The following is a 126,558-nucleotide window of genomic DNA, read 5'->3' on the forward strand; positions in this document are numbered from 1 at the left end:
TTCCATAAACACACTAAAGCCCCTTGCAGAAGCTCGTAAGGCCTCTCATTAATTTTACTCCCATCCACACCAAAGAAAGCGGAGGCCACTTCAGTCCCCCTGGCCTGACAGATTGGGCTCTGGTTACAGTTAACTGGGTCTGGTTTGAAGAAGGAAATCATTAAGGAGTGTCCAGCTGTGACTGGGTCATCTCACAGAAAGATTAGTGGATTTTTACATGCCTTCAAAATGTGGCTTTCAGTGTAGCTCCGGTGGTCTGTGGCCCCCTCTAGTGGTCATGGTGGTGAAGTGTGCTTCTACAGATTCACACTCTTTGGCGGTCCTCTTTTTATTTTAATGTTTTAGCTCTCTGTAATGAGTCAGTTAACATCACATGTCTCCAAATTAATACCACTACCAGGTAAATATATGAATGTCATAGCTTGTTATTAACTTTATAATAGTTTAACAGCGCCCTCTAATGGCAGAGGAAGAATGTGCTTCTTTTCAAAGCTGGTTGCCCAATTTTTAATATCTAGCAATACAAATACTGTTATTATAAACTCCATCAAACTTTATGTATCTTATGCAAAGTTTGTAAATCAGTGTGTAAGGTTAAAAGTAATACAGTATGCACTGTAGCCTTGTTTATGTGGTATATATGCTTCTAAAGATGAGGAGCAGGGGCAGTGTCTGTCACTCCTTGTTTTAACATTAAACTGCAAAAACTACTTTAGCACTTCACCGTGCACCGTGAAAAAGAAAAAAAAAATAGAGTGACTTGACTTGATCTTTAAAATTAAGCCTTTGATTTCACCAATTAATTTTAAATCAGCCATGGTGACAGTATCTCATATAATGACCTTACAATCCTGCTCTAGCTCCAAAGTTACACGACCGTGAAGTTAAAATACATTAAGGTGGTTAGTTTAAAATAAAAGGCTGAGATTCTGCACTAGACTAGACCACAGAAAGAATAAATGAAAGCACAAAAAAAGAGAAATGCATGTGTAATATTTTATTGGCATTATTGCATTGTGTTGCAGACATCCTGTGCATAAAACTCACTCATTCAATATTAGAGAAACACGATAACAAAATAAATACGAGGTTATTTTAAAACAGTTTTTTTCTTTGTTTTTTTATATTTGTTGAGAAAGTACACACATTTGTAAATTAGTAAACCTATTGCTTTATGGTGACGTTACAGTGTTCTTCTCATCCCATATAAAAACGTTTATGTGATCATCTGAAGAACACCTCATAGAAAATGACTCCTTCCTTTTATGTTCAGTATCGATAACCCAAAGGTCATAAACCTGGTTTTGTTAAAAGCAGACCAACAAAGAACATGGCAGCAGCGAATAAACATCAACCAAAGATTTGCTGTCTTCAGTTGCAATGTGAAAACTCAAATAACATTACAGACATTATTAGACACCCCCTTTATACACTGTGTATTTTAAACCCTACCGGCTCCAGGAAGGCGGCCTCTGCCCTCTATTTCAGGACCTTTTCCCCCCTGTTGGCGGCAAGTTAGGGGGATGTTTGTGGTAATAGTCTGGTGGAGTTGGGTTGGGGCTCGCATTCATCCCTGTAGGGACGTAATACATGCTCTCCAGGTAGCTGTGGTCCAGTGGCGGATGGTTCTGGGGATCTGGTTTGGACCCCTGACCAGAGGGATGCCTGTAGCCGACCCCCGGGCCGCTTGGGTGCATTGCTGCTGCTGCAGCAGAGGCCTCGGGATATCGGGGTGGCTGGGGTTGAGCCTGAGGGTGGGCTTGGGGAGGAGGGGCTGCAAAAGGCATGTACTGTGGTGCTGGGGCGTACATGTTGGAATTGTGGAGAGGTGGGTAGGGGGCTGCTGAAGGAGGATACAGGCCTGAATGTGACATTGCTTGCTGAGGGATGAGCACTTCCACATACTGGCCAGTCTCTGGGTCAAACAGCATTTTCCTCAGTGGCTGTACAGGCACTTCGATATAAAAATACTTCCCTGTTTCAGGATCCAGGAGCACTCTGCGAGGTGTCTGTCCATAGCTACTCTCTGAGTATAAACTAGAGCTGTCACCTCCATATTCAGAGCCATAGGCAGGACCCATGCTTTGAGGGCCACACAGGTACTGAGGATCCATAGGAGGAAGGCCGGGAGAGTGGCCATGGCCATGATCGCTGTAAGGAGCCCCTGCCATGCCTGGTGGCTGCTGGTGGGGGGATCTGTGGACCGGGGGCCGTCGAGGGTCAATATGCTGGGACGGCTGCACCGGACGGTCTGCAGAGCAGGGCTGCATGAGTGAATGGTGGGGAGGGCAGGGAGCAGGCTGATGGAGAGGCTGGTACATGGTCGGTGGCTGACCTGGACCAAGAGGACTCGATTTGGGTGAGCCTGGCTGGAAGCTCATATGCTGAGGCTCGGGTCTGCACTGGTGGGCACGGAGAGTGGGCTGAGGCACCGGATAAGGTAGCGCTTGGCTCGGGGAGTGTGCAGGTGCCGGCGGGGTGACGTTATGGGGGCTGCGATGGTGATGGTGTGCAGCAGGGAGCCCAGGATGAGAGGGACAGCCAGCTGTGCAGGAGCAGGGAGGAGGGCGGCTGGAGGATTGAAAGCGATTTGACCTCACAGGTGTCAAATCTGGGAGCATGAGCGGACTGAAACTCTCCCTGTCATCGTAGCTTGGAGGGTCGTCCGAGGCATAAAAACGAAGGTCATCGGTCCTTTGAGAGCGGTCACTGGAGAGTGATCTGCTGTATGGCTGGTGTGTGTATCTTGGCACTTGTGTTGTGGAAACAGCAGTGGGCTGTCTGGTATTGCCTGAAGTTACAGGCATAGCTTGTTCATGTGGGCATGCTGTCCTGGGATACTGCAGTTGGCTGTCTGGACCCACAACAGCTGGCTGGCTTGGCTGGCTGAATTCGGCTGTGGCAGGTCCAGGGATGTCGTTTGGTTTCGGTGCAGAAACCGGAGCAGGAGCTGAGGATACACTTGACGTTGGAACTGTAGATAAGGTTATAGGTTTTTGTGAATGTCCGGAGGTCTGAGGAGAGGCAGGTGGTAGCTGCCCTCTGTCATTAGATGCCTCTGTGTCCGATGATGCTGTTGACTGGTTTGAGAGACCAGAGATGGTGGTTGCTGTTGTTTTGCTGGTTGGAGGTTTGAGGCTGGACACTGCAGACACAGACACCTTCCTTGAATAACTTGATGTCGAATCATTCGAAATCTTCCTGTAGATTGTCGGTGAGCTCACTACAATTGTTTGACTCCTCTCCTCGCCTTGTGATTTTGCCGTGGATGTTGTTGCTGATAGTCTCTGCGCTTCACTGGGCTGTGTTCCTAAATCTGCAGGTTTAAATTTGCAGCTTGGTTTTGGAGGCACAACTGGCTTTTGGGCATTTTTAGCTATAGATTTGACTTCAATGGCTTGAGGCCTGTTGGTTGCTGTGGAGTTTGCGGGCACCTCTTGCTTCTGTGGTTCTTTAGAAAGCGACTTTACCTCAATTGGCTGTGGTTTGAATCTTCTTATGGCAGGGGACCTTGGGGGGAAAGTTGGATCTAGTCTTTTCACCGATTCAAAATCTCCCAGGTCTTTCTGTTTGGTGAGGGGTGGTGTTTGTTGCTGTGCGTTCCTTGGCGCGGTAAGGCCCGTTTGTGTGTCTTTTCCTGCCATCTTATTGCTAACTCCCTCATCTTCCCTGGTCTTTGTGAGAGCATCCAGGTTGTCAGTAGCTGCTGAGGGTGCAGATGCCGTGGATGAGGAGGAGAACGTCCTCTCTCTGTGAGACTCAGTACCGCCTCCGTCTGAGGTAGTGATTGTCTGAAGGGGGATCTCCAAACAGTTCACATGCTTTCGGGGAACTCCTTTAGCCCCAGTTATGTTTTGGTTGTCACCCACCACTGCTCCAATGTCAGCTTGGTAGCCTTTCTCCTTTAATAACATGGAGACTGAGTGGCTTCCTGGGGTAGAGGGCCCAGGGGAAGAAGAAGCCGCTGGAGCTTGGGTTGTGGTGGGATTCTCTTCCTGGGCTGGAGAGGAAAGTGTCTTGGTTTTGTTCGATCCATCCCTTATTAGCACGACAGCAGTGGTCACCTCTCGTTCTTTACTGGGCAGTTTAGGGAGACTTCCGAGCATGGGCGGCTTTCTAACCACCAAGGGTTTGTCTTCGCTGTCTTGCACTTTATGTATTTCTGTCGTTGTCCTTTGCGTTTCCGTTGTAATGTTGACATCATGCCTGGAAATTGTTGCGTCTATTGTTGTGTCATGTGGTGTATTTGAGTTCAAAGACTCTGACTCCCTGCTTATCTCTGCGACAGGCTTTGAAGAGGCCTGGGGTTTGTCACCTGGGTTTTCCGAGTCTTTTTTGTTGCAAGATGTTTTATTTTTGCCTTCTTTCAAACAAACAGCCTTGTATTCTATTTGCATCGTCTGTGGACCAGACTTTCCTTTGCTCTGAGGAGGTGGAGATAAGATCTTTGAATCTTTCACCTCCTCTTTCCGTTCCTCTTTCCTTTCCATCCAGAACACCTCTTCTCTTTCCTCCCTCGTCTCCTCTCTCCTCACGTCGTGCTTTACCTCCCTCTCCTCCCTTGCTACGACCTCCTCCCTCCTTTCCTCATTAAATGTCTCCACCCTCTCTTCACTCACGTTGGATGGCATCGCAGCACTAGCTGCCTTGAAGGACAAATTATAGGTATTTTTCACAAGCCGCCTCACATCTCTGACTTTGTGAATGGGCGCCTTAACTTTATTGCTCTCGTTTCCTTCTTCCTCTGTTTTCTCATATACGTTGAGCTCTACCTTTTCCTCCTTTTCTCTGACAGACATATCTAGTGAAGAGGCGCCAGGTTTGTTTTCTGCCTCAGGTGTGAGACAGACATTAAGGGAGGCTTTCTTTTTCTCCACAGCTTTGAATGTAATCTCCTGTGGTTTTGGCATGTAGCCACCGCGCTGAAGTTGTTTATGGTCCTCTGTGTTTTCACATTCCTGGTCTCTGTTTGTCACCCTGACCTGCGAGCTGCCGGCTCCGGTGGCAGAAGGAGCGCCTGCGTTCCCGGCAGCGGCATTTGCCGAGTCACCACCCTCCCTTTCATGTGTTTTCCCCGGTTGAACTCCCATTTTCGGCTGTTTACTCTCAAATGGCACTTTCAGTTCAGATTTAATTTCAGATCTTAATGAGGTAGCATTCTTGCATAGAGAGTCTGCCTCTTCGCTGTCAGTCTGTGAAAAGCTAACACTTCTGCTGCTGCTGGATGAACTGGGCCTGTTAGTGGATCTTGTTCCCAAACATTTGGGTGGTTTGGCTTCTTCCTTTGTGCTTGGTTCCCCTCTCACAGGAAGACCCTCGGATGAAAGACTATAATCCGACTGACGCCTGGAACTGGGTGCGTCAGGTTTTGGGGACTCTTTAAGTGGTGCCACCGCTCTTTCTGTCCGTGGGCTGTTCTCCTCAGAAGCGGGGCTCTCTTCTTCACCTGTTTGCTCATCAGGCTCTTTATCAACACTTTGCATTTTCTTCGACAACACACTCTTAATGAGGCAAGTAGCCATTTTGGTTTTAGTGCATGTTTCATCCATAGAGGCAGATTTCTGGAGTCTGGATTTTCTTACATTTTGCTGAATGGGTTCAGGGCTGCGCTCTGATGGGTAGCATTCTTGCATTGCTGCTGGTGTACTGTGCTGCCTCAAAAAGGTCCCTCTGGAGTGATTCTCCTGAGAGGGGCTTTCCATCACCGGCAGCCCAGGACTACTGTTTTCACTGCTCTCGTCCTGCGTCCCATCAGCATTATTCCTTCTTTTCAGCTGGATCTGTCTCTTCGGCACACCTCTTCTCACCTTCCGAGTGTCCTCTCTTTCCACAGCCACATCTACGCATTCAAAGCTGCCCAACTCATATCGCCTAGTTGGATCTAGGCCATCCGCGTAGTAGGCATGTGTCTGCTGGAGCGAGAGGTCGTCATGGTCCAGCTTGGGTGCGGAACCTCTGAAATCAGCATAGGCCAACCAGGCAGCATTGACCCCAGCTGGGCTCTCCTGGGTAGATGGTTGAGAAATGTTTGTAGATGAACGGTGGCTAGAGTTGTACATGTCAAGGTAATCTACTTCAGGGCTTGACAGGCTACGGAAAGCCAAATCTGTAAACCACTTCACCTCATTGTCTGCCTCATCGAGTTCACTTCCCATGCTGGAGCTGGAACTCTGGCAGGGCCTGTTTGCGGCCACGCGTCCAGACGCACTGCTCTTGTTGTGGGGTGCAGGAGGCTGAAGTCGTCTGTTAGCACTGCCTCCCCTGGTGTCTTGTTGAGAGGCAATTCTAAGCAGACTCTGTTGTTGCTGTAGCTGTCTGGTGGCAAGCGAGCTCTCTGAATAGGAATGCACTGTTGGCAGTCCCTGACGGGTCTCTCTGCTTGTGGGAGCAGCACTGCGACTCACAGGTCCTTTTCTATTCCTGGCACTGAATGACAGCTCAACCTGTTCCCCTCTGTAACTGGCGTCTCTTTGCCACCCCTCCTCCTTTTCTGGAACTTGCTCCTCCCTCTTTCTCTCTCTTTCCATCTCTCTGTCCCTCTGCCTCTGCCTACCTACCTCTCTCTCCTGCTCCAGAGGCATTTCCCTCTCCATCTCCGATTGCCTCCCCTGCCTGACCCAGTGGGCTTGGCTATTATTGTCGACAGGGGCAACATTGGGGCTTTCCCTGTTTGTCACCGCTTTCTTTAAATTACCTCTCGGCGAGGATGCTACAACCCGAGAGGGGCTGTGGCTTTTGTTCTGCCACTGTCTGTAAGGTTTCTCAGGGGCTACGATGTGGACAGGTGTGAACCTGGTGAGTGGCGGAGATGGGGTTCGCCGTCTGTTTCTGTGATGGGACATGTCCTCTGTGAACCTCTCTCTGTTTTCACGGCTAACTTTGGTTAACAGCTGTCCTCTTGGGTTCTCAGGTGTACAAGTTAGTTTTGATGGGCTTCTGCTTTCAGACGTTGGGGAATAAGAGGTTACTTGAGGATCTTGGCCTTCAAGTCTCTGCACAGGTGAGTTAGATGTAGCCCTCTGGACAGGCGAAATATTTGGACTCCTATTCTTAGGGACTATTAGATTAGGGGAATGAGACTTGACGTCAGCGGGGGGATTATTATCAGGTTGAATGTCCTCAGAGGAGATAACTACGCTAGATTTATCTTGAATGTATGCTTCTTTTGTTGTTTCTTCCCTCTCTGTGCTTTGTTCTTTCAATGAACTGTCTAACTTTTCCTCAGGTAAGACAGGTGAAGCAGATACAGGTGAATGAACTGCCACCACAGAAGAAATGCTATTGACTTCAACAACTTCTCCTCTGTCTAATTCAAATGAGGGTGACACACTCTCCTTTGCCAAATGTATGGGGGACTGTGTTTCTGTAATATCAACTGAAGAGGAATAACTTTCAATCTCAGGCGTATTTCTTACAGGAGGAGTAAGTTGTGGATTTTCAGGGACGTACTCTGTGGAGACGGTTGCTGGTGAGTAGCTCTGCTCAGGAAATGCAGCAACAGGTGATGAATCTCTACTTCTGTGCTGAGGTGAAGGACTTTGATACTTGTCAGGTGAAATGGTTTGATATCTTGGTTCTGGCGAGGGAGAGTGATGATTCGACTGAGGTGAAGGCGTTCGGTACCTGGGCTGAGTTATTTCAGAGTCTGGGACAGAGCAGGTCGAGACTAAAATATGAGGTGAGTCTCGTGGCGTACCAGTGGACTCTGCTGCACTGCTCACTATGCTATCTCTGCTCGGGGTAAGGCTTCTTGCTTCAGAGGACATATGTGTCCTGTCTGGCTCTGGTGTCGAGAGGCGAGAGAGTTCAGGGAACGGGGGCGAGTCCCTGTCCTCGGGCTGAACAACAGAGTAAGAAATCCCTGTGATATGAGGGGAGGAAGTGAGACTTCTTGATGAGAAAGAATCAAAGTGAGGGTCTAAGAAAGGAGAGCCTGTTCTCGTCTCCACTTCAGAAGATTGCTCTTTCCTACTGATCTCAGGAGAGGATGCTGTAATCCTGATTTCAGGTGAAGGAGCGGTATATCTGTGCTCTATGGGTGAGGAGTTGTCCCTGACTCCAGGCGATGGGGATAATCTATAACTTCCCACAGGCGAAGACACTGGGGTCCTGACTTCAGAAGATGTTAAATCGTGTCTTATTTTAGGTGATGGATCAGGTGAAGGCGTTCTTGTCACAGATTTCACTGGAGAGGCAGCACTGAGCAGGCCAGGCGAGGGACTTGTGTTTCTTAATTCAGGCGAAACAGAGCTCTCCACGAGCTCAGGAGATGTTGCTATTGAAACGACAGGTGAGGGGGGCGTGTATCGTGGGGCAGGTGTTGAAATAGTACTGTCTGGTTCAGCTGATACGCTTGTGTCTTGGCTCGCAGGAGTAGTTGTAGCGTCTCTTTCCGGAGTACAGGGATCTGAAATCAGCTCAGCGCCGTGGTTCGAATCTTCTATATCAGGTGTGGATCCTCTGCTGAACAAATCTGGGAGGGAGACCCTGCCTCTTAGCTCAGGGAAAGGAGACGATGAGGACGTATTCCTAAACGCAGGGGAGACCGGTGTTTCTCTCGACCGAGATAATGATTCTGCACTACTGCGTGATGGTAAAGGAGATGCTCTGGATTCAAAGGCTGATTCTGTAAAATCCTGAGAAGAGTCCTCAGATGTGAGCTCAGCTGATGGACTGCAGTTTTGATTTAGGTAGCTGTCTCTCGACTCAGGGAAGTCTTGTGTTACTCCGAACTCAGGCAAAAATTGGGTGTTCGCTGACTCAGCGGAACATGAACTGACACAGTTTCTAGGCTCAAGAGAGGGACTTGGAGTTAAAGACTGATGTGAGAGGCTGTCAGGTGTTTCTCTGAATGAAGGAGTTATTTTCTTTGGCTCAACTTCTGTATGGGCCTGTTTTGGATCAGGAGATGATGGGGAACGTCTTTTCTCAGCTGATGAGGAGGACAAAGAGGACAGCCTTCCCACTGGACTGAGGCTACAGGGGCTGTTATGTCCAGGAGAGGGGGTCCTCTCACCAGTGTGAGGGACTTGAGATGAGGGGCTTGTTGTTCTGAGCTGAGGTACTGGTGATTTACTGTTTGGTTCTAAATTTGGGCTACAGTCCTCAGTTACTTCTGGATGTCCTGAGCTCAGCCACTTCCCATCTGGTAGCTTCCTCTCTGAAGGCTCGCTCTGCAACGGGGGGCTGTAAACCCTTTCTCCTGAATCCTCGAAGCCCTCCTCTCCTTCACTGGAGCCCGGTGCAGTGTGATATGAGCCAGAGGAATCGTTCTGATCATCCACCGGTGGAGAAGCGGCAGCTGTCCCGTCCACCTCCCTCTGGGAAGGGACAAAGGCCGCTACAGCAGGGCTGCTTGAGAGCGCCGATGACTCACAGTCGTCTCCAAAAATGTCACACAGGCAGGTGGTCTCGGAGATGGCACTGCGCTGAGTGGGGACGTTGATAATGTCGAAGATTTCGACGTGGTTGGGGGTGCCGTCGCGGTGGCACAGGGAAAAGGTGCGGGGCGCGCTGCGCAGGAAGGAGTAGCTGTCCCCTTGGAGAGTCCAGCTGTCCATCGCTAGTCCACAAGCTCCAAATTCTCACTGTGGCCAGTCCACTCAGCTCCTCTAGTCTGCTCTGGGCTCTGTTCCTGTACTGGAAATATGATATGGTCACCTGGAGGGTGTGTAGCTCATTCATTTATTTCACCAGTAGCATTTGATGAATATATGAAAGGTAAAAAAACTCTACATATATTAAATATGAAGATATAGCGCATACAATTGCATTGTTTCTACTCTGTTAGCTTCCCAGTGGAAAATGTATGTAGGTAATATACAAACATTTACGTTAATATGACTTCAGATCTGCAGTTGAATGTCAGAAAATCAGTGCGTCTGTACAATTTACAAAGATTGAATCCTCTTAGATATGTGGAGTAACAATATGAGTAACAATATTTAGATTAGCTCTGACCAGGATGTATACTTTCACTGAACTGTCCACATGTAGGACAGACTAAAGTAAAAGAGAGATCGCTCCTCGTGCAGGTGGAGAAAGACAGAATGACCGGTACTGTACCTCTGGCCACTGGTAAGGCTTTCCAAAGAGCATTGAATTCCTCTGTGTTGCAGTATCTGCCCCTCATTCAAAAAGCGGTTTCTTACATCCACAAAATCCAAAATCCAGGTTGACAAGTCCTAGGCGCATATGGCGAATCCAGGAGAGAGCAGCTCAGTGCAGCTCAGTCTGCCAGGGCTACACTGCCTTGTATCAGACTTGAATAGAAAAAGCAAAGAGGGGCACCTCACTCGGACACATTACATCCTCTAACACTCCCATCTCCATTTCTGCCCCTCCCTTCTGAGTTGCACCAGGGAAAGCACTTATTGCATCTAACCTGGATCTTTTTTCTTCTGCAGACCGGGGTTTGGTTTTCCAGCGTGAACTAGCCTGGGATGCAGTGCAAGGGGTGGGTGGGTTTATAGTTAGCAGCAGGTGCTGATCCAGCCAGGACGGATGAGCGCGCCTGGAATCTGACACTTACAGCCAGCTCAGTCACAGGCCTCCTCTATATATAGACCCATGCTATCGGGGCTAGATAGCCATAGCTGTTTGCCTAGACATGCTGTTGGGGAAAGAAAGGTGAAATAAAGAGCTTTAAGAACAGCACACACACTCGGCCTTAACTTAAGAGGCTGTACTAATATGAGGTATGTAACACTAAGGGTGCAGTTACCTTTACACATGATGGAGAATATGCATAAGTGAATGCAAAGGTGAAGCTGGTGAACAGGTCAAAGGTTAGCCCAGACCACCCGACTTTAAAAGCTCACATGCAGAGTTGCTGTCCAATGCATGTTAGCTGGTGATGCTTTTATGGTAAGGCTCTCTCACGTGTTTTAGTCATGTTTTCCCCATTAGCGTCTGGACGTTTTCATGTTCCAGGACCACCACGCTGAATTAAACTCAAACTTATTAACTTATTAAACCAGTTTTAAAGATGGTCGCCCTTCATACGACAACGCACGAGAAATGTTTGATCAGAACTGCCGAGCAAAATGGGGTCATGTCCTTTTACTGTACTTGTTACTGTTGCTACAATAGCAGTGCCCTCACTAAGGCTGTCTGGACATGTTTGATGGTAGTGAATTTGGATAATCCCCCTGTCCCTAACCTAATACCTCATGAGATTATCATTCATTTTCAGTCATTAAGTCATTTGGGACAAACCAGTGGAAAATCTCTGATTAAGGCTATGGTGACATTATTTCTGTTGTATCAGGAATGTTTAGAGATCTCTGTCAGCAATGGAAACCTAACAAATTATTGTTCTGTATGTGTGGTATAATAATGTACATTAAATTAGGCCCACTCTTTTGTCTGTAGTGCCATACACTGTCCTTGACCTTTGTGGAGTTGTTTAATGTAGCTCTATTCACAGAGCAATAATAAAATTGTAAATTACCATTTACAACCAGATTGTGTTTTATGACTATGGAATATACTTGGAAAACATGTAAAACATGGAGTCTTAAATAGCTGGAGAGAACAACATGCATACATGTATTATATAGTATATGTGCTGGGTATGAGACGGCATACAGTAGTGCCGATGAATTTGAACCTCTGCGGTTATGGCAGTACATCAGACTAGAGGAGGACTCACAGGGAAAGAATGATGAGCACCTCAGCAATGGAGAGCTTTAGTCTACATCACTGATAGATTAGTCACACCAGCCTACTCAAGTCCAAAGACCTCACCCATCGTGACCCTCAGCAATGCAACACACACATAAGCCGTGCAGAAACAATAAGCTGCAGGGGCATTTAGAAGCACAGACACTATAATAACTTTCAAAAGGGCTCAGCAGAGAAGCTGATGTTCTGTGTCTACATTCTGTGCAAACGTCACATTCTGTCTGCCACACCCTTTGTATGAAAATAATCATGAGTTGCTTTTATATCACAGGTGACATGTTCGCCACTGGCCTTCTGTCTGATGGATATGATGCTAAACAAGGAGTCGGTCTCATGATGTTTTATTTAAGTGCTGGTGTATGTGAGAAAGAGCAAGCATATAAACATAAGATCACATTTCAAATTGATCTTTTTTGACCTGACCTAGTTACCCTTTTAGGATGTGCACAACCAAGGTTTATACTGGCTGCGTGACTAAAATTAACCGCGCAATATTTAATTGCTTTAATTGCTATTAGTAGTGGTGTTTACATGAGGGATACACTGCTCATGTTGAAAATTGTTCCACAGACTGACTGCAACAACATTTATGATAATAAATGAAATAAAAATAAAAAAATCCATAAATAAGTCCATTCTCTGATGAGTCACAACTGTTTTGGAGGCACAAGGGAGACCTACACAATATTAGGAAGGTGGTCATAATGTTATGCTTGATCGGAGTATATAATATAATATAATATAATATAATATAATATAATATAATATAATATAATATAATATAATACAATATAATATGATATAATATAATATAATATAATATAATATAATATAATATAATATAATATAATATAATACGTGAAGTCTTTTATGTCGCAGAGAAAATTACTTTTATTTTGAAATGCCCAGTTAACGCAGAATGCGACACCGGAAGTTCCGCAATTACGACTGCTGGTGAAGTGTTGCCATAACAGGCAAGTGGCTAACGCTAATGTTTGCTAACTAATTAGCACGATAGGTGAGTGTGTTTTTATTTCAAACGACCCGTATGTGTAGTTGAACGGCGAAATGTGATTCACCTGTTGGAACAATGCCGAGTGGTGAAGACAAGCGGGCTGTCACTGTCTTCTTAAATTATTTAGGCCTTGTCAGTCAGCAGCTAGCTAACGGCTAGCTAACTAGCTAGCTGCGAGCTTTTTTGTAGCCAGCCAGCGACTGTTTGTTTATGTTAGCTCTGCGACAGCTCCTTTTTCCAAATTACCGCATTAAATCAAAATAAATCATTGGTAATTTGCGCTCTTCGTGTGTGTAGTTGTTAAAGACTAAGCCCGGCATGCGAAACGTGGCTTTGTAGTGTTAAAATAGACGTCTATTTTAATCTTGATGTCGGTTAGCTCCTCACGGTAGGTGGACATTTTCTGTGCTTAGCGGGGAGTTACAGCAAAGCTTCCCCCTCAATCGATGTCTTTAAAGTTTTTATTTATTTATTATAAAGTAATAACATCAGCACGTAGACCAGCGGCTCAATCTAAATATTTAGTCAACGTTTTACTTCCTGATTAAATTATACTTGTGTATGGTTAACTGCTAACTGCGACTGAGGTTAGTAAACAGCAGGCCGCAAAATACTCTCTGTGTGTGTTGGTCTGCTTTTAATGTTGTTAAGGCCTTGCTAGTTGTTAGCAGTGTCACTCCAGGCCATACGATTAATCACGGCAGCACTGGGTGGGTTTGTTTTGTCTTATCTTGTCACAAAAACGAGTGTCTTTCAGCTGTCAAAGGCCTTTTTTAAAAAAAAACATGTTATTGTTCTTCAGCTTTTGTGTTGACTTGTTGTAGAGGCAGCAGGGTTGACAATCACGGGCATAGCAATGTAAAAATAAGGTTTGTCAAACCTTGCAAGAAAGTGCTTCGTGAATGTCACCTCAAAAGCTTTTCTGTAAACCCATGATTTCAAATTTGTAGGATTTTCTTTTGTGGCGAATCAGCTGCAATGTCATGTGAACCACATCCACACAGAGTTGTGAACTTCCTTCAGTGATCGCTTAAAGTCTAGACGATAAAGTCTGACTAAAAGTAGTATGTTGTTTGTTTGGCATAGTATTATAGTACAGTGTCAACCATAGATTGTAAAGAAGCGGTAAAAATGTCCCATGATATGTCAAATTCTGTGTATTAAACATATCTTGTAAAGAGTTGTTCAAAAAGATCAGAATTAGTATTTATCTAACAACAATCTACGGGCACATCGAATAATAATAACCCTCAAATATATTTCTTACTAATTCATAGGCGGTGACTTTCTGTTGTTCTGTTTGTCTCTTTAAGTCCAGGTGTTGTTGTTGTGTGTGTGCGTGTTCCAGTCTGAACCATGGAACAGTGTGCGTGTGTGGAGCGGGAGCTGGAGAAAGTGCTCCACCGCTTTGTAATGTACGGCCACCAGTCTGAGGAGAGGCTAGACGAACTCCTGCGCAGTGTCTGTGAGATACGGGGACAGCTCGTTGCTTTTGGTAAGAATGTCTTGAGACCCTTAAAGTCCTTAAAGTGCGGTAAATTAAATTGCATCAAGAACTGAAATTGTGCTTTGTTATGCTTACTCACTGCTAACTCAACCAAATTCGGTTATTGTACACGTGAGCAGTGAAACCTTTTCCTTTTTTAATTGCAGGAGTACAAGATGCAGACCTATCAGTGCTATCCCAGACTATGGCCCAGTGCTGTAAGAACATCAAAGAAACAGTGCAGATGCTGGCCTCTCGACATAAGGACATCCATGGCAGTGTGTCAAAAGTTGGCAAGGCTATCGACAGGGTAAGGGGAGGCAGTAACTTTTCTTTAACGTGCAACATTTGTCTTGCAAATACTTCACCTTCACCTCGGGCATTCCTCTCCTGTAGAATTTTGATGCGGAGATCAGTGCTGTGGTGGCGGAGACGGTGTGGGACACACCAGAGAGACAGAAATACCTGAGTGAGACTATTGTGGAGCATCTGTACAGACAGGGGATGCTAAGTGTAGCAGAGGACCTTTGTCAGGTAAATTACCGAAGCCTTCAGACTAATGTGTTAGACGTAAACTCAGCCTGAATGCCTCTGAGATGAATACTTTTTGTAGAAATTCAAATAAACTGAAGCCTCATTGTGGAGCTAAACATGTAGTGTAAGCTTGGTTTCTGTGAACATAATTATTGGAAGAATTTCTAATATCTTGTTTTGACCTCTAGGAGTCCGGTGTAGTTATAGACATGAGTATGAAGCAGCCTTTCCTGGAGCTAAACAGGATCCTTGAAGCTCTGAGGATGCAGGACCTCAGGCCGGCATTAGAGTAGGTTTTCTTTGTATATATTATTAATTTTTACATCTGTCTGTCTGCAATCACGGACTTCACTCTTTCATAAAGCTTTAACACATTTGCCGAGATCTGTTTGGTCATGCAGAAATTCTTCATAAAGTGTTCATGTAGTTGACTGTGTCTGGTCATGCCTGTACCTCATTAGTTGGGCAGTGACGAATCGGCAGCGCCTTCTGGACCTGAACAGCAGTTTAGAGTTCAAACTGCACCGCTTGTACTTCATCAGCCTGCTCAGCGGGGGAATTAACAAACAAATGGAGGCCCTGCAGTATGCCAGGCACTTCCAGCCCTTCGCCTCCCAGCACCAGAGAGGTAGGCAGTGTGTACAGTCATCGTTAACGCTGACACAAACGCTCGAGTAGTGTTTCACGATTTTTTCACTCAACTTGAAGCATTTGATGTTTTCCTTCTTATGGCTGTTCACAAAGGATTAGCAATGAAGAAGGAATGAAATGTTTGTTTCTGTGCCACTTAATTGCAGATATCCAGATCTTGATGGGCAGTCTGGTGTACCTACGCCACGGCATTGAGAACTCTCCGTACCGCAGTCTGCTGGAGACGAATCAGTGGGCTGAGATATGCAACATCTTCACCAGAGATGCCTGCGCTTTACTGGGTCTCTCTGTAGAGTCTCCACTAAGTGTTAGGTTAGAAAAACGTGCACTAGAACTTCATCTTTTGAACTGAAATACTGGATTACTCTAGTTTCTCGTCTTGTTTCGGTTGGGGCTGAGATATAAACAGTGTCACCGCGTGTGCTAGTGCCTGCCTGTGGATTTCAGATACAGTAAAAAACAATCAACGCTGTCGTCTGTGTTTCCCCTGCAGTTTCGCATCAGGGTGCATGGCCTTGCCAGTTCTGATGAACATCAAACAGGTGATAGAGCAGAGACAGTGCAGTGGAGTCTGGACGCACAAAGATGAGTTGCCTGTAAGTCCCTTTTGAATTTTTCGAAAGGCGTTCATCGCTCATTTTTTCTTCTTCTTTTTGAGCCTTCGGTTTAAATCCCACCCCGTCTGTGTGCGCAGATTGAAATCGACCTCGGGAAGAAGTGCTGGTACCACTCCGTGTTCGCCTGCCCGATTCTTCGGCAGCAGACCTCAGAGAGCAATCCTCCCATGAAGCTCATCTGTGGCCACGTCATCTCCAGAGATGCTCTCAACAAACTCACCAACGCTGGGAAGTAAGTCAGCAAAGCAGAGTTTAGATTTATCCTTTATTATACGGTAGCAGAGTATAAAAACATTCGGCTGGAAGATATGACAATTGGCTGCTGATCCTTTGTCCAACTCTTATGGAAGGAAGAATAAATATTGTTGTAAAATTATGAAATGAGCGGAAGCAAGTGAAGATAAAGATACGCCTGTTTGTATTTGATGTGAAGAGTCCCAGATAATAACATCCTCTTCCTGCTTTCTCCATCGTCAGGTTGAAATGCCCGTACTGCCCCATGGAGCAGAATCCGTCACACGCCAAGCAGATCTATTTTTGATACCGCACACTCTCCTCAACACGGATGAAGTCACCTGGAGCTCCTTGCGTCTCCAGGACCATTTGCTCTGGCCCTTTTCCTCTGTCCCCGGCCTCCACGGCCCGTTATTGTAAGCATTAAGGTTTTACCCCAGTGCTCCTCTGGACAGCCTTGGCCATCCCTGCAACCCACCCCGGACCCTTTGCTAAATATACGGCAGGGATGGCCCAACATGTAGTAGAGAGAGGAGGTCTGTCAGTAATGAGAACATCCTCGTGAGAGAAGCGCCACTGAAAAAGGATCATTCATTGAAACTCGTTTGCGAATGCCTGCAGAGTTATAGGCTTATCTTTTTAAAGTATGTAATACTTTATAGTGTTTTCTCAGCTTTATCGACTGTTTGAGTTGGACGACTGCTTCTTTTTTTCTTGTTCTTTTTTTGACAGAAGCAGCTGAATGATAATGAATGGGTGTAGCGTGTGGGTAAATGGTGTAGATAGACAGACAGATTCTGATTTCAGGCTGGTAATAAACTTCTATTATACATGAGAAAACACACAGAGTAACAGAGTGTATCCAAGGTTTATTATTTGCTGGTGAAGTGAGCTGTGGAGGTCTGTCTCGGACGGAGCTCTTGATTGTGACCCATTACTCCTCCACGATGTAATAAAGGCCTCGCGTAGCTTGAACGTCGCTCTCGGCTGATGCGTCCGTTTGATGGGAAGAACGACGAATTCGTCAACGGTGGAATTTTATTTTGTTTTTTTGTTTTTTTTCTCCAGTGACTGACTGCACCAGCAAGATTTTCCTCACTATAGAAGCCATTTGTCTTGTCCTGTATATGTATTTAACAAACACAACAACAAAAAAAAAAAAGCAAACAAAAAAAATATATACTACTGTGAAATGTGTTTTTGTTCTGTTTTTCCCTCGCACCCATTGTGTGTAAGTAAGATGGCAAACTGGAGATCATAATCGACACTGCCGCACCACATTCAGGCCTGTCACGGTTGTGCCATTGCTCCCTCTCTGCCAACCCGTGCGCCGTGTGTGTCCTAAGTTTGCACGCCATGTGAAGTGGTGTGACGGTAGCCGCATGGTCCTGAAGTGACTGCAGGCTTGTGATTAAGCTTTACTCGTCGTGGATGGGGAAAGTCTCCTGATCGTTGTGGCTGTTGTTTAATATATATACATATAGATATATATATACTTGCCTCTGCTTCATGGGGTTGGCTTTTTATTTGAGATGAGTCAAGAGTAGAAACATTCAAATCCCAACATTATCTCAGGGCCCACTGTAACAGTTCACACCACATTTAGTATTAAACTTGAACATTTCTATCAGGAGCCTTGGAACACAGATTACACGCGTTCTGCTTGTTTGTATATATTATTCAGTTCTTGGCGTGTCGGCTTGCGCTTCGGAGAAACCGTGTCACGGCGTCCAAAAGCATTTGGATGCACAGCACAGGAGGTGATCAGTGCTAACAGAGTGGTGATGATGTCTAGTGAGGCTCATCTCTTCAGCGAGCACTGCACCAGCGTAACTCAGATTTAAGTCGGTTAAGAGCGAGACATTTTTATCCTTTACTTTGAATGAGTTGAGCTACGTGTTTTGTGTGGGGTTTCTTTCTTTGGTTTGACAATCATTCATTGCTTCTTTTGAGTGTTCCTTCAGGCAGGCTGCCGGCGCTTCGTACTTCTGTCGAATTCATTTTGCTGAATGTTTGCATTTCCTGCTTTTGTGTGTTATGCAACTTCTATTGTAAATATGTACCCTCTAACATGTTTCATATACTTGCATCTGAAATTAAAATAATAATAATAATAAAAAAAAAAAAAAGTGACACATTTATTATACTCCAGCCAGTTTTGGAGCTTCTTTCATCACCACTTGGTGGCGCCGGTGCTTTATCAGAGATCTCAGAGATTTTGATTTTTAGATAAGTCCAACGAACAGGGAGCTTTTTTCCTTTACATTTTTTTTTTTTATTATTATTCCTAAATTATTCACAAGTATTCAACGGCCGTGTTAGGCCCTCAGATAAACAGCAGTGATGGCATTCAGCGCTGCAACACTCCCACAGAGTGAGAACATGTGAGAGGTAAGAATCTTTCCTCATCCCACTTCGGTAAACCACTCAACCTCTGTGGAGCTGTGCAGTTATATTAAGCCCCTGTTTATGTAATGTTTTAAATGCCAAGGTAAGAGCCTTGTGAGTCAGCCGCAGCTCGTATCTCTTCAGATTAAAACCCTGCAAAAAAAGATAAAAATGGACATGCTCCCTTGTTTGATATTTATTTGCCATAATACACTTTGACGACGGCAGCAACTGCTAAATATTCTTTCCTGACACAATTTTCTTGGTGTTTCATGTATTGTTTTTCCTTCTTTATTGAGCAAACAGGGATCCTCCTTTGTTTCCATATCAGGTGACCTTCCACCCCTCTGCTGTCTGTACAGCGGGAGGTGGTATGTGAAGGGTGGCTGGCTGGCTGGGGTAGAGCAGGGAGGGCCTTAGGGAGAGGCTAAGATAAGGATCCAAGGCTAAACCTCTAAAATCCACATTAGTCCCAAAAGCCGACGCGCGCTCTGTTCACTCTGTCATAAAGCTCCCGTCCTTGGGTTTTATTTCTACACTCTGTGGAGATTTTAAGCCTCTTCAGAGCAGGACAGGCATCTGAGCCCTTGAGTGAGCGCCATCAGTTACATGTTTCTGAAAACTGATTTTTAGCCGTTAAGACTAAAGCAGACACACACAAAAAAAAGCCCAAAAATTCTGCAAGAACTGGTTGTAAAACAAACATTTTTATATCGTACAGTTTTAATTCCAGTAAATAGACAAGAGTCACAGTATATTGAAAGGTCAGTCATGGAGCTGGCTTTTGAATGTTCATATATTAATAATAAACAGTACGAGAGAACTATTTTTCACCTGTGTCATGCATTTGACGTCATTGGTCGTATGTGTGCAACAAACTGCACCAATAAGCAGGGTGACTGATCATCATCATCATCGTCCGCATCTGTCGATCGCTTTTGTTTGCACTCAAAAGTTGCAAGAGTATACACGTTTAAGACAACAGTGTGCTTGGAATACAATGACAAAAGGCCGGTCAAATAAAAACGAACAAATATGTACAAAATATAAGTAGACCTCGCCCGACTGGAAACTGAATTATGTCCAGCGTTTCCAGCTTAGGGTGTGCAGTTTTCTTGATGGCAAAGACGTAGCATTAGTTACCTTGGCACCGGATAGCTTTAATCCTCGGTACTTAACCCAGAGACGTGGCTTTTCTCCCAGGTGAACCCTGAATCTGTCTGCACACACTGGACACGTGCTGAGATGTCACTGGACCGCGCTAAATCCATCTGAATCCCATTGGTTGCTGTCAAGCCTCCGCAGCAGTTCAAATAAACACGAAAATAGTCGCAGTCAGCTTTGCTCATTTACACGTTTGTACTTGTACAGATGTCTTAAGCAGGACGGTCTAGGGGGAGTTTGTCTGCACTTTTACAGAGTAGAAAGACGTGGCACGGACACGGCGTTGGTGTGCAGCGGCGCTCGGTGACAGTGTGCTCCGTAGGGGGTTAGGGGTTCAGTCTTTGCAGAGTACGGGCTTTAAACAATCAACAATAGCGAAAGGGCAGATGACGGGGAAAGGACAGGAACCTATGGGAGCCTGTTTCTGCCAGAAAAAGAAATAAATCAATGAAAAGCCTTGAATGGTGGTCAAATTTGTCATCATGACTCAAAAGGTTATATCTTATATAGTGTGTATCCAGTTTTTTATTGATGAATTTGTGTATATTTGTTTTCTTTTCCTGGCGGATATTGTCTTCCATAGGAGCCACACTTCAGCAAGAAAACAATTTGCATTGCAAACAAGTCGGTCACATTCAAATTTCAGAGGATTCGATTCTCTCTATCCACGGCAAACCAGGGGAAGGTGTGTCCTCTTGTTTTCCCCCCACTCTCTCGCTTTTCAGCTCTGGCACTTCTCTCTCCAGTGTCCCATTTCTGCTCCCCTCTCCCCCCCCTGCTCCTCCACCTCCTCGTTCCCTGCCCGCCTTGAGCTGGTGCAGCTCCCTCTCGAGGGCTTCGTTGCGGTGGTACATCTCCAAGTAGCTGGCCTGCAGCTCCTTCTGATAACGGATGACCTTGTCCTTTTCTGTCTGCCATGTGTGCCTCTCATCCTCGAAAGCCATGGCCTGGGCCTCGCTCTGGCGTCGCTCCAGCAGTAGCTCCGCACGCAGGCGCTCCTCTGTGGGGCCCCCGCTCCCTCCTGCAAGGAAAAAGGTTCACATGGCTTCAACTACGGACCAGAGGAGCCGTAGGGGAAATATAATGAAAGACACTGGCTGCTCAGAACTTTGCTCCTGACCTGGTTACTCAAATAACCGGATTTTGGGTCCACACATGTAAACATCATAACTCAAAATAACCTAGACAAGCTCCCGCTGTGTTGTCGAGAAACCCCTTTGGGATGCCTCGCTTAGTTTAATATTAAACACACATCTGTGGCATGTCACCTTGGCTTGGTTAAGTAGGTCTCAAATACATATACGAAAGTTCAACTCCCATCTGTTCTTGCGCAGCCTCAATAACCATCCAGTGCGATTTTACTTCTTTTAACAACCGGATACCACATTACATCAAAGAGACATGAAGACTTGAGTACCTGTCGCCCCCGCTGGCTGACTCTCTTCAGTTCCATCTTCATGTGCAGTTTGAGAGGGACATCTGCGACGCTGTGTCCCCTGCAGGACGAGCTTGAGGGTGTCTAGCTGGCTGTCCTTTTTGCGCAGCTCGGTTCGAGTCTCCCGGAGCTGCGTCTTCAGCTGGAAGATCTCGCTCAGCTTCTGGGTTACCTCTGCCTGGGAGTCCCTCAGCTGCTGCTTCAACAAGGAGATCTCCCCTGACTTCTGGCAAACCTGAGAGATATAGATGAGAAAATAAAGGGTGAAGGCATGATAAAGAACTGCTTCGTGACTCTGGACACTGACGTAATTTTAACAGAACAAACAAGGAAGTAATTCAGTTATCACGTCTGTTCACTGTCATAAACTGTCCCCTCCCTGTTCTTCCAAGGCCTCACCTCCCACTGCGTCTCCTCCAGAGTCGGACTGGTTCGCTTTGGCATGGCTCCGGGCTCTTGGTGCACTTCTCTTTTAAGGCCATCGAGCTCCTCTTGCAGTCGGCTCTTCTCCTGCTGGGCCTTGAACAGCTGCAACTGCAAGCTGCGCTGCGAACGCTGGGCATGCTGGGAAACCTGACGCAGCTTCGCAGCATACAGCCGCTTCAGCTCCTCCACCTCCTTCTCCCACAGGCGCTGTTTCCCCTCAAACACCTGCAGGCGGCGAGCAGATGGGGGTCAGACTTCAAAGGAGAGGGCAAGCGGATGTATAGACAGATGCCGGAGAACAAGACAATGAGATTCACCTGAGCGATGGCGCCCTCGCTCTCATCCAGGTTTCTTTTCATCTGCTTGAGCTCGTGCTCCTTCTCCACCAGGCGCTCCTCCAGATCCCGCACCTGCAGAAGACAGCAGCGTGAATGACTTAGCAAGCCGTAAATCACGCTGACCTGCTTATCCCAGCATCCATCCGTCCATCTGCACAGTGCTCACCACATCCTCCACAGAGACGGAGAGTGTCCATTCATAAGGAGGTGGAGCCTCCCCTCCGTATGGAGCCAAGCGGCTGAGAGTGGCCATGCTTCGACACGCCATCTCCCCCATAGCCACGCCCCCTGCAGCCTTCAGGCCCAAAGAGGTGCGGTCCAAGGAGCCGATGGTGTTGATGTGGCCCATAGATGCACTAAGGCAGAAAAAAAGGAAAACCATTAGAATCTCTTCCATTATCACTACCCACACAGTCATTAACTATAAAAAAAAAAATTGATTATAGCCGGAGTGCTTTTGAATACAAAATATAGTTAAGACATGCTGCAGGAGACCTGATGTTAGAAAGGTGTGGGCGGAAGGGAGGTCTGTACGGCGGCAAGCTGCTCATGGAGTTATGACCCGAGTCTGACAGGTTATCATCCTCCTGGCTCATCCCACGCACCGAGGACAGGGCCTACAGAGTCATAATTAAAATGTTATTCATCACTTAAAACTTAATAGGCTGAGAAAAGTTTAATTTTAGCCATAAACAATGGTTACAAATGAAATGACACCTTCACTCAGTGTGCAAAGACTGGATTCTGGATCCAAAACCTAATTTGCCTGTTCCCTGACCCATAGCTCAACCTTCCAGTGAGTTTAATTAAAATAAACACCAGCAAAGTAAACAAGCTGACAAAAAGTCTTGGCAGAGGTAGTACACTGATCAGGCTAAACATTATGACCGTCCTAAACAGCTGTGACTCATCAGAGAATGGACATGGGTCTTCTGAGGGCGTCCTGTGGTGTCTGGAAACACAGTGTTGTTAGTGGGGGGCCTTTGGGTCCTATGGGTTGAGGGGAGGGGCCTCTGTGGATCACAGATACTTGATCAGTTTGGGATCTAGTGAATCTGGAGGCCAGGTCAACACCTTTTGCTATTTTTCATGTTTTTTGAGTTGTTTCTAAACCGGTTTTGTGTGTGTGCCCGTGTCAGGCTGCATCCTGCTGTAGATGGCTGCAGTGGGGGTGCCTGGTCTGGTCTAGGTGGTACATGTCTAAATAACAGCCACACGAATGCCAGGTCCAAAAGTTTCCCAGCAGAACGTTGTATTGTCACAAGATGGTCAATGTTATTTACTTCTCATGTCATAATGTTATGGCTAATTGATAGAGGCTTAACGTTGATGCTCATGTGTCGCATACCTTGTTACCGCTCGATGCTGGTGCTCCGTGACGGGAGGGCGAGGAAGAAGAGGAAGAGGTGGAGACGGCTTTGGGGACATGGGCATACGCTCTGTGCAGCCCGTTAGAAAGGCCGTGATCCGCATCGTCTGACTTGGAAGACGGATAGAGGTTCTGCATGGAGCTGAAGTTTTTGGGGGTGACGGGCTTGAAGGCCGAAGACCTGAAACGAGCCTAGAGAAGGACCAGCAAGACAAAGTTTAGGGCATTTTTATTTTTTTATTAGCGATGAAGAGAGAAAGACCTTACTCACAGCGTAAAAAAGGTTGGGCCCTGTGGCATAAATCACACTGTTTCTATTAAATCAATACTATTCCACCCTCTGTGTTCTCAGCGTTGATCAATTCAAGCAGGAAAAAAAGGTGATATTTTGATTGCTGCGATAAATTCAGGACATAGCAAGTGGCAGATACTCAAACTGTGCCGGTGAGCTGGAAGACATTCCAGGCTGATTTATGTCGGTACTATGGGGGTGTTGTGCCGAGCTGCCAGCAATGTATAAATGTGATACTGATCAATTTACCACAGCCTCAGGAGCCTTCTCCTCGGCTGTTTATCATTTATAAAAAGAACACAATGGGTATTCATTCATCTCCATCTGTACCTGAGTTGGTGAATGAGGCCCATACATACTACTTGAAACAATACTTCTACTTAAATTGCTAGCATGATTTATTATCTTTGTAATTTCTCTCATTCTTGAAGTTTTACTAGTATTTTTTAGCAAGTAATACACCAACTTGTTTCTTGTCAACTGGCTGGAAATGAAGGAGCTTCAAGCCTCAGAGACAATCAGTATTTTTTATGCTAAAAAAAAAAAATAGTTTACAGTCCACGTTAAACGGAGTACTATTTGATTTTGCACTTTTACTGGAGTGAAGCATAGATGCAGGAGGAGGGAGTGACTTTTGAGAAAGCTTTTCATTGGATACAAATTTAACACACGCCCCCTTGTGCAGGATGACTCATCAACACTTCTGAATAGTTTTCCAGGAAATAATACCATTAATAATACCTCTTTTTCGGTCAATGTTGGTGACATAAGGAATGAAATATAAGACATAGCTCATGTTCATAATACTTAACATTTTGTTTCTTTTATCTAATACAGCATTTAGTCATCAAAACTAAGGTATTATAACTTTCTTGAACTTCTCTTTTGCAGTGTTTTAAAGAAAAATATTCACCTTTTCATACTTGCCCCCACTTGGCAACGAGTTCTTTGTCAAGTCTACTTCGGTGCCGTCTTTATTGTAGACTTTGGGGTAAATGCTGTCCTCCTCGCGGCCACTGCCAGAGCCCAGGCCAGACATAATCTCCTTCTTGCCGTCACCGCTTGGGCTCGCTTTAGGCTCTTTTCTGTTTGGAAGCACAGTAGGTCAGCTGAGGTCAGGTGCTGTCATATTTTAAAGTACCTCGCAGACTACTTCGCCTTCAACACGAAACTATCTGCTCCTATGCAGCGCTGCCCACCTGGTGATGTTGAGGTAGTTGAGCAGCTCCCTCTGGGTGAAGCCTTTCTTCAGGACGCCGTTGGTCTGCTTGGGCCTCACCTGAGGCACGGCGTGGCTGCCTTTCGTCGGAGACACGTCCGGCCTCTCCACCAGGCTGCCTACACTTCCCATGCCGCAACGCGGGGAGAGAGGCGGCGCTGGAAAAGGGCTGCGGAAGTTTTTGTTGGGGCCACGGGTCAGAGGAAGAGTCTGGACTGAGGTTGCCATTGATTACAGCACTCTGAGGGGAGGTAAGGTGCTCTGTGAAAAGGGAAAGATAGAAAATGAGGCGAGTGCTCACAGGAAGGGGAAGTACAAATGCCTGTTTATAGTAAATAATCAGCTGATGACCAAGATGACGCTCATGCCAACATGTCGTCCTTGGTTTTCTGTGAACACATGCCCTGCTTCTTGGGAAACTCAAGAAGGAAAAACAACCAATGCAAATTTGCAGCACTCATGATGACGTCAATGTCTCGTTGAGCGATACTTTCACAGCACACTAAGGACACTAGAAGAAATTTGAGAGGCTGGAACCAGGCAAACTAAGCATACTAATCAAAATGATAGGTAATTTCCTGTTATTTGACTCATCTATGTATCAGCTAATACTTTCAGCTTTAATGCTTTTACACAAGCACTTTAAACTATAACCAGTCTAAGAGTCTTCAGCCATGGTTGCAGGGCTCTGCAGAGTGGTAGTGGCGCAGTGGTGCCCTCGCTGTCAGGCAAAATAATTTTTTAAGTTGATAATGTTCAAGAGCTTAATTTAGGAGGTCAGCATGCATGGCAACATAATTTAATTAGCAGCAGAGCATTGGTCGTCGGCTCAGTCAGCAGGATTTGTTTGTACCGCTCCATTTAGAATAAGCTGAGATATTCCACTGGAAAGATTTTTATCCATCCAAGAGTTGGTGAGATATTTTAGCATGGACCAAGTGACACTGCCGTCCATAGTCATGTGAAGTTCCTTCTTTACCGAAATAAACGCCACCTCTCGCCCTCTTTCTGCTGCGACTGGATGACGATCCGTGGAGGAAGGAGGATGAGCCGACACACGTTTCATCAGCTGTGTTTTTCTCAGCAAACAGCTGTCTCACATGCACAGCTAGAACAACTGAGCTTCCCACAACTTCACAGCACAGCGCCGCATCACAAAAGAAGCACGCGACCCAACCTCCGCGCACACCCCATTATCAGACAACAATGGATGCAAAGCGCAAAAAAAACAACACAGGCTAATTTCTATTTGATGATGTGGTCATTACATAATCGGTTGTTCCTCTCTGGGGCTTGTGTTAACTCGCCCAACATCAAATCAAACAACCACAGGATCATGTGAAACACGAACTCAGCGAGGCTAACGTCAGAGAGGACAGCATATGTCAGATTATAAGTCTGTTATGTAACTCTGATCTAACTGGGTTAGTCTATAAAACAGGAGAAAAAAAGCTTTGGTGAACAATGAATGCAACGTGCCACTACATCAGTCTAGTATTGCTTGAATATATGTATACATCACGGAGATATTAGAGAAACATTTCTTGGCCAAAAGTAATGATACACTGAGAATCACTTCCTATGGACTTTGATAAAACTAAACCAGTTGCAAAAATACCCCAACACCCACCTTAGAGGCCATATAGCTTTGTCAACTTGGGTTTGAGCCTGTTCACACTGACATAGCACATCTTCTCTCTCCAACGCCCCCATTACCGCCATTTTTCAAATAACCCGCACATCCCCTCCTTTGCTGCTTTTCAGACAACCTCATTAAGGATCGCTATTGATTTCACCCCGCTGACCTTCTCTCTTTCCGTGCATAAACACCCCCCAGCAGCAGTAAAACATTCCCGAGACCATAAAACATGCAAACACGCCGCAGTCTTTCCGACTATAAACGGGACCTGGGAGGAAGTAAAGTTTCCCTCCATGCTCAGCCAGCTGATGTGGCACCCACAGAACAGGTAGACTTGTTTCAGCCCTTTAACCACCAATCTTTAATAATTAACTTCGCTCCGGGCCTTTTTATTTTCAAACCATAACACAAATCTTAAGATTAGTTCCCGGCCTTGTGGAAAACTATTTGCATTACTTTCATTATATTGTAAAAATAAACCAGGTAGGATTTAAAAAGCTTCAGATAGGTAACCCATTACAGGGAATGTTTCCTTGATATATTACTTTTAGTGGTAATATTTTCCTCTTCAGTGCAAATCAAAGGGCATCATACGTCAAATATCTGAGACATGGTTCCCACAAATAATGCCCTGAAAAATTACAATAGGCAAACATTAATACTCTTTTATATGTATTTGATGTTGCATTACTGTTTGACAGATGACTCATTAGTTTTCCGTCATCTCCCTGCTGGTACCTGCATTGTTGCTCAGAGACACGTTTCAAGTTATTTTATTTATTGAAATAAACCTACTTGGAAGATTTGTAAAACTCATCTGCAATAAAATTTAGTTTAAGTACATACTTTGTAGGCATAAACGTGAAGAAAAAAGTCAGTATGGTAGATAAGAACAAATTGACATTTGTAGATCTGCATGGAGGATGAAACCTGGACTTATTCCAACTAATGACAAACCATCCTGCGGCTGTTGCTGTCAGTTCTCAGCTCAGTCAATATACACTCATGACACTAATGCAAATTTAAAGCAATTTCACTCCCTTACCGAGACACACACAAATATCCAATGTTTGAGCACAGACACCCGCAGTGGCACGCCGGCATCTCCTATTGCTTCTAATACAATCCACGTTTATCAAGTGCTTTGCACTGCTGGCCTCGACAGTTATAACAATTATGTAAATGGTTAAAATAGGCAGAGAGAGCTATGCAACGGCAGCTCCAGCCCACTCCATTCAGGGCTCTCAGCCAGGCCCAGATCAAAGCAGCAGAAGCTGCTCATGTTTATATTCATGAGGTACCATTTCCCCCAACGTAAAACTTTCCACTAAGCCAATATAATAGAGGCCGAGCTCAGGCTGAGGAAAGGAGCCTGATAATCAATGAAGATGAATATAATAAAATATAATACGATGCTCTGTGTCAGTGTCTCACCGTGTCCAGGGTCAGAGTAAGACATAATCAATGTCAGGGCAGGTCACGCCGAATGTATGTGTTTGTATGCGTTTGACACCATATGAATAAATCATGAGTGTGCCAAACCTAATGGCCACTGGTCAAGGTCTGGCCCTGTTTTTAGCTACAGTGCTTCACTCAGTTTGCGTCAGGCTTGTATGTACCAAATACATGAGAGACCAATCAATGCTTAACGGGAAGCTGAGCTCGGGTTGAGGATGGGTGAGGCAAAGCAATTCCTTTCGGGTAGACAGAGGAGTAAAAAAAAAAAATCCTTTTAGACTGCAACCACAAATCTTGCAAGACTGAAGAAATCTTGCATCCAGTTGTTTTCTATAATTGCCTCCTAGTTTATGGACCCAAGTAAACCAGGAGACACAGCTAGATTTACAGCCTGGCCTCCACTAGCCAAGGGGCCATGAGATGCAGCACACCTCCTTAAACACACACACACACACACACACACGTGCAGATCAAAGCACTGCTTTTTAGCAGCCTTGAACAGTTACGGTCTAATTGAAAAGTAGTCTGTTCTTGATTTATCATGCTTCTTTCAAAGCCGAGATGAGCTTTTTCAAAAGCTGCTAACTTTGATTAAACATAAAAGCGAGTGTCGTGTGTAGATAACAGACGCTGCTCTCTGTACTTCTAATACTGAACCCATTTACCTGCATCTGCTGCACTATAAAGGTAACTGGGTGTTCAGATTCCTAGCAAAAGTTTATGGTTGAATGGAAATCTGAATTAACTTGAATACAAATGTCTCACACTGGTAACCTTGGTGTGCATAGCTGGGTATCAATGCTATTAAAGTCATAAGAATGTATCATGAAATACGGCTACAGTCAGTCTTTAATTCCCTTTCAGGTAGATGCTTCTAACATCTTGCTATAATAAAATGTTTTGGCGGTAAGTCGACTGGTCCCTGAATTTACTGTTTCTGTTGATGGGATGACGATGAAAGATGTGAAGATGCTGCTGAGGCTTTGCTGTCCTCCGGAAATCCCCACAACTACCACTTTACCAGAATCCCAAAGCAAACCCAAACACACAGCCTCTAAGAGGGGGGCTTCAAGGACAATGTCTCCTAAAATATTGTAATCGTTTCTCCTGTGGGGAAAATAAAGAGCTCTCAATGAAATGCTTGAGCGTGAAGAGGGAGCATTTCAAACACACAGCTGAGCCCTGGGACCGAGGAGGCAGGGGAGAGGAGGACGGGCAAGCCAAATTCCAAAGATGCTTCGCACAACACAAGCTCGGGCTCGTCGGCTTTTGATGCACAAAACGTTCGCTCCCACACACTCTTGTGGAAGGTTTGGGTGCGTGTGTGTGTGAGCGCGCTGGTCACTCAACACAGTCCTGGAAAAAAGAAAAAAAAATGTACGGCTAGCAGCTCCAGATCCTCTGGCCTCCTCCCTTGACACTCTCCCCCCCTGCTCATGATGAAAGTTTGTTTACATTTGTGGGGTAACTTCGCAGGTTACATCTAAAACTCCCACACAGCGCACACTCTGTTACATTATATAAGCCCTATCAAAGCTGCGCTGGCTAGTCTTGTACAGCTGTACAACAGCAGTGTAAAACACCACTGAGCCAGCCACTATCCTTACTTCATCTAATCTATGGAGGACTGCAGGAGTATATTTAACACCTACTCTGATAGCGGCTCTTCTTTAGGGACACATCAAGCTACATAATGAGGCTGCCGCAGCACATTGTGGTGGTTTGTTGAGGTGTCGAGAGGTTTAATTCACTGCTTTACAACAGATGCTTCTGCCACATTTAACAGAAGGTACAACATCATAAGAGTACGACAACACTGAGTGTTTATAGGCTAGCTAGCTGATCTGTGCTAAATGCTAATCCCAGCATGCTTACAATGACAATGCTACGTTTAGCACGTAATGTTTATGTTTTTTGATATATTACTTTAGCATGTTAGAAGTCTAACATCTGATAATTATTCATTCATTTGTTTTCTGTGACCGTTTGTCCCGTGGGGGGTCGCGGGGGCCTGTCTATCGCAGGGCTAGACAACCATTCACACCTACGACCACTTTAGAATCACCAATTAACAAGCATGTCTTTGGATGACGGGAGGAAGCCAGAGTACCCGTAGAAAACCCATGTAGACACAGGGAGAACATACAAACTCCACACAGAAACTCCCGAGTCGACCGATGGATTCGAACCCGGAACCTTCTTGCTGTGAGGCATCAGACAACAAGAGGCGGACAAAATGAAGCTGATGGAAAGTCAGGGAATCGCCATAGTGATTACACGATTATCATTTTGTCACATACAGCTCTGTGGAACCTGGTCACGATTAACTGTTTGTCTGCGTTTTGGGCATTGGGCAAGTCACTAACTCTCTGTTATCTCAGATGTCTTAACTTCCCTCGCGTGGCTGCTGTCTGCCTGCCTGTTGATTGTTTGCTCCGCCCTGATGCGTCTCACCTGTGCCTCATTATTCCCTTTGTATTTAGTCTCCGTGTTTCAGTCCTCCTTTTTCAGTTTGTCATGTTCGCCATGTCGGTATTGTTCTAGTGTTTTTCTTGTGTGCTTTGCAACTTTTTGCCCTCGTTGTTTTTGGACTTTGTCTTCGAGTTGTGGTAGTCTTTTGTTGAGCTTGTCAAGTTTTGATTTCAAACCACATACCACATTTTACATCATCTGGGAACCACGGATCCTTGGAAAATGTTTAGGCCAGGCTATCCTGTCGATGTTCTTTGGATATTTCATTGAATAGTTTGAGACTGACCGGGTGGTGGTACTAAAAGTCTGGGTTACACCAAGATAGGACCACAGTTGTCAGTACAAGATTTTATAGCAATAGTTCAACACAGAGATGAATGATCTGACATTAGAGCCTCATCAGCAACATGGCTGAAGGAGGAAATTTTAAGTTAAATACTGTCAGTTTTGTTTTTCTAGATCCTCCATTTTATCCATAAAAGCTAATTTATTTGTGTTTGAGGCAACACACAAAGTCTAAAGTCAACTGGGCCCTAGTTCTACCACATAGAGTATAAAATGTAACATATGTAAAGGTAACTGAGTCTCTCTCCAGATGTTATCGTGCTTTGAGTGTGTACATTTGTCAGCAGCAGCAGCAGGGTAAGCTGTGCCTGAGGCCGACCAGGAAGGAACCTCACTGCATGTGAAGCAAAGGAGCGTTCAGCTCTGTGATTGACTAACACACACACTAGTGTGTAATGAGTGAGTGTCTCTGGCTGTTGGGCATAGCGGTAGAGGAGAGTTGTGCAGCAGCCTCTAATTGTTAGCAGGTTATTCATTATGGATGGGAGACGATCAGGCAGGCCTCGTTCCTCTCCAGCGACCCTGAGGCCGTTCACGGGATTCAAGGAGCTGAAAAGCAGGGTCATGAAATGTTTCTTCTTCTTCTTGTTCTTCTTCTGTGTGTCTCATGGCGGTTTGTGTGTCAGTTAGCACCGTACATCAGCGAAGTCTGACAGGATACGTGTTTTACAAGGACATTCGGTCGAAGCCGCCTCAAGCTAAACGGCTTCGAGGGGATTCTTGGCGGCTGTTTCCTGGATGAGAGAGCAGACAGAACCCTCCCGTGAAAGGTCAACTTTCATTTCATGACACTCGAGATGACGAGCAGTGTTTTCCGTGAAACACGGACCGCAATTCACTGGCGGCTGGACACGATGGTGCGAAAGCTGAAGGCCCAGTGTTTAGTCACACACCGTCCCCATTGATGATGAATGCTCCAGTCTTTACAGAGGTCGAAGGTCATGTTTGGTCATAGGCGTGGATACAGGCTGCTATTGAGCAGACAGACAGTTAAGGGCAGACACAGACGTTTTATTCTGCAAATTCTGACAGGGGAGAGCGGCTGGACTGGATTTTAGGACCATATTACACCACTCGTTCATTATTATTCAATTGTAATTCACTTCATAATTCATTTTTTAGATGAGGGAGGCACAAAAAGTTGGATCCTAAACTAATGACAATCCCGTCTTCATAGAGATTCTTTATATAATCTGCAGAAAAACAACTTGTCACAGTCCTGATCATGACTGGCTCCTTGAAATGGACTCGCTCCACTAAATCAACCGTCAAGGCAGAGATGGGTTTCCTCACTTTGCATCCGTTAGCCCACTGACTGACGGCAGGCTGCCTCCGTCGCTTCTGTTGACTTCACAGCATTGTATTTCTGTACGGAATTCAATTACTGGCTCCGACTACAGTAGCCATGTTGGGGTTCATTTTTGGCAACCGGCGTTTTCATGGAACCTTATTGATCTGGATTTGACTGACGTTACATAAAGCCGCTTCATTACGAGTAAACAGCACCCAGGAGAGAGCGTCCACAAGCCCTCCTCTTAGCCCCAAATGAATTATCCCGAGTTATTTATGGCAAAATGTATTCAACAGCAACTCCGCTCTGGTTCTCCTCCAACTGTGACTCAGTACAGTGTGTTCTGCTGAAATACCCTCAATTTGTAGTGTGAAACAAGCTGATTGCATAATCCCTAACTTGGTTTAGATGAATGTCTGTGCTGATTGCTCTGTGAGGTTACAAGTTCAACGTGTGCATGTGTGTGTGTAATACAGAGAGATTAGTACGAGCAACATGAGGATAAGTTTGTGAACTCGGTGTTGTTTTAATTGACATCCACTTGCCCTTCACTTACAACACACAACCACTCACACAAACACACACTCGTATATTAATCTACCAATCACCTTAAGAGGTGAACACCACATTTTACACCAGATATATCTAAAAGAAATAAATCTGAAGCTCAAAGTCCTTTAAAAGATGCATTGTTTTCCTTTATCGTCGTATCCACTCTTCGAAAACAACAGCTGCTACTCCATAGTCTCTAGACAGAGCGAGTGAGTTAGCAACCCGGGGGCTGAAGTGGAGGAAATACTGTAATCTCTTGACCGCTCTTTCCCAGAGTGGTTATTGTTGCAGCACCCGTCAATCATCCTATTCTCACCTGACATTTAGCTTCGTTCACAGTTACAGCAGTGGCATGTTTACCGCTCCAAATTCCTGAGTGTAATGACAGGTTCATGGTGAGGAAAGCGTCTCTCACTAAAAAGATTTTGTATCAGTTGTTTTAACCGAGGACTAACCAGCGTGTTAGCAGAGCTTTCCCAGGTGATGTTGTCTGGGGGTACTATGAGAGCTGCTACTGACTTCTTTTAAGGTTCTTTTTGAGGAACCAAATCCTCCAGAAAAAAATAAATAAAATGTAAGGATCCAGAGACAAACAATAGAAAGAGAAATAAGCTTGAAGTTATGATACACTAGTAACATCAGTGGCGACTCAAAAATAAAAAATAATGTCACACTGCACTGGACAATTTATTTTTGACGTTCAATCCAGGTTGCAATACCACCAGACACCACATCTATCAGTCATTAGATTCATTCGTTCATCACATTTAATTTTAGGTGAAGCAAATCCAGAATAGAGAGCATGATGTGAATGATGTGCAACGAATTAAACCATTCACAGTCCAACCTAATGACGGCAGTGAGTATTTAAATGACAATGCTTGTTGTTTTTGAAATTACCTAACTGGTTCCATCTCCCTAAGGCACGACCAATTCATACAAACGTTTCTGACTCACTATATTTTGCATGTATGTCTCGAGCTTACTGGCTTGCGGAACCAAAACAAACACACACATTGCGTATGACAAAGCGAGTACAAGCCCTACTGGAACCCATTCAGGTTGCACTGCAGCAAGCGTCTGCAGTGCAAACAAAACACTTTAATATGAGAGTCTATCAGAACTATCTGGGTGTGTTTGAGGACAAAATGTCTACATCAGTGCCAGTCAGTGACCTGCAAACACTGTAGTTTAATGTGGTAGAGAAAAGCCCCTTACTTTCCCTATTTTCTGGTGAGTTGCCACATTCGCCCCAATGCAGACTGCCCATGAAGCATCTGAATCCAAAGAAGCACCACGGCTCCCGAACTTGTTGAGATGATGCATTTTTTATTTTTTTTCAACTGCTGATGCCGTTTCCGACCAACTGAGTGTGACGCATTTTGGCACGGTGCTATGTATTTCTTACTTTGACACTTTGATCTGGTGTGGACGAAGGATTCTGGCGCTGCGCTCAGGCGTCAGTATACGAAGTACACTGCCTGCCTGGCATGCTGAGAGCGCTATGAATTAAAAACAAATAACATAACATTACAGTAAGGGGACGATAATTATAGCAGTAACGTGTGAGACATCATGCTCCATGGACACGGCATTTTTTCTTACCTCCTTGCTTTTAACAAGGAAATAAACAACTATAAATACAACACGCTGAAATATTTCCTTACGTAACTTCGCTGGAATTTGTGAGAACGCAAACAACAGAATGGCATGCTATTCATTTTATCTAATCCTGAATCCACTTAAAGTTGCGTTTTGTTTCTGGTCACCTTGTTAGCGAGCGGAGCCTGTACAGTGTTTGCCAACTGCTGCTATCAGCAGAGCTGTGTTCACAGAGCAGGAGTTCAGTGAGAGCGATGTGAGGAAACTTGCATTCCTTACATTTCTCCTTGGGTAATTATTAATGTGCCATCACACAACACATGCAGTACTGATATGGCAGATGGATGGATGGCTCTCTTTGCCGCAGGCCCCGAAGGTTTGCTGGACATTTTTTTGGCTATTATCCAAAGCACCTTTGTTCCCATGAGAACCAACGAGGAAACAGCAGAACAAAAACAATTTAACGATGGATAATTTAGCCACACAATCAGAGTGTGGGAGCAATATTGTGTTAAATTGAGCTGATAAAGACAAAAGCGCGAGGGGGCTTCTTATTAAATTCTTTAAAGCAAAGCAAGGGGTGGGGGGGTGCTGAGGAGAGGCTCTCTCTTCTCCCTCTGTGGCTCCTTTGTTTCCTGGAGCGGTTCATGTAGGAGTCATTGCTCTGTGATTACAGCGATGGAAATCGAGTGGTTCCCACATCGACCCACACCTGAACCAGTTCCACTTAACAGCTGCAGTGAATGTGCACGCATCCTCACACACCCTCATTGATAGGCCACACACTCAGCACAAACACAAACGGTGAAATGAGTGCACGGCGGCTGAGAATCGATCGGGATTTAGAGGCACGACGAGATATGGATCTACCCGAGCTTAAAATGTTCATGCCTTCCAATTTGGGCTGAAATAAACCGCAGAGACGCCGTAAAGATGCTGTAACACGCCTTATTGATCACATCCCGGCAAAACGTCTTTGACCTCATCTGCACTGCAAGAAGAAGCGAACAGCCGGGATGTCAGGTAGTAAACACGGATGCTGACACATGCTGATGCCTTGTCACTGGATCAGCACTTTTTCCCCTTGCAGAGTTTCTCTGTAAATAAAGTGAGTGTTTGTTGTTTGTAGGGAAGCAGCACAGTGGAAACTACTGAAAATCAGCTGGTTCAGCTAAACCAGGTCACAACTTTACTTTACGGAGTTTGCAACAACAAAGAGCAGTCAGACGTCAAAAATAAATCGCTGGGATATTTTGCTTCCGGCTTCACAGAGTAATCAGAGACTATAAATTCTCCATTGTTAAGGAGTGGAAGGACAAACACAGTTCAGTGAAATCTTAATACCTTTGTGTACAATACAAAGTCATAAAACGTCCTCAGGGGAAAGTCCAGGGACACGAATAGAGCATCAGACCAGAGATTATTTACATACACCAAACAAGGAACACATGTCATGGAAAGAGGGCTTATTCAGGAAACTAAATATATTGTTATTTAAGCACCATGTGTCTCCATTTTGAGACATTCAATAATTAGCAGCTAATTAGCATGTTAGTTCTGCTTGGAAAGTGAATGGGGAGTCTGAGGCTGCTGCTCGGCATGACGTCATTTACCCCGGAGAGGAGATCTAGTTAAAAAGTCAGCTAATTCCAATTCAGCTCCTCTGCAAACAAGCATTCCTCGCGGGCAAAGTAATTAACAATCAGCTTGCTTTCCTCTCCTCTCCTCTCCTCTCCTCTCCTCTCTGCAGCTTAAGCCGTTTCTTTGACAATGCAGTCTTGAACCACAGAGTAATCAGAGCATGCTGAGTGCACTGGCATGTAAATAACATTAAACTTTCCCAACAGAAACCAGGGAAATGTGTAAAACACACACACAAACGGGTTGGGTGAGTTTGTGTTTTTATCTGAAACCTAATATCACACCGCAGATGATACACCTTTGTGCCATAAAACTCTCTTTTATAAGCAGATCAAAACCATAAAATGAGTCAAGCCGAGATACAAAGACACGCTTTCTCAGAATGTGTGATATGTTTAAAATCTAATGGCTTGTAATAATAAAAAAAACACTTGTTTACCTGTGTGTGTGTTTGTCCACTTGAAAACTCACTCCGTAGCTCCTGATCCCATGCTCACTCTATTTCTCTTTCTGTCTTACGCTACTGATTATCCCGCCACATGACTTCCTGTTTCTCAGTCTCTGATGGCAGTTGGGAGGTGCGTGAATGAAGGGAGGAAACTACCTAAACCACTGACCAGCAGGCCACGTCAGGGCGGCTCTGCATTGATTTCAATAGATGGTTAAGCTGAGGATGGCTTCAGTAGAAAGAAGCAGCAGCATCCCCGGAGCGTTTTACCTGGGGAAACTGGAGGAAAGTTAATTTGGACTCATCTGAGAGAGCTTCGTACTTTCCTCCACTTCACCCTCCACTTTCCCGTCTCTCCTGCTCATCTCTTTGTGAACTTTGAGCCCTTTCACGGGCCGGTGTATGTGTGTTGTTAGACTTGTTCCTCCAGTTCCAGAAACAAAAGCCCCGCATGTGAAATACCAGCGCCAGCGTTGCCGGACACACAACGGCAGCGTAGTGTGTCTTGTTTGCTTGCAGATAATAAGACAATAAAGAGGGATTAGAAAAAAAAAAAAAAGGCAGACAGGAAGAACAGAAAGAGAAGGATGACGGTAGGGAAAAAGATGAAGTGCGAACGAGAAAGAAGTGGAAAATGAGGGCATGTGGGGGCTGTGTCAGAGTGGACTGTCTGGACAATAGTGTGAGTGTAAGTCAGCCTTCCCGAGGCTGGGTTACTGGACGGGTTCTGCGCCGTCTCAAGTTACTCAAACTGGAGACGCTCGCATCAGAGGCGAGGGAAGAGAGAGGACATTGTTCTCTGCTCCTTTAACCAGGAGAGAGCGACTCCTTTCTTCTTTCTTCGCCATGTTGTGCAGGCCTCCGAGCTGGACGGAGTGAAGGACGTATCTGGACTCCTCAAAGCTGGCACCGACGGGTGGGCACACAAGAATCTCAGCTAATAAAGCACCTTGCCAACCAGAGATGCACTATGTAGAGATTGGCACACCATTAAAGGCATTCCAGAGCAAGAATGTGATGTTTTACGGTGCCCTTTAGCCCGCAGAGAGTAATTTGAAGAAAATCAGCTGAAAAATGAAAGGAGGGGATAACCCCATCAAAGCTCTGCAGCTCGGCCTAACACTTGAGCAGGTGCCTCCACACCCCTGTCATTACGTCTGGGGCCCACAGGCATATCCAGGTTGAGATTCCACAGATACTCTCTGGTAAGCCTCCTAGCTGGCTGACGGAGCAGCTCCGACAAGAAAGCTGGATGAGTCTGGAGGAATGGCAAAGGTGGATTATGGGTGAATGAAAGGGCGACAGAGAGAGAACAGGAATGGGGAGAGCCATAGATGGACAAGACAAAAGCAATAGAGGGAGACGAGTCAGAGCCTGATTACTGATACTGTACCTGTCCGACCAGTCAACTATACGAGATGACAACCGGGCCAGACTCATTTCCTCTGCCTAAGCTCTCCTCGACAATAAAATCGCAGGAAGCAGCTATGGGAGGTATGCGGGCTGTCTGGTTCTGGAGAAATAACATGATCCTGTGTCAGACGGCGACCTGGGCTTAATGTGTCTTTTTAGTTTGGAGTCAAATTGTCAAGTTGTGCCTGTCAAGATTGAGAAGTCTTATTTTGGTTAGACTGATGAGAACAGTGATAGATGTTCTCATTCCTAGCTTAGTGCAAAGACAGGAAACATTAGGAAACGACTAATCTGTCTCTGTCCGAAGGTCGAAAAATCCACGTACCTGCACCTCCACAGCTCACAACCTGGCGTGCAGCTTCTCATTTGTTTAACATGAACCACAGCCAAACTTTTTCGCAGAGCTGGATTACTCCCCCCCCCCCCCCCCCCCCCCCCGTTTCCAGCTAAACCAACTCTGTCTTCACTTCTATTTCACAGCTATTGCTTTCAAATAACAAGATAAAGTAAGAGTGAGTCACTGTTATCTACCTGTGAGGACGAGGTGAGACATGAGCAGGTCACGTCAACCGCCTGTAACCTTTAAAACCACCATATTGATTTCATGTAAAAGAACTGGATGTGACAGCAGACCGAAATTCTGCTGGAGAGCAGCGCGGCTGCCTTGACGACTGCCGGTTTTGCACGCAGATATAAATACGACAATGCCCACTCACAGAGGAGGGCTTTGACTCGTGGCCTTTTGTTCTGCAACACTACAACTCTTCAGACTAAATGAAAGAGACAAGGACGGAGTACGCCACACACCACCGCTGCTGGTATCTATAGAAGGCAGGTGAGCGCGGGCGCTTCTCGCAGCGAGATAAGGACGATCAATAAAAACACGAAGAAACGATAAGGCCGCGCTGAAAAGGCTATAAAGAGACAATAGTCCCGGGATGAGATCATGCTAGATGTAGCGGCACAGAGAGACTATTTCCATCATACTTCTGAGTCGGTGACATTTAGAGACAAAGGCAACAGTATGGGGCCCGTCCAGCCTCCTACACTCTCAGACCTTTCCCCTCTGAAGGTCAAGAGGTCCAGTCTGTCCCAGGACGATAGGACAATTGCTCTGCAGTCAGGTGACAGGTCAGCTTACCACGCAGGCGGCGTTAACCCGGGATATATTGAGCGTGGGGGGGGGGCGTTATTAAATATTAAACATCTACCGGATCCGGCTCATCTGGCAGCGGAAGAGATTTTGATTGACAGAAATGAGCATGCGAGCCACGAAGCTAGCTCCTCATTATGCCAAATCCACCCATGCTCAGTCACACTTCAACTGTTACACATAACAAATCCGTGATGTTCAAGACTTTCGTGATCCCGGGAAAGTGTGAAAGTTGGAGTCTTTTAGAAGTTGTTTCTGATTTTTGACAGACAGTGCTGGTTCAAGCTTCACCTAAATATGGATATCAGTGATCCTGGCTAATGGCTACACAGCCATGATGGGTCATGAGAAAGTGGGAGGCTTGCTGCAGGTGGACTGATATTTTAAAATAGACAAGAAGACCTCAGTTTGTTGCAAAATACTCCGGGAGTCAAAACTAGATAACACAGATACCTACACTTAGATACCTTAGATACCAGCCGTGCCTGGTTGATCCACAATCTTTAATAAATTCCAGTTGTAGTTTTGTTGTTGTGTTGCTTAGGCAGACCTTGTTTCATGCTTTAGCCTGCATTATCTTAACTTCACCATTCGTAATAGATGCATCAATTGTCATCTGTTTTTCTGACAGCGGGGTGCAGCATTGTAAACACAACACTGACATTTTCACACTGTTATTTGCCAGCGTTCTCTCTCACTCTACTTCTGTTGAAGTTAAAAGGTTACACACACACTCAGCCAATCCACTTCTGTTTATAATATAACAATACTGACAAGTGAAGCTTTAACTTGACCCTATTACGAATTGGGCAAATTGGCTTTGCTACATGCTGCAGGAATGTCAACATACTTTGGGGTGATCCATCTTCATCTGTGAGGAAAAACCTGCCACGTGTTGGGAGAATTATTAACTCGGGTGTGTTCAGTGTTCACTGGGAAACATCTCATTTGAAGCTTGTAACGTGGCTGCATTTGTATAAAATAAATCAGCATTATAGTGTGGGGAGTTAAGTTAGAGGTGCTCTTAAAAGCTTTCACACAGTCACAGACTTGCAGTGTGGACAAGTCGGTTAATGTGGTTACACAACTGATCATCTGGTGCATGGGAAATAGATTTGCTGGCATTTACTTAAACAGATGAACACGTTTCTCCCCGATTCGTCCGATGCAAACTGTTGCCCTTTACTGTGACAGCTCAGAGCTGTGAAAGCTAAACAGCCTTACATCCAACTGTGGCAGAGTGTAGGCAGGCGGCCCCGCGCGCCTTGGCCCGGTCCCACAGTGATTTTCTTAACCCGGCCAGGCTTTAATCGCAGCAGCAGACGGCGCAGGCAGCGGATCAGGCCAGCCACAGGCAGAGGGATGAGAGAAGTGTAAGAGCGTGACACTTTCTCCTCGGAGCAATCAGGCGTGGACTACTACTATAAGGAGCGTTTGAGATGAGTGCAGACGGGAGAGAACGGGGTGACAGGATAAGCTCCAGATTAGCGGCAAACAGTGAGAAAATGGAGTGAAAGGGGAGGTAAATCTGCAAAGAGAAAGAAAGTTTAGGAGACGGACAGAAACCGGTGAATGGAAGAAGGGGCTGATTAGTGTTTGATTAGGTGGCTGGCCTGAGGGGAAATGTCTGTCAAGGAGCACAGTGCCATTACTGCTGCCCTGCACGCTATGCCATCTGCTAGAGTCACGTATGCATGACTGCCTTTCCATGCACTTACATGCTACAAAACAGCACACTGCACTTTGATTTAACATGCAGCAGTATTGGATTTCTATAGCTCTTGCAGGACAAAACATATAATTGCACCTTATTTGCACTGAAACAAACACACTCCAGAAGCACAGAGGGTGAACCTTATTCAACCTCACTGTGCTCGATGGAACACAATTTATATCCTCCAGCCTTTGGGTTTAGGTAAGCAAATGGTCAGCAGACAACTGATGGTCAGCAGAATTACTGTTTCATCAGCTGCCGGAGCTTTAAGGATTCTCACACACACACACACACTCACACACACACACAGAGACAGGGGAGTGTCACACCCATGGGAGCTCAAACAGCTGAAGGAAGACATCACATCAGCTGTCCGATGGATACGGCTGAGAGAGAAGCAGCAGAGCTACGGACCGTGCTAATATGTTGCTGTCAAAAATTAGACATGAGATGACAATTTTCTGAAAAATCTGTGTGCTTTTGAACAAATATCCTGATATATCCAGGTTTATTTTTAGATTTTCCTCTAAAGTGTTCAAAGCTGAAGGCAAGAATGAGCATGGAGAAGCAATGACAAAAATGAGGAAAGCGGAAGTTGAAATAGGCATAACATTATGACCACTGACAGGAGAAGTAAATAACATTGACCATCTTGTGACAATTCAATGTTCTGCTGGGAAACGTTTGTGACGACGTTACTTAGACATGTACCACCCACCTAGACCAGACCAGGCACCCCCACCCCTTAGCAATGACACTCCAGCCTGACACAGGTACACACACAAAAACGGTTTAGGAACAACTCAAAAAAACAACATGAAGAACAGCACAAGGTGTTGACCTGGCCTCCAAATTCACTAGATCCCAAACTGATCAAGAGACCCCTCCCCTCAACCCACAGAACCCAAAGGCCCCCCACTAACATCCTTTTGCCAGACACCACAGGACACCCTCAGAAGGCCCATGTCCATTCTCTGATGAGTCACAACTGTTTTGGAGGCACAAGGGAGACCTACACAATATTAGGATCGGTGTATTAATATATCTGCTTGATAAACTACTTTATGCAACAATCTATTGATCAGTAGATGTCAAAATGTTGGACTTAAAGAGGCTACATTTGGCGACAGACTTCATTTTAGTGCAGTCTAAATCAAAAAAATAACCATGTTCTTAAATAAGACTCGTGATGTTTAGCCATGTGGACAGTTTGTGTTGGTGAAATGTCTCTAGTTTGGCAGCACGAGTGCAAACACTCACCTCTCAGTCACCTTTTTGTGATAAAGGAGTGGGCTGGCTGAGAAATGCATTTTTGTGCTGTGACTTTAACCCCAAACAGTACTTAAGCTGTCTCTGTGATTGCCGTGCGGTGATAAGAGCGCACTAAGAGACCAGCAGCGATGGCAGCATCACCCGGCTATCACCTCTATGAGTTCTCCTATAATCCGCTCTTAAATTACAGGACTGGTTACCACGCTGTCTCCAACAACAACCTACACATCTATTGTCCCCCTATTGTCACGCGGGCTCCTTCTACTTGCGTCACCACACGCCCATAACCATCGCAGTCAAAGGACCCTTCCTGCAACGCTCCGTGAGTCTTCGGGTCAGGGGTCACCTGTGGCCTCTGGTCTCCACGACGACAGCCTGGCAGTCCCCAAGACTGAGTCCGGCCCCCGCTCCCTCACCACACAAACACAGACACTCAAAGAGCAACAGCTTTTGTCCCCAAACTCCTGTGCATCAAAAGAGACCCTGGAGTGCGAGCTTCAGCCCAAACATTTACAGCAGGCCGGACACTTTTTCAGAGCACTGCAGTGGAAGTGCAAGAGACCACCATAGATGCAAAGTGACATGAGATAAATGGCCAACATATATTGTCCCATCAGTCTCCTTTTTCTCTCACACGCGCAGACAGTTTAAAACCCCTGCAGGACAACAGTGAAGTGTGAGGCTTAACCCTGATTTAGAGACTATAACTGAGGTGCAGCTGAGAGCAGCGCCGTGTCATTAGTTTAATCTGCACAACCAAGCTTAGCATCAAGTGTATTTCTCTCAGGTCTAGTGTGCGTAAAAGTTTTGGACATGGCTATGATGTTGGACCACAACGCACTGATACTGACACACATTCTGGCTGTGCAGGGGGAGCGGATCACGGAGAGATTAGAAAGACAGGCGCTTACCATATTCTGCACGCAGGACATCTCTCGGACCAGCACTGGCACTCTGCTGCAGTTTTGCGTCTCACCGGTTGTACACAAAAACAAAACTGCGCGTACGTGGCTCCGCGGGATATATTTCTCTTTTTTTTTTTTTTTTTCTCCAGGACTTCGGGGAGGTGCGGCAGACAGCGATGAGTGTGCTGGCGGCGCGGAGAGAGGGGAGCGCAGACTGGGAGCGAGTCTTTTCCCTCTCAGAGGTTTGAACGGGAGAGCAGGGGGAACACGAGAGGCAGGGAAACATGCGCTTGCCCCCTTGTGACTGGACTGACACACTAAAAAAACAGAGAAGCGGGACAGCGCCATCTACCGATCGCGTAGGCGCGCTGCAGTGAAAAACGGAAGCAGGAAATAGCCACTGTTGTTGCCGCAAGTTTAACTACATTTGGATTAATAAGGTATAAGATAATAAGGTAGAGAGAGTGAGCACAGAATGTCCCTCAAAGCACCAGATTCATCGCTTGCTTTTAGTCATTTGTTTAAATGCAGATTTTTGATAGTATTAAACTATCTGAGAAAAGGTTTGCATGGGGTATTTAAATAAAGGAGTCTGGAATATAATAAACGATTGTGTGCTCTAGGTATAATGGGAAATGGATTACAAAACGGTAGATATGCAAGTCAAAGAGAGATGATGTGAGGTGTGGGATCAGCAACCATCAACAATCTTCATCCTCATTAATTCATCTTCTGTAACCGCTTGTCCTGTGAAGGGTCGCAGGGTCTGCTGGAGCCTATCCCAGCTGTCATCTGGCGAGAGGCGGGGTACACCCTGGACAGGTCGCCAGTCCACCGCAGGGCTAACACAGAGAGACAGACAACCATTCACACTCACATGCACACCTACGGCCAATTTAGAATCACCAGTGAACCCAGTGAGCATGTTTTTGGACAGTGGGAGGAAGCCAGAGTACCCGGAGAGAACCCACGCAGACACAGGGAGAACATGCAAACTCCACACAGAAAGGCCCATGGATTCGAACCAGGAACCTTCTTGCTGTGAGGCATCAGTGCTAACCACCACTCCACTGTGCCGCCCACCATCAAAAATCAATTCATTCTATTTCATCTCCTTCTTTCTCTTTTCTTCTCAGACTCAAGGCTTTAAGCAGAGGGGTCACCAACAATTGGTTCTGTCTCTTTATATGCAGTCCTGTGGTTCTGGTCAAGGTTTCTTCCTTTTAAGAGTTATTCCTTGCAGTGTTCGAGTTCGTGCTACCTCTGGGGGGTTTGGGCACTACGATGCATGCTGACACAATTTGTATTGTTGTTGGCACTGTAGAATTAAATGCAACTAAGCTCGCAGTACTGTGGTGTAGCGAGAGGCTGGAAGGTTCTGGGTTGGAACGGCCTAGTGTGTAAGGTTGGATTAAGTTGTGATTCCACCGCCATTATGAATGAGTTGATTTAGGGTTTGATGCATTCCATTCCTTTCCCACAAAAGAGCAAATAATAATAAAAACCATCTGCATATTTTTGACAGGGTCAAGTGAGTTTCTTTAATTTTGACTGCGTTCTTTGTGATAAACATGAGTTGGTATTCATGTCACTACTCTTACTTTATTACTCTATCATAAACAGAGTAGAGAAGACAGGCAGCAATGTGTGTGTATACAAAACCTTTAATATACATGCTTGACACATTTACATACGTACATTCATTTAAACAACCAAATGTCTGCTATAATTGCACTTTTGCAGTGTTTTCAGCCACAAAAGGAGAAAACAGTTTTGTTGTGATTTATATGTGACTGATATATGCTCGTTAATACTTTGACGGAGCAAAATGCTCAGCCTCATCTCCTCTCCTCTCTCTCACTCCCTCTTAGTAACTTCATCCATCTGTGTGTCTCGCTCACGGTTTCCTAGGTTTGGCTTTGGGGACCACTTTAACGGTGGTGGACACTGATTTGGACCCTTGCAGGTTCTCTGCGGTGCAGGTGTACGTTCCCTGGTCCACGTCTCTCACTTCGTCCACCAGGAGGACAGACTGGGACTGCTGTTGAGCCGCTCCTCCGCTGACTGGACCGACGTTTTCCAGTGTGTACGGAGGCCTCCCGATCTGCAATCAGCACAGGAGCTCCATTCAGAAATAGACTCATACTATGCTGCACTGGAGGAAAGGTTACCTGCTCACACGCTGGTAAGTCATAAATAATTAGTCACAGGCCAAAATTCATACAGTCCATAGGTTGAATGTTCACTGATTAATCGTGACTACGAGGCCAAGTAAACATGCATGTTCCTAATCTGCTGTATGTTCTTGATCTAGTGCTGTAAACAGGTTATTTATTAACGCCATCAAATTAATATGAAACTGACTGACATTTGAGTTATGACTTTGCCCCTCTATGTGAGTGTCTGACCTGCTCTCCTGGATATTCCCAGGTAAACCCTACATCCACTCCTCGTTCTCCTATGACAGTGCAGCTGACGCGCAGGTTCTCCCCCACGGCCACTGAGCTCGACGACGCCTGGATCACTGGGGCAGGGGGAGCCATGGGGTCTGAGGGCGGGTCAACAATCAGTCAGTCTGTTTTTCTCGTTTGAGGGTTTCATTGATAAAATGACAGCGAAATAAAGAATGACCACTGAAGGTGATGTTTTTAGCTTATAAAGTCTTCACTCGTATTATGTTAAAATATGCTTTTGAGCTCCTAAAAACATTGGAACATCTGAACAATTTAACATCTGAAAGTTGCGAAAATTAGTGTAGACATTTAAATGTGGAAGTGTCTGTGGGCCTGACGTGTAAAGAATTAATGAAAATGCCAGTTCAAGTGGCAGCTGGACTCTGAGAACTGGGTTTTATTGTCTTCTTTTTACTAAGTCAAAGGCAAAGACCTGAGTTTGGAAATTGCCTCAGCGCATTTGAGGGACAAAACAGTAGACATGCCAATAAAAATGCAGTTCTCACATTAAAAAGCTATAATAAGCTTAATGGTTAACTTTATGAGTGTTTAAATTATTTGATTATCCATAGTTTATCCTTGTACCTAATGCATTCTGTGATAGCGAATGAACTACTTATTGTCAGCACTCACAGTTAACATAGATGAGCATGTACTTTATGGAGCTCTGCCTCAGGTTGCCCAGACTGGCTACACAGTACAGTTCTCCAGCGTGATAAAGCCGGGGCCGATGGATGGTGAAGCCTTTCTGGACATTAAAGGAGATCTCTTTGCCGTCCACCTCCACCTCCGACGGGGGGAACTCGCGGTGCAGAGTCACCTTAGCCTCGGGCGACGTCACCTGGCAGGGCAGGACCGTCGGCCAGTTGGTTCTCAGCTGAATCACCGCGTAGTAGTCAGACGAGGGAACAAATAGTTCTTGTGGGTCTAGTTGGTACAGCGAAAAGATATGATATGAGTGACGATAAGATTAGGTGGATGTTAACAGGATTTCTGTCTAGCTGGTGGTAAATACTGCCTTCTGGAAAACACGTGTCAGCATCAATAAAGTTTATACCGGGAAAGAAGATGAAGACTTTGATAGCTTTGCTGTACTCCTTCCTGCAGTCTGTATCTTCACAGTACATTGGGTAACAGGTGTACTCCCCTGTGTCTGCACCAGTGCTGTTGACTAATGTTAGAACGCCATATCGCTCTTGCTGGACTATCCTGCAGAGCCAAAAGTCAAAGGACATGATGACTCACATTTCTCATTATAATGCACCAGGCAGAATTAAGATTTGCAGACAGCTTACCTGAGCCTACCATCGTTTTCCTCCTCCAGGTACCTGGGGACGCTCCACTGCACAGGTTTCCCCCTGCACCTCAGCTCCAGAGTGTCTCCGGTCTGCACGCTTAGGGTCTCGCCCACCTTCTTAAACTTACCTCTGTTCAGCACCTTCAGGCGCCAGACAAAATCATTGTTTTTGAACAATAAAAACACAGATGCAGTCAGGTCGAAAAGTTCAAGTGTACTATAGGGGCAATACCTGCGTGAGGGAGGTCTGTGCCTTGGTTGCAGGTGCAGCTTTGATCTTGGGCTTGGCCGTCACAGCTCTGGGCCCTTTGTTTGTTGGTCTGCCAAGTTTGGGTTTGCTGGGCTTCGATGTCCTCCCTGGGGTGGTCCTCTGCTCTTGGGCGTCTTTTGGACAATATAATACACATATCGCATGGTCGATCAGTAGTTAGCAAACACAGATAAGATAGGATAGTGGTGAAGGTATCCTTTTATCAGATGCCAGATTGCAGAGTGACTCTTATGGCAGGCACATGTTTACAGAACTCCACAGCGAGGAAGTAAAGTCACTTACCTAACTCCAAGATCACGGCGCAAATAACGAGAGCATGCAGCACCAGCCTCCACTTTGATCCAGGCGAGTTCACAGAAGGCATGATCAATCAGCGGATTATCAAAGCGGCCCGTGGATCGTCGGTTCGCGCAGTTCAAGGCGCTGAAGAAACCAGAAGCGGGGAAGGCGAAAAGAGTGGAGAGAAGATAAAGGAAGAGGAGGGCCGAGCACAGCTGTTGAACGGAATCACACAAATTCCTCCTCCTCAGTGTGGCGTTAGTACCCCAAATTCCTCCTGAGTGGCTCAATGGAGGCTTTCAAGCCTGTCCGGACCAATGAGGGTCCAGAGACTGAGGCCCCTCCATTTGGAATCGCACAGCCTGTTTGCTTAGCTGCTGGACTGGAAGTGTGTTAGCAGCTTGAGTCTGACCCTCGGGAACACTGCCCCGGAGGGTTAGGGTTGTGGCAAAGTTATTAAAAGCATTTGGTGCCCAATTAACCGTGTGACCTGCTGTCTGTCCACAGGTAAATCAAATCATAGTCTTGATTAGATTTAAACTAATATAAAAACCATACATGAAAAATGCTGTTGTACTTTCTTTTTAGCCATTGTAAGAAGTATTTTGAGTTTGCGTGTAATTCATCCACTGGTGTATAAAATATTAGAGTGAAACCATGCTGCAAAAACGCGATTTCTAAAAAGATTAGCCCATCTGAAATGACGCGTTTCTAAACAATACATAAACTGTGCCTTTTGAATTCCTAGTTCCCAATAAGAACAATGTAAACCTTTCCTTCTGAGTGACTAGCTAAGTCATGATTTTGAACATGACACACATAAGCTTCCCCTGAAAGGTCCTTTTGTTCTCGGGGAACTCTGGGCAGTGAGCTCCAGGACTGCAGGTGGGCTGCAGTTTTTATTCACGTCGTTATGCATTCATTTTTTTAATCAATCCTGCAACGAAATAACTCCAGGTTGTAGTCGTGTGGAAAACTTGATTATTCCTTTTTATTAATTTACAGGTATGCAATTTGCAAACATTTACAGTTTCCATATTTACACTCAGAAACGAGAAGCAATCAATACAGTCTGAAGTTTAAACAAATAAAACATGACATCCCACAAAAGGCTTTTGGTATCTACATTGTGCAACTTCTAATGTAATAAATTGATATGTAAAAAAAAAAAAAAAAAAAAAAAAAAGAACAAAAAAACAATCATTAATGCAAGCGAGCTGGAATTTTACATTTTAAAAGTGTAAACGTGTTATTTCAGTGTAATAAAATATTAATTATCTACACATTTCTGATTAATAAATATGTGAGAATAAGCTTGAGGTGAAGTTTACATTTTCAAATGTGTGCTCCCTAATTTGTAAGGATTTGAACTCAGATGACATAAATATTTAAATATTTTCTCTTAAAGGTCCAAACATGCTTCAGACATCATTTCAGTGATACACACACACACACACACACACAAAACTCAGTGTCAGTGTGGAATAAAAGTTCACAAGTTTGTCCATATGTCTGTGCGCTTGCCACTCCGACTGCCACTCAGATCCAGATCAGCACCGGCGCGTGTAAAACTGTAGATACGCCTTTAAAGTGGTTACTCACTGTAACATCTCAGTTTATCTGTCCTCACTTCACCTGAGCTCAGAACTTCTCCTCTTTATCTGTGTCCTTGTCCGTTTGGCTGCTGACTGTTTCAACCGTCGCGTGCTTGCCCATGAGACGCTTCTTCTGAACACTGTTACGGATTCCGTAGCCAAAGTAGATAAGCAAACCTGCAGAGAGGAGGAGAGGAGGAGAGGAGGGTCATTAAAGTTCACCAGCTAGCTCTGTGAAAGCCAGCTAATCCATTCGGGTATAAACACTGTCTTACCTACTAACATCCAGATAGCGTATCGTAACCATGTGTCTCCTCCTAACTGCACCATCAGGTAGACGTTGATGAATGTGCTCACCAAAGGCAGAGCGGGGAGTAAAGGCACCTATGAGAAGAAAAAAAGGGGGAGGGGTGAGACTAAATGAAGATACTTGAAGGAAATTAAAGCATCAGACATGACTCAAATAATGCCTACACAGTTAAACTACTCTCACCATAAAGGTGGCTTTGGTGGGGTTCTGTGGGTGCCTCCAGATGAGGAATATGTTGAGCAGGATGATCAAGGCAAGGATGCAGACAAGCACCACGCTCCATGCTTCCGCATTGGCCAGAGCACCTAAGGCTTGAGACAGGATGACGCAGAGTCCAACCACGCATGCAACTGCAGAGAGAGAAAAGCCGAATGAGAGGGATCAGAGACCTGAGAGGCAAAGATAGTCTTTCACCTGTTGGTGAAGACAAGTACTACAGTCTTTCAGAAACTACTCCCTACTTACCAGACACTACAATCAAGATTGTGACTGTTCGTGAGGTGGAAGAGTTGGGAGAAGATGGAGGCTTCAAGAAGCTGAATCTGGAGTTTGATTCTATGATCTGCAGGTCTGAGTGTTCAGAAGGACCCGTCTGGTACCTTGATTACACAAAGAAGAAAGGTGCGATAAGTGAAGAAGATCAAATGTGCTGTAGGATTAGAGCTTCAGGACACAAAAACAAAGAATGTACCTCAGTATTAGGATGCAGATGGCCACGAGTGTGTAAGCAAACAGAGTACCAATGGACATCATCTCCACCAGGGCTTCCAGATCAAACAGTAGAGCCATGATGGCTGAATGTGCAAGAAACACAAGGAGTACAGAGTTAGTTCACGTCCGTAAAAATCACATGTACAGAGATCATGGTGAACAGCTGGAACATCTGTCACACCTGCCACAATTCCAGATGATATGGTAGCTATAGCAGGACTGCCCTTAGCGGTGACTTTGGCTAGGGGTTGGAAAAGCAGTCCGTCTCTCGCCATGGCGAACAGAACCCGAGGCATTGGGAACATGGAGCCGAGCAGGCTGGAGAACAAAAAAACAGGGTCACACAGGTTCCTTAGATGGAAATAAAAATATAGAAAAGCTACAGTGCAGAACATTTGTTTCCCCCTTCTGGGAGTAATCACACAAACACACTTGACGCAAATAACTACAGTGCCTTCTTTTCTCTCCATGTTTGTCCTTGCTGTCAGTTGTTTTGGGGTTTTTTTTAGGCTGAAATCCTTTCTCTGAGTTTCACTGGCAACTCAGAAACGGTTTTTGACGCTCCTGAGGTTTTATTTCATTCTTGACTGGCAGAGTCTGTAACTTCACAGAAGTTCGCCATCGTACTTCCAGCTGCTGTCGGCCACTTTGTTTCCATCACTACAGCTCCTCCCCTCTTCAGCTCCGGGAAACAGCCATAAAAATGTAAAAAACCCAGCTAATACCGGTGTGCCAGCATGGTAAAGTTGCAACAGACACCAGATTTAAAACTTTGATCTTCTATTTAGTATGGAGAGCTTTGTCTGGCACTGATTATCCTAATCAGTTTAACATGAACTCATTTGGCAAGGCCTTCAGTGTAATCAAATGTAGTTAGACTTTCCACTTAGCTCACAAAGGATTTGGGAAACCTTCCACTTAGATGTTTTTGGCAGGCTCTTTCAGTCACCTAAGTAATGGCTGACCATCGTCAAGAGGCTCCTTGCTCTATTAAAGGCTGACGCTAAATAAATATTGTGGAGAGTACCAAACCTTTCTCCACCACCCTTTCATTCTTAAAGCAAAAAACTGATGGTGTATTTTTAAATTTTTTTTGATAAGCTTACACGCTTCAGGTTAGCATTTGCGCAAACTGAGTCGGCAAGCACCAGATATTTAATCCACACTACTGGCTGCCAAAATAATATTCAGCGATAATTAATCTGGATAATGCAACCTTAAATACAAAGCCTTCAGTCGAGCTTAGTGAGCACAAATGCTAGCATCAGTGGTTTCATACCTGGTGGACAGGGCACACAGCGACCCCACAGCCACGGCGTATTTGGCGGGACCCCAGCCGACGTATTCAAAGGCCACCGGCAGGGGGCTTTTTTCACTTAGCATGTAGTAGGGCATCATCAGGGTGAGGGCGGCGGACACGGCAAAGTAGGCCAGGAAACAGATAAGCAGCGAGGCCACAATGCCCACAGGGACGGACTTCTGGGGGTTCTTCACCTCCTCACCTACGAAGAAAGAAAGTTCGATGTTATATGAAATTTCAAGAGTGCTATGGCAGCAGTGCTTGTGGGAACATGGAAGGTCTGAACAAGCAGCAGGGGCTAAGTGCTATACGGCCTTTAAAGAGTTGTAATATTTTTATGTTCAACAATTAAAATGTATTTCCGCACCTACTGATTTGTTTCTCTGTAAACGAGTAGAAGCGTCATAAAATGTTGTGATAAGAAGAATGATCATTTACTTCTGTCATTACATAAAAGTCTGTTATGTTGTTTTATATCCACTATCACACAGCAACTACCGCACATCAACCTACTGTTGGTATTTTCTGCACAATTAGTCATAGAGATAGAGAAATATTTTCAAAATAGCCGAATTTGTTCCATTTTTTAAGGTTTTTAAGGTTTAATATTGTGGAATAGGACTGATTGCCCTGTTACCTGTCGTGGCGATGCAGTCAAATCCAACAAATGCGTAGAAGCACGTTGCGGCTCCAGCCAGGGTTCCACCGAAGCCATAAGGGAAAAATCCACCCACGCCAAACACACTTGTTACATTGGCAGTGGAGCTCAAGTTTCTGCAGCCGGGTGAAGAGAGAAACAGAGAGGGTGAGTGTTTTACCTTGTGGTTATTAGCAGTAGGAGATAACCAGCTTGTTTATGTAAGGCAACATCCTGCGCGCACCCAAACACAGATAGGATTGTGTTGTTTTGACATTACTGTGCTTCTGCTGTGGCGTTTATCAGAGCCTCTTCGCTGATTTTCCAGTTGGAGATGTCTCCCTTGATGAATCCGGAGATGATCACAAACACCAGCACCAGGATGTTGACCGCGGTGAAGACCTTGTTGATATTTGTTGACTCTTTTACTCCGAACGCCAGCAGACCTTCATTGAAAGCATGGTGAATATGAATTGTTCTTTGCACCGCATGAGTGACGTCAAGCTAACGGCGGCAGTTTACCTGACAGCAGCAGGATGAGAGCAGCTGCAAAGACATCTGGGTAAGGTGCAAGGCCGGGAAGGCCTATGGCCGCATTTTCCTCAAAGTATTTTGATATGACGCCTCCAATCAGGTCATCAAATGTCCCACTCCATGCCAGTGCCACACTGGAAGTTCCTGAACAGATAATGAGAGAAAAGAGCAATAAACTAATAACTCCTTTAACTGCAGTCGTAAAGAAAGAGAGATTGAAGGGGACATTTCCTTCTCAGAGGGCCGCACACGTTTTTGTAACTCTGTTATTATAAACTGCAATCTGGTTTATGGGGTAATAAAAATTTATTTAACGAGCTGTGTAAAAAAAACAGGAAAAACAGGATTTTGAGTGGGAAAAAAAAGATGACTTAAGTTTCAAAACTTCTACTCTTACAGTAAAAGGAGCCATTAAGAATCTGCTTCCACAGCAAGAGAAAGGTCAGAGGGCGCCGTTAAAGAGTGTCTTGTTGATGGTTGATCATTTATGGGTTTCAGCGTTCTCTCTCTGAGCCAAACATGTTACATAAAAGACGTAAAAATGATGATGTGATGAAAATCTCAAGTTTGAGAACCAGAGATTAAGAAAATGTTGACAAATATGAAGCATCTCTAATAAATCCCTTAACATTTTAGCACGTGCAAGCAAGACAAAAACTAAATTTCATTCAGCAAAATAACTCACAAATAAGACTCAATAATCATCAGTGATACATTTAATAATCTATTGTTATTGATAAATAAATCAAGTGTATCTCACTTGCCTATGACGTAGGAGAGTAGTAGATTCCATCCAGTGATAAAAGCCAGAAGCTCTCCAATAGTCACATAGCTGTAAAGGTATGCTGATCCTGTTTTGGGAACCCGGGACCCGAACTCTGCATAGCACAGCCCGGCAAATATAGAGGCCAGAGCGGCAATGAAGAAGGAGATGATGATGCTGGGTCCTGAAGTGTCTCTGGCCACCTCTCCAGAGAGGACGTAGACACCGGCTCCCAGAGTGCTGCCCACACCGAGGGCCACCAGGTCCAGAGTGGTCAGGCATCGCTTGAACGTGCTCTCCTCCCCCTCGGGCTCGAGGGGCTTCCTCCGAGACAGGCTCACCAGAAAGGACTTGACCGCGTTGCACGCCATGTTTCTGAGGGTTTGGATCAGGATGGGAAAAGATGAAGGGAATTATAAAGGAAGAGACAGGCGAGAGTGCAGTTTGTGTCAGTGAGTAAGAGGGAGTAAGTGGGAGTAACAGAGAGGGAAGAGGAGAGGAGTGGGGAAGGAAGGGCAGATCAGCGAATGTGTCAATGAATAATTGTCAGGCCGGCCACACAGAGGGACATTTTTATCAATTATCTATTTCTGATTTAGTAGGAGCCGCTGAATTCGAGAGAAAAAAGTATTTACTGAAAACAATTACACTTGCTTAATTAAAAAAATCAAAAAACACCTTTAGACTGTGCATAATCTGTTTTGTTAAACCTTAATATTCTTCATCTGATAAACATATCACACAATATGTGAAATAAAGGGAAATAAATAAAGGGAAAGTGTTCACTCACCACTTCTGCGTAGTATCCTGGCTCCCAGGTGAGCTTAGACAAGACAATTTATAAGAATCAGTCATTTGCTTGAATCACATTATTCTTTTATACATGCCCTCCTTTATCACCCCCCTGATATGATAGTGCTGATGCCTGGAGTTTCCACATTGCCACCCACTGCACAGAAAACGCCCTGATCCAGCACTGCACTTTACTCTGCCTCTAGTTACTTACACGGTTATTTCCATATATTATGGAAATATATTATATTATATTATATTATATTATATCATAGAAAGAAGAAAAAATAATAATACTTATACATATATTTATATATATATATATATATATTGTAATTTGCAGACTGTGTCCTCACCTCAGCGGTGTAGTATCATGTCAGAGATCACGCCTCCTCTCAGCCCGACTCAGGACTATTTTTTTCAGTCGACCTCAGCTGAAAGCAAAACAAAAAAAGTATTAAAATCACACTGAGATATAAAGACTTCACATGTTCTCAGACAGTGTTTTTTTTTTAAATATATATATAATATGAGTCACGTAGAGCTGGACATGCTTCTATTTTTCTTTTTTTCCCCTAAACGACTGAAACATTTTTTAATGTTTTGCTAATCTGGCTGTTCAGCCCATATATTTTTAATAATATCAATTATTAATATTTTTAATCTGTTAAACATAGAACTGCAATTCTTCTTTTTCTTTATTTCTATAGGGGCTTGCACACAAAGTGGCGAAACGTTTTGCTTTCCTTATGCGTGTGTGATGCTTGTAATGTCAATGAGAGCTGTGGCTTTGATAATCTTTCCATGATTATGCCTCCAAGATAGACTTTACGGCAAACATTCTTCTATGACTTTGGTTTTTGTCCTTCACGGGACGGGACAAGTATTAAAAAAAATAAATAAAAAAAAATAAAAGGAAGACAACAAAATGAGAAGAAACAAGCAAAACCTTAATTTTCTCATTTCTAATGTGTTCAAAACATGTTTGTTGCAGATAACGTTGGTTGGTCACTCATTTAAAATGATATCATGTAGAGTTGACACCCCTCCATACTATAACTGATCCTCTCGATTGCTTAGCAACAAACCTGTGACCTTATCGCTGCAGCTACGTTTCCTTGTTAGGAGCCTTCTCTCCATCGCTGCCTAAAGGTGTGAGCCTGCCAGACTAATGGCTCTGTGACTTAATGAAACATGGGAGCACAAAGCAGCTTTCATGGCTTATGCATGCAGCGGGCTGCACACTTACTCTTTGAGAGGTAGCATTCGCTTTCTCATCTCCCATCAGGGGATTTCAGCACAACTAATCCTCCCTGGCATCCACTTCAGCAGGCAGGAGGCGAGTGGGAAGGCAGCCTTTGTGGACGGTCAAAGTACCTTTGACCAAACTTAAGATCAGGCTTCCTATCTGCAGCTGAGATACCATTTCCAGAAGGACAGTGGGGCAATACTTATCTAAATAACAACTACTCCACACGTGATGTGCAGCTTTATGATCAGGGATCAATCATGACCACGGTGAAGCTCAGCTAAGGTTCATTAATGCCTTTTTTTTTTACGGCTATTTACTGTGCAATTAAAGCAACATATCAGACACTGGTTAAATATTATCTAACATTAAATTACTGATTCAAAGCAGAGGTCAGGGATTTGACTCAGGGATGGTAATTTTATCTGTTACCTTGTCTTCAGTCCCACGAAGAGCAACTGGTGACTGTAGCAGCGCAATGAAACCAAAATATCCGTGCTGTTGACTTGGATGAAGGAAACATGATTTTTACTGCGATATATACAAGACTGGCCTGTGTGACCCTCCCACTCAATGGACTTACTTACAAAGTAGCCTTTCTCACTCCCCGACCAGTTTGGATCATAATGTGCTCATTATTGCATAGAAGGCACAGGGGTGAGAACTGCGAACAGCAAATCCTATTCAGAATGCGAAAAATGCTTTTGTGCTGGCTGCATTTGTTGTTTGTCTAATTCCATACTTTCAGATGAGTTAGGTTGAGGGACAGATGCGCGGATTTTAGGGAAATATCAGCTGTTTTCTGGAGCGAATAGTTTGGGGCAAATATGTGGGAAAATATATGAAAGAAAGCCTCTATTGTTCTCAAAACGAACGGTTATTGGTTGGTATGGGCAAAAATAGACTAGAATGAGATTTAGATGTTGAGGTCATGGATGCAATCAAAACATTTGATGAACTATTTAAACAATTTTAAATGACAACACAGTTTCTGGAAGTTAATAGCAGTATTTGTTTTTCTCTTGTGAGTGTTTTCTGGTTTCAGAGACAAGTACGCAGTTGGATTTTTTCAACTCTGCCTGAATAAGTCAGATTCTCATGACCAGTGTGCAGTGCCTTTTTAAAGCAGAAGAGGTCAGTGTGCAATAACTGGTGCCGCCCACCTCCTCCATCTGTGTTTACCTCATATGGTCCCCCCTCTATCTCTCTCTCTCTCTCTCTCTCTCTCTCTCTCTCTCTCTCTCTGTCTCTGCACTAATAAATTGAAAACTGCATCGATCAGGCATAGCATTATGACCACCTTCCTAATATTGTGTCGGTCTCCCTTGTGCCTCCAAAACAGAATGTTGTTATTGGGGGCCTTTGGGTCCTGTGGGTTGAGGGGAGGGGCCTCTGTGGACCAGGCTTGCTCCAGTGCATCCCACAGATCCTTGATCAGTTTAGGATCTAGAGAATTCGGAGGCCAGGTCAAGACCTTGTACTGTTTTTCATATTTTTTTAGTTGTTCCTAAACTGTTCTTGTGTGTGTGTCTGTGTCAGGCTGCATCCTGCCGGGGATGGCTGCTGCCCTCAAGGAGTGTCATTGCTATGGGGTGGTGGTGCCTCTTCTGGTCTATGTGGGTGGTACATGTCTAAGTGACATTCACCTGAATGCCACATTCAAAAGTTTCCCAGCAGAACATTGAACTGTCACAAGATGGTCAATGTGATTCACTTCTCCTGTCAGTGGTTTTAATGTTTTTGCTGATCGGTGCAAAGAGGGTGAGTTAAAGGAACATTGAGGAATAAATGCAAACTATTTCCTCAGCGGAGTGAATGAATGAAAAGTGTAATTTGTGTTTATGCCATGAATGGAGGTCAGATGATGTCGGGGATAGTAACCACAAAGTTGAGGCAAATCCAGGGACAGTGGGTCAGACCTGGATATGAATCTTCTTTTTTTTTTTTTCTTTGATCAAAACAAATCACTCTCACAGAAAGTTTACTGCTTTTATTGTTGCATGTAATAATCTTACATGCAAGGTGTCAGCAGAAAATCCTGTGGGACAACATCCACACGCAGGGCTATCCGACTGTTGTATATATAAAGTACTCCTGAACAATGGCGACCGGCGTTGATAGGAAAACACCTGCACTCTGATACAATGGCCTGTCTCTCATTGTTTGTGATGGCACGGGTTGGCTTTCCTCTGACTTGTTTTTTCCTTTCAGGTGATTGCTGGCCGGAGCTGAGCTCTTATTAGAGACACTCCACACCTGAGCGGGCTGCGTTCATGAGGACATTAGTCAACCCTGCAACGTGTTCTCTCACTCAGCTGGCTGACTGGCTTATTAACCCACATATGGATATGACATACATACTGACTGCGATACCTCTCATTTCATTTTATTAATTTACTCTTTGTGTTGTCGCCCTCTTTTTGTCACATCTATCTGGAAGATAACAAAGTTCCTTCCTCCGGCCTTTAATATTCTGCTTGTCGAGATCATCTCCATCTTTCCCCGATTGCTGTCATCATTTCTATCTGACTAATATGCTCTGCTGAATGCTTATCAGAGCAAGTATTGATGACATGAATACCACCGTTTCCGATGACAGATTGCAGTCAGGCCTAAAGGCTGAGTCATGCTTGTGCTATGTGGGGCAGTGATACACGGGGCTTCCTGTAAGTCACCTCTTTCTCATCATCTGTCTGCCATCACTCTCCTTATGTAATGGCATGAATGAATGAATGAATGAATGAAAGAATGCAGTGATCTCAGACTTCGCACACACAAAACTAAAGGAAAGAAAACAAATTCAGGAGTACAGCAATCGAGTCGAAAGTATTAGTAATTCATTTCATTTATATTTTGAACCTTTTCCGTTTGCTGACATTGTTTCTCTCCCTGTCACCCCCAGCCCCCCTTTTTTGCTATGCTGGCTTCTCTCTCCCCTCTTACTGGAAAGGACTCCTGACGGGACAGAAATAGAGCAGACCGGTGCAAACAAGTTAAAATGAAACTTCAGCTCACTTTCATGTGACACAGTTTAGAAATTCAGACTCAAGGGTGAAACATTTCATTGATGCTTTTGCCGTTAATCATGAGGGGGATGTTCATGTTTTGTTTGATTTGAGTGCAGGACACAGATGCAAAAAACAAACAAAACAACAACAACAAAAAACTACTGGAGCTTCCCAGATGATGACGTGCGTAAAATGAGCCAAATGTCCACCATCCGGATCTTACGTTCACATACGTGTGAACATTTATAGTATTTTTCTTAGCTAAGAGGCTAAGACATTGCTCCGCTTCATTCAGTCTCTCTCTCACATACACACACACACACACATATCCACACACGCATTCATACTTCTAAACTACGCGAGAGAGCGCCGCAGTCGCTGCGTCACGGAGGACACGTAACGGCCAGAATCTGACCGGAGGAGACAGACCGAGACCGGGTTAGCGGGGACAGAGAAGAGACAGCAAGGGCCACCATCACCCAGATAAACCGATACTTCCTGCACCGAGGAGGTAAGCTTCTCTCTGTGGTTTGGATCCGTCTTCTTTAAGATTTCAGCAGGAAAAACACCCAGTTCTTACGCAGAGAAGATGCGCTGCAAAAGAAATTCCCCGGACAAGTTTGCTGATATGGCATTTTTTTTTTTTCTATGTGGGACTTGCTGCAGAATGACAGACAACCATATGGGAAGAGTTGCAATGAAATTAAGTGTGTAAATGGACTTGAAAATCCACAGTGGGCTTGTTTTGTTGTCTGAGAAAAGTTAAATTACAAAAAAATAAATAAATCTTTTGTTAAATGTAAAGCCTGAGAAGTTTATTCTATGGTGTGGGTCTCAGAGAAGGGTGTGGCTCTGTGTATGCAGAGGCCCAGTACCCCAGGACCTTGATTCAGACATTAAGTTAAAGTGTGTGTGCTATTTTGGGAGAGCTTCACTGGTGTCTTAAACAAACAGTACAGCTTTTAAAACCTGCATGGTGTTTTGTAGTCCCCTTTCTCTATAGAAATCTGCATAGATGTGTAATTTAAAATATATAATTTAATCTTATACATATACAATCATTGTAATTCAGTGCTCTGGTTCCAATTTCAGAAGTACACTGAAATCTGAGACAGTTATCAGGACTAGTTCCTCCTCCTGGGTTTCCATATGCTTCCGAATGGCTGCATTATTAGTTTAGAGTATGGCAGCTTGGAAAATAGCTTTCCTTAATGCAAATTCCATCCACCAATGAGTCATTAGGTGAATGTGAGGTCAAGTCAAACAGAAAATGGTCTCCCTGTTCCTTTTTTGGTGCTGTGCTGCTGTGTTCCCGCTCTCAGTTATGGAAGGTAGCACACAGTTAACCGGCCAACAGGCAGCCCACTGAACAGCCTCCCCACGTTGAATTTACTCTGTGGAGGAGGGATCGTCACCATGTGTCCCATAATTTCCCCCGCCGTAGAGGGGAAGGACCCCTTCAGTTGGGTAATGTTTGTAAAGCTGCCATCCAGCCTTGTTTAAACATTTCTCTCCCTCTCTGTAGGCCTGAAACTCCCGATTTCCAGTCAGTGTTGACACAGAAGACCAAACTCAGATATGGTAAGGGTATGGTAGCGCGGCCTATATCAAACTTCCGACCCGATCTTGTATACGAGTGGTTTTGTTTGCCGTTGAATGATGAGTGGATAGAGTGAGATCATCTGCTGCCAGCTGCCACCATGTGAGCCCTCCACATCATAAAGGCAGCAGTATAGGGTGTCATTGCTACCTGTGGCGCCTGCACATTTGATAGACACACCTGAACGCATCTTTCCAAAGCCAATACTTTATTCTGGAATTATTTAAGACCCGTCGCAGGCATGCGTCTTTATTGAGGTGAACTGCTTGCTTACATTCATCTGTACGTTACGCTGTAATGTTGTAGCCTTGGTAACAGAAGAAACAAGCTCCAAATACAAGGGAAGGAAGGGGTGGAAATGTAGCTCATGATAATATATCCCCATCAGGACTCCACACATGGCCCTTGACAAGTAATGCTATTAGTTTAGTTAAAAAGCGCGTTGCTAGCGGGCTTGTATTTGTGGTCCTGTTGCTATGTGGGTGAAGCCCTCCAGCTGTCGCGAAGAGTGATGGTCGACGTCGTGAAGCAGAGGATCAGAGCATGTGCAGTGGCCCCTCAGAAGGGTGGAGAACACATTCTGGCTCAAAGCCTCGATGCAGCAGTAATCTCCACGGCTGCAGCTGCACTTTGGTCTGAATATGATTGAATGCAGAGCTTCTTATGAAGTGCATTTTATGTTTCAAAATCTTTTTGTATTGTATTCGAACTACTGTATGTCAGACCCCTGCAAAGAGAGTTGTCCTGTTTGCAACCCGACTCCGTGCACACCCACTCCCCCCAGTGACAGACGCATGCGCCGGCCACGGACACACGCACACAGAGCAGGTTTTACTCTGATCTGCTGTGGGGGAGACAGCTGTTAAATAGTCAGCTGCTGTAATGGCAGACCTGACTGCTCCTCCTGTCCTAGCGCTACTTTTCACCCAGCCCTCTACTAACACCACGCAAGGAAGAGGCGTTCGGTTAATGCTCTGTTCGAAAGTGGGATATGCAGAGAAAACGCCTGTCCCTAAAAGCAAAGTGGATTCACCCTCACACTCAAATGCCAAATGTTGTCAAAAAGAAGTAGTCTCAGGTTGAGTGCAAATGCTTCGGAGTCTGAACAGAGGTAGTCATCTGTCCCTTTCTTGATATGTTTAACTTGGATGCTAAAATCAGCTACACAAGAATGTCTTCTAATGGTCATTTTGGTTCCTTTAACTCATCCAAAGAAATGTTTTGGTGACGCATAGCAGGAATCGCGCTCACAATCTTAGTTAAATGTGTCAGCATGCTAATATATGCTAATTTGTTAGCACACGGTGCCGCACAGCTGAGTCTGATTGGAATGTGATTCATTTTGTAAGCAGGTAGGCCAAATATAAAATGTGACCTGATGATAGCACAGTTTCTAGGCCGTCCCTTAAACAGTTATAGAGACATTTCACAAAAAAAGTAAAGGTGTGAGCGTAACGCTGGTGAAAGAAGAAACGCCATTAGGCTTTATCATCTGGGCGTCATGAATTTTCCCTCCAAATTTCGTGGCAGTCAGTTAAACTATTGGTATACGTAGAGGCACACTGCTCGCGTTTCAATGTCTGAACATAGTTTTGTAAATTTCTGCCACATAGAGGTATGGATTCTGAGATAATATCATAATGTGTCAGAGGCCTAGGCAGCATCCTGAACATCACTGTGCACTTTACTTTCAAGCCATCTCACCTCAAACTGTTTGAAATCTAGTTAAACTTCAGTTTTTTTCCCGCAGGTGTTCAGAGGCACAATAGAAGATGCTCCGGACTTTGATCCCAGCGCTGACGCCGAGACACTTTACAATGCCATGAAGGGATTCGGTGAGTGCGTCCCTCCTCTGTGTGTTCGGGTCATGGAGGCAGCCTATTTAAAGGTCGTCTTTCTTCCTCCTCTCTTGTCAACTGAATTATCATGCAGAGTATTTCTTCCCAGGGCGGTTGTGACAGCGGGGCAGGCTAGGATCAGTTTTTTTGGTCTGATGTTACCAGATGTTAAAAAAAATCTTACTTTGTGTTCCGCAGGTAGTGATAAAGACGCCATCTTGGACCTGGTAACTGCTCGAAGCAGTGCACAGAGGCAGGAGATCATTGCAGCATACAAATGTAGCTATGGACAGGTACATTTATTCATATCCGATTCGTCTGACATGGTTTACGTATCATGTTATGTAATAAATAATTGAGGTTTAGTTGTAGTTATAACTCTAGTAAATAAACACGATGATGCTCTTTCTCCAGGACCTGATTGAAGACCTGAAATATGAACTTACCGGAAAATTCGAGCGTCTCATTGTCAGTCTGATGAGAACCCCGGCCTACCACGACGCCAAAGAAATCCACGATGCTCTCAAAGTACGACACTCTTTATCCCGCCAGTCATATTCAGCGAAGAAGAAGCTATTTTATATTTAACTTATACTCTTTTTTCAAAGGGAGCTGGAACAAACGAGAGATGTCTGATTGAAGTCCTGGCCTCTAGAAACAACCAACAGATACATGATATGGTGGCAGCATACAAGGACGGTAAGGCATGTTTATGTAAGACGTCAGTTTAAGCAAACGGATGTTGTGAATACATCCATCAGAAGTTCACACTGATGTCTGCGTCTCCAGCTTATGGCAGTGACTTGGAGGAGGATGTAATTGCGGACACTTCGGGTCACTTTAAGAAGATGCTGGTTGTTTTACTTCAGGTCAGTTCACTGTTTTGTACCGTCTGCATAAGCTTGCGCACGCACACTTTATGCTCAGCCCCTTGCATTAGTCCTAAGTCTTCATGTAGCTCCATGGCCCTGCAGGAGTGTCCTCTCATCTCGTGATGTACCGCGCCTGCTACATATGGTTGTAATGGAATGACAATAAAAACCTCTTTGACCTTTTTGACCTTTGAAGGAATCTCATTTAGTCACAGACGCTTTAAAACGCTGACTGATCGGCAGGGTTTTGTTTTTGTTTGATGGTTCCAGGGGACCAGAGATGAGTCAGGAGTGGTGGATGCAGACTTGGTGGAACAGGATGCACAAGTAAGATTGTGAACATTTTATGAGTAAGTTTTTTTTTTTTTTTTTTACTGCTAATTCCCCAATGGGGTAGTAACACCCTTCATTAAAAGTAGTATGTTGGTAATTCTGTACATGATTAAAACCCTAGAAATATGATTCAAAACGAATAAAACCTTTGACCCAAATAGGGGGAATCCACAGCTGTACTACGAGTTCAGTAGTTTCAGTGAAATGGTAACCTCAGCACACTAATATAGAAATAGGTACAATACTAGACTGATGACATTTCACAACTGTTTCACTGGCATCGTTCACCAGTTAGCATGCCAACATTTTACAATGCAGACGGGGCTAATGTGAAGCATTTGAACATAAACACCACAAATGTCAACCTAATTGTGACACAGTTGGAATGGAAGTGTGCACCAAATTTCCACGAAAGTCCTCCATTAAAAACTGTGGCTCAAAAACTACTTAATTGGTTACAGCAAGGCGTGCATCCAGTGACAGACCTTGGACCTCGTCTGTGACATTTCTGCAAATGTTCTGCTATTTTTGCTTTATCTGTGTTATCTGTGTTTTCTCACCCCTGCGCAGGACTTGTACGCAGCCGGAGAGGAGCAGTGGGGGACGGACGAGGCCAAATTCATCATGATCCTGGGAAACCGGAGTGTGACCCACCTCCGCATGGGTGAGCCCGGCACTCAGGGACATTAGCACTACAGTGAGGCACCCGAGACATTCTCACTGTGACCTTAAGCCTCTCAGGTCCTGATGCTACACTAAAAACTGACGTCAGAGTGTAACTGTGAGAATTCTGCTTTGCAAACTCCTCTAGAAAAGTATTATGTGCATAGCAGATAAAGACACAGCTAGCAGAGGAAGAAAGAGTTTAATTGCTAATAAAGATGCTTTAAACTTCACCAACTTTGACTTGGTGTACCATCTTAGTGTGATCTCTTTCTCTTGTCTTTTTTTTGTTTAGTTTTTGACGCATATGAGAAGATTGCAGAAGTGTCCATCGAGGACAGCATCAAGAGCGAGCTGTCCGGAGACTTTGAGACCCTGATGCTGGCTGTTGGTAAAGAAATACACTTAAAACGTCACTCTACAGTTTACGCAGGTCATGTTGTTAGTTTAACACAGCTCTCGCTTCTGGTATCTTCTCACAGTCCAGTGCATCAGGAGTGTACCCATGTTCTTTGCCAGGCGCCTCTACAAGTCAATGAAGGTAAACAAGGAGCCGTTCAATCTGGTCCAAATCTATGCGTAGACAGAATATGACTCATCAGCACTGTAATTATGACACCTATATTTTAACTTGGGGCCTTATTGCAGTGCAGCTTCTAAAAAACGTGTCTTATTGTGGCCACACCTCCTCAAATAGTCCCTCATGATTTGTCTTCTTAACCTCCAGGGTCTGGGCACAGCGGACAACACTCTGATCCGGATCATGATTTCTCGCTCTGAAATTGACATGTTGGACATTCGAGAGTGTTTCCGTCTCAGATATGAGAAGTCACTTTACAACATGATTAAGGTTAGAAAAAAAAGCACAAACGTTTTTTTACACGCTCAGCATCTGAACGTAGTACACCCCTAATATGACTTTGTGTATGGAAACCAGGACGATACGTCAGGAGATTACAAGAGAACTCTGCTGAACTTGTGTGGAGGCGACGATGAGTAAGTAACAGAATGGCTGCAAACAAAAGCATGGGCTAACCAGATGGGGGTGGTAAAGCATCACTTTTCAGAAGTGACGTGTGTCTCAGTCATGAAAATCTTTTTAGCAGAGACTCTATTTCATAACAGATTATTTTTTCCTACCCAGTATGTTCCGCTTGAGGTTTTGACTTTGCTGAGTGTGCCATGTTGTGTCAAATTGATCATTACAGCTTAGCTGGAGAGTTCTTCCCTGAAGCTGCTCAGATAGCCTACAAGATGTGGGAATTAAGTGCCATGACCAAAGTGCAGGTTTGGGCCCCATCCGCTCCCCCTTTAGAAGTGTCACTGCATGTTTGACTTCCCACCGCCTTGCATCCTGATTACCTGCTTGGCCCTGCAGCGGTTTGCTTCTGGCAGTGCCACGAACGTGCGCTGATAACGCCGCCACGTCTGCACAGTGAAGGCTTTGTCTAACTGTGGATATGATCAGAATGCTCTTCACTGAAATACAAATAGTTTTTTGTTATAATGCACTCTGCGAGCCACCGTTTGCTTCGCTTTGTCCTGGAAGCCGGTGAATGTCAAAAAGATCTCGACGTTTCTGTCAACAAAAGGCTGTTTCACTAACACTTCACAAAACCGAGCTGTTTTTCAGCCCAGCAACCTTTTCATTGTTGGTAATGTCATGAGTTTTAACCTCCAGAGGGCGCCCGCCCCCTCAAATGTCAGGAGATCGTAAAACTATGCCGTTTCATTGTTGTAATAAGCTAAATAATCTTTGAACAACAAACCACTGTATAAAAAAATCTATTTTGCATGCTCTGCAAACCGCTCCGTGTTTATGGCTCACAAAGCTAGTGCATTTAATTCACATATGAAAGAGTGTGCATCAAACACAATCTCACTTGGACACATGATGTTTGTGTGTATGTGAAAGCACTGACTGTTCCATGTTTGTCATTTCCACTACCTCAGCTAAGGCCTACAGTCCGCCCTGCGCCTAATTTTGACCCTGCTGCTGATGCGCAAGCCCTGAGGAAAGCTATGAAAGGATTCGGTATGCATACCTTCCCAATAAAGCACTTTGACACTGCAGGGATGGTTTCACAAAGCTAATGTCATTCCCTCTTTTTTGACCACAGGAACAGATGAAGATGCAATCATTGACATCGTTGCACACAGAAGCAACGCACAGAGGCAGGAGATCAGACAGACCTTCAAATCCCTACTGGGAAGGGTGAGAATGACCCATGATTGAAAATAATAATAAATAATAAAAATAAATGTGGAATGTGTTTAATTTGCCTTCATTAACGTTTTGAGACACGTCTACTACCATGACAACTTTCTAACAAGTCGCTGTGTCTGATGATCCAGGATCTGATGAAGGACCTGAAGTCTGAACTGTCAAAGAACTTGGAGAGGCTGATCATTAGCCTCATGCTGACCCCAGCCGAGTTTGATGCCAAAATGATGAGAAAAGCAATGGAGGTAACGTAGGAGTTAACCATTCATGCATTTTTTTTTTTTTTTTTTTTTTTTTTTTAACCGGTCTTTTCCCAGCCTGTGACAGTTGCCGTTTTTCACAGAATACCGTTGTGCCTGGATGTCCTAGCAATTACACAGAAAGTATTTGCTAATCAAATGACAGAATTTCCTTATGCAGCAATCTGACTCATTCTTTACTCAGGAACTGATAAGAGATATGTGAAAAAATAGTGTTTCGTAACTTTACATCCCGATTTTATCATTTTAACGGGAGCTGAATTTGATTATTGGCTTATTTGCTTCATAGGCCATAATGAAAAGTGAATATGTCCGGTATAGCCTTTCGATTTTACAAAGGACTTCCTCACTGACTCACGGGCATCAGCACAGGATTAGGAAAGTGTGTATTTAACATGCAAATGTACATTATGGAAATAGGAACCAAAATAGAGGAACTTTTTATATAGATATTATATAGATACTGTAAGAACATGTGAGGAGGAAGAGCTCACGACTCTCTTCCTATGTGTTTTGTGGCTGTTGTTTGTCTGAATTTACATTTTTAACAGGGGGCCGGGACAGACGAACACGCTCTGATCGAGATCCTGGTAACCAGGGGCAACGCAGAAATACAAGCCATGAATGCGGCCTATCAGGAAGGTGAGCTTGGTCACAAAGCAAAGCGTTACAGTCACTTCCTTGTCCTGGATTTTTTATTTTTTTTTGGCCACATGCAACTCATTGTTTACCCCCACTCTACAGGCTATAAAAAGTCTCTGGAGGAAGCCATTCAGTCAGACACGTCAGGTCACTTCTGTCGCATCCTAGTTTCTCTCGTGCAGGTAAAGCTCATCATCATCATGAGAACTTAGACTGTGTTTAATTTCCACGCCCACTCACTGGTTGCAGTCTGATTTGTGCTGTCTGCTAACAACCTGCTGACAGTGGCAGAGAACACAAACCTCTGTGTGATAACTTCAAAACATTCCTTTTATAATGTCATTAAAAGAAAAAAAATTAGATCAAAGATGACCCTCTCTAATAATTTACATTAAACTGCTGCTGCCATGTACAGGGTGCAAGAGAGGAAGGCCCTGCAGATGTGGAAAGAGCTGATGCAGATGCTCAGGTGATTTGGTGCATCCTGTAAGATGTTCAAATATGACCTGGAACATTGGGTTCAAGCGTTTGCTCTTTGTGAACTTACCAGGAACTTGCCGATGCATGCAACGCAGAATCTGATGACATGGAGATGAAGTTCATGAGTATTCTGTGCACCAGGAGCTTCCCCCATCTCAGGAGAGGTAGTCAAAGCTGAGCCTTACAAATATAGCCGTTTTTGAATTTCAGCTGAAAAAGATCTGGCGTGTGATAGGCGATAACGCGCTGTGCTTTTCACAGTATTCCAGGAGTTTGTCAGATACACTAACAAGGACATTGAGCAGATTATCAAGAAGGAAATGTCGGGAGATGTGAAAAACGCCTTTTATGCAATAGGTAACGACTGTCTCTGACTTTAAGCTTGATTTTGTTTTACTTTCAAGTCTGCTGCACTAGAAATTGCTGACAGATTGTGCATTTCTCAGGACTTTCTTGCTCTCTCTTTCCTCTTCAGTTTGCAGCGTGAAGAACCAGCCCTCTTATTTTGCAGACCGTTTGTACAAAGCCATGAAGGTATTTGCTGCCACATGTCCTCAGGGCACAGGATGCCAGACAAAACAAATGATAAGGTCACATTTTCTGGTGCATGTAATATATTTAGGTTTTGTGTTCTTTCTCTGTGTCACTAAGAGCTCTCAGACAGCAGCTGCTACTATAACCAAATCAGAATAAACAAAGACACATTGATGCTCTCTGCAGGGCCTCGGCACAGACGACAGAGCGCTGATCCGCATCATGGTCTCCCGTAGCGAGATTGACCTTTTCAACGTCCGTAAAGAGTTCAAGGAAACGCACGACACCTCCCTCCATGAATTCATCCAGGTAGAAACCATGATCGTAAGTTCGAGGCTTCGTCAACTAACACTTTTGTTTTGTTTCGTGTGTTAGCATGTGACCCGCGTGTCTCTGTGGGGTTTTTGTCTCATTGTCTTTGTCCCGCTCTGTGTGAGCATGTGCTGCACCTCCATCGTCTGCTGCTGTGGTGGGGTGGTGGGGTACGGTAATCTATAGCTTCCTGCGGTGGACTATGGGTCTGTGGCTACCGCTCAGCTGTTTAGGAAATTCCCTTGCATGCTTAACTTCCTCTCTATATCTGCTGCAGAGACAGGAAGTTCCTAAGAGCACTTCTATAATAACTTACAGATGAAATCACCGTGACACCAATACAGACGAGCAAGTATAGGGTGCCCTGAATTGGCTTTGGCAGAAAAATGATCAGATTGTGCAACAGCAAGGATTGCTGTATAGTGTTTATTCTGAAGTGTGTATGTAGTGGAAAAGGTTAGTCTTTTGTACAGTGAATTTGTAGAGATATGTAGATGGGTTTAGTGAGGCAGTCTTTTATGTAGCAACAGAGATTCTGTTTTGAGCAATTTGTTAAACACTACCTCTGTGTGTTTATTTAATGATTAGCCAATTTAAAGTAGTTTAATCTGGCTTGTTTTGCAAAATTATCTTATTTCCTTTCTTTCTGCAAGTTAGAAGATCCTTACATATCTCACGGCCTCACAGTAAATTCACCCAACACCTCTAAAGCTACTAACTATAGTAACTCAGTATATCGACTGAGTTTCTCGGTTGTGGGTTTTGTCACAGTTGGACTGGCTAGTAGTTCTCCCTTAGCTAAGCTTACCAGTTGCCCTGTGTAGTTTCACATTTACCATACAGATGTGAAAGTGCTGTCACATATATATAGGCAAATAAGTGTAATTTCCAAACTAAGGAACCGTTTCTTTAAAAGAATTTCGCCTCACATAATTAGGATGATGACGACGGGTTATAAAATTCCTGTCTGACTGTCAGCTGATCTAATACCACTGATCACTCCGGGTTTTTCTCGATTTCACGACTTTAGTTTTGCACTGTCGCTCCTGTGTGAACCTGCTTTTCAATGTCACATCCGCGATGACTAAATGTCAGCAGACGCGAAACATGCCGAAAACCGTATTTTCCATGAATTCTCTCATGTGTGTTTTCCGTCCCCGTCCAGGGTGACACCTCAGGAGACTACCGTAAAACCCTGCTGATTCTCTGCGGAGGGGAAGATTAAGCCAGTCGACAATCCTGTAGCCTTTTTTTCACGGACTTCGGTGACCACAAGACGAGTCTGATCACGCAGTGAAACCGTGGTGATTAATGTCGGTACATCTACTGTCAGTGTTTCTAATATCTGCCACCACACAGCCAAACCAAGTGACCTATAACCTGTAAGCCTTGTAAGCCAGTTTCGTGCTCTAATGTCTGCTCCTCACACCCAACAGGAGGATACATGTCTTTTTCTTTTTTTCTTTTTTTTACTCATCTGTAACACGAAGATATTCATGTTAGTGCAGAAATGGGTTTCACATGTGTGACACATTTGCGATTCACAGGTGCGCAAGTAGTGCTTTCAGACTGTAGGCCGTCCAATGAATACTGTGATTTTAAGGTATCGCATATGCCACAATTAAATGAATAAAATGAACCAAGTGTTTGTGTTTTCTGTTTCCTCTTTCATCTGGATGCATTTTTAAAGTGTATTGCACATAACGAGACCACAGACTTTACTTTTTTTTTTTTTTCACAGTATGTGAAATGGGTGGGTTCCTGGTTTGTATTTGGCAGCTCAATGATTAACTGTGTTGATACTGGCAATAACACAAGGCTGTACGAAATGGGAACTAGAATATTTAACATCAGGAAACTCCCACTCTAATTCAGAGTCTCTTCTGCTAACCTCTCAAAAATACCCATAAGTTTATTGTTGCTCGTATTATAGTAGTGAAGGAATGTAAATAAAGGCTGATTTAAACTAAGCCTTTCCATCCACTTTGATTTTATGCAGCAGACTTGTAGCAGGTCTACACACACACACAGCCAGCCACACACTTAAATGATCAAAGTAAAAAAAAGCGTAGCACACTTCTGTACCAACATGACACTTTTCGCTTCATGTGTCTATGTTGCACTTGTGCGCACGTTAATGCAGGAGAAAAGTGCAAGACAGCTGCCTCCGTTCTTGTTAGTGTCTCAGTTCATTGCATATGTGCGAGCGCAGCTGCTGTCAGGCCATGTCAAGTTAAAAGAGGAAAGAAGAAAAAAGATGTATGCGGCGAGGAAATCCCCTGCAGTACGCCAATATCCAAGGCAACAAATAAGAGTCTGCAGCAGCCAGTCAGTCAGTCACGATGGTTTTAATGGCACACCCAATGTGAAATTGCTCCATTTGATGATAATTACGAGAGATTAAGAGATTACTTCAATAGCACTTTGTTAATATCTCTATAGAGTGTGTACACTGTTCTTGAATTTCCCTTTTGATAGCTGGGGGAACTTTGTACTGTGGAAATGTTCTGCTTGTACAAATAGACTTTAGTTTACATATTTAAAAGCTGTCATGACCTCGGAGAGATGTTTCTTTACGCTCCGGCATTTTATTCACAACCTCCGTGACTGTGGTAGCATCATGATGTGATCATGTAACAAAGCACTATATGTGTACTATATGTGTACTATATGTGACCTACTGAACTGTGCATAGAAGTACAGACCATATATGCTACAATTTGGTTGTGCATTTTTCTTGAATTTAGTCAGGTCATGTGCCTTTGTTGCTCTTTTGCATCATTCAGGTTCCTTTAAACACATCTAGTTGTGCAGCATGGTGTATGTGCTGCAAACCACACTACAAAAAAATCTCTCTATATAAATATATATAGTTTTTAATGTATAAAGTTCATGTGTTCATGTGTTGTGTTACTCAGTAAAGGCAGGCCACACAGTTGGACACACACACACAAGGTTCTGTTCAGGCTGAGCCTAGTATCAGGCCATTTTACAGGGTTATGGGAATTCCCCAAGTCTCACAGTGAAATTGCTTCCCCCCTATTCACCAGTTTCCTTAAAAAGTGCCTCTCCGACATAAGCTGAATGTGTGGGTGAGTTGTTGTTTATTTGTTTTAACGTTTGAGATGTAGGTACAGATTATTTTAGATGTGTTATTATGTATTATCTTGCCTTTTTTAAATTCAGGGTGGGTGGGAATCTTTCTCTTTTCTTTTTTGGTGTCACTGAAATGAGTGTTGTTGGTCTTTTGTTGAACATAACGTGCCAGGCAAATGCAGCATAGTGAAAAGGCTCATTTCTGCTTAACGTGCTTAAAAAGAAATACCATTAGTTCTGTGACTGTGTTACTGCTGGGAAGTACACAGTTCACTTGTTGTAAATAACTATTTAATCCTAAATGAATGCTTCTCCTGTGTTTACTTATAACTTTCTTACTAAAACATATTTTAAATATTATAGATACTGAAGTTAAAATAAAACAGAATGTATCTTAGAATCCTTATTTAAGAGTTGTGCATACATTACAGCCTGAGAATACTAACTATATGTATACTTGACAATCTGTTCACTGGTTTCATGGATTGAATAAGATCCAGAGTTTAGATTTGCTTTTAAAGATGATACAAGTCGCCTGTTAAAATCTGAAAGGAAAACATGTCTCCTGCCTGTGTGTGTCTAGTCCAGTTTTATTTTTTTTTAAAAAACTGTGATAGAAACTCAGTTGCGTCCCTGAATTAATGCCACGGGAGGACGGCTGGAGTCACTGCCTGGCTCACAAAAGGATGTTTTGTATTAAATAGCACAGAGCTAATGACTATCAGCTGCTAATTTGTGCTGCTATGAGATGGGAAACTGGCCTGTCCCTGTGTCCCAGCAGGGTGAGGTGAACGCTCCGTGCTTGTGACTCCGTGGGGCTTCGAACTGTCCATTACTCTGCTTCCTCACATGTCCTCCCCTCAGTCCTCTGTCTTTCTGCAAGGAGGTGAATGCTTTAAAATGTTATGATAAGCAGACTAGAGGGTAAAACAAATCATTCAAGGACGACTGCATGATCGGTGACGTTTCCTGTATTTTCTGCTTTGTGCTGGCAGCCCCAGAGTCACCACCTTGTTTATTATTTCAGCACGTCACAGCAGATAGAGGTGGAAACACCATGCACCATGTAAATACAGGCAAGGTGTTTGGTGACAGGCAGGACTGGGGGGGAAAAAACAGCAACTTCTGAGCCACATGAGCTGTGTGTTTGTCTTTTCCTGTAGCTGGCAAATGGCTCTCCAGAGAAAACATTCACACATTTACATTATCCTGCTGATGGGACACATGCAGTTCAGCGCTATGTGTGTCAGTTGTTTTGCTGTTGTATATCGCTTTGACTGAAGCATGTGACTCACTTCAATCTGAAGCACTTTAAGACTGATGAAAAGAAGATGAAAAGGATTTTCAGATGAGGCTTACTATTACTCAAGCACACACCCATTACACATCACCGGCCGTCTACCCAGTCTCTGGTTTTGTCACTCGTTCTCTTTCTTAACAAATTAATTTCAGAGACTTTAAATCAAAGACACAATGAGTAGTATAATGAAACACCCAACGTCACTTTTTCATGATAGGATAGCTATTAGTAAAATGGTTTCTTTGTCAGGGTAGTTTAAACAATAGCTGTACTTCAGTGCCCTGGTGTTGGGGCAGTTTTTTTTTTTTTTTAACAGGAAGCAACAATGGTGACCACATAAAGAGAAAACCAGAGGTGTGATTCAGATAACATAGGGTTCATCGTGTACCTTCATAGCTTAAAATTATTTTCCAAGTAGTATTTCCTGTGTTAATACGACATGCGTCCTGATAAGGTCCCAAGGCCGGATTTTATTTTTGTGTTTTTTTTTTTTTTTTTAGTAGGAGTGATATGCTTTTTTACCTCTTGGCAGTTAAATTAATCACAGTTACTCAAAGCCGTGGAAACACACTCAGTATCAACTGCCCTTGAGTGGTTCGATCTGATTGTGCGTTCTCATGAGCTGAGTTACACAGAATCACGCTTAGTGCTTCCAGTTAAGAAAGTAATGGTCTCTGTAACACCTTGAAGAAGAAATACGACTGCAGATTATCTGTTTGTTAATTCCCACAAGATGTCACTATTGCTCTAAATTATTTTATTATGCTCCCTTCAGTAAAGTACTGAAAACTAAGGGAAACATAGATTTTTTTGGTCATCTTAATGTGGCGCGGTGCTCTTCACATATGACTGACAAAACGATTTAGAAATACTGTATTTGCCACAGCCTTTGTGGTGTGAGGCAAACACACAGTTTCTATTACATGTTATTTGTGGATGTTGGCATTTGATTTGTATATTTCCTACTCATATGAATGTGGAGGTGAGTTTTGATAGCATGAGTGCCAGTTAAGTTTAAGAATTCGGAGTGACAATGACACAGCAATTATTTTGGCTTGATTATAGTGGTGAGTCCTCTCGATGTCCTTACCAAACACATAAAAGCAAGGTATCTGGCTGTTTTGAGAGAAAAAAAAAAGCAGAAATAAAGGCTTAGTGTTGTGTCCACTGTACGCACATAGAAGTCTTAAATAAGGCTCCAAAAATTAAATTTTTTAAGACTTTACATCTTACACTTAATGCCGGAAAGACATTTAAAATGAATCATATCATGTCACAAGAAATAAAAACCCCGGCGATGTTGTAATATCACAGTTAAAATGATCCGCTAGGTAATTAGTTACTAGATAATCATCTAAGGTTGTAAACCGTATGGGATGGGATTTGACAAAGCAAGTGTTCTATGTATATATTACCTCTTTTCACTAGTTTTTGACAAGACAACAAATGATTTATTGATAAAATATTCAAGTCTAAATAAGACTATTGTTGCTTTATGAACGTATTTATTTTCTCTCTGGCTAAATAGTTATATTAAGCTGTAGTGAGGCTTTAAAAAGCTCAGTATAACTTGAACTAAGCCTTAATGTTCAGAGGAAATATGTGATGCAATCACAGAAACCCCCATCAGCCCCTTCTCTGAATTTATCAATGAGGGAAAAAGTCATTCAGTGAAAATGGTTGGGTTTGTCCCTGGACTATGGGGGATGGCTTTCAAGAGGTTTTAAAAAAAGACGAATAAAATGGTGTTTTATTAAAATCATTTATATTCAAGTGAAAAATCAGGCCTGTTTTTTTTTTAATAATTATTATTATTAGCTTTACTAACCCCTCTCACTGTATCATGTGAGCTATTTTTACGATTCGTGGATATTATGTGTGTATAAATTTCTGGTAAAAACTCTACTGTGAAATGTGGATATGTAAAGCATCTTGCTCCAGTGTTTACATTACGGTCAGTGGTTCCCGTTGGTTCCCCCGTGACAGCGAGCTGCGCGCTGATTGGCCGGCCGCCTGTCAATCACCGCTGTTTACATCAAACGTTGCGAGGTGGAATTTCCCAGGTTACAGCATAGACTCAGTAGACCACTTCCGCAATAGATGTCGGGCAGAGAGACGAGGCCACTGCGAGCTGAAAGGTACCCAGCCAAAAGACACCTCTTTGTTTCTTGCTTCGTCGTTTAACTCCGCATTCCGGCTGACTTACTGCATCGATAAAACTATCTGTAGCGGGGGAACGGGAGGCGCTAGCGGCTTCCTGTGTCCCACTGTCATCTAGTGTTAGCTAGCCCAAAGCTAACGAAGATGTTGCTAGCAATTTGCATGACAACAGCGAAAACTAATATTAGCTTTCTTCAGCCAATCAAGGTAGCTATCATTAGCTAGATTGGGCTGTATTTGACTCTCGTCTGTTGGGTAGATGTTCGCTAGTCGGATTTACTAACATTTAGCGATTTCTTTGCTCTGCTTTTGTCTCTTTTTCTCCCTCGGATGTGGACGCTGTAGTTGTCATATTTAGCCATCACACACACACGCTAGCACACTTTTGCCAGAATGTGTCACCCTGGCAGGGTAGCATCATGGTGATACTGGTGTCTTTTGTCCTCTCAGAGCCGCCGGAGGGGGCTTTATTGTCTTCACCGAGAGTTTACACACGTCCTGGTATGAATTATAACTTAGACAGGGGGTCGACAGTGCGGGGTACAGGACGTGGTGTATTTGCCGTTGCTTTGAGTGGCTGGATCATTGCTTTACCATATGTTCAATAGGATTTCTACTTAAGAACAGGGAGGTAATGTTAAAGTGACTTAACCTCAGACTGTCTAGCCAAGGCTTCAGCTGCTGTCCTTCTCCTGCATGAAGAGTTGATTGCACATTTTATGGTTGTTACTCCTCTACTGTATCGCATACTTGTCTCAAATTGTCTCAGTCAGTATACTTTTAATTTAAAATTCAAACACAGTAGTTTTCAGTGCAAAAATTGCAAATATTTGTGTTTTTTTTTTGGTTTCCGGGAGACTCGTTTTCTGCAAAGGTCATCAACTCCCGACTTCATCTTTTTGTGTTCTTTTATCTTCCGCTGAGTAGTTTTCTAGCACTTTTCTGTCTTAAAATAATAATAATAAAAGAGATTTATTTAGTTAAAAAAAAAAAATGGTTGTCTTCTTTCCACAGTTCATAGGACCATATGTAGGAAGTGAGCGACGGCAATGGAAGGGAAAGGTCCGTACCGCATCTATGATCCAGGTGGGAGTGAGGTCAAGGCCAGGGATGAGGCCAGAGGGGAAAGCAGCTATCGACAGCTACTGGAGGAGAACAGCATATTGAGGGAGCGGATGAAGGGACTTAAGAGCTTAGGTAAGTTCCTAAAAAGAGAATGGTTATCAGAAGTCTGTGGCCTGAGGGTGACGCTGCCTTGTTCCTTTGGCACCACACGTCTGCTCCGTGTCTTAGCCGTGGATGATGCTTGTATGCAAAGGCGTGTTTTGACTGTTTTGCTTGCCTCCTGTGGCGACACAAGCTTGCAAAGGCATCACATGGTATCACCTGTAAGAGGTCACATAACTTAGCTCTCCCGTCAAAACATTTGAATGAAAGAGCAAAAGTGTCAGGCGCAGCAGTTGTAGTGGAATGTGGCAATACCTGATAATCTTTCATTGATCGTCTGCTGGAGACTTTACATGCCAGAGATGTGAGTCTGATTGTTTCTTTGTGACTCACCAGAGCAGTGCGTATCTTCTGAACTCCAGTCACATCCTACTTGATGACTGCTCATGCTGATAATTCTGGCTCTCGCGGCGTTCGTTGAAAGTCAGATTAACTGAACTTGGTGCTGAAACTTGCAGGTGACTTGTTGGAAGAGTCTCAGTCGGAGGCATCGAGGCTTCGACAGCGAGTGGAGGAACTTGTCAGAGACAACGAAGCCCTGAAGTCGTCCAGCTTTGCCGCCAGTCTGTGTATGGGAGGACCAGTCCAGACTGAGGCACAAAGTAGGTTCCACAGACTTGATAGCATTAGTAGTAGTTTTTAAATTTATAGACATTTATGCATATTTTGTGATTGTCACTACACAGACTTGGTATTCTACTTTACTGAAGCTTGCGTTAAACTGGATGTGGGTCCGATTTATTTTCAGGTAAACCCTGTTTACACCCCACTGCAGAACAGAAGGAGGAGCAAATAAGCTGTTTAGGGAAGACCCTTCAGTCTGAGAAGCCCAATGTAAGTAATTTGTAATTTCTGTTTGAGAGCTTTCTGTTCAGAAATAATTTTGTAATCACTGTAGAACTGTAAAAAACACTAGAGGTTGACATTGCTATTCACTCTATTAAAATATAGAGAATGACAATTTGTTATGTTTAATGTTTTGGTCTCTCCAGGAGGCCTTATCTGAGTTTGAGGTGGTGAACATGGAGGGAAAGACTCCAGACGCCTTGACTGTACGTACCAAATGTGTTCTTGAAGTAAACACCCTCAAACTTCTTGAATCGTATTGGTTGTCACAAAAATGTATAGAATATCACAGTGCTCTAGCACAAACTAGTATTTATTAAGTCGTGTAATTTATTAAGGCTAAATTTAACCTTTCCTCTTTCTAGCCACACCCTCAAAATTGGGAATATATATTCTTGGCGTGCTCGTTGACTCACCAGCAAACACAATAATGGTAGCTCCGAGTCAGTCGGGGGAAAGTCCAGGATTATTACAGGCTGAAATTACACTGCTGATTCATTCGCACACTACATCCCAAGGAATGTGTCAGTAGGACACTATGCCATAATATTTCAGACACGCGCCGTCAACACTAATGTAGCTGGCTGACCTGCTGTATAGGGTAAAATTGTATTGCTTGCTGTGTCACAACACCACACCTAAAATGTGGATGGTTCCCACAGCCAACTGCAGTCTGTGAGGACTAAATATAAATCCAACAGGACAAACAGGTTTTTGACTTTTCAGATTAATCAGCAGCCTCTTTTCACAGCAATAGTATCACGATGACATGCTGGTTTAAAAACCTGTGTCATTAAGAAAGGGAGTGACTGTTTACCTGTGTGGTTATCTCCAGGCCGGGTCGGCGGCAGGAGTAATCCCCCTCCTTCCTCAGGAGAACATCGAGCTAGCGAGCCAGCTGAAGAGATTAGAGAGCTCTTTCAGCATATTTGCAGAGGAGTCCAACCCCAACCAGCTGTTGGCTCATCTTGGCCGCATGGCTGTGGAGTTTCACCATCTTTCCTCAAAGGTCCAGAAGAATGAGCAGAGGACCTCCCTCCTACAGGTATGCCAAACAGCAGCCGTATTACAGGATGAATCACCGCCATGCTCTGTTTGGGATTTAAGTTATTTCTCTGAGATGAGGTCATAGTAGACAATAGAGTTTGTTTGAAGTAGTATAACACAGTAGGAGAAAATGTGTACACAATTAGTCATGACTGATAAAATACAACTTCTAATTTTTATATGTTACTTGTAAACCATTTAGGTGCTTTTTTATCAAAAGCTACAGTGCGAGTTTTACGGCAAATTTGTGCCTAATGATGCATAAAAGACTAGTAAAAGTCTTTCTGTGGCAGGTTTAAATTGTTTAGTGTGTAATAATGACAAATTGTAAAGATATAAAAGTTTCACCATCGCAAAAATAGTAATATTGATGTCTTATACGGTCTTCCATTTACAGTCGTCCATTAAGTGCAGAGTGTACTTGTCGTAGACTAATGTTGTAGTCCCTCTAGTTATATTTGTGTTGACATGCACATGGACGACTGGTACTAAAGATACCAATATTACTTATGTTGCGATGGTGAAAATGTTATATCTGTACAATTACCCTGCACTTAATGCCAGAGACTTTTTCTTCTTTGACCCTCAAAGTTTAACTTTACTAGTTTGTATTGTATGAAGCCAGATAGAGTCAGTTTATTTGCTGGGCAATTGGATGTGTTGTAATTTCTATATTTATTTCGGAAGTACTACCATAAGCTTTAAAATAAAAGTGTTTTTTAGGTGTAGATAGAGAGAAATAGCCTTTCTTCATAAATATATATATAGTTTTTTAAATCTCAAAATACATTTCTCATTATACCATTGTGTTAAAGAGAACTTCCTCTGGGTATATGCATTCAGATGTTACAAAGGCACTGTTATTAAACAGAATCATGCTTCATATTGTGTGTGATGTGCTTGTTTTATAGACTCTGTGTGAGCAGCTCAGACAGGAGAACAATGAGCTTCGAAAGAAAATGGAAGAGGATCATCATATCAGGAATCGAGACTTGGAACAGCTGAGGTAATGTTTTTCCTTCTCTTTTAGTTTGACTGTGCTTTGTGTTGCTTCTGCTGCAGCAGAAACTTCATTATGAGTAAGGCTAAGAAAAACAAATGTGAGGTCTGTAGCGCGCTTCTCCACAAATAACTAGTCGCTTACATCTTGTTCCAATTCTTCTGGTCTTTCTTTTTAAAACTGTGGACAGTCTTTAAGTCCTTAATAACCTTTGGATGGTTGTATTACTCAACCTACGTGTACTGCTGATAACAGAACATTACACTTGTCATGGATGTTCTCAATTGACCATGCTTTCATTTCTCATGGGGGATTATTCCAGTGCTTTCAGTTGCTATCAGTGTCAGCTAGTTATTGTAGGTTCTTCCCATCAACAATCCTCAAGCTGTACTTCATATATCAACAAACTCTGGAACAGGGGGCATTTTCCCCCCCTCACAAATGCTATCATTTTCATTTTCTTGCCAATTCAGACAGGAGAATCAGAAACTCAAGGAGCTGGTCACAGGAGGAGCAGCGGCAACAGCAACAACTGTGTCGCCATCTGACACCGAAACTCCAGAAGCCAAAGAGGAGCCAGTTAAGGAGGAATCTGCCGCTGTCCGATCTAAGATGGAGGCCACCACACCGCAGAAGGTAGTGTAAAGTCAATTACATGGCTTTTTCTTTTTTTCATTCTGTTCATATTAAATAACTTTACTTAATGTAAGTAAATCTTTCCTATTTTTACATCTAATGTGTTTGATTTTGTTTGTTATTTAATGCTAAATTATCCCTTGGGTTTCTCAGTAAATTTGTAACTTACAACTTCCCGCTCAGATGTGCGTAACAGACGAATGTTGTGGATTTAGGAATGTTCTGTGTTCCCCCACCAGAGTGGAAAGGCTGCAGAGAAAACCCCGACCAAACCTTGTGATGTAGAGGTGTATGAGAAGAAGATCAAGCTTTTGGAGAAGCAGAGAAAGGATGTGAGTCGTACACACTTGCTTTCTTACTTTACTGCTCATCCTCTTTTGCCATAGGGGAAAGTCTCTGTGCATTTTGTTTCCTATATGTTCAGCGTTGTTTGTTTCACTTTCTGGCGCCTGCTTACAGGTACTGGAGGTGAACAAGCAGTGGGACATTCAGTGGAACTCCATGAAGTCACAGTTTGAGCAAAAGGTACAGTAATGACTTTACAGCTGTCGTGAAGGGTGTGGGAAGACATAGCCGTGTCCTTGACAGTTGAATCCTCCTCATTCCTCTGAAAAACATTTTCAGTTACGTATTTGTTTTACTCTCACTTTTTTTTTCTTTTTTTTTTTTTTTTTTTTAAAGAAGTTGGACATGCTCATATAATCAACTCACATGTCTTCTTTAGAAACATGTTCACTTTATATTAAAATTCTCCCCCGTTGTTAAGTTTTTTCATTAAAAAGCAGAGCACAAAGATGGATGTACATGTGCAGTAAGCGAAGTAGACTGTTCATCCATAAAACATCCGTAAAACTGTCCTCACTTCAATTAATCTGTGCTAATAGGAAGTCCTTTATAGGGTCAAACATCAACAAAATACCGCTGCATTCATTTCAGGCTGTGCAGATATTAAGTTTAGTAACAGCGTGTCTTATTATTACACTTATGCGTCACTTTATTTCATGAATTACTGTTGCAGTAGTAACACGTTTGAATTTGATTAGTTTCTATGTACTGCTTTCTCCAACAATACATACAATGGGTGAAACTTACTACACAGTGATCCCTCTATAAAACTGAGAGAGTTGTGACGGATGATGGGGCTCTGAAGTGTGTGTGCTTCACCTGGCAATGAAGCAGCAGCTGTGTGTGTGTGTGTGTGTGTGTGTATGTCTTCTTTTTTTTTTTTTTTTTTAATTTTATTTCTCAATGTGCTTGTCCAGTGGAAAAGGTGCAATCTTGCAATAGCTCGCTATCTGTGCGCTCTTACCACAAGGCCTGTGACAGCAAGAATTCCCCTCACCTCTCTGGTACCCGCTGGCTTCTGCTGTGGTGCAGTCAGAGGGCAGCGGAGACACACAGCAGATGTACACACTCTCACACTCGTACTCACACACCTACGCCTGTGCACACCCACAATCGTGAACAAACCTACATTCACACTTTGTTCAGACGCAGACACCATGCAGCCTCGGGTTTAAACCACACAACCCTAGATAGATCCATTTGCGTCACTAGGTTCGTTCATATTTTACCCAAAAACAGAACTGCGTGTTTGCAGATGTGCCTTTGTTGCTGTGGCTTTATTTGTAATTTGATAACGCACATTTATAAAGCCGTGTTTCAAGACATGTACCAGAAGCTGTCTATCTTTATCTTTTTTTCTTTTTTTTTTTTCTTTTTTTTTTAACCTAAAATGCCTCAAGTACAGAAAATTGTAAGTGTAATTACTGAGTGATATCCAGAGCTAAATGGGTAACATTGTCCCACAGATCACAGACCTCAGACAACGGCTGGCAGAGTCCCAGAAAACTGTGCTTGAACTGGAGGCTGAGCGAGAACAGAGACAGCGCGACTACGATAAGAAGCTGCTTCTAGCAAAATCCAAGATCGAAAATGTACAGGTGAGAATAAAAGGACTGAAGATCCAGATGAAATTGTTCTGGATAATGAAAATTAAAATAAACAGGAAACTAAAACTAACATTTTGAGGAAATGTATTTTAAGTTCTGGGTGTCTATTTGTGTTTTCAGGGGGAGAAGGAGTGTTTAAACTCCGAGACCACCGAGCTGAAGCAGAAGGTTCGCTACCTGCAGGATCAGCTGTTGCCCCTCAGCAAACAGAAAGAGTACCAGGAGAAGGAGATCCAGCGCCTCAACAGGGTGAGTGTGGAAGAGATGGTTAAAAAAAAAAAAAAAAAAACCCAAAAACAGCCATTTCTTTTTTCTTTTTTTTTATGTGTCTAATTTAGTTTTGTCTTTCTCCAGGCTTTAGAAGAAGCCTTAAACCTGCACCCCCCTTCAACCTCCCAGCAACCTCCGGGTCAGGGCAACTTTGCAGATGCAGCCAATAACCTGAAGAAGCAGGAACTGCTCACTCAAATTGCTGTACTAAAAGAGCAGGTCAGACATGCTTCGAGACACATGCACACCAGGTATTCGGCGCACACCTTTTTAACGCGCTTCTTGCGGTTTTTGTGCTTCAGGTGAAAATCTTTGAAGAGGACTTCAGAAAAGAAAGGAGTGACAGGGAACGAATGAACGAGGAAAAAGAGGACTTGAGGCGACAAGTGGAGAGACTCCAGGGTCAGATTACTAATTTGACCAATCAGGTGAGCTGTGTATTTTTCTGTATTTGACACTTTCTTGAACAAGACATGCGCACGACCGCACATCTTACAATGAATATAAATATATATATATTATAAGTGAAGCTCTCCTGAACTGATTTTTTGATTGTGTTTGTGTGGTTCAGCTTCACCAGGCACAGAACGAGTGCCAGAGAGAGCGGACAGAGCGATGTAAGCTGGAGAGACTGCAGATGCAGCATCACAAACAGGTACTGGCTGCAGCTCAGGCCTGAGCCCGACAGTACTGCAGATGTGTTGAAATGCTGAATTAAAAGGCACCTTCAGACTGGACAGGTGACACGATTGGTCGTTGTGGCCGAGTACATTAAGTCAGGGAATCAAGCTGAAGCACATGTGGTATAAAACTTGCAGAGTAGCGCCCCCCTGTGACGGAGTACAGTCTTAGACGGCTGTAAGAAGTTCATAGGGGACAAACGGATGCTCCAGCACAAGAGCCTCACTCCAGTTAGCTTGTTTTGTCAGTGCCTTGGGGATCAGCAGGTGGAACATTCACACTCCTCAGTGGGAGGCAGCTGCAGCAGGGTTGAGGGTCAGCAGTGGCCCATGCCATGACATGGCCGCTGCGTTCGCTGAGAGTAGCAGCCGCGCACTGATCGGGGATCACATTTGTACTTGTGATCCCTCGTAGGGGCAGCAGCAGGAAAGACGTACCTCAGACCCCACGTCAGGCTCAGTGAACGGCCCGCTGAGCCCTCCCTACTGTGGTCCCTTTGTGCAGGTGGGACCGCAGGGCCTTGAGGGTTGGCCCATACACTTCCCTCCCCGGATGCCCAATGCAGCAGGCGCCACAGCCGCGGCCACCGCAGCACCACCCCCTGTACGAGACTTCCAGCCTGTTAACCCGGTAAGGGTGCTCTAAAGCCCCTCTGTCTCTGTCTCTGGAGTGACTCTGGTTCACTGAGGAAACAAGGCTCTTTTCTTCTCTCGCCTACGCTTCCCTTATTTGCTGGGAGCAGCACGCTTACATTCTATAACCATTGACAGGTTACAGCAAAGACTTAAGGGCTGCTTGCTGCGATGATTAAGGATGTTTAGAGATTTGAACTTGGATGGTGCTTTCTGTTTGGACAGGGTTTTCCTTGGCAGATGTCATTCCCTCAGCCCAGAGGGGCCAGAGCAGTAGGAGAGAGTTCTAGACCACCACCAGAGAATGCAGGTAAGGTGTACAATAGTTTATTCTTGTTTATTCAAGGTTACTTTCTTCTTAACCAAACTCAGCCAAAACCAAATATGTACTTCCTCACCGTGTTTGCAGATCTAAGTTCAAAGCAAATATGTTGACATTTAAAAACTGTCTGACAATTTTTTAAAGCATGTTCCTAAAACAAATGGGCACTTCAGTTTTTATTAAACAGGCAACCGTACTACTACATTTGTTTAAAGACCATTTTTCAGCTCTTGATCCGTAGAAGTAAACGATTATATTCGTGATAAATAAACATTACTCATTCAAATGTTTTTTCCCTCTACAGTTTAGAGGTCTTAACACATAAACCATACCAGCCTCTACCTCCACTGCCAATTCATCTTTATTGTTTTTGGTGTATTTTGCAAATCGTCACTCACCCAAAGATCGGTTTGCCGTTCTATCGTGTTATTTTGAGTTTTGTGTCAAAGAGCAATAGTTACTGTATTGAATACACTCAAAAGGGAACTGTGCAGCAGCAGAGGTTGTGACTCGGTCTTTATTTATTTTTTTATTTTTGTGGTGCCTGTAGATCAGCCAGCAGCAGCCGCAGCAGCAGCCGCAGCAGCAGCAACGGGATTTGGAAAAAGGGAGCGACAGAACATTGACCCTGGAAAGCACTAAAGCATCACCGTACCCACCTGACGGAGTCTGGGTAGTAGCATGAAATCAGTTTTTGAGTTGACAAGGTGTGATTTGATCTATAATTTTCCTACTGAACTGTAGATATTCTATTGTAATGTTGTTTATACTTGCGTTTTATAAGCCTATTTGTGAAACACTTCGCTATTCTGAATATATACATGAAATATTATTTAGATTTTTTTATCGGGATCTTAAGTCATTTCTTAAATAGGTTGAAATAATTAACATTGTTCAGGTTTTTGTTTCGTTTGTTTTTTTTTTTCCGGAAAATAAACCTACGTGATTGTCTCTCTGCAAGTATGTAACAACTTGACACTTTACTTGTAGGGTCACAGGAAGCCATTCCCCAATATGACTACGTATACTCATTCCAACAATGGATGATTATATAGGTACACTGAATCATAGAATTTACAATGTGAATGTTAATTGATTTGAGGGTTTTCTTCAGTACCATCGATGTTATAGACCTGTCCCATACGTGTAACTGTTCAAAGGTGGTTGTTGGAATACAAAAATTTTGGCAAATGAATTTTGATGGTATCATACCAAAAACATGATTGTGATTACTGATTATTTATTTATAACCTGCTGTTTTCTGATAGTTGCATTGACTAAGTGTAAATCATTGTCTTTAGTAATGCTGTTCTTTCTATGTTGTTAGTGTAATCCCAATATATTGTAGCTATGAACATTGTATGTTTGTATCAGACACAATACACAATGCACAGTACATACACAATCTTTTTTTTTTTCCCCATGACGATGGACCTAATCTCATTAAACAACACTTCTACTTGATTTGACCACTCATTCTGATATTTACACTCATCTCACTGCATCCTGTACTGTTGCCCACAGTTTAGCCCCGACACACCGTATCTAGAGCTCAAAGCAGCGGCGATGAATACCTCCCTCCTGATTCGGTCGTACGAGTTAACGGACTGGGGGGGTTTTCATCGGCATTTGGCGGCCCTAGACTCAGTGTTACAGCAGTACAGCCGCTCCTCAGAGGTGAACCTCTGCCAGGACGTCTGGCTTTGCTTTCCGTCCACTTCAACAACCAGCAATCCACGCCTTGCCGACTGACCTGTGAACTGCTGTAACACAAAAGTCAAGAGCCCCGATAACGGTCACAGGATCCACGGCTCGAGGTCACACGCGATACTATTTTTAAAGTCCAATCTCGAAATAAAATAAGCCTGTTTTGACCGAAAACTTCCTTAGTGTAGTGTAGTAGTCGGATGAAGGGCTCTAAAATTTGTGGAGATGACTTTGGGGAAAGCTCAGTTTTATCTTAACAAGTTATAAATCAACAGGGAACAAAATCATGATGGGTGAGAGCTGAAAAGAGACATTAGCAGAATTGCACTTTGAAAGGTATGCTGTAACTACTGGCAGTTGTATTTTCCTGGTTTGTAGCCTTTTATTTTCTTTTTTGCTGTAGGCAAAAGCACATGTGAGACTTTTTGTATTTGACTGGCTTAATAAATCTATTCTAAATGTCTGACGGTATCTTACCATGCTTATTCATCGCTAGATTTTACCTTTTTTTCGATAGTAGTACCTCATTTTCAACTTAAAGGGGAATTACTGTTTTTTTACAACCTGGACCTTATTTCTGGCATAAAATACGATCGTTTACTCACCCATATAACTTTGGTGTCATTTGGAGTCGTTCGGACGATATTTAGATCCGTGTATATCCATATAGTGGGAGTGAATGGGGCACCGAAACGCAGCCTCTAAATAACGCATTATCTGCCGCGTACTCGTTAATTTCACCAATATTTTGTTATGATACCCTAGTGCTATTCCCTGTTGAGTCCAGAGTTATTTTTTATCATCATCCGGGGTGTCTGTAGATTGACCTACTAACCCCTGACCTGGATGATGTCATCTCAGAGCGCCACGCACACCTTGCGCGGCTTGTTTACCTGTAATTTGCTACTGCTAGTTTTTTGCAACATGGCTGAATATTTTTCCGATTCTGAGGTTGTGGACGACGACTTTGTTTATGATGGACGTCCTTACCGTTTTGAGCCAGAGTATATGGATGAGGAGCTCGTTGAAAGGAGCATGTGGAGGCAGAGAGGGGAACAGCTGGCCAAAGAACAACAAACCGCTGCACGTCCGCGAATAGATAACAGGTAACTCCAGACTCAACGGGGAATAGCACTAGCGTATCATAACAAAATATTGGTGAAATGAACGAGTTTAGCGGCAGATAATGCGTTATTTAGAGGCTGCTTTGCGGTGCCCCAGTCACTCCCACTATATGGATATACGTGGATCTAAATATCGTCCAAATGACACCAAAGTTACATGGGTGAGTAAATGAAAGTATTTTATGCCAGAAATGAGGTCCAGGTTGTAAAAGAAGGTAAATCCCCTTTAACTCCCGAAGTTGTTTCTGGAAAGAAAGATCCGCACATGAGCGTGGTGTTCTCAGTGATTTATTGAAAGTAATTAACATGTAGGCTGTAATGGCTAACAGGTTCTGTAAGGAGAAGATGACATGGTGCTGTGGGATTTCAAGGCAGCCTGAATGCACTGAAAAGCTGGCTTGAACCCCAGATTCCAAAGAGGCCCCACAGTGATGCTGTTTTCAAGCCTCCTCTTCATTCAACGTGCCACCTTCATGTATCAGAAACTGTCACATTACTCTTAATTTACTACCTTAGCTCTACTCATCTTCTGCGTCTCGTTGCAGCTACTTTAATCAGATGGGACGCTTTAGTACGACCAGTCGGGTCTAACCCAAAATATCCTGTTTGTACAGCTGGAGAAGGTATTTGCGAATGTCGGCTCGGACCTCGGAGACGTTGACGCTCGGGTGCCACCTCATCACCGGCTTTCCATCTGGGCCCACCAGAAACTTCTCAAAGTTCCACTTGATGTCGCTGATCTTCAGAGGCTCCCAGAAGAGCCTGCCGTTTGAGCTACCAAAGTCGCCTCCGACTGCAGGACAGGATCTCTGCACGGCAAAAAGCACGGGACTTTGATGAGAAAGCGGAGAATTCTGTGCACACTCGCAAGCCAATTGCCTGCATCTTACACACCTCTATGGAAACAAGTGCAGTTTTCACTAGCAACATATCTGATCTACTGGTCTTCCAATGCAGCCAGCAATCATTGGAGAACAGTTCAATGGCTTAGAAATATGAAATAAATAAAAGGTATTCCTTATTGGATTGTGTTGGCAGCCACCTGTGCAGTGCCCAGGGAGCAGTTCTGCACTTCGGCCATGGATGTAGAGGGATTAGAACCTGGTCCCAACCAAGATCATTTGGTTTTATTCAAAAAATACATGGAAAATATGTGCCTGTCTTTTCCAAAAACTTTTTAATGATTAGAATATCCTTCATGAGCACTCTTATTAACTTCGGAGCATCTGGCCCAAGGTGCAAATGTTCAGTATCAATAAACACATTTGCAGAATCTGTGGCTGCAGCTTACCTTAAGGAAAGTGAAGACCTGTTGCTCATCTTTTCCATTCACATCACCTTTCTCAAACAGCAGGAAGTTCGGAACAAATCCACCGCCCGGTCTGACGTGCCTGGAATCCAGATAGATAGAGAGCAGTTTATCAGCGGACGTGCCTCTGAGCACTTTGCGCCTTGGCAGCTGCCCTAGATTCACTACAAGGGGAGCAAAACGACACAGTGTGCTGCAGAGGGTTTTGCTATGGATCTGAGACGAGTGATGGAACCTGAGACATAAATTCTATGTGTGTTCGAGAGGCCGCTAGGAGAAACTGATCCTGTTGCCAAAGGATGTTTCCCAGACTAAATGAAGCCTTGCTGATTGACAGAGGACTTACCAATATTGCAAATTCCCTTCTACACCCAGCTTATGTTACAGCACATACAACAATATATTGTGAGAGGCTTGGGACTTTTCTTATGTCTTCACATTTTTCCAAGTTTTAAGCATACAGTTTGTTCTCATCATTTATAAATAGTGTTTTGTTTTGTTTTTTTATTGTGGGTGTCATTGAAATATTTCTCACTTTAAACCCGGCAGGATTTCATGATTTTGCCCCGGTTCCTGTTTCCCGAACTGGTTGCAGGGGAATCCAAGAACAGTGAGTCCAAGTGACCTCATCTCCTCTTGCAGTGCATTCAATTCTGATAAAAGAGAACAGGAAAGGTTCAGATGGAGAAGGTTGTTGTTGGTTTTTTTTTTCATGTGTGTTTTTTGTTTCTTTAATGATACAACCCAGAAAACGGAAGCCCGCGGCGCTGTTTCTTACCCACGTACTGAAAGGTGTATCCTCAGTATGTAGCCACATTGACAAACAGGACAGCGCTGCCCATGTAGTCAGTGAAGTTGACGGTGTAACCGCCACTTAGAGTCTTCGCCTGGTATCCGTAAATGGTGCCATCTGTGGATGAGTCACACCGCTGTGGGTACGGACAAAAGGTCAGTGCAGGCTACGTTTGTTTGGATTGGTCGACAGTGAGGGCGGTCACTACCTACTTCTTTAGTATAGTATTTTATCAAACGGCTTTTATAGACTGATACGTATGCAAAGAAGCGAATGCCTTCCACCCCACTTTCAGATTTGCTTAAGGGCGGGCCTTGAAGTGGATTTGACCTCTCCCATCTCACAACATGTTTGATTATGTCCCATAACATTTCTGCCACCCTCTCCTTTTAATGATTCATCATAATTATTAACAGCAGTGTTTGTTTAACTCGTGACAAATATGTTCTTCACCAGATGATGGATGTAACAGAAAGTGACTCCTGTGCTGATAACTCTAACCTGATCATGAATCCAAAGTTCAATTAATTGCTGATTAATTGCTAAACTGAAAATAATTACCAATACGCTCACCACCACCTCCTAAGGAGGTAAATCGTACATATTCAGGTTCTGGCACGTTCCTCGGACAAAAACAGGTCATCCGAGTGCTTCCCTTGAGTTCATTTTGATTTTGAGTCTACCATCTTCAGCACGTCCTGTTTCCAGAGCAAACATCAGGTGCCTGTTTTCCAGATGGATGAGGAAGCTTTAACCAAATAAGCAGCATCGGGGACAGCTGCAGCACTTTGACCTTTCTTCTTCTTCATACCTCTGTTGTCAGTGCAGCTGAACTCTCGCCACAGAACAAGCACAATGTCAACAGGAGAACTTTGCTCGCAAAGAGCCAAATGCACGCAGTTAAGTTATACACTGTGTAACTTCTTCTTCTTCTTCTTCTTTTTTTTTTTTTTTTTAAATTATAGTTGACATAATGGAGGTCTGATCCTGAATGTGTGTTTGAGGGGTGGAAAACACAAGCTGCTGAGGTGTCAGTGCAACGTGTCAACTGGTAGGAAAAGATGTACACCGGGGAATTATTAGAGATTTAAAAAGAAATCCTTTGTCAAACACAAGTTGAAGTTGTTGATTTATAAGTGTGGATTAACTATAAATATGGATTAACCTTTTACCATGATGTTCATAGATCACAATGTTTCAGCCCCAGGTACATGGGAAAATAAAAACAAACACTTAAAAACTATTCACAAATATATATGGTCGGTTTCAGTGTTTATATGATCAGATTAACAGCTGTTTATATCCAGCTACTCATTCAAATGCTCATATGACTCCACCAGTGTGAACGCTGCCAGGGATCTGTTAATAAATGTCTCTGATGAGCAGCTGTGGGAAAAGATTGGTGGTCAGTTATTCAGATGTTTTGGTAAAAACACAGAGACGGCTAAATGAATGGATCCGTCGTGAGGAATATTCCGGAAAACCCATAACAGCAAGCCAAATATGGGCAACATCTGGCGCCAGTTTAAGACTGACCATCCCTGTATTATGAGTATGCGCAGCATTACTAGCAAATAAATAAATAAATAAATGGCTGTCAGCTGTCTGTCTGAATCTATACTGTGACCGTGCTGGAAATCAACAGGTAGACCACATACCTGAGTGAAGGCGGTTCCGGAGCTGGGTCGCAGCAGACCGAGCAGCAGCAGCAGCAGCAGGAGCAGCGGTGAGGAGGGCCACATCGTGCCGTCCTCCCCCGACACAGTGACGACTCTCTGTGGACGTCTGTCAGCTTCTCCCTCGGGATAAATACGCTACTACGGAGGGGGGCGGAGGGGGGCGCACAGCTGGCCGAGATGTCGCCATCTGCTGACGCAAACCGACAATAATAAACATGAATGAGTGAATGAATGAATGAATGAATGGATGAATGGATGAGGCCGCTGCATCCAGCCTCTGCATATCCTGCTCATATCTATGTTCATATAAAGAGGAAAGCAATCAGCAGTTTTCATTGCTTATTGAACCTTTGCATAACAACTAACAACATTAAGACAGTGACAAAAAATAATGACACAGCTTTCTTCATAAACCCCAAAGTGTTGTGACCTGCTTTCCTGAATTGCAGCATGACACGTTCCACTTTTCCATCCCCAAAAAAACAGAGGAGACAGACTGCCGGGTTATTTTATTCATGGGTCATTTCTCCCTTCCTGGGATCAGCTGTTGCCATGGTGAGCTGGTACTTGGCCACATACCCCGTGGGTGTCTGACAGGCCTCTTTGCAAGCAGGTTAGTGCACCTCATTGACTGGATTAAGCACAGTTCAGATCTGTGCAGAGCCCCGCAAGCAGTGTTTTTGCTAGCAAGGACACACGGAGCAAAAACACTGCGCAATTAAGCACCGAAAATCTAACTGCTGGAAGAAATTCTTGCTCTATGCACTGAAATAATACTGGACACATCAATTAGAAATGTTTCCTACAGCCAGACTCCTACAGCCAGACTCCTAGACAACAAGGCACCGCATGTATTTTTCTTTTTTCTTTTGATGTCTCTAAATTAATGCTGAACTCAGCTATAACTATTAAGTGCTGACATTGGTTTAAAATACAACTTGTGATGCCGGTTATATTTCCCCATTGTTAATGTGGTGGTGGAAACTTTATGCCACGTTTACTTATCACGTTGTATTCATTTTGATTTGTTGTTATGTTATTTTACAGGATGGCCCGTCTATCTTCCGTCCTCAGCACACATCGGTCCGTCTGCCACTGATAATGTAAAACAATCTGAGATGAGAGCACACATGCAGCCTTGGAGCAAGAACATTGGCTTCATTAGTAGATAAATATGAACTCAATCCAAATCTTTTATTATTATTATTGTTATTGTTTAGAGACTTATGAGAGACAAAACCCTGAAACTTTGTAAGCTTTTTCCTGGGTCTTTAACCTTTACAAGGACTCACATCAGAATCAGAATCAGAATCAGAATCAGCTTTAATGACCAAGTATGTGCACATACAGGGAATTTGAGTCCGGTAGCTTTACTCTCTTGTACATAAAACACACGAACTTAAATAAGTGAAAGAAAATTAAAAATAAAAATAAGATAAAATAAAATAAATCTCAATCTATACACATAAAATATAGAATAAGAGCAGATATATACACCAAACCATTTGTACAGTGACTATATACAGTAGTGCAGAGTTATTGTTTGTGTGAACACAGTATAGGAAGATTGCTGCAATAAATATCGCTGAAAGACTTTATTATATAACTGTTGGCAATATTTCCTCACACAATACTTAACAATCACAACTTCCTCACACAGTCTAACTTCAGCCCCCCTAAAGCAGGGCCTATAATCCAGCAAGGCCCGTGGATGTCATAGTGGCAGTTTAGGTTTTCACCACAAGAGGTCGACAATGGGCGCATAACGTTTCCGCAAAGGGCTAGGCAACCGGCGGTAGCGTCATAGCTAGCAGTGCAGTCACTGAGCGCTCGGTCTCGGCTTCACTGATCAGAGATGGCGTCCCTTCTGCAGCCAGATAGAGTCATCTATCTGGTTCGCGGGGAGAAAAGAATCAGAGCCCCCTTGTCCCAGCTTTATTTCTGTCGCTACTGTAGCGAGCTGCGGTCTCTGGAATGCGTGTCTCACGAGGTACGTAAGCGTTTTCCCCAGTTATGACTAACTGCTAGCAGTTAGCTATTTGTTGTTAGCGGACTTGCTAGTAGCCTTGACAAGTGGGCGGGGTTAAGGCAACCGTTTCGCGCGCTGTATGGCTAAGCCGCCTGTCAGTCAAACTTTCTTCCAGCGTTCCCTTAATCTGATTGGCTGTGCTATTTAACTTCCGTTGGCGTTAGCCTTATGTCTTTCACGGCATAAATGGGAGCGTTAGCTAGCTAGCTAGGTCTTGCTATACATTTAGCTTGACGTTAAACTGTCTGGTTTGCTCATGTAAACGGTACGAGCGGTACCCTCCTCATAATAATAATAAAAAAATATATAGTCTATTAACATTGACCCACCAAAGCTAACAATCCTTACTGTTAAAGTGCAGCTTGTTAACGTGGCTTATTGACACTGACACCACACCCAGGGCGATCGCCTTTAGCTTGATTGTCCTTATAGAGCAAAATCACAATACGAGTCTGTGATTTAAATTACGAAAGTTTTACTGACAATTCATTTAAAACATCGGCCTTGTAAAAAAAAACAAAAGTGTAACACACAGCCCATACAAACGCTAGCTATATGCACTGATTATCATGTTTGTTTGTTGTTGTTGAAACACTTTAATAATCCATCAGTTTATAAGTATGTGTGTGATAAACTTAATGATGTGCACTTATTAAATGTCTCTTTTGATCAGGTGGACTCCCATTATTGTCCAAGCTGTCTGGAGAACATGCCGTCTGCAGAGGCTAAGCTTAAGAAGAATAGGTGAGACGAAATGTCATAGACAAAGCTACATGTCCGTACTGTACCTGATCTCATTGTGTCATTATATCCAAACCATTCATGTTTCGATTCTTGATTATCTGTAGGTGTGCGAATTGTTTTGACTGCCCATGCTGCATGCACACACTGTCTACTCGGGCCACTAACATCCCGGCTCCTCTGCCTGATGATCCTACTAAGACGGCCATGAAGAAAGCCTACTACCTGGCCTGTGGCTTCTGTCGCTGGACCTCAAGGGATGTGGGCATGGCTGACAAATCAGTCGGTGGGTGCTAATATGATGATGCAGGCATCAAGTTGATTTTTTTATTCAACTTTAAGTTCACGCGTATTAATAAGCATTAGCAGCGCCAAAGATTTGTAGTCGGCCATTACTTCAGCTCATGGATGAAGTTATTTTGCTTTGTGTTTGTTCTATCTGTCTAAAGTCTGTTGTTTTTGGTACATTTTGTTCACTGCAGCCAGTGGTGGATGGCAGGAACCAGAGAATCCTCACACTCAGCGGGTAGGTTTTCCCCTGTGGTCATTCAAACTTTCTCGAGTCGCTCACATGTTTCCTGATCATGCATCGCTTGCTTTTGAATAGAAGTGTTTCTGAATAAGTGGCACCCACACATAAAGGAAAAAGCAAGTGGCTGCACAGTTGCTTGACACAAACAAGAAATTATAAACGTCCCACTTTAAGTTTTTATGAAATAATCTTAGAGATACCCTTTTCAGTTCAATCATTGTACTGAAAGAAACTGCAGAATTTAATTTTGTCATCTTATTGTTTTAGCTCATATTTTTTAATCTGTAAAGACTTTACATTCACAACACCCAGTTACCTTTTGAATCCTAAATTCTGAAGAAATACCTGAAGCCCTCATGGTCCATCTGTGGATACATTTTTTTTCCCCCTACAGATCAACAAGTTGCTCGAGTATTATCAGCAGCTGGCCCACCGAGAGAAGCTGGAGAGAGACCGGAAGAAGTTGGCCAGGAGACGCCAGGGCATGCCTCTGGCATTCTCGGTACTCTGCTCCCTCTGAGCACAACATTCAGCCTGTTTAGAAATATCCAACTTTCTTCGTTGACCTTTCTAAATATCAAACAGCAGTTGCTGTTGTCTTACTTTTTGTTATTATCTTACAATTATTTGCTGCCAAGATGTGTATTTGATACCAAGGATATTATATGATTAGGATTCCTTTAGCCATGAGGGAATGATTATCTGTATCAGCTTGTGTGTTTGTTTTGGAGTAGAAGATTGACTCTGTGTCCTTAGGCTGTGTCCACACTGATACATGTTTGTTTTAATGCGGGAATAATAATCTCAGTCTCTGAAAATACATATGACATGACCATTTATGTACACTACACATGAGCATACTCTTATCTATTACTTCTTGTCCTGGAGCCTGTCCCAGCTGATATTGGGCAAGAGGCATGAAACCCCCTGTGCTATCACAAGGCTAACACACACAGAGAGACAAGACAAACCATTCACACTCCCAAGCACACCATCTGCCAGTTTAGAACCACCATGTTAGCTAACGTTAGCCAATCTTTGGACTGTGGAGGAAGCCAGTGTACCTGGAGAAAACTCACGCAGGCACAGGGAGAACATGCAAAAATCCACTCAGAAAGGCCTGGATCACTGATGATGCTGCTGGGCATCGCCGTAGTCACTTGCTAATTTAACCGCACAATGCATGTTTCCAGAATCTTTGTGTTAGGGGCCTTAAAGTGTCGCAGCAGGGTTGACTCTAGGCATAAACATAGCATATGTGTGTGGACATAGCCTAAGACTGCGTTCAAAAACATACAGCAAGCTCAATTGGTCTGAAAATGCAGAAAATTTTCATAAATGAGTCATTGTGCATGCTTCTTTAGCTCGATGGCACCTTGTTCACATCTCCTGATTTTCTGCTTTTACTATAATTAACAGCCATTAATGCAGCCGGGTCTTTCCACATGTATATTGGAGCCACTTCAGCTGTGATGTCCTGCTATGATTTTCCATCACAGATGCAATTCTGTTGCTGTTGCATGCCACCAAATGGCAGTAATGTCTTTGCTGAATCGCTTTGGTTTCACCTTGTTCTTTGTTCTCTCCTTTTTTCTTTGCTTATGCACTCTGATATTTTGGTTTTTACCCCCCTTCCCCCCCCAGCAACACACTATTCATGTGGTGGTGAGTTGTATTTTTCACAACTTGGGTAGTCTCGTCTTTACAGTAGCACTGTCTCGTCTCTTTATCCCCGTTCTTGTCTACTGTGTTACTGAGTGACCTCTCAGATCACATGAATGTCTCCTTGATTAAACGAGTTTGAGATCCACACAAGGGGAGCCTTTATGTCTGTTATAGGGACAGACGCAATAGAAGGCTTTGTAGACGTCTGTGTAACCAGATGGGAAGAAAAAAATAATTCATACTAATTAAGTCCCGAATACCGAGTCTGTCAGTTGTTTGTCTCCTACTGTTCTGGGTACAAAGACTCCTGTTTTTGTCTCGTACCACGGGACCTACTTATTGTTTACTTAACCGTCAAATACCTTTTTGTCCCCCTATTGTGTTTGTAAAAGTTGTCATAAATTCCCCTTTTGGATCACAACCTCGTGTGAAATTTGTCACGTAGAACGATTAGCAGCAGATCAGTTTCTCAAATCATCTTGAGCCATCTCAATTTTCAGTAGGCAGACTGTCTGATTGTGTTTTCCCTCCCCATTAAATTCACTCAGGAAAAATATGGCCTTGGTACCAGACTGCAGAGGCAGAGGTCTGGAGCGCCCATATCAAGCCTGGCCGGCCTCTCGTGAGTTGTTTTCTTTTTAATCATATACTGGAAATAACTGCTGCTCCTCACAGGGAACTTTTTTTATTTTTTTCCTCCGCAAGCTTAAGTTTTAAATTTAAAGAATAGCAGCAGTGAATTTGCACGGTTCATCTCACCAACTACACACTGTATACATGCATATTACTGGTGACTTAGATGAATAGATTTTCTACATCCCAGCAGCCGCTGGTTTGAGTAATTCCATTGTGCCATGAAAATCAATTTGCGGAGCCTTGAAACTTGGCTTGAGAAACGTAGGTAATCCATCACCCTGAACACTTCGACCCTTACTTTTTTCCCCAGGTTACATCATCGCCTTGTTTCTAACATAATTGTCAGCAAGAATATTTTTTAAATCTTTTACCCAGAATGTATTCATGAGCCCTGCTCGACATGTTTAAATGATTGATTGGGCAAGAGAAGGCGGCGCGTTGACAAAGTATGTTGTCAGATCCAGGAGACTAATTGGAAAGGATTTGGAAAGAATAATGTGAATTTAGCTGTTGCTTGTGTCAAGAGGTCATTGTGCAGTAGCCAAGTTTAAAAAGCTTAGAGCCCGAAGTGTTTTTCTCACAAGTCTCTTTTTCTAACTGGATGTAACGTTGATGTCAGTAGTTTTTTTTTAATTTTTTTATTTTACTTTGCAGTTATCTCCCAGTTATATTAAGTACCATCATTAATAAAGAGAAATGACATGTTTTTGATCAGTATTTGTGTAACTTAACTAGCCTTAAAGAGGGAGAGGACCAGAAGGAGATCAGCATCGAACCTGCCCAGGCCCTTGATGAGGTGGAGCCGCTGCCCGAGGATTGTTACACCAGACCCATCAGCTTACCAGAAGGTAAGAGCTTGTCCTGAACTCACAAAAAATAATACAGATAACTTCTCTAACTGATGTTCAACTGAATTTATGTTCTGTCGTGTCCTTCCAGTGACTACGCTGCGCCAGCGGCTTCTGCAGCCAGACTTCCAGCCTGCGGGGGCGTCTCAGCTCCACCCTAGACACAAACACCTCCTGATGAAGCGCTCACTGCGCTGCAGGGTCAGTGCCGCTTCTCTATCAGTCAGAGTCTCTTGTTTGTCTTTTAGCACATCACATTTAGATAACAGCAGTGTTTCTTAATTCTCTCCTCCAGAAATGCGAGCACAACCTGAGCAAGCCAGAGTTCAATCCTACTTCTATCAAGTTCAAAATTCAGCTGGTTGCTGTGTAAGTACTCGTCGTCTGATTCTCCACTAAACATGTTTTAAGTCCTGAAGTTTGATGTGTGACAACTTTATCAGCACATGTTCAGGAAATTAGGGATCTTATTATGACAAGTTTGTAAGAAATATATATTTAAAACTGTGTCCAATTCTCTCTGTTAACTGCTTTGCTGTCAGAAGTGGTCATAACGTGCTGCTGATATTCTCAAAAGTCTGAGTGTTTGTGTATTGATTGGCCTTCTGTGTGTTCCTCATACAGGAGCTACATCCCTGAAGTGAGGATCATGTCCATTCCAAATCTTCGATACATGAAGGTCAGTGTGTGCGCCGGTGCTGGTATCATGTACTGTATATATCTTGTAAATGTTTAATATGCTGTGAAAACCTGTGGTGGAATACACTTAAATACAAGACTGTGCTGACAATAAGACATTACAATATGCCAGTAATTTATCAACGATGGAAAGCATAAAGTCAGCGGTGCAGACCGGCGCTTCTAACCCGTGTAACTTGTTACAAACAAAATGCTGTTGCCAGTTCTTCACCAAGAATCCCTGCTTACTGAGGTATTAGGACTGTCCTGTTGTATTGATCGAACCAGCTGACAGCTACACATAAAGCGCCGGCATGTAAGTGACTTCAGACGATCTGGAAAGGCACTTGAGGTTAAATATTTCTTGTCTTTTTTTCCCTCCACCTTGTATATTAAGGAGAGCCAGGTGCTGCTGACCCTGACCAACCCAGTGGAGAACATCACCCACGTCTCACTGTCGTCCTGCGAGGAGGAAGATCCTGATGACATCAACAGCACTGCCAAGGTATTGTTCCACTTACTATACGCCAAGACAAGATGAAAGAAGGGGTACGTTCACGTTTGACACGCAGCAGAAACAAAAATCTGATTTAAAAAACGTTGTTGGCTATTTAAAATAATTTCAAAATCACAAACGACTGTGCAGTACTCTCTGCTCTGAAACGGCATTTCTGCTGAAGGCGTCCTTCGCTCCATGTTTCCTGTTATCGGCAAATTTAAAATCTACACATAAATCTTTGTCATGTCTTTATTGATGCACGTGATGGATTAACCATTAGCAGTGTATTTTGGTTATGGATTCAGCTCAAGGAACAAGATCAATGTAGCACAGCCTGGACTAATATTAACTAAGGTTACATAAAAATGATGCCTGCATCAGATAAGCTGGTGGAACCTCTTCTTATAACATTTAATACGGTTACAGTGGATTGTGTTAACTGCTATAAATATAACATAAGCACATGAAGCAAGTTACACTCATTGGTGGACTTGTACTTCTTATGGCGGCACCAGATGTCCCCGGGATGGGACGAGGAATGCCGGAGTCTGACAGGTTTGACAGGAGAAGTAAATAACATTGACCATCTTGTGACAATACAATGTTCTGTTGGGAAACATTTGGACCTGGCATTCACGTATATGTTACTTAGACATGCAGCACCCACCTGGACCAGACCAGACACTCCCACCTCACAGCAATGACACTCTTGCGGAGTGAACGTCTGCCCTGCTGCCTGTTCCCGGCAGCCTCTGTGAGGCTCCGAGTGACTGTAGGCTGTTTGACTTGGCCTGCATAGCGATGAAGTCATGGGGCCCCCGTCTGAGTAAGGAAGAGCTCCTGGCCAAAACAGAGCATCTTCATGACCCATTTCCATTCACATTACGGCCAAACGGAGTGTGCAGTCCTTTCTTTTTCTGGCTGATCTGATATTCAAAGACCCGGAGGGCAGCGTGGACCACATCAAGCCTCGCTCGGTTGATTTTATCGCCCCGGCTCTCCTGGCTGGGCTCACTCACCTCTTGCGTATATATAATGTATTACATATGCACGGCCTGGAAGTTTGTTTACAGCACGCTGCTGTCAACACTGATAAGACTGAGCAGCGCAAACACATAAGTAAGGACACTTTTTTATATATGCGGTGATAAAAGGGTTGCACATCTTATCCTTTTAACTGTGGTGGGAAAAACTCAGGTAGAAGTATTCGTATCATGGTTGATAACTGTTCTGGCTTATATTATAAGTTATCTTAAAACTGAATAAATCATAAAAGTCTAAAATGATATATCTGTATCTGTTTTTGGATGTTAGATGTAAGTCCTCGCTTTAGGATAGAGCTATATACGAGCACTATTTTGTCTTTTCTCTAAGTGAACACTTGACTAAACACACTAAATCTCCTGCAATATGTTTGGAACTGAGACAGACGCATTTAAAATCCTGCTGATTTATCGCACATTTTGAAAGCCTCTGAATATTAGAAATGTTTGCTTTTTTTTTTGTTAGGTTGCAGTACCCAGTAAGGAACTGGTCTTGGCAGGAAAGGATGCCGCTGCCGAGTACGACGAGCTGGCCGAACCTCAGGACTTCCAGGATGACCCAGAGTAAGTTGATGCACAAACACGCCGAACAGTAACGGTGTCAGGGAACTCTCAAGCTCATCTCTCTGTCCTTCCTGCAGTGTCGTCGCCTTCAGGAAATCCAACAAGATAGGCTTCTTCATCAAAGTGATCCCTCAGAAAGAGGGCGACGAGGACGTCACCGTCTCGCTCAAGGTCCGACACGACTTCCGCAACCTCGCGGCTCCCATCCGGCCGAGCGAGGAGGGGGCCGACACCGCCACCGAGGCCATTTGGCTCACGCACCACATAGAGCTGAGGCTGGGGCCGCTCGCTCCCTGAAGACAAACAAACAACGAGCGCTCTTGTGTTTCCTAGTGTTGGGCTCTTTGAAATTATTTCTTCAGACAGTGGGATTGAGTTAATTTGAAACTGGTTTCTGATTCAGCTCATCGATGAGGAAGAACGGGTCGAGTTCAAGCGCTTTAGCTTCACCAGATACAGTCACTGCCCGTTAGTCGAGCTCCCTGCGCTGCCCAGTTTATAAAACTATAAAATCATGACTGACTCATGCAGATTAACTGATAAGAGCGTCAAGTTTCATTTCGCTTAATGAATCTTCGTTAGTTTTAATCTTAATAAAAGCAGCACAAAGAAAATGCTGTTTCACTACATCATCCTTTTTCTCTGCTTAAACACTATACCATCTATCAATCATTAGGAATTAGTTTTAGTTTGTGGTTACCTACAAGAAACATTTACATATAATTACTTACTGCAGTTGTTAGGTTTTCTTTTATTTATAAATGCCACGTACTGTATTTGCTGTTTAGAAGATGAAAAAGGATTTATCACTGTCGTATATGCAGTATTTTTTTTTTTTTAAACGGCTAAGCAACTATAGCAGCTTCTGTCTTTGCACTTGATACACATTTTATCTTATTAAATGTATTAGCTGTTTATTTGTGGAATATCGCTCTTTACTATATACAGTAACTATTGGTTTATGTTTAAACATAAGTGGAGACCAGAGTCGATGAGTAGAATCAGAAATCAGAGTCGAGAACAATCTGAACAAGTCCAAACCATGCAGCACACACACACACAGACACACACCTCTGCGCTTCTAGCTTACGTACCCTCGTCAGACAGTAGCATTAACCTGCATGCTTCAACTACAGTAAATATGGCCTGGTAGACAATGTCATCTCAGTTACTGATTCTGTGCTGTTTTCTAATCAAAATGGTTGTTTGTGGGTAGAACATGATACCTGGTACCCGCTCCATATGTTTACTATTGTCTGGAGTCCCACAGTGACCGTTATTGGCACTGTTGAAGAAGAAGAGGGTGTATAAGAAGCTCTGTAATTTACCACAGTGTTCATAATTTGTATGTACCGAGACACTATCATTTTGTCTGGTTTGAAAACGTTTTGGTTTGTGGCTGACGTCGGAGTCGTATTGTGAGTGAGCTGCTGTCTTTTTTTTTTTCTTTTTTTTTGGTCTCTATTGTGTACACACAAAAAACCAGAGCCTTACATCACAGTTAATCTTCTGTACTGGCTAATAAAATGGTGTAATACTGTAACAGAGCCGTTGATTGTTTTGATGTGGAGGGGCGCACGTGAAGAGGTAATCCAGATTTTGTTCTTGTGTCTTGGAAACGGTGGACATTTAGTTAATTAGTTAGATTTAGATGTGGCTGAGGGGAAGTTGTTTTTTCCCAAATTGTGTGGTTTCACTACATCAGTATCACCTCTACACATCCCCACACAGAAATCACATACAAGCATCCACGAGGTACAACGTAACATGAATTAAAACCATGAATCCTCAGCGGTTCATGGCTGCAGGTACCAGCTCACCACAGCCAGCTCTTCTGCACCTGAGGGTCCTGCACCTGTGCCCTGACAGCTGATTTATGTATGATCACCCTTCAGGTTAATATGGCCAATGCGTTTGGAAACTGTGTTTTTGACAGCCTGGTTTCCATCTGAGTCCAGAGGGATTTATTCTGCCTCTTCAGCTGCTAAACGCTCCACTGTGTTCGCCAGCTAGTAACTTTTTTTTTTTTTTTATGTTTTGTAGTGTACAGTGGGTTTTTAGAGCTTTTAACAGCGGTGTTAAATCAGTGAGCAGTGAAAAGAGTAAAGCTCTCGAACCGAACAGGTCAACAGTGAGCTCTCACTCTAAAACCCTGTAAAGCCGGTGGGCAGCTACAGATTCAGGTGATAATTCTCTGTCGGTTCATCTTTGCAAGCGACCCTTTTTACATGAACAGTTAATCTTTTAAACGATTATAGCCATTTCAGAGGTCAGATCTCTCGAGTGATTCTGTAATTCATTCTTGCCACAGGATGGAGCCAGAGTCAAACAGTTGTTTTTATTTTTTTTAAACAGTTGCACGGGAAGGAGCTTTGGGAAGGGCACGTACAGTACATTCAGCCTTGAGGATGATCTTAAATTACCGTTCAAGCAGAAATGGTTCATCGACTGATTGAAGCTACGAGCGAGAAAGCGCAAGGAGCAGACGCTTTAATAATAATAATAATACAATTTCTTTCACGACGTGAGTCACGAGGATGACTTAGATTAGATGGTAATGGAATGTGTGTGCCACACATAATCTCATATTTGACACATATCAGTGAGGATTTGCACACTCGGGATATTTTATTGCGTCTGAAGAGGCAGATCAGATATGTGTGACGCAGGCAGCTCCCCAGTGGGGCTCTCTGCTGTGTAAACAGACCCACTCCGTCTAGGTAATAAAGCCATGATTTTCTTTTATCTTCGGAAGATATAAACAGCCCACAAAAATGGTCTGTGCGAGAGCCATAAATCACCGCTGAAGATGAGGTAATAAAGCACACATGGGTTGAGTCCACACCACCAGAAAACAGACCAGACCCCCACTTCAAACACAGCTGGTGATAGCAGTAGCTGGCTTTCAGAGTGCGGCAGTCGTGAACTAAGCGTGCACTCTCTGGGCTCTTGCTCCACAACTGGGAATATCATATTTTATTTAAAAAGATGAACTTTTGCTTTGCTAAATTTGTATACATAATCATGGCCATGTTTAATTCAGCTCTGCAGCAAAGACGGGTGAGAAGTGATTGGGTTGCATATGCTGATTTATGCAGCTACCTTCTCACTGACTCACGAGCGGGCCTTGAATGTTCCCCAGAAACACCGTCTGGAAGACAAATCTTGGATTCCTCCTCCGGTCGGGATAATATTTTCCTGGATCAAGACTAGAATTACTTCACGCTCGGCATCAGCGTGGTCTTATTTGCAGAACCTAACATGGTAAACAGCACAGAAATCTGACCTGCGACCACGTGATGGGGATAAGAAACTAATATGAGGGTTTTCCAACAGTGTTAGGTCTAGCCAGGCGAGGCCTTCTTGATTTCATGTGTCTCCTCTTGCTCTGTTCGACCCTTTTTGAAGACTCACATCTTTATTTGTAGTAAGTCGCACACAGCCAGCCTTCACCAGATGAAACATTCCTCACTGAATTACAAGTCTGACTGCACCCAGGTCCTTTCCGCAATTACGTCACCGCCCAAACCGCCCATAATTCACCCACAGAGGAGGCATGACACGGACAAGCAAAAAAAACAAAAAAAAAACAGCAACGCTAAATCCCATCCGGCTAATAAAAAGATCCTCGTAGGATAACGGTGTGTTTTCTACATTAGCTCTGTCAGGTGGATGGATATTGGAAATGTAACTCTCACTGGAGTGTCTATTTTCTCCCGCTTGTGAACCACAAAGGTTTGGACACGTCCTGTTTGGGGGCAGGAGACTGAGGAGCTCTTTTCGTTCCCATTTTTTTTTCTAACGTTGAGCATTAGGCCTGGAGGTGCTCTGGGATGATGGATCGCCCCCTTCATTTTCTGCTCACCAGACCATCATCTGGTTAATTAGCGGTAATTGATGATGTCTACTCAGACGAATAACTGTAGGCATGTGGGCTTTCAGAGCTGGGAAAGCCAAACCTGTGAAACCTAAGCTTTTCAGGAGAGAAAAAAAAAACTTTCTCCTCGATACGCTCTTTAAGATTTTCTCTCCATTTCCTCTGGCTTTCACCCTCTCTGCGTTGTGACGGCTTTAGGTTGGTGGGAATGTTGACTCTGGACGCGCGGTTGAAAAGGATCGCTCTGAGAAACCAGCTGACCCCCGACACTCTCTCCAAAGCCATATCTACCTTTAAATGACAGAGACACAGCTCTGGAGTGCTTTCATTTATCATTCGGTCAGTGGCTCAACAGAGGCATTAGGTGTGTAGGTCCACAAGTGTGTCGGGACCCCAAAGCGAGGCCAGCTCCGCAGAGAGAGTGAGGCCTTAAGGGAACAGGTGAGACCACGGGAGAGCTGAAAGTCTGCTGCACATCTTCTCACTCAGTTGAAAGGCTGAATTACAAATCATATCTATCCTAGGATAAGGTTTGGTCTAGACAGTGAAGGATGTGATGCTTTTAAAGGACCAGTGTGTTGGGTTTAGCGACATCTAGTGGTGAGTTTGTAGACTACAACCCCCTCCCTCGCACTCCTTTTCCAAGCAAGTATGAAACGCCCTATCGTACGTATTTGACATCATCCGGGGTCTGCAGGTCAATCTACAGACCCTGGATGGTGATAACAGGTAACTCTGGACTCAGCAGGGAATAGCACTAGCATACGATAACAAAATATTGGTGAAATGAACGAGTTTCACGGCAGATAATGCGTTATTTAGAGGCTGTGTTCCGGTGCCCCAGTCACTCCTACTATATGGATATACGCAGCTCTAAATGTCTCCCAAACGACTACAAATTACACAAAAGTTATATGGGTGAGTAAACAATCGTATTTTATGCTAGAAATAAGGTCCAGGTTGTAAAAAACAGTAGTTCCACTTTAAGGGAAAAGGTAAAAACTAAAAAGTTAACCCACAGTCGGTGGTGTAAATGTGTTGTAAATGTGTTGTAGTGAAAAATAAAGGTGGAAATAAGAAAAACATTTCAACGTGCATGTGAGTAGAAAAATCTGTAGCTTTATTTAAACACAATATTTTTACAGTGTACATTGTGCAGAGGTCAGGTTTCCTTATTGGTTTTACCACAAGAAAACATTATTCTGGTGAAGAATAATCCTCAACTATCTGTATGCTGGAGCCATCTCATTAAGTTATCTTAGAGCAAACATCTAGCTTTACCCTGGTAATCCGAAGGCCAGCAAAGAACACACATTTAATTTAAGAACAAGACAAGCTAGCTGTGTCACAAGACAGTTTGCCCTGCGACACAAATGACACTCTTTTATTTGCTTAAATAGGCAGGGTACAGCTTGAGCGGTTCTCCTGACGTTTATATAAACGAATCACGCATCTAGGAAACTGCCCAGCTAAGATCTTAATTCCAAGCACAAGATAAGCCCCTGTGCTCTGCAAGAATCCATGCCAAACAAGGTTCATTAATTGAATGAATTACATGCCCCGGAGTAAGTGAGCCACACACCAGCAATAATGCAATGTAAAGTAAATAGATGATTTCAATTAGGACAACACTGTTGTTGTCTGACAGTGGACGGTACAGCTACGGGCTTCCTGTGCAGTTAAGCCCCATTAGGTCCTGATGAAAATGTGCTGGCTGCTGAGAATGTGTGCGGATGGACGGTGGAGGGTGTTGGAGACGGCCGGTTTCCTCTGTGCAGCCGCCGCAGGGCTTTCAGCCAAGCCCACAGAAGCCCAGCCCAACATGACCCACCACAAATTCAGTCTATAGGTACACACACATACACACACACGTATACACTCGAGCTCCCAGCACCGCGCCGTGCCGTATTTCAGGCACGAAAGGTTAAAGTTAAATCGATATATGGAATCAATGAGAGCGCCACTGGATTTACAGTGTAAGAATATGAAATGTCAAACTGTGGATGTGGATTTGCGACTCTATCAGTGCCACATTTCACAGAATGGAGCACCTTCAAACGTTAGAAGATCATAAAAGCCCCAACAGATGAACTCTTTCGGACTCCATATATACACCGATCAGGCATAACATTATGACCACCTGCCCAATATTGTGTAGGTCTCCCCTGTGACTCCTAAACAGTTGAGAATCATCAGAGAATGGACATGGGCCTCCTGAGGGTGTCCTGTGATGTCTGGCAACAGTATGTTGTTAATGGAGGTCTTTGAGTCCAGTGGGTTTAAGGGGAGGGGCCTTTGTGGATCAGGCTTGTTCCAATGCATCCCACAGATACTTGACCAGCTTGGGATCTAGGGAATTCGGAGGCCAGGTCAACGCCTTTTTTTTTAGTTGTTCCTAAACCGTTTTGTCCCCTACTGGGGACGGCTGCTGCCATCAACGAGTGTCGTTGCTATGGAGTAGGGGCGCCTGGTCCCAGCAGAATTGTATCGTCACAAGATGGTCAATGTGATTCACTAAGTCTGTCAGTGGTCATAATGTTATGCCTGAGTGAAACATCTGACCGATTTAGTGAATACAATTTGCTTGTTATAAATGTGTTTTCTAGGCCACCTCTGCTGCAGCCACAAATACTCTGTAGGAAGTTGTGTTTTGACTCTGTGTTGTGTATCTTTAGTTCAAAGCAATCTTGATTCCGAGCTGCAAACTGCTTAAATCTTAAATCCTGCACCCATGCGCTGAATTAATGAGAACGTCAACTGGGAAAGAGTTTGATAGATATCCAAACTCAGCTGTAGAAACATAGACAGCCTCGAGATCCCACAGGGATTTTCGTCAGAAAACAGAGGTCTAAGTTACTAATATTAGTCATGCCCAAGGAATCTGAGATGGATTGTACTTTGCCATCACTGCTAAAACAATAAAACATATCCTGAGATCACGCTGACATTTCCGAGATTACGGAAAACCGAGAGGCTGTTTTAACCGAGCATTTTCAAACACAGCGCAGAGACACAGATGAAACGAGGCTTGATGGCCTGACAAGAGAGTTGAGACTGCTTCACCAGTGATTAAAGTTCCAAACATTTGTATTATTTATACGAGGATGTCTGCCGGCTGCGGGCTCTGGTCGCTGTTTATCAAACAGACAGAGCAAACCTGAGGAGTTTCACTGTACGGACATCCTCAGGGGCTGCCAGGGCCTCGTCAGGGGCCGGCGTTGCTGCTGGGAGGATCTGGGTAGGCCGAGGGTTTGTTGGCTTTTCGTCTAAACCATGATGTTCTGTTTAATTTCCTGTTGATGGGGCTCACAGATCTGATTTCCTGCCTATGATGGACAGATAATCTCGTTGCCAGTCCGCTGACTTTGGTGGGAGGGGGGGGATTTCAATTCATTCAGCTTCAAGGACTTTATCTTCAGACACCCTATCTCCAAGACCATCACTCTCACCGTTGGAGTTCAGGCCTCACTGGCTTTTCACATCTGTTGTTTGTAATTTTATGATTTAATTTGGGGAAAAAAAGGCTTGGAGACAGTGTATGTATTACTAAAAATTTGGAAGAAAGTCAGTGGAAGTAGTAGCAATAACTTAATTCAGATATAATAATCAGTTTTTTTAACAACTTCCACCAACAAGTTAATAAAAATCAGGTTTAATCCAATATGTCTGACACTGCATGGTGCAGTGATGTGATATGGCAGCCGCAGTGGATAGGATTAAAAAAAGGTCAAAGAGAGAAATGAAGATCAAGGACGAGGGAGGGGGAGAGAGAGAGAGGGAGAGAGAGAGAGAGAGAGAGAGAGAGAGCGAGAGAGAGGGGTCCTGAGGGAAGAAAATATGTTTTCAAAGGAGGGAAATATTTTGGTCTGGGAGCAATCTGAATCATCTGTCACTCCTTTCCTGTGTAACATCCTCTGATAATAATCGAGACTTATGGGATCTTTAGCCACACGTTTGAGTTCACACATGTCTCCTTTCCGCGTGTGTCTGCGAACTGTCATTTGTGATGCGTCGGGAATTAAGCTCGTAACATTAGACCTGCGCTCAGGTTAGCGTTTGCAGCGAAGTCATGGCTCGCCGCTATCTGCACACGGCGGCTCACCCGCAGCCACAGATACGGGGAGTGCGCCGCATGCTTTGCAGTAGTAATACACCGTCCCGTTTTTGCTGGAGGATGGACAGGCTTGACCCCCAAGTACTTGACCTTGTTCACCCTGCAGCAAGAGCAGCACATTCCCCACTGGATCAACATCACTCTGCTCAGAGTTGGAAAACTTTTTCCATTGGCTGAATGTTGAAAGAGGGACCACCTCTGAGATGTAGTTTCATATAAGTCTGAGTCACATGGAGAATTTTGTTTTGCTGTTAAGATATGTTTTTAAAAAAACTCAGGGTGCGAGGAAAAGAACGCGTGGGCGTAAGCCTCAGGACTGCAGTGACTTCATGTTCCTGGTGTAGCCTGCACAACATTGTTAGCAGGAACTTACGCCGGCAAGCGTCCAACACCAGCCTATCTGTTATTGAGATCCTTTATTTCCTCACTTGACTGAGTTCATAAATATTTTCACGCTGAGGGTTATCATAACACGACCTCATGAAACGCTCTTCTCCTTAAAAATGCTCTGCATTTCTGCGTCTCCCTCCCTCTCATGCACATCTTCCTCTCGCTTCTTTTTTCAGTTTTTCCTCTAACTAGCTTTCTATTGGTGAAAGCCTCATTTTATTCTCTCCACCCAGCCCCTAATTAGAGGGGAGTAAAAATAAGTTTGCGAATTCCACAGACAAGGAGTCGAGAAAATTGGGGTTTCTATCAGATGAGAACCGTTTTAGGCACATTTGCCAGCACACAGCCTTTAAATGGGTCATGGAACTGAAACCCAGTGAGACATTTTAGTGCCTGAAACGGCCCTCTGGAGGCAGAGAGCTCCAGGCCCCCGACGGCAAATCCAAGCAGAAGGTCAAACATCCCCTTAATCAGGACCCTCAAATCCCAGACACCTCAGGGAATGTGGGGCTGGATTTACAAGCGAGCTCGATCACCTATGGGCTCGAACAGAGGGTGGTTCTCTTGAGTCAGCCCGAACAGAAACTTGGTACTGCTGGCTGTTTATTTTCTCATTTTCTTATTCAGCACTGTAACCGGATAGGCCCGGATGGCTGCTGCTGGCTGGACTGACAGACGGGTATTTCAGGCTGTTTATATTTGGTTGCGTCTCCAGGGATACTTTCGTAACTTACGTGGCTGTTACATCGATATCTGATGAGTTTACACATAGCACTGCAATGCCAAAGACGTAAGAACGTAAGGTTGTTAAGGTGTTTTTTTTTCTTTGATTTTAATAATTTTAAGAAATTTCCAGGTTTTAAGTTTTCTCTTTTTAACAATATTGCACGTTAACAATGATTTGAAATTCATATTATATGCTAAATACAGCTTATATGACAGTGCTTAACAGAGCAGCCTGTAGAAGCATCTCTAGAAACCATGGGTGTTCTTATGCGCAGAGAAATTGTTGTATTTTAACAACATCATTTTACTATCAAATACCAGTAACCTGAGCTGAACCCTTTTCTTCTTGGAATGGATTTCCCCGGCCTCTGCATCATATGGGCGTGCAGCTTCTGTCTCCAAAAAGAGGCATATGTCACATACTTTATTTTTTCTCTCCGCTTGTTTTAATGGCTTCTGTGGTGTTTCCTGTCATTACCGAGGGTTTATGAGGGGAAATATGGTAGAACCCAAACTGTCAGTTCACCCTGGCTGCAGCCAGTAATTAGCCTTGCCACTGGAAAGCGCACATTGGTTACTGACTTAGATTTAGGAAGCGGAATTTTGGTCTGGATAAAATCCCAGAAGAGAAAGGGAAAAGGTCCGGCCCTTTCTTTGATTCTACAGATAATAATAATGCTGTTGTGTTGCACTGGCGTGGGCGCAACTGAATCCCTGTGTTAGGCGCCTGTCGCTATTTGTTGTGACCTGAAATAACCAGAATCTCTGAAACTATAGTTTGACCATTTGGGACATACACTTGCTTGTGCTTCTATGGCCAGATGTTGACCTCTACTTAAAACAGCTAGCTTAGCTCTAACACCTCTTGTAAAGCTTCATAATTATAATTTCACTTTTACATCTGTTTGCAAGCTCTATGCTGAACTAAACACAGTTGCCGCTCTTAGAAGCTTTATATAAACCACACAGATAATAAACAGGTAGCCTACAGCTAACGGGGGAGGCTGATCCTCCTCATGGAAAGCACAGTCGGCCCTGATTGGTCAGCTCCAATGGCGTGGACAGGCTCCATCCACCATACCCCAACTGTTCTTCAGTTTTTTTTGTAACAGGCAACTCCTGCTACTTTCTCAAACGTGGAGCCCGGTTAGGAACTTCTTGCTGCTAGCTGATTTTACAGATGACCTGGACGAGGATGAAACTGAGACAGAAGACAACCGTGAGGACGCTGCCCGCAATGACCTGCCGGGAAACCTGCTGGCTGCTCTGTGGCGGACAAGGAGGCACTTTAGATAATAATACGAACTGCTGAGAAACCCATCAGATGTCCTTTGCCTTGTCTGGAGGACACTGCCGGCCCCAGATGTCTCGTCAGAGCGAGGGGCATTTTTAGAGGACAGTACGCACCCTGGACACGATCTGTTTGCCCTCCTGCCGTCTGGGATACGGGAGACTGAAAAGCAGGACCAACAGACTTAAAACCCGCTTGTATTTTAAACAACAAGGTTGTTGTTTGTATGATTGTAGATATTGGTGGCTGTGAGAATGGGTATGTTTTATGTTTTTCATCTTTGCCCTATTCAGATGTGGCGTATTTAATTTCGATGTACAATGACAATAACGCATTAAATTCTAGAGGGAGGGACATGAAAATTAGAGAAAACCTGTCATTGGATGCGAAATAAGCCTACGCCCCCTTGTGTAGAATGAGTCATCGTCATTTTTATATAGTTTTTCAAGAAGTTAAAACTCTAAAATACGATTTAAAATACTTACAAAACTTTTTCTGGGCGATGTCGGATCACATACCGCAAGGTTTATTATATAACACACACTCAAGCCTTGGCTTTTATGTGGTTTTCAAATGGTCTAACGGAGAGTTTTGCTTTTCGGGGATCCTGAACTTCTGATAAACCTCCACTCCTCTTGCAGTGACTTCCGCAACTTCTCAGCTATTTATGGTTTGCCTGAAATATTAGGACGATGAGACACTAGACTCGGCCAAGCGTCTGAAAGTGCAGCCCACGCATCACACACACACACGAAACCCCGCTCCAGTTTTATGGAAACATTTGGCCGAATGACTGGTGCGGGTTACTGTTTTTCTCAAATGGAGTCTGACCTAGTCTGCGCTGGCCTCCTCTGAGCAGGAGAGAGGAGGAGGAGGAGGAGGAGGAGGGTGAGAAGGAAAGGGTGGCGTGGGCGAGGCTAGCGTGAAGAAGCACAGTACCTTCCTATTCAAGCTAGCTGGCAAACAGGTGGTCAGGAAATGACACAGGAAAAATGCTGCCATCAAACCTAGCGCACACTCATTTCATTCAGTCGGCCATCACATCCTCGTGTCTCTCGGTATCTCTCGCACAAACACCCACGTGGTCTGTCATCCTGCTTTTGACCTAGATGCTTTCCTGTCCAAGTCAAATTAGTGCATTCATACTTCACCTCAACTCACCCCTGCATGCTGTCACATGTAACCCGTCCTTTGTATGCACAGCTTGGCTCATAAGTGGAGCTTTTAGTTAAAAAAAAAAAAAAAAAGCTACTCCAGCTCATGTGTCTGTGAATGACGTGATTATACAGTAGTACAGTAGAGGATGCTGTTTTCATTCCTTCACCTTTTAATTGACTCATGATGTGCCTTGTCTTTCCGAGTTTGCTTTTGGACTTGATCAGAGCAAAACAAAAATTGATTCAAAGAGTGTTTTAAGGCGGGAGGGGAGGGTTCGGTTCACCATCCTGACAGCCCCGTAACTTATTTTCCTGACTGGAAAAGGAAACACATGGCAGCACATACGGCTGACATCTGTTTCGGCGTCATATTGAATAAATCTTTTCGTATTCCTCCGCCATGACATAATCTAGATGTACTGCCCGTCATCAAAGACAACTTGGCCTGTCTGCTTTGATGTACTCCACATCGTTTTTTATTATTTTTTTTATTTTGGCATGACGGCCACTGGGTGTTGTTTGATCGGAGTGATGTTGCATTTTTCCAGATTTTTCAGTGGTTTGTTTGGTGGCGAGACCATGACAGTTGCTCATGAGCAGATATTTGATTCTGAAGAAATTACATTCTCCATCAGACCGTCCTCTCCTCCGCTGGGACGGAACCCAAGAAGGAAAACATCAGGGCAGATAAGATGCTTGGCTGCCTCCTCTGCACACAACAAAAAAAGGCTCAGATATCCTCACATGCAAATTTTGCCACATCAGATTTGGAAAATCCCTGGCTGCTGCATCTCTTTGTGTGTGTGTGTGTGTGTGTGTGTTGGGTAGGCCTGAGCTTTCTCTGCACAGAGAGACAGGAAGCAGACACGGAGGATTCATCAGGCTGTTGTTGAAAGGCAGATTTAGCACCCCGCGTCCAGTTAGTCAGCCGTTCCAGCCTGGGCCAACTCCGTGCCCACTTTCTCCACACATCTGTAAAAGCTTAAAACTCAGTGGGCTGGATCACAGAGACAGAGTTGGGCTTTGTCAGGCCTCAGATTCTCTGCCAGGGCTCAACCTAAATGGATTAGAGACTGTTAGCGAGCACCAGAGGAGGAACAAGTTCACTGCCTTCGACCAGCAGTCGCAGTCCTTTTAGTTCATCAGAGCACAGTGCCTTTTACTGAGGACTGCTTTCCATCACACACAGGGGCTTTTTTTGGGAGCACTGGAGAGTAGAGACAATGCAGTTTGCACAGTCATGGGTACAAGAACTCCACAAAAGACTAAACAAAGGTGGATGCACAAAGGCCTCTCTTCATTTCATGCCTCCTCCTCCTTTTTTCTCTTTCTGTCACCCTCCATCTCCTTGTTTTTCGTCTGCAAACCTCGCACTAAAATGGCATGTGTTTTGATTGGTGCAACAGCGGGAAGCGGGGTATTGTCTGGACAGGATCTAGGCCGAGATCAGCAGATAGATTGGATGGTGGTTAGAGGCAGCGTTCAAGCTACCAACGTCATCTTTGTTTTAGTTGGACCTTGCAGACACTTAGCTAATCCTAGAAAATAGCCAGACATGCAGGAAACAGGGACTTATGAAAACAAGCCACCAGTCCAGCATTATTATTATTATGCTGAACTCATTCATTAGAAATATGTTAACTATTGATTATGTGTCCAGATGTTATCGCACATCTTGTGTTCATTTGGAGCACACGGACAAGAAATGTGCTCAACAGAAGTGATTGATAGCACGGCAAACTGCTCTTTCCCATCTGTTCTTGTTTTAGTTTGAACGCTCTGAACGGCCTCAGAGGCTTTGAACTTCACCTTTGCCTCCCTAGTATCTGTGTTCTGAGCATCCTGAACGACCGATTTCACGGATAGTTACGGCCCACCCCGGTGTTATAATTGTCAGGAGCGCACAGGGCCCGGCCGCCTCTTGCTGTGTTGAAAGTGGGGCCGACGCTGAAAGGATGCAGACAACTGATTTATGTTTTCTGGCAAAAAATCAGACAATTAATTCCTGGCAATGGGCTCAAATTACAACATGCGTGGGCTGTCGTGGCAGGGGTGCATGACCTGAAATAGCTGGTCTGTCAGTGTCATGAATCTGCTACAATATTGAAAGGTTGGTAGCCAATGTGAAGCGGGGCATGGATGGTAATACGTCCCATATGGGGTTCCACCTTTTAGTCAGTCTGGAAGAAAGTCAAAAAAAAAAATAAAAAATTCTGTCCAGGTTTCATTTACACATTTAGAGGCCTGGACTGACATCATTTTAGAAAAGCCACGTTTTGAGTCCAAATAATCTCCCCTTAAATTTGAGTAGACCAAAAAAAAGTCTTTAAATCTGTCTAATTATTTTCATATATTACTTTTTTGATTGATTTGTTCCGTTGAGTTAAAGTTGCTGTATGTTCCCTGTTTTTTTTTTTTTTTTACTTTGTGTCCAATCCCTCTTTCATTGCTCTGAGTTATTTTTTAATTGGCCTCAAATTTAGATATATTGACTAGATTAGTTCACAGCTATGGACTCTGACCTTTGTAGAATGAGTGACTGCTATGAATGGGACCTGGCACCAGCCGTAGGGCGGCACCATCTTGCGACTTAGGAGCCACAGTCTGGTCAGTACGGTCCAAGAGTGGAGCCACACAGAGCCGCGATATTGATGACCCGACCACAATTGTGCCAGACGGTTAATTTAATCATTTAATCATTTAATTAATACTACATTCTGCTCAACCTCCACCAGTTACAAGGAAATGCTGGATTATAATTGGGGTATGGTATTCGGAGCAAGTCCCATCCACTAACATGGAGGAGGTGGAGCTTATGACCTATACTGCAGCCAGACACCAGGGGGAGCTCTACTTACTTCAACTTCACTTTTGATGAGCAGTTCCTCCGTCCATATTTATACAGTCTATGGCATCAGCTCAGCTCTGCCTACTTCGGCAAAAGATTAAAAAGGCAGCAAGTGACTTTTCATGGAATAGTTGAGCTGTATTTAGATGTCCTCTGGCATCTGTGACCAGGCGTTTACTACTCCACGGTGCGGTTTGATTTCAGCACGGAAATCCACTATTATTTAGAATATGACTCTGGCCTGGATATAGGTCATGTAAACAACAAATATTCCAGATTAGCCCTATAGTCCATCCTGTAGTCCATATGTAGTATTTACTGATTAAGACATGCAGGACGTTTTAGGAGCATTGTGTACAGCCCATTCAAAATACAGTATATGTGTCTTATTTGGCGCTAGCAGTTAACAGTTTGCAAAGCTGGAGAAAAAAGACAACAAAAGACAAAACCTGGAATATTTTGTCCTCGCAACTGTACAACTGTCGTGTCAAAACAGTTTCAACAATGTATACAGCATGTCACAAAAAATAATACTCCAAAAAGCATATTCTGTAAACTGCACAACAAGAAATGGATCCAAATGGACATAACCATGCCTAGAGTCTCTGATTGAGGCTGTGAGAGCTGTGTCAGCTGAGTGAACATGACGCGTCGTCTTCATCTAGTTCGTCAGTATTCATCTCATTTGCACTGCTGCCAAAGTGACAAACGTGACCAGAGGGACAGTTACGCCTGGCATCAGATTACTAAGTGCCCAGTTTAACTTCCTCTCTTTCAGGGGTGGACTCCGCATTGCTGATGTGGGATTCAAGGCCTCCGAGGCTTTCCACAGTGTGTCATTTCCTCCCTGGAATCCGTGGATTAGTCATATCACTTCCCATTGTCCTTGCCAGGCAGCGGCCCACTTGGCCACAGCTCATCTTTGTCCATGGTCGCTTTTATGGGCAGTTGTGCCACAGTCAGCACATGTCCACTATTATCTCCTTTTCTTTTCCCATTTAACTGCTGGAAATTTCAAATGTGAAATCTGAGCCCACTGGGGCTGTCATTTATTTGATCACAGTTCCCAGGCTTTGAATGGCATTTGGCGGCGGTCTTTATTGTGTGGCCAGAGGCAGACAGCTCTTATCCAACAATCTTTCAAAACCATACATGGTGTTGATTATACCATTAAAGAAGCATTTACTTGCAGACAGTTCAACTCTGAGTGATAAAAGCCTGGAGTGCGTCTCTAAAAGTGGAACGTGTTAATGAGAAAACACTTTCCCCGACACTTTCTTCCAGCGGCCTAAACTTTCACTGTGGGGCAGATACCGCTCTCTTCACCAAAGGCTCGAGTTGGCTTCTGGTTGGATGAAAAAAAAAAAAGAAAAAAGAAAAGTGGGGAGGAAGGAAAAAAAAAATCTTTTCCATCCAGACCCAAAGCAGCCCCTGGATCTGCATGTGGAAGTTTTAATGGGAGTCAGATGTGCTCCTAATCAAAGGAATATGGCGGGAAATGTTAGTGAGCCCGAGCAAGAAAGAAACGGTGCTACAGGAACAGTGATAAGACTCAAACGACAATAACACATGACACTTCTTGACTTCAGAGCCAGCTAGCAAATTCACTGAGTTGATTTTACCTCCACTGTGAATGTGGTCGCACGGTGGTGTTAAATGCAATTTATGAGGTGCTGTGCATCATGGGAGTAAAGACAAAATAAACCAAGAACTGGCAGTAGATGTTTTTACGCTGGCTGTAATATTTGCATTCATGCATATTAGCAAAGCATATAAAAATTTTAGGTACTATTTATCTGAAGCAGCTCCAATAAGTGATTGTGTTATGAAATAAACAGGTCACACACATATCGTGCTGGTGATTTCCCTGCAGCTTAGCTGGAGTTTTAAAGCCTTTCAGATCCTTGTTTCAGTTTTGCAGCCAAAAGGAATATTTTTTATTTGTACCTCTTTATATCAAGTCTGGACATATCAATAAATGTATCAAGTTTTTGAGCACTGGGTGTTGCACATCTCTCAGCAATAAAAGAGTAGAGCACACTAACATGTGCATGTGGAAATAAACCAATATGCGTCAGCATCTTGGAAACACATTAAGCTGAAGATTACATAAATCAGAATTCATCTAAGTAATCAAAACCTATCTTGTATATAAACTGTATCCTGACTAGCTGCAAGTAGACAAGGTAGAAGTATTAAAATGTACAAACATTTATAACAGGCTCTGGAAGTTATGTAACTCAACCAAACAGTTGTACTTGCAGCATCCACGGGGAGCCCAAATCTGACATGATGTCCACAGGCTAACATGCACCGAGTCTGCTCTGTTATGTGGATGAATCTGGGAAGCCCCACAGCTCCCAGGTAGTCTGTTCTGTATTCTTCAGCAAACAGGCATCAGTTTGGCATGTACGGGAACTTTTGAGGGCCGTGAGCATATATGAAATGTCATGCAGCAAGCTCAAATCTCCAGAGAGGAAAATGTGATTTGGCCATTCAAGCTTGTCACAGCACTCAGGTCTGTGTGTAGGCTATAGAGGGATCTATTGCCATAAACGGAACATAGTGTATAATCACCTATAACTATGAAAAGTTGTGTTTTTGTTAGTTTAAAAATGATCCCTTTATGGCTATACAATGAGCCATTCATCCTCCATGTTATTCTGGCATGTTTCTATAGTAGCCCAGAATAGTCAAATCAAAAACTTGCCATAGAGAGGCTCTTTCATGTTCGAATGTTGAAGTAATGACTAAGCTAGGTTTTCCTACAATCTTAGGAGAAACGAGGGAGTTATTCAGTTGGTTGCAGTGTGCCAACTCACCACTAGATGCTACTAAATCCGACACATTGGTCCTTTAAGGTTGTAACGCTTTCATTTAAAAACCTGGCGGTTACTTTGGTAAAGTACAACAACTGAGTAGGCAGGAGCACATGTTCTGGTGGTAAAACCTACCAGCGTAAACTGAATATGTACTAAAGTCACAAAAACATTGTTAGGAATGTCAGTTTTAGCCAGAATAATTGTCAAATGTATTGTCTTGGTACACTGCCGTGCCTCTTGTTGTGTTACTTTCAGTGCTTTTCAGTTTTCTAATTTGGTTTGCATGTCTTCTGTACTTTGGGAAGCAGTGAAACAAGATTACCAAAGACCACTGGCGATGACTTCACAAATCTGCATTTGCATCCACGGCATCTGGTTACCATTACCGTGTGTGTGTGTGTTATAATTTTATAGTAATGATGTTTCTCCCCACAAAAGCAACCGTCACTGCTGCTCAGCATAATTTTGCGCTGATGCTGCACATGTCGTTCGTCACTCTGGTAACACCACAGACGAGCTTTCTCTGCCCTGTGACAACGGCATACCGCCTATCTAATCAGGCCACTGCACTCGACCTTGCTCTGTCTTTTTCGCCCCCTCTGTTTTTCAATCGTGCATCCTATTTATTACATGTGCTTAGTCCTTGAGCGCGGCGGCCACCAGCCAGCCGAGGGCAAGAAAATGGAAGTGATGATGTCATGTGCTGATACATTCACGGGAGAGAAACAAGCGCAGCTATTCGTCTTTGTCAAGCCACAAGCTCCTTTCCTCTGCCCGTAGACTAAACACGCTCGCTCATAGAAAGGCGCGCACTGTGTGCCAAATACCACCACACACAGACTAAAATAAAGCACACATCGAGTCTTCAGAACACAGACTATGCTGCATGCCAAACATCCACTTTAATTTACTGCTTATCTAACGTGTCGCTCACATGCCAGTCCGTGGGGTCCGTCTTCTGTGGTGACTTTTAATGTTTCTGAACCTCGAACTCTCACAGATAACTCACGCAGACAGACAAACCACAGAGCTCTGGCAGCTGTGACTTTAACGCCCATTAACATAAAATAACCCTGGGTCATGCAAAACTAGCTCATGGGAAACCAGCGCAGAGTCTTCGGCTCCCTCAAACTGCTCAGGCCTTGGCTCGATTATGATCGGGAGATTTCCACTGCGCTCCATTTTGTGAAGCGAACTGGCTCAGCCTTGGGAGAATATCTGCGGTCTTTAGAGCACCAGTAAAGTGGGAGTAGGGAAAAAAACGAGAAAGGAGTCAAAATAAAGACAGAAGTAAGAGAAACATGACAAAAATAGGAGACCATGTAAGGAAGCCTGTTGGAGCATGTTTTGTCTATTTACAACACACTCATTGCTGCTGTCTGGAATGCCTGCATGTGACTGGAAGAGCAATAATCGTGAGGGCTCCAGGCTGTGGCCTTCACACAAGAAAGGTTAACGGCACTCAGCAGTTTGGATGAACTATATTTCTCCCTCAGTCATGCGAGTGGGGCGAAAGCTCCGTTGTCTGTTTGTATTTAGCCTGCGCCGCATTTCTGTGCACTAAAGGGCCAGGGTGGTATCATCCAGCCGGGTGGGTGGCTGGCAACAAGTAGTGGGTGAAGAGTTTTCTTGAGGCGTAGATGGGTTTTCCATTACAAATTGCATCAGGTGAAAAAACATGGTTTCTTAATTGGTCATTGTAAAGAGACCTTTTCTTCTCATACCCATGTGCTGAGCAGATGGGATTAAACCAAACCGGTATTCACAGGCAGCTGTAAACAAGTCGATGGCCTAAGGTGCAGCCTCCTCTTTACAATAACAAACGAGCTTACTTTAAACTGGAAAGGACACTTCCTTTGCACGCTGTGTGAATAATTTGACTATTGATTCCACATTGTCCTGCCTCACTAAGTGCCTGTCAGGGGTCAGGTGCAGGAGCACACATGATGGAGGAGGTGGTATTTATGGGAAGAGGCGATGACGTCAGAGAAACGGTGTCTTCTCCAGACATCCGGTTGAGGCCATGTCTGCTGTCAGCGCCGGGCAACGGGCTGAATGCACCTGAAGCTGATTTAACAGTGCTGGTAATGGCATGTGTGCATGTACAAGCACGTACGCACATATTCATACACTTACAGGGTGCGGAGTGAAGCTCCAGTCATCTGAATCCCATGGCTGGGAGATAACTCACAGGGGTATGGTGAAGAGAGGTGCAGCTTCTTCAAAGCGTTAATGATCATCTCCAGTGTGCTTTCAAGGAGTGAATCTCCCCCCCCCCCCCCACCTGTGGTATGAAAGAATGTTTTCTCTCCTGTCTGGTATTTGGTTTCCCTGGAGAGCAATTTTAAGTTATGCATCATTAGCAGCCACAGTTGACGGAGAAGAAGGCTCCTTTACTTTTGCTGTATTAAAAAACAGGACTGAAAATCTGTCACCATGCAAGCGGCCCTGTGAGAATGTGATTCTCATTACACAGCAGAATGGTTGGAAAGACGCTGTTCCACCTAGAGGGGCATAAAATTGTGTATGTGACCCAGCGTAGTGGAAAATAAGTTTCAACTGCACATTACCAGAAATACCTTGCAAATCCAATAAGACCAAGAGATGGTATTAAAGGGGAACTACCGTTTTTTACAACCTGGACCTTATATCAGGCATAAAATATGATCATTTACTCACCCATATAACTTTGGTGTTATTTGGAGTCGTTCGGACGATATTTAGATCTGCGTATATCCATATAGTGGGAGTGACTGGGGCACCGAAACGCAGCCGCTAAATAGCGCATTATCTGCCGCAAAACCCGTTCATTTCACCAATATTTTGTTATCGTACGCTAGTGCTATTCCCCGTTGAGTCCGGAGTTACCTGTTATCTATTCGCAGACGTGCAGTGGTTTGTTGTTCTTTGGCCAGCTGTTCCTCTCTCTGCCTCCGCATCCTCCTTTCAACGAGCTCCTCATCCGTATACTCTGACTCAAAACAGTAAGGACGTCCATCATAAACAAAGTCGTCGTCCACAACCTCAGAATCGGAAAAATATTCAGCCATGTTGCAAAAAACTAGCTGTAGCAAATTACAGGTAAACAAGCTGACCGAAAGGAGGATGCGGCGGCAGAGAGAGGAACAGCTGGCCAAAGAACAACAAACCACTGCACGTCTGCGAATAGATAACAGGTAACTCCAGACTCAACAGGGAATAGCACTAGCGTACGATAACAAAATATTGGTGAAATGAACGAGTTTTGCGGCCGATACTGCGTTATTTAGAGCCTGCATTTCGGTGCCCCATTCACTCCCACTATATGGATATACAAGGATCTAAATATATTATAGGTGATGTAGGTGAAATATATATTAGGTGATGGTATTAAAAAGAAGCTACAATATTATTTTTGGAAATCGGACTAAATAATTTGAAATCGAAATCAGCCAAGGTAATCCACAAATGTTAAAAACCTTATACCACTCTATGGTTCAACACACACTTTCATTTGACACTTATCAGGGCAGCTGTGATTATAATTCTCACCACGCCTTGTGCACTGAAGAGAGACTGGATGCACGGCCCGTTTAGAAGAAAAACACTAAAGAAACAAATTGCCACTTGGATTTAATGCTACAATATATATTCATACGTCTCATTGAGTATCATTTTCCATGAAAAAAGTTAAGGGAAAATACATAAAATAGGAGATCTCAGTGAAAACAGACACGGCACTCGTCTGTTTACATTGCTGAGTCAGGCTGAGATAAAAAGCTGTTGAAGTCGACGGCGAAACAAGCGATCACAAAGAAACACTGCAGCATAACAACAGATCTCAAAGAAGTGATAAAGCCCAACAGCTGTCTGGAACTAGATAGGAAGGAAGATATAAGTAATGAAAATGGAAATCGCCTCAAAGGGGAAAATTACATTATTGTACCAGACGTTTTAAAATGTATAATGTAACATATTTATTTGAACAAATGACTACTAATACTAAGTGTCACAGAATAACCATTATTTCCTATTTGGTTGACCATTGTAACGCTGAACTGTGGTACCAGTACGGTTATTTTCCTAATATGGCCGCATTGCGCTCCTCCACCTTTGGCCCAGGTTATTGTCACAGTACAGTCACCTATCTCCCTCTCAGTATTTTTTCACTGACCCCACCCCTGCTTCACCCAGCCTGGCAGCCGCTCCCACCTCATCAGTCATCTCAGCTCACCGGTGCACACAGCTGCCCCTCATCCTCTGTAATCAGGCCAGTATAAATTCACCAGTTCCACACGCACCCCTTTGCCAGATCGCCCTTTGCCATGCGAGACTTTCCGACAATCTTCTGCCTAACTTCCCGTTTCCTGACCTGCCTGCCTCTGACTCACCTGCTCCATCTACCTCCCGGTAAACCATCTCGGCCCTCTGTTCCCGACCAGTTCTGCCTTTGCCCTCCTGGTTCCTGTTTGCCTGTTTGCTTTCCTGATTAAGCGGTTGAGCAAAACACTGATCCTGTGTCTCTTTGTTTTGCAGCTAGGTTGGTACACCACCCGTTTGAGTCATGACACCACCCCAATTAAAAAAAGATTAAAAAGAACAAATAACAGGACCTATTCATCATTCGTTATATTTGCATAAAAATGATCCTGGAACGGCACTAAGCTAAGTTTGCACATAATTCTTAGACTACAGTCCAAGTAGTGACACTAGTGGAAGTGGATTACATGGGAGATTTAGGCGATTTATCTCGGTAAGGTCTCGAGAGACCACCCCACCAAAACTTGTCAGACTCAAACAAAGGGAGGTGTGGTTGACAGTTCTTGTCTTTTAAAAGGAAGTACCGGCTTAGTAATTGGAGAGACCTTCCTACTAACGGGTGGTTCCCTCCTTGTGCTGTGACACCATCCATCATAGATAGTACAGTTTGTCAGATATTCAGACAAAGGAGCAGTTCTATCCCTGAATGGAAAGAACTCTACTCTCGACTGTGCTTTGTTTTTGTAGCTCTTGTCTAAGGTTTTTATCATTTAGTACAAACCAATGTAACTGCAGAGACTTTAGGACAAGTCAACAAGCCATAGATGGTATAAACTGCCTGACGAAACCGAGTTTGTTCTGCTAGACTTGTTCTAGTTATTTTCACATAAATTTTTTTTTGTGATTATTGGCTAGACAGCCGGCGCGCTTTCCGTTTCCAAATACTGAAGTATGTAACATGGCAAAATTATTGACTATTTATTTTTTTTACTGATTGCCTGGCTGCTTATTCCTAACAGTTTTTCCAGGTTCCCCATTCTCAGCAACGAGACTGATGAGTACAATACTGCAGCAAATGGTTACACTGCTGCTAAAACCCTCAACCTGCATTAACTCCCAGTCCTCCTTTGATCAGGTGCACAGTGGCCTGTTTTAAAACAACTTTACAATGATAATTTAGCTTGTCAGTGTTCCTACAGATGCTTATCTTGGCATATAACATTCAGTATCTTAGCCTTTCAGTATGTTGATACATGAAGTTTATCAAATAAATCAGGAATTGTATCTTCAAGAAACAACTCTGATGCCATGCAGAGCTTACATGGCCAGTGAGCTGCAACTGGCATTGACAGAAGTCCAGCGGGCGCAGAATAGCACAGGAGCTGATCCTTCTCAGCATGAGCTGACAGTAATATCGCCCCCCCCCAAAACACAAAGGCATACAAAGCTGATTAGCCACCTTATAAATCTGATTAAGCGAAAAGATATTCTGGGAAGAAATAATAGACAGTGAGCCAACAATTACAAGCAGAGATAATCTCTGTAATTTTAATGTATCCCCCCTCTGCTGGAGGTCAAAAGGTCTGCCTGGCTTTGTAGGATAAACCCAGCAGAACTGGTTTGCTCTCAGTCAAACAGCACTGGCTTTTTAAACATTAAATGCTTTCTCTATTCATAATGAATTGCTGCCCTCACTTATTTATTGTTTGCCCAATCAAATCAGTCCTGAGTCTGAGCTGCAAAACCACCAGGAGGAACATTACTCTCTGACCAAGGAAATGAAACACACATACCCACGCACTCGGTCCAAACCTCAAAGTAATGATCGACAATCCCCTCTTACTTTCACAATGAGCTCCACTATTCATTTGGTTTGTAGGAGTCCCATAAAACCTGGGAATCTTTCAGACTTTCGCACAGATTCTCTTTGCATGTGTCAGAACTTTCCCTTACGTACAGATGTGATCAAGTTGTGTGTAACTTTTACAGAGGAAATTCTTTCCTAAGACTTTCTGGGGTTTAACTCTGGGATTTTTGAATCTCTTTTACTGGAGGGCAAACCATCATTGAATAAGTCACTGTGGTGAAAAATGCCAATCAATGAGAGCCGTGAAACGGGTTACTGAGCTCCCGCTGCTTGTGGTTAACTTGACTTTTACTTGACTGTTCGTCCTAAAAACTATGTGAACCACTTTTCAAGCATGAAAATTATTCAATTCGATTTCATAAATTTACTTACGAATGTGAACCGAGGTTGTGCACATCCTCTTGAGCAAAGAGAGAGGAGACGGAAAGAAAACTTATCAGATCACTGTTCTCAGAGGAAGTGAAAAGCCGGTGCGATGGGAATCTGATCATTATCAGGAGTGATTTCTCCAGGGCGCCAGGGAGGCCGTCTGTGCTGCTGCTGTTAGTCACATCTGTCAGGCGGCTGCCGGACAGCTCAGAGGGGTCCTCATCAGAAACTGCGGTTATCTCTTTCGGTGTCTTGAGACCGGCCGAAGAAGATTAATAACCACCTACAACCCACGGTGAAGTTGCTTTCACCGTGACCTGTCCATCATCCTCCGTGGGCCCTTTTAGCACTTTCTCTTTTAATGGAAAAGTTATGTCTTTGCCAGTATCTTCACTTACCTCACAGTAATGGGATCTTCTGCAGACCGGTGAAAGACCTGTGGAGTGACAGTGATGAGTAAAGCATGTTGTGGAGACTGCATAAATGTGAACAGCAGGAACATCTATTACAGCCGGACTCCCCGGTTTGTGAAAACCTACAGGCATTACCTGGCAACTAAAACCGCACCGAGCCTCAGTTTTTGCTCTTTGATCACATTTCCCTGTGAACAAGCCCTGATTTTGCATTATGAATGAAATCATTCTAAACTCTGGCTTCTTTCTTTCTTTCCTCCTATGAACCATATGAACAACATCATTTAACACGAGCGTTTTCGCAGCTGCGTTATTTGTACATTTACTCAGCAAACCCTGTTACAGTAAGTTATTCCCAGGTGAGAGACTGAAACCCTCTCCGGTGGCTTATTTTCTCTGAGAAGCGTAGAACAAGGCTAAGGAGAAAAAAAAAAAGAAAAAGCTGAACCAACAAAGCTTTTAGTGTGCTGAGAATAAATATGAGCCTGCCGAATGGAAAAAAAAAAGATCCAACATAGTCTCTTAATTCAGAGAGTGAAGAAGTGAGAAAGTCATGCAGATGGCTGGAGGTATGCAGGTATGAGTTTAATTGCTTCCAGACACGAAGCGAGCAGAAGGGGAGGGGGTGGCGGCGAAAGTTACCGTAGCCGCACAAATACACCCCAGGAGATGTCAGATGGAGATGAATATTATTCCAAGTCGCCTCGGTGTGTTTGTGCTGAAATTAATTGCGGCGAAGGCATAAGCGGCGCCGTCCGTCTGGGCGCTGACCCGTAATCTCGGGTGAAAGTGTTAATTGGCCAGAACCGGGTCGGGTCAAGACAGAAAAAAAGAAACTAGGATGTTGCGAGGGATTTTTGGATGGGTCTGCAGCGCGACGACAGCTGACTACTGAAGTCGCTGTAATGACAAAGCCAGGACTGGCTCACACCAGCGATTCATAAATCCATCACCAAATTTATATGCGGAGTACTTCCTATGTTCTTCTATGTAGTTTCATCTGGTGATTTACTGGAGTGGGCTGCATCATTTAAACTTGAGAACTGTTGCTAAGGCTGTAGTCACGTAGAAATCAGTTGCTCGGAAACGTCCAATCAGAAGGAAACAACACGAAAATAGGAGGATGTGTCTGTAGCATCACTGTAGGCCTATCTTAATTGTACATATGGTACATTAGCTCGTACAGCTTGCGTGCTGCAATCTGTTTTAATTTAGTTTGGATATAAACAGCCAGTCTGACTCTCTCTCTCTCTCTCTCACTCTCTCACTCACTCATACACATTTAGGCGTCTGTTATTTCACTACATTACACTTTCACAGCGACTGCCGCAGATATTTTGGGCTCGGGCACTAATGTCATTTGCAGGAGGGAAGACGACCAAAGCGGTTTTTGCCAGGACTTTGAATTGTGTGACACAGATTAAGCCCTTAGCTCGTGTACCAGATCTGTGTCTGGCATTTTGTCCCCCTGGTAAATTTTGATTACATTCTGCAGAGCGCCGATCCCAACAAAGAGCGAGCCTCTTGTTGGGGGAATAATTCCCGCCTTGTTCCTATCCCATCCCTGCCCGGCTACCGAGCAGAGAGAGAGGCATTTAGATGGAAATGGGCCGAACCGAGCCCAATCAGACGGGACAGGATGTCACTTCAGTGTGATCCATAGGCATGTGCATAAGCCCGTTTAATGGGCGAGATGTTGCCATGAACTGAAACCAGATTGGCTGGAAAGATGCAGGATGGAAAAAAAAAATGTGATTGCAGCAGGGCTACAGTATATGTGTATGCGGGGATTGAAACACTTAAGCTCCCACCCATTTCCCCTAATTCTTTAACACTTAACGTGGCAATAAAGTGAATACGGAGTAAAAGTGATGCATGGCATTCCATTGAATCAAGTAACGTCCTGTGTAGATTGCAGCCTGGACCGCATGTGAAAGACCTGCACCTTTTGTTGTATGGTAACATTCAAGCCCGTGGCCTGACCTGCAAAAACAATTCACTTTTACTCTTTAGATCCTCGGACAGCATTTAAAGTAGAATGCGCTGGGCGGTGCATTGTCCACACATGGAAGCAATGAATCAAAATGCCTGTTTGTTCCTCCACTAATAAACTCAGACTAAATCAAACTGACCGAACGTCTCTTTCTGCAACATCCGGTGTTTGTTTGTTTTGGCTGCCGCCGCCGTGTGAACGCTGATGAGTGTGATTTTAAGCTGGAAATTTATCGCATTAAAACATTACGAATCAAACGCAGGAGAGCTGGCAGCGGGGAGAAAAGGCGGAGCGATTGTGCCCGGGGCCGAGCCCCTGAGATTCATCTGCAATTATTTCTGATTCACGTCTGAGCAGAGCTGTTGCCAAGAACGTATTAAAGAAGGAGGTGATGCTGCCATGTAGCCTATTTGTTTTTAGGTTGTTGTTTTTTTTTTGCGACGTGTAATAAGCGTAAATAGCACCGTTGGCTCAGGGTGATTTCGACACTACCCAGACAGAGCCTGAGCCAGCTGATTGTGGTTTTGGGCTCGGCTTCAGTCTGTGCACCGGGGGCTCCCACCATATGTTGCTTGTGGGTTCAAGTCTACAGTTTATAACACTTATGCGCACGCACGCACACAAACAAAAACAAAATAGTACTCCGGGGTCCATTAGCAACCCAGATGCCCTGCCCAGTCTGTGAAAGCAATTTAGACCACAAAACTCACTTGTGCCATGTGGTATATTTAGTGTATATATTAGATTTGGAAACTTTTGTGTGAGTTTTAGTGTAATAGCAGGCGCCACGCTGGCATCCAAGCTATGGACTATGGACTATGGACCGATACTGTAAAGGAATTAGACTTTCGGACTGTCTCTTTCGTAATGCCATGCTAGTATACATCATCAAACCACAAGCGGGCACACCCTGATTCTGCCAGGCTTTACTCATCCCTGCTTCAGACCACAACACCCTCTGAGGCAGTTTATGAGAAACACAGATGTCTCATTGACTTAAAATAAACAGCGGCAGCTCTGAAACATGTGTGAGCTCTAACTGAATTAGTCCCACTTATACGCCATATCCTCGAAGCTTGGTAATCAGGCCGCTCGGTGTGTATTCGGCGCTCTCAAGCACGCCGTGAGACGTGAGCTCGTCTGCGTTGCGCCTCATAATCGCTGAGGAACATCTACCCATCAAAACATCCACAAGCGTCTCGCTCTGTGCCTCTCTTTCTCTGTGTTTATACCATAGCTGTGCCTTTGAACAGCCTCGTGGCTGTATCCCATTACGTCCACAGGGAAGTACCGAGCATGCCGAGCAAAAAAAAAAAAAAAAAAAAGAGCCTGCGTATGATTCTAATCAGTTCATGCCTAGACCATAGCGAACGCTCACTAATAACTTCTGCGGATGAAACCAGCTTGAGAGGCAATACAAACCAGATCACTGTGGAAATTCCACGGCGCTCTGTGTGCAACAAATGCCCCTCTTCTGGAGGAATGTGCGCTAGCATTTCCCCTCCGCTCCATGGTCTTCCCACACACACAGCTGCCCTTCAGAGAGTCACGCCAGAGGAGTTGAGCCGAGCAGGCCGCTGGAGGAGCAGACGGGGAGAAGAAAGAAGGACAGACAGCAGCTAATGGCCGCTCTCCCAGCTGCACGGGGTCTTACACATACAAACATGTCAGCAGAGGTTGGGTCAAAGCGGAGACAGCACACAGGAATGGTGATGAAGAGA

General features: G+C 43.9%; 9 protein-coding genes across 15 annotated transcripts; 4 read left to right on the top strand and 5 right to left on the bottom strand.

Annotated features, from left to right (window-relative positions):
- Positions 1–1,484: 1,484 nt before the first annotated feature.
- On the bottom strand, positions 1,485–9,767 carry LOC311491837 (uncharacterized protein; the record flags this gene model as incomplete). Its single annotated transcript, XM_084549876.1, has 1 exon — positions 1,485–9,767. Exon 1 carries the CDS (start codon positions 9,558–9,560, stop codon positions 1,485–1,487), a length of 8,076 nt encoding a protein of 2,691 aa, XP_084406002.1. The 5' UTR covers positions 9,561–9,767.
- A 2,858-nt stretch (positions 9,768–12,625) lies between these two features.
- On the top strand, positions 12,626–18,321 carry rmnd5b (required for meiotic nuclear division 5 homolog B). Of its 2 annotated transcripts, none has more exons than XM_084549990.1 (10): positions 12,626–12,703; positions 14,019–14,195; positions 14,354–14,496; positions 14,583–14,720; positions 14,909–15,009; positions 15,182–15,348; positions 15,518–15,683; positions 15,865–15,967; positions 16,066–16,220; positions 16,466–18,321. In XM_084549990.1, exons 2-10 carry the CDS (start codon positions 14,057–14,059, stop codon positions 16,527–16,529), a joined length of 1,176 nt encoding a protein of 391 aa, XP_084406116.1. In that variant the 5' UTR covers positions 12,626–12,703; positions 14,019–14,056; the 3' UTR covers positions 16,530–18,321. The 2 variants fall into 2 exon arrangements, with proteins under 2 accessions (XP_084406116.1, XP_084406115.1); XM_084549989.1 differs by having other exon boundaries at positions 12,629–12,703; positions 14,014–14,195.
- A 1,005-nt stretch (positions 18,322–19,326) lies between these two features.
- Positions 19,327–43,201, bottom strand: n4bp3 (NEDD4 binding protein 3). 3 transcript variants are annotated; one of them, XM_084550446.1, is made up of 10 exons: positions 42,765–43,201; positions 24,834–25,114; positions 24,548–24,719; positions 23,322–23,534; positions 22,469–22,590; positions 22,140–22,329; positions 21,953–22,045; positions 21,609–21,860; positions 21,192–21,444; positions 19,327–20,795 (listed from the first exon to the last, which is right to left on the bottom strand). In XM_084550446.1, exons 2-10 carry the CDS (start codon positions 25,079–25,081, stop codon positions 20,410–20,412), a joined length of 1,929 nt encoding a protein of 642 aa, XP_084406572.1. In that variant the 5' UTR covers positions 25,082–25,114; positions 42,765–43,201; the 3' UTR covers positions 19,327–20,409. The 3 variants fall into 3 exon arrangements, with proteins under 3 accessions (XP_084406572.1, XP_084406573.1, XP_084406574.1); XM_084550447.1 differs by lacking the exon at positions 42,765–43,201 and having other exon boundaries at positions 24,834–25,644; XM_084550448.1 differs by having other exon boundaries at positions 20,778–21,444.
- A 1,175-nt stretch (positions 43,202–44,376) lies between these two features.
- LOC311492297 (platelet-derived growth factor receptor-like protein) lies at positions 44,377–47,268 on the bottom strand. Its single transcript, XM_084550533.1, has 7 exons — positions 47,062–47,268; positions 46,741–46,907; positions 46,507–46,649; positions 46,269–46,420; positions 45,845–46,138; positions 45,167–45,306; positions 44,377–44,862 (listed from the first exon to the last, which is right to left on the bottom strand). The coding sequence occupies exons 1-7, from the start codon at positions 47,141–47,143 to the stop codon at positions 44,656–44,658; spliced, it is 1,185 nt and encodes a 394-aa protein (XP_084406659.1). The 5' UTR covers positions 47,144–47,268; the 3' UTR covers positions 44,377–44,655.
- A 1,431-nt stretch (positions 47,269–48,699) lies between these two features.
- Positions 48,700–53,357, bottom strand: LOC311491398 (cationic amino acid transporter 2; the record flags this gene model as incomplete). Its single annotated transcript, XM_084549303.1, has 11 exons — positions 52,910–53,357; positions 52,134–52,289; positions 51,892–52,057; positions 51,612–51,748; positions 50,954–51,176; positions 49,856–49,992; positions 49,655–49,757; positions 49,429–49,562; positions 49,147–49,313; positions 48,929–49,037; positions 48,700–48,830 (listed from the first exon to the last, which is right to left on the bottom strand). Exons 1-11 carry the CDS (start codon positions 53,277–53,279, stop codon positions 48,700–48,702), a joined length of 1,833 nt encoding a protein of 610 aa, XP_084405429.1. The 5' UTR covers positions 53,280–53,357.
- A 6,016-nt stretch (positions 53,358–59,373) lies between these two features.
- anxa6 (annexin A6) lies at positions 59,374–69,409 on the top strand (the record flags this gene model as incomplete). The annotated part of the gene is made up of 24 exons (XM_084549877.1): positions 59,374–59,424; positions 61,308–61,396; positions 61,598–61,688; positions 61,810–61,923; positions 62,004–62,094; positions 62,185–62,264; positions 62,538–62,594; positions 63,171–63,264; positions 63,559–63,654; positions 63,746–63,804; positions 63,991–64,113; positions 64,201–64,259; positions 64,472–64,550; positions 65,217–65,298; positions 65,384–65,478; positions 65,619–65,732; positions 66,299–66,389; positions 66,492–66,571; positions 66,805–66,858; positions 66,940–67,033; positions 67,131–67,226; positions 67,345–67,403; positions 67,590–67,727; positions 68,881–69,409. 24 exons carry the CDS (start codon positions 59,374–59,376, stop codon positions 68,938–68,940), a joined length of 2,046 nt encoding a protein of 681 aa, XP_084406003.1. The 3' UTR covers positions 68,941–69,409.
- Positions 69,410–70,789: 1,380 nt separating this feature from the next.
- tnip1 (TNFAIP3 interacting protein 1) lies at positions 70,790–84,348 on the top strand. 4 transcript variants are annotated; one of them, XM_084550187.1, is made up of 18 exons: positions 70,790–70,807; positions 75,286–75,468; positions 75,957–76,100; positions 76,247–76,332; positions 76,491–76,550; positions 77,180–77,389; positions 78,303–78,397; positions 78,865–79,027; positions 79,267–79,359; positions 79,487–79,552; positions 80,839–80,970; positions 81,100–81,228; positions 81,334–81,468; positions 81,552–81,677; positions 81,821–81,904; positions 82,345–82,560; positions 82,788–82,872; positions 83,435–84,348. In XM_084550187.1, the coding sequence occupies exons 2-18, from the start codon at positions 75,321–75,323 to the stop codon at positions 83,524–83,526; spliced, it is 2,064 nt and encodes a 687-aa protein (XP_084406313.1). In that variant the 5' UTR covers positions 70,790–70,807; positions 75,286–75,320; the 3' UTR covers positions 83,527–84,348. The 4 variants fall into 4 exon arrangements, with proteins under 4 accessions (XP_084406313.1, XP_084406312.1, XP_084406315.1 ...); XM_084550186.1 differs by lacking the exon at positions 70,790–70,807 and adding an exon at positions 74,137–74,249; XM_084550189.1 differs by lacking the exon at positions 70,790–70,807 and adding an exon at positions 74,137–74,249 and having other exon boundaries at positions 82,435–82,560.
- A 1,639-nt stretch (positions 84,349–85,987) lies between these two features.
- On the bottom strand, positions 85,988–89,683 carry gpx3 (glutathione peroxidase 3; the record flags this gene model as incomplete). The annotated part of the gene is given in 6 exon segments (XM_084549580.1): positions 85,988–86,524; positions 87,007–87,106; positions 87,560–87,677; positions 87,803–87,953; positions 89,476–89,632; positions 89,634–89,683. Coding segments are annotated over 6 exon segments (798 nt in total). The 3' UTR covers positions 85,988–86,302.
- A 1,283-nt stretch (positions 89,684–90,966) lies between these two features.
- dctn4 (dynactin 4) lies at positions 90,967–100,274 on the top strand. Its single transcript, XM_084550493.1, has 13 exons — positions 90,967–91,486; positions 92,199–92,269; positions 92,374–92,552; positions 92,749–92,792; positions 93,193–93,300; positions 95,012–95,085; positions 95,835–95,947; positions 96,039–96,148; positions 96,243–96,316; positions 96,572–96,626; positions 97,023–97,130; positions 98,634–98,731; positions 98,809–100,274. Exons 1-13 carry the CDS (start codon positions 91,352–91,354, stop codon positions 99,026–99,028), a joined length of 1,389 nt encoding a protein of 462 aa, XP_084406619.1. The 5' UTR covers positions 90,967–91,351; the 3' UTR covers positions 99,029–100,274.
- The last annotated feature ends 26,284 nt before the right edge of the window (positions 100,275–126,558 follow it).

This window comes from Chelon labrosus, assembly GCF_963514085.1.
Source record: "Chelon labrosus genome assembly, chromosome: 8".
Classification (NCBI taxonomy): Eukaryota; Metazoa; Chordata; class Actinopteri; order Mugiliformes; family Mugilidae; genus Chelon; species Chelon labrosus.

Excerpts from the sequence above, each read along its gene's own strand:
- n4bp3 (XM_084550446.1), bottom strand. The coding sequence starts at position 25,081 with ATGGCAACCTCAGTCCAGACTCTTCCTCTGACCCGTGGCCCCAACAAA. Across the intron at positions 22,330-22,468 it reads CCACACCTTTCTAACATCAG|TGCATCTATGGGCCACATCA; the intron begins GTCTCCTGCAGC and ends TTTCTGCCTTAG. Across the intron at positions 20,796-21,191 it reads TCAGCCAGCGGGGGCGACAG|GAGGGAGCGGGGGCCCCACA; the intron begins GTACTCAAGTCT and ends TTTTCCTTGCAG.
- tnip1 (XM_084550187.1), top strand. The coding sequence starts at position 75,321 with ATGGAAGGGAAAGGTCCGTACCGCATCTATGATCCAGGTGGGAGTGAG. Across the intron at positions 76,551-77,179 it reads AGACTCCAGACGCCTTGACT|GCCGGGTCGGCGGCAGGAGT; the intron begins GTACGTACCAAA and ends GGTTATCTCCAG. Across the intron at positions 79,028-79,266 it reads AGGCCACCACACCGCAGAAG|AGTGGAAAGGCTGCAGAGAA; the intron begins GTAGTGTAAAGT and ends TTCCCCCACCAG.
- LOC311492297 (XM_084550533.1), bottom strand. The coding sequence starts at position 47,143 with ATGCCTTCTGTGAACTCGCCTGGATCAAAGTGGAGGCTGGTGCTGCAT. Across the intron at positions 46,650-46,740 it reads CACAGACCTCCCTCACGCAG|GTGCTGAACAGAGGTAAGTT; the intron begins GTATTGCCCCTA and ends TGGCGCCTGAAG. Across the intron at positions 44,863-45,166 it reads GGGAATATCCAGGAGAGCAG|ATCGGGAGGCCTCCGTACAC; the intron begins GTCAGACACTCA and ends TGCTGATTGCAG.
- rmnd5b (XM_084549990.1), top strand. The coding sequence starts at position 14,057 with ATGGAACAGTGTGCGTGTGTGGAGCGGGAGCTGGAGAAAGTGCTCCAC. Across the intron at positions 14,721-14,908 it reads TAGCAGAGGACCTTTGTCAG|GAGTCCGGTGTAGTTATAGA; the intron begins GTAAATTACCGA and ends TTTGACCTCTAG. Across the intron at positions 15,349-15,517 it reads CGCCTCCCAGCACCAGAGAG|ATATCCAGATCTTGATGGGC; the intron begins GTAGGCAGTGTG and ends ACTTAATTGCAG.
- dctn4 (XM_084550493.1), top strand. The coding sequence starts at position 91,352 with ATGGCGTCCCTTCTGCAGCCAGATAGAGTCATCTATCTGGTTCGCGGG. Across the intron at positions 92,553-92,748 it reads CATGGCTGACAAATCAGTCG|CCAGTGGTGGATGGCAGGAA; the intron begins GTGGGTGCTAAT and ends TGTTCACTGCAG. Across the intron at positions 93,301-95,011 it reads GCATGCCTCTGGCATTCTCG|GAAAAATATGGCCTTGGTAC; the intron begins GTACTCTGCTCC and ends AAATTCACTCAG.